General features: G+C 45.8%; 1 protein-coding gene across 3 annotated transcripts; it reads right to left on the bottom strand.

The window, feature by feature from the left end:
- Window positions 1–63,597: 63,597 nt before the first annotated feature.
- LOC121555056 (ubiquitin-conjugating enzyme E2 E3-like) lies at window positions 63,598–143,510 on the bottom strand. 3 transcript variants are annotated; one of them, XM_041868829.2, is made up of 6 exons: window positions 143,337–143,510; window positions 141,902–142,121; window positions 140,126–140,176; window positions 75,358–75,490; window positions 65,068–65,215; window positions 63,598–64,476 (listed from the first exon to the last, which is right to left on the bottom strand). In XM_041868829.2, the coding sequence occupies exons 2-6, from the start codon at window positions 142,108–142,110 to the stop codon at window positions 64,379–64,381; spliced, it is 639 nt and encodes a 212-aa protein (XP_041724763.1). In that variant the 5' UTR covers window positions 142,111–142,121; window positions 143,337–143,510; the 3' UTR covers window positions 63,598–64,378. The 3 variants fall into 3 exon arrangements, with proteins under 3 accessions (XP_041724763.1, XP_041724764.2, XP_041724765.1); XM_041868830.2 differs by having other exon boundaries at window positions 143,373–143,509; XM_041868831.2 differs by lacking the exon at window positions 143,337–143,510 and adding an exon at window positions 143,179–143,315.
- Between the last annotated feature and the right edge of the window lie 669 nt (window positions 143,511–144,179).

Here is a 144,179-nt window from a genome sequence, read left to right as displayed (position 1 = left end):
CAGAGCTCTAGAGTTCCTCTGTGGAGATGGGAGAACCTTCCAGAAGGACAACCATCTCTGCAGCACTCCACCAATCAGGCCTTTATGGTAGAGTGGCCAGACGGAAGCCACTCCTCAGTAAAAGGCACATGACATCCCACTATGAGTTTGCCAAAAGGCACCTAAAGGGCTCTCAGACCATGAGAAACAAGATTCACTGCTCTGATGAAACCAAGATTGAACTCTTTGGCCTGAATGCCAAGCATCACGTCTGGAGGAAACCTGGCACCATCCCTATGGTGAAGCATGGGGGTGGCAGCATCATGCTGTGGGGATGTTTTTTCAGTTTCAGGGACTGGGAGACTAGCCATGATTGAGGCAAAGATTAATGGAGAAAAGTACAGAGAGATCCTTGACGAAAACCTGCTCCAGAGCACTCAGGACCTCAGTCTGGGGCAAAGATTCACCCAAGATGATTCAAGGCTGTAATCGCTGCCAAAGGTGCTTCAACAAAGTACTGAGTAAAGGGTCAGAACACTTATGTAAATGTGATATTTCCTTTTTTTAAATACATTTGCTAAAATTTCTAAAAGCCAGTTTTTGGTTTGTCATTATGGGGTATTGTGTGTAGATGTGATGAGGGGAAAAAAACAATTTAATCAATTTTAGAATAAGGCTGTACCTGTCACGGATTCTGCCGAGGCTGCCCCTCCTCCTTGCTCGGGCAGGCTTCGGCGTTCGTCGTCACTGGAATACTAGCTGCTGCCGATTTATTTTCTATGTTTCTATGTTGCACCGGTTGTCTATTGTCACACACCTGTTGCCCATTATTATACACCTGTTGCTTCCCTATTTAACCCAGTGTTCCCAAATGTGTTTTATGCGTGGTTGTTTTCGTTTCGTGTGTCGTTGGTGAGCGGGTTAGTTCCTCCCTGTGTGGAGGTATTTTCTGTATTGTATTCTTTACTCATTTTCAGTAAAGTACGTTTCTTCGAGTTCTGTGTCCTGCGCCTGACTTCGATCCACCGCATTACACTGACACTCGTGACAGAACCACGCACCATTTATTGAGTCAGCAGGTACAGCCAGTCAGTCCGAGTCGATGGAGGAACGATTTCAACGACAGGAGAGTATCATCCAGGCTCTCTGCACCGCAATGGAGAGGGTGATGAATACTATGGACCGTTGGGAGAGAGGTGGCCTTCCCACACCTCCTCCAACCACTCTACCACCCGTACCACAGTCCACCCCTTCGCCACCTGGACCCAGTGGGATTCTTCTCTCGCTCCCGAGGGCATATGATGGTACACCAGCCGGGTGTCAGGGTTTCCTTCTCCAGGTAGAGCTCTACCTGGCAACCATTCACCCGGCGCCCTCGGGATACGAGAGCGTGTCCGCCCTCATCTCCTGTCTGTCGGGGAAGGCGCTCGAGTGGGGAGGAATTGACGCTGCATCGGTCCGCTACGAGGATTTCCGCTTCCAGGCGGTATTCGATCATCCACCGGAGGGGAGAGCGGCGGGCGAGCGTCTGTTCCACCTACGACAGGAGAGGAGGAGCGCCCAGGATTTTGCGCTGGAGTTCAGGACATTGGCAGCCAGCGCCGGATGGAATGAGAGGGCCCTGATCGACCACTATCGGTGCAGCCTAAGGGAGGACGTTTGGCGGGAACTGGCCTGCAGGGATACCAATCTCAACCTGGACCAACTGGTGGAGATGTCCATCAGGCTGGATAACCTGTTGGAGACCCGCGGACGTTCTGATCAGGGCCAATTCATTCCATCCCCCAGCACCTCCGACTCTACCCCCATGGAGCTTGGAGGTGCTGCGCTTAGGGAGACCAGGAGAGGGGCCATCCCCTGCACCAACTGTGGCCGCTGCTGGGGAGGGTCCCCAGGGAGTCGAGGCAGTAAGCAGAGCTCTGGTTGACCATCTCAGGTGAGTAGGCACCCGACTCACCCAGAGCTCCCTGTTGGTCAGTTGTGTATAGAGGTTGTGTTTCCGGAGTTTTCTCCTCATTCCCAGCATAAGGCGCTAGTAGATTCAGGCGCAGCTGGGAATTTTATTGATCGTCAATATTCTCATAGGTTAGGGATTCCTACTGTTCGTGTTGATGTGCCCTTCCCTGTCCACGCATTAGATAGTCGCCCGCTAGGGTCAGGTCTAATCAGGGAGGTTACCGCACCACTCTTAATGAGGACGCAGGGGGGTCATGAGGAGAGGATTAGTCTCTATCTGATTGATTCTCCTGCATATCCTGTGGGGTTGGGACTTCCCTGGTTAACCACTCATGATCCCACTATTTCCTGGCAACAGAGGGCTCTTAAGGGATGGTCCAGTCAGTGCTCAGGGAGGTATGTAGGGGTTTCCACAGTGCACATTCCTTCTGAGTATGCCGATTTGGCTCTCGCCTTCAGTAAGAAGAGGGCGACTAAATTACCACCCCATCGTCCGGGGGATTGTGCGATAAATCTCCAGGTAGGCGCTGCACTTCTCCGGAGTCACGTGTATCCTCTGTCACGTGACTCCGAAGGAAACATATGTCTCCGAATCTCTGAGACAGGGATACTTTCGGCCTTCCACTTCACCTGTTTCCTCAAGTTTCTTTTTCGTGAAGAAGGATGGTGGGTTACGCCCGTGCATTGATTACCGTGGGCTAAATCAAATCACTGTCAAGTACAGCTATCCCTTACCTCTGATAGCATGTATGACGGAATCATTGCACGGGGCGCGCTTATCACGAAATTGGATCTCAGGAGCGCGTAAAATCTGGTGCGTATTCGGCAGGGAGATGAGTGGAAGACGGCTTTCAGCACTACCTCAGGACACTATGAGTACCTCGTCATGCCATACGGGTTGATGAATGCTCCATCAGTCTTCCAAGCCTTTGTCGATGAGATTTTCAGGGATCTGCACGGACAGGGTGTAGTGGTGTATATTGATGACATTCTCATATACTCTGCTACACGGGCCGAGCATGTGTCCCTGGTGTGTAAAGTACTTGGACGACTGTTGAAGCATGACCTGTATGCCAAGGCGGAGAAATGCCTGTTCTTTCAGGAGTCTATCTCCTTCCTAGGGTACCGCATGTCCGCGTCTGGGGTGAAGATGGAAAGTGACCGAATTTTGGCTGTGCGTAATTGGCCGACTCCAACCACGGTGAAGGAGGTGCAGCAATTTTTGGGATTTGCCAATTACTACCATAGGTTTATCCGGGGCTTTGGTCAGGTAGCCCCTCCATTACCTCGTTGCTGAAGGGGGGACCGGTGCGTCTGCGGTGGTCAGCGGAGGCGGACAGGGCATTCAATCATCTGAAGAACCTGTTTACCTCAGCTCCAGTGCTGGCTCATCCGGATCCCTCCTCTAACCCGCTGGGATAGGTGCTGTACTTTCCCAGAGCTCGGGCATGCCACCCAAGCTCTGCCCCTGTGCGTTCTTTTCTAAGAAGCTCAGTCCAGCGGAGCACAACTATGATGTGGGGGACCGGGAGCTGTTGTCCGTGGTCCAAGCCCTGAAAGCGTGGAGACATTGGCTTGAGGGGGCTAACCACCCTTTTCTCATTTTGACTGACCACCGCAATCTGGAGTACATCCGGGCGGCGAAGAGATTAAACCCTCGCAAGGCAAGGTGGTCAATGTTTCTCACCCGGTTTTGTTTCACCCTGTCATACAGGCCAGGTTCCCAGAATGCTAAGGCAGCTGCTCTGTCCCGACTGTATGACACGGAAGAGAGTTCTGTGGAGCCCACTGCCATACTTCCGGCGTCGTGTCTGGTGGCACCGGTGGTGTGGGAGGTGGACACGGACATCGAGTGGGCGTTGAAAACGAACCCACTCCTCCCCAGTGTCCAGAGGGTCATGTGTACATCCCGCTGGAGGTCCGCGATCGTTTGATCTACTGGGCTCACACGTCACCCTCCTCTGGTCATCCTGGTATCGGTCGGACAGTGCATTGTCTTAGTGGGAAGTACTGTTGGCCCACCTTAGCTAAGGACGTGAGGGTTTATGTTTCTTCCTGCTCGGTGTGCGCCCAGTGTAAGGCTCCTAGACACCTGCCCAGAGGGAAATTGCAACCCCTACCCGTTCCACAACGACCGTGGTTCCACCTATCGGTGGATTTCGTGACGGATCTTCCCCCCTCACAAGGGAATACCACGATCCTGGTCATTGTGGATCGGTTTTCTAAGTCCTGCTGCCTCATTCCTCTGCCCGGTCTCCCTACGGCCCTTCAGACTGCTGAGGCCCTATTTACACACGTCTTCTGGCACTATAGGTGTCACGAGTTACAAAGCCAGAACCCAGAAGCAGACCAGGACAAGGTAAGTTGAAACGAAGGTGAGTGTTTATTTACAAATTCAAGAGTGATGCTGAATAATCCAGGGAACAGAGCGGGCGGCGTTGATTAGTTGTTGGGGGTGCAGTGGTTGATCCCATCATGGCTCGGCAGCCGCCGACCACCAGGCAGAGGTTGGATGAAGGACCCGGATGAGTGATGTTCATGGCTAACGATCCGGCAGGGAATGGATGTTAGGCCAGAGCCTAAGAAGGGTGATGATCAGGACCAGGTGTGCAGATTGCTGATGGGATGCAGGTGCGGAAATCAAGAGAGCTCCCCGGAGCGTTCCAGAACCCTCGGGAAACTGGAGATCACGAGCAGAAAAACTAGTCCACAGACAGGACCCGACTCAGACTGCCGGGATCGTTACAGTACCCCCCTCCGACGAACGCCACCGGGCGGACTCCCGGAGCGCCAGGATGGAGGCGGTAGAAGTCACGGATGAGGTCAGCATCTAGGATCTGTCGCCGCGGAATCCAACTCCTCTCTTCAGGACCATACCCCTCCCAGTCCACGAGATACTGGAAACCCCGGCCCCGCCGTCTGGAATCCATGATGCGCCGCACCGTGTAGGCAGGACCGCCTCCGATCATCCGAGGAGGAGGAGGAGGAGGCGGAGGAGGCAACAGAGGACTGAGGAAAACAGGCTTGAGGCAGGAGACATGAAAGGTGGGATGGACTCTGAGCGTCCTCGGGAGTTTGAGTCGAACTGCCACCGGATTGATCACCTTCTCCACCACAAACGGACCAATGAACTTCGGTAACAACTTCCTAGACTCAGTCCGTAAAGGAAGATCCCGTGTGGCCAACCAGACCCTATCTCCGATGGTGTAGGTGGGAGCGGGGATCCGGCGACGATTCGCCTGGAGCTGATACCGGTCCGAAACTCTAAGGAGTGCCTTTCTGGCCCGATGCCAGGTCCGGTGGCAACGACGAATATGGGCCTGAACAGAAGGCACTGAGAGCTCCTTCTCCTGAGAAGGGAACAAGGGAGGTTGGTAGCCATACAGGCACTGGAAGGGAGACATCCCAGTGGCAGATGTAGGGAGAGTATTGTGGGCATACTCAACCCAAGGCAACTGAGAGACCCAGGAGGTGGGGTTGGAAGAGGCCAGGCAGCGTAGCGTGGATTCCATCTTCTGGTTGGCTCTCTCCGCCTGACCATTAGATTGGGGGTGAAACCCAGATGTGAGACTGACTGTAGCTCCAATGGCCAAACAGAAGGACTTCCAGACAGCAGAGGTAAACTGAGGGCCACGGTCGGAAACGATATCACTGGGCAACCCATGGACCCTGAAAACCTCCCTAACCAGGATCTCGGACGTCTCCGAGGCAGAGGGAAGCTTGGCAATTGGCACAAAGTGGGCGAACTTGCTGAATCTGTCCACGATAGTCAGAACGACCGTGTTCCCCTCAGAAGCGGGCAACCCAGTGACAAAGTCCAGGGCCAGATGCGACCATGGTCGCCGGGGAATAGGAAGGGGGTGAAGTAGTCCAGAGCTGGGCCGATTGGTACTCTTATTCTGCGCACACACTGGACAGGCAGCAACATAACCCCGAGTATCCTCGGCCATGGCAGGCCACCAAAAAGCGTCTGCGAAGAAACGCCATCGTCCGAGCCACGCCAGGGTGACAAGCCATCTTGCTGGCGTGGGACCATTTGAGGACCGCAGGACGAACCGACTCAGGCACAAACAACCGACCGGGTGGACCGTTACCGGGACCGGGCTGCGTCCGAAGAGCCGCCATCACCTCCTCCTCAATCTTCCACCTAACAGCTCCCACGACGCAGTTCCGGGGGAGAATTGTCTCGGTCTTGGACCCACTCTCCTCCGTCTTGGAGAACATCCGAGACAAGGCGTCCCGCCTTGCCGTTCTTAGATCCAGGTCGGAACGTCAGGGAAAAATTGAATCGTCCGAAAAACAACGACCACCTGGCCTGACGGGAGTTGAGACGTCTAGCCGATTGCACGTAAGCAAGGTTCTTGTGGTCAGTCCAGACAATAAACGGCTGCTCCGCCCCTCCAACCAGTGGCGCCACTCCTCCAAGGCAAGTTTCACCGCGAGAAGCTCCCGGTTACCCACATCGTAATTCCTCTCCGCAGGCGAAAGGCGACGAGAGTAGTAGGCGCAGGGATGGAGTTTACTGTCCGTGGAGCATCGCTGCGACAGGATGGCGCCAACTCCCACATCAGACGCGTCCCACTTCAACGACGAACTGACGGGCCGTGTCCGGTTGAGAGAGAATCGGTGCGTTGGTGAATCGCCTCTTCAAATCCAGAAACGCTCGATCCGCCTCCGGATTCCACTTGAAGCTCCTGATACTGGAAGTCAAGGCCGTCAACGGAGCGGCCACACGGCTGTAATCCCGGATGAATCTGCGGTAGAAATTCGCAAACCCCAAAAATCTCTGGAGCTGCAATCTCGTACCGGGCTGGGCCCATTCCAGAACCGCTCTAACCTTCTCCTGGTCCATCCTAATCTCTCCCCTGGAGATGATGTACCCGAGAAAGGATGTCGTGTGGGCGTGAAACTCGCACTTCTCGGCCTTCACGAACAGGCGATTCTCCAACAATCGCTGCAGAACCTGCCGGACATGCTGGACGTGGTCGGAAGGTTCCTTCGAGAAGATCAGAATGTCATCCAGGTAAACAAACACAAAGAGACCGATCATATCTCTCAGGACGTCGTTCACCATACTCTGGAATACCGCTGGAGCATTGGTCAGTCCAAACGGCATCACCTGATACTCGAGTGACCCATCGGTGTATTGAAACCCGTCAACCACTCGTCTCCCTCTCTGATCCGGACCATGTGATACGCATTGCGTAGGTCTAGCTTGGTGAACACCGTAGCACCCTGTAAGGAGTCGAAGGCAGAACTCATCAAGGGCAGGGGATACTTGTTCTTGATCGTGATGTCATTCAAACCCCGATAATCAATACACGGTCGAAGAGAGCCATCCTTCTTACCCACAAAGAAGAATCCTGCCCCCCAGGGGTGATGACGAGGGACCAACGAGACCAGCAGCTAGGGACTCCTTGATGTAGGTCTCCAAAGCCTCACGTTCAGGGCGGGAGATACTGTATAACCTTCCCTTGGGGTAGACAGCTCCAGGGAACAGGTTGATGGCACAATCATATGGTCGGTGGGGAGGGAGTGACAGAGCCTTCTGCTTACTGAACACTTCCCCCAAATCGTGATATGTCTCGGGAACCAGGGACAAATCTGGGGGTTTAGCCTCAATCACCTGACTGGGAACCGAATGGGGACAGGCAGTCTTGAGACAGTTAGCATGACAATCAAGGCTCCAACTCGTTACCTTGCCCGTCACCCAATCGAACGTGGGATTGTGTTCCTTCAGCCAGGGGTATCCAAGGACCAGAGGAACATGGGAAGACGGCAGAATGAAGAATGAAATCATCTCCGAATGATTCCCCGACAACAGCATCTTAACCGGTTCAGTCCTCATCGTGATACGTGCCAGACTACTGCCGTTCAGAGTGGTCGCTTCAATGGCTTCCGGCAATTGCTCCTTGGAAAGCCCCAGCTGTTCCACCAACTCGGCATCAAGAAAGCTTCCATCGGCACCTGAATCGATAAAAGCGTTAATCGCTAAGCTCTGATTCCTGTTCACAAGGGTAGCCGGGAAACGGGGTCTGACAGAGGTACTGAGAGGTTGAAACTGGCTCGCTAAAAGTCCTCCCAACTTTAGCGAGCCGGGCAGTTTGACGACCGCCGGGAACAAGTGGAGATGTAATGTCCCGAGCTACCACAGTAGAGGCAGCAGTTGGTCTTACGTCTATGTTGACGCTCCTCCTTGGTTAACCCGTGCCGCCCCCACTTGCATGGGTTCAGAATCGGGAGAGAGGACCTCTCCACTAATCCTTTGTGGTGGAGAATGATCGACGTGTTCTGGTCCACCACCCGACCCGACTGGGAACTGAGAAGCTGATCGATTGGACGGACCCCATTGCTTCTCCCTCCTTCGCTCTCGGACTCGATTATCCACCCGAATAGACAAGGCTACCAAGCTGTCCAGGTCACTAGGCTCCGGATAGGAGATCAACTCATCCTTGAGCTGCTCCGACAGACCCTGGTAAAAGGCCGCTTGCAGAGACTCCTCATTCCACCCACTCTCCACAGCCAACGTCTTGAACTCGATCACGAAGTCGGCCACGCTCGCGAGTTCCTTGGTGAAGCGAAAACAGGCGCCTAGCGGCGTCCCTCCCTCGGACGGAATGGTCGAAGAGCTTCCTCATCTCGGCCGTGAACCCCTGGTATGAAGCCATGCAGGGGTCTTGTCGTTCCCAAACGGCTGAAGCCCACTCCAGCGCTCGACCACGCAGCAACTCAATCACAAAGGCTATCCTAGCCTTGTCTGTGGCATAAGAGTAGGGCTGTAGATCGAACACTAACCCACACTGCATAAGGAAAGAACGGCATCTTCCCAGCTCCCCCTCATATTTATCCGGCGTCGGAACCTTGGGCTCACGGAAGGACACAGCTCCAGACGCGGCAGGCGAGATGGGTGAACCCGGTAGTGGATCCTCCACCGGAAACTTGCGCTGGTTCTGGACCTCCGTCAGACCGGTAGAAAGGTTCCGAACTGACAACGCTATCTCCTGTAGTGCCGTGCTATGTTGTCCCAACATCTTCTCCTGATGGGAAATGGCATGGCGAACAGAGTCCAGGTCCGCTGGGTTCATACTGGCCGGATCGTTCTGTCACGAGTTACAAAGCCAGAACCCAGAAGCAGACCAGGACAAGGTAAGTTGAAACGAAGGTGAGTGTTTATTTACAAATTCAAGAGTGATGCTGAATAATCCAGGGAACAGAGCGGGCGGCGTTGATTAGTTGTTGGGGGTGCAGTGGTTGATCCCATCATGGCTCGGCAGCCGCCGACCACCAGGCAGAGGTTGGATGAAGGACCCGGATGAGTGATGTTCATGGCTAACGATCCGGCAGGGAATGGATGTTAGGCCAGAGCCTAAGAAGGGTGATGATCAGGACCAGGTGTGCAGATTGCTGATGGGATGCAGGTGCGGAAATCAAGAGAGCTCCCCGGAGCGTTCCAGAACCCTCGGGAAACTGGAGATCACGAGCAGAAAAACTAGTCCACAGACAGGACCCGACTCAGACTGCCGGGATCGTTACAATAGGATACCTGAGGATATAGTGTCTGATCAGGGTTCCCAGTTCACCTCGAGGGTTTGGAGGGCGTTCATGGAACGTCTGGGAGTCTCGGTCAGCCTGACCTCAGGGTTTCACCCCGAAAGTAACAGGCAGGTGGAGAGAGTCAACCAGGAGGTGGGTAGGTTTCTGAGGTCGTATTGCCAGGACCGGCGGGGGGAGTGGTCGGTTTTCCTCCCCTGGGCAGAGATGGCCCAAAACTCACATCGCCACTCCTCCACTAACCTTACTCCATTTCAGTGTGTATTAGGTTATCAGCCAGTTCTGGCACCTTGGCATCAGAGCCAGATCGAGGCACCTGCGGTGGATTAATGGTTTCGGCGCTCGCAGGAGACCTGGAACGCTGCCCATGTACGCCTGCAGCGGGCCATCGGGCGGCAGAAGGCGAGCGCCGACCGCCACCGCAGTGAGGCTCCGGTGTATGCACCGGGGGACCGGGTCTGGCTCTCGACCCGAAAAATGCCCCTTCGCCTGCCCTGCCGGAAGCTGGGTCGGCGGTTTGTGAGGCCATTTAAAGTCCTGAGGAGATTGAACGAGGTATGTTATAGGTTACAGCTTCCTCCTGAGTATCGTATTAACCCCTCGTTCCATGTGTCTCTCCTCAGGTCGGTGGTAGCTGGTCCACTCCAGGAGTCTGAGATATGGGAGGTTCCTCCGCCCCCACTGGACATCGAGGGGGCACCGGCGTAATCGGTCCGTTCCATCTTAGATTCGAGGCGTCGGGTGGGAGGCCTGCAGTATCTCGTGGAGTGGGAGGGGTACGGTCTGGAGGAGCGGTGCTGGGTCCCTAGGAGGGACATCCTCGATCCCTCCATGTTGAGGGATTTCCACCGTAGTCATCCGACTCGCCCCGCGTCCTCCTGGCCGTCGGTGTCGACGCGCGGCTCCAGCCGGGGGGTACTGTCACGAGGCTGACCCTCATCCTTGCTCGGGCAGGCTTCGGCGTTCGTCGTCACCGGAATACTAGCTGCTGCCGATCTATGTTCTGTTTCTATGTTGCACCTGTTGTCTATTGTCACACACCTGTTGCCCATTATTGTAATCACACCTTCCCTATTTAACCCAGTGGCTCCCAATGTGTTTTGTGCGTGGTTGTTTTCGTTTTGTGTGTCGTTGGTGAGCAGGTTAGTTCCTTCCTGTGTGGAGGTATTTTCTGTATTGTATTCTTTACTCATTTTCAGTAAAGTAAGTTTCTTCGAGTTCTGTGTCCTGCGCCTGACTTCGATCCACCGCATTACACTGACACTCGTGACAGTACCCTAACAAAATGTGGAAAAAGTCAAGGGGTCTGAATATTTTCCGAAGGCACTGTAAATATAAACCACACCCCTCTGCATCACTACCGAACAGTGAACACGCCTTCTCCAAATATGGTTACAAGGCAGTACTTATTTAAATTAGGTAAGAGAATATCATGTTACCATTGGTGTATTAAAATGAGAGTTAAGATGATGTCACCTTGTCCCCTTAATAATGAATCCAAGTATATTACATGGGGGAGGGGACCAGTAACTTTATGATAAAACTTTATCAATGTAGAAGCAACTATAATTTTTCATACTTTGGTCATCATACTTTGATCTGTTTTCCTTCAAATATCATAACATTTTATGAAAAACATGATTTTCACTGTTCATGACCTTTAAGACAATTGGTAACATATTTCATAAGGCCTTCTTTAGAGGGCCTAGTTTTTCTGTAATACGTTGGTCTGAAACTCATAGTTTACAGGCCAAATCAGGCCTGCAAGTCACGTTATGCTGGTTTGCAAAATATGCGTAATTCCTATTGGAACCCAGCCAGAGTGGGCCTATCAAACATTTTGAATTCTTATTCACCCGCAACCTGCATTCAGAATGACTGCCAGGGTTGTGAAGTCTACGTTACGACACTACCTTAAACATCTAAACTAGAACAACCATTTCAGAATTGGGTGCAATAAGTCCAAGTAACAGATTGGAATAGTTTAGAAAATGTACGTTATTTATATTTGAGTAGCATACGATTAATTAATAAACAGAACTAAAATATAAACGCAACATGAAACAATTTCAAAGATTTTACTGAGTTACAATTCATACAAGAAAATCTGTCAATTGAAATGAATTCATTAGACCCTAATCTATGGATTACACATGACTGGGAATACAGATATGCATCTGTAGGTCACAGATACCTTAAAAAAAAGTAGGGGAGTGGATCAGAAAAGCAGTCAGTATCTGGTATGACCACCATTTGCCTCATGCCTCGCGAGACATCTCCTTCGCATAGAGTTGATCAGGCTGTTGATTATGACCTGTGGAATGTTGTCCCACTTCACTTCAAAGGCTGTGCGAAGTTGCTGGATATTGACAGGAACTGGAACATGCTGTCGGACACGTCGATCCAGAACTTCCCAAACATACTCAATGGGTGACATGTCTGGTGAGTATGCAGGCCATGGAAGAACTGGGACATTTTCAGCTTCAAGGAATTGTGTACAGGTCCTTGCGACATGGGGCTGTGCATTATCATGCTAAAACATGAGGTGATCTCATCACATTATCTCTGTGCATTCAAATTGCCATCGATAAAATGCTATTTTGTTCGTTGTCCGTAGCTTATGCCTGCCAATACCATAACCCCACTGCCACCATGGGGCACTCTGTTCACAACATTGACATCAGCAAACCGTTCGCCCTCACAATGCCATACACGCTGTCTGCCATCTGCCCGGTACAGTTGAAACCGGGATTCATCCGTGAAGGGCACACTTCTCCAACGTGCCAGTGGTCATCGAAGGTGAGCATTTGCCCACTGAAGTCGGTTACGACGCCAAACTGCAATCAGGTCAAGACCCTGGTGACGACGACGAGCATGCAGATGAGCTTCCTTGAGATGGTTTCTGGCAGTTTGTGCAGAAATTCTTCGGTTGTGCAAACCCACAGTTTCATCCGCTGTCCAGGTGATTAGTCTCAGACTGTCCCGCAGGTGAAGAAGTTGAATGTGGAGGTCGTGGGCTGGCGTGGTTACACGTGGTCTGCGGTTGTGAGGCCGGTTGGGCGTTCTGTCAAATTCTCTAAAATGGAGGCGGCTTATGGTAGAGAAATGAACATTAAATTATCTGGCAACAGCTCTGGTGGACATTCTTGCAGTGAGCATGCCAATTGAACGTTCCCTCAAAACGTGAGACATTTGTGGCATTGTGTTGTGTGACAAAACCTCACAGTTTACAGTGGCCTTTTATTGTCCCCAGCATAAGCTGCACCTGTGTAATGATCATGTTGTTTAATCAGCTTCTTGATATGCCACACCTGTCAGGTGGATGGATTATCTTGGCAAAGGAGAAATTCTCACTAACAGGGATGTAAACAAATTTGTGCACAAAATAAGGTTTTTGTGCGTATGGAACACTTCTGGGATCTTTTATTTCAGCTCATGAAACATGCGACCTACACTTTACATGTTGTGTTAATATTTTTTGTTCAGTATACATGCAAAAAATCTACCTACAACAGAGCATGCTGGTGGGAGTAGTTTCGGTTCAACTCTGGTTATTAAGACCAACTCTGGTCTATTTCGGTTAATTTAACTTTAGTTAACATTGGGCAATTTTATGTGTGCTATGAAAGAGATCTGCAGGCTTCCATACATTTCAAGAACCATTTAGAATTCTGAAGTACTGTAGATGCCATGTCAAGAACCCCACACTTAACTCAAAGGTTCTTTATCGGGCAAGAGTTCTCCAAGGGACCTTAATGTTCTAGACTGTGTACAGAAGGAACCTGTCTCTCCCAACACTCTCCCAGCCCTGACTCTTTCTCTCCCACATTCTTCAGCGCTGGGCCTGGGCCAAACAGGAAGCAGCAGAAGTCAAAGTTCATGTATGGTGTCCCACAGTGTCCATCGGTCCGCATCCCACATCCCCAAAACCCCTCCAGGGAGTTTCAGCCTCCTCCAGCACAACCGCCAGGAACACATAATATCAACTAGCCCCAGCCTCTCCACACCAAGCATCAACACCAGAGACACTTTGGGGCTAAAACCAACAGGGATTGTGATCTGATGAAACATAAGAACCACACATTTACATTTTAGTCATTTAGCAGACGCTCTTATCCAGAGCGACTTACATTATTTTAAATTAATAATCAATCATACCCCGTGGGAATCGAACCCACAACCCTGGCGTTGCAAACGCCATGCTCTACCAACTGAGCTACCTCCCTGCCGGCCATTCCCTACCCCACACCTCACTCAATTAACCTTCTCTAGCCACACACTACAATGGCATCAAATAGCCATTGTAGTGTGTGACCAATAGGGTCATAGTAAGAAAAAACATAAGAACCACACCTTACTTCATTATTGTCTGGGTCTCAGTCTTATTAGCTAACATTCCACTCCTTGCTACTCCTGCCATTAGCCAAACACAGGAGTGGAAAGGAGGGGAATGTAATAGCGGAACAGAGACGGCAACCAGGTTAACTCCATTCACCTTCTCTACACCCTGCTGTGACTCTTACTAATTCACATTTCCAATTGCCCACACTGACATAACAACACTGTAAAACATTTCCTCTAAAATGTACAGTACCATATACAATTACAGCATATTACTGTAATAGCCCAGTGACATATTACCCCGTGTTCTTTGCAAGTTAAATTTTTTTCTTTCAATTTGGTCATTTAGCCAGTGTTCTTGTCCTTACCAACTTACAGTCGGTGCATTCAACGAAGTTTGATTTAAAAAAACACATACCACAGTCATAGTAAGTAAAACGTTTCTGTAACCGTTACTGAAAATGTTGTTGTAGTTAAGGATACAGTGGTCTTCAAAATAATTGTTACAACAACAAGATATCTTATGATAATATATCGCTGACTATCTTTGGATAGTGCCAATATATTACTGAGCTATTCATGGTAACTTGATGCCAGCTTCCTGTACATTACCGTAAAAGTGAGTAATAAACTGTAAGAAAGTTATTTAGAGTATTATACTGTAATTAGAAGGGAATGGAGCAAGCAGGTTGGCTGCTAGGCATTTGTATATTACAGCATATAAATGAAAACAAAGGTGTTTAATATCACTTGCACTTCTAGAGGCCTTAACAAAGGTTTCCAAACTGGGCGTGACTACAGGGCAAAAGAGATCAAAAGGACATGGCTTAATATTCAACCATTAAAGGTCATTTTATTTGGTTTTTCAAAATTCTTCCAGGTAAAATTTTCAATAAGTTAAAATTCAAACAATTCAAACAATAAGCAAACAATTCAAATTAGGCAAACCAAATGGTCATCCAGTCCAACAAAAGCAAAAAACAAAAGCAATCTGTAGCAATACTGATGTTACTCATATTGATGTTACACAGGAAATGGAAACCAGTTGGGACTTACTGTATGAATGTGCGGGTTGACAACATGCCGAGCAAAGTTTGCTTAACTATATATCTTTGTCTGTCGTGACTACAACGCAAAGCATATTGAAACACAATCAATTAAAAAAAGAATCAGAAGTAACAATGTGTCTGTGTCTATATATATATAAAAAAAGATGTGTCTGTGTCTTTGTGTTGGGGGAGGGGTGGGGTCTGGGCTGCCAGTTGCTGTATAGACTGGGCAGTTGTGGTTGTTCGTAGCTCTGTCCAGGGTTGTTGCTGGTGTTGGGGCTGGGACCGGGATTCATGCTGGTGCTGGGACCAGGGCTGGAAACCAGGGGCTGGTGCTGGGTCTGGTGCTGGGACTGGGGAAAAACAGGATCTGGGAACCAGCAACCGGGAACTGAGGCTGGGGCAGGTGCTGGGTCGGGATCTGGGTCTGTAGAGGGGAGGAAGGACAACCTATGGAGCAAGCAGACACACAAGGGAGCCCTAGACCCAGAGGTCAATGGTGGCACTCCCCTATGGTCCGCTCTCTCTGGTTGAAGCTTAGATGTTTGGTCCCTCCTCCGCACCTCGTCTGGTGGTCTGGTGCTGGTACTGGAAACTGGGAACTGGGTTGGTGCTGGGTCTGCAGACGGGAGGAAGGACAACCTGAGGAGTGGGCAGACCCACAAGGAAGCCCTAGACCCGATGATCAATATGGTGGCACTCCCCTGTGGTCTGCTCACTCTGGGTGAAGGTTACAGCTTTGGTCCCTCCTCCGCGCCTCTTCCTAAAATACAGTATATCACTGTATTCTGTGGGGGTACTGCCTTCTCACTCACTTGTGAAGCAAATATAGCCTCTTTCTGCTTGATCCGTAAATGTGGGCAGAGGCTCCATATGGAGGATGTGACACAATTGCGGAGCCTCTGGAGGCATGCAGAGGCCAAATTGAGCTCCGTACCACATTGCTGTGCGCATCCCAAAAAAATTAACATGATTGGTTGAAGGTAGGTGAGGGCGGGAGGTCCTGTATAAACACAAACGCACATCCTTGACAACTTCCTTCACAACAGCTCTACTGCTGCTCCGTGAAGCGCAAGAAGTATGAATGCCTTGACTTCTGCAGAGGCCGTATGACTGTAAATGCTGCATGGCCAATGCTGATGTCGGATTGACAATTCAGCCTTAAAATATGTAAATGAGCCAAAGACTTTCGACGCACACATTTTCCTACAATGCACCATAATTAATTATGTGCATTGTAGTTATTGTCAAAATAACTGATGTGGATGTGGTGGAGGAGTCAGGTGCAGGACACAGAGGCTTCGTCCAACAGACTTTACTAGTCAAAAATGCAAAATACAATACACGGCCTCGAAAACAAACAGAGGCGAGCGATTACGCAAACCATGCGTAAAAACACCAAACAAAACAAACAGAGCGAAAACACGCAGCTCCTATCGACAGGCAGACAATAACACACAACACAAGACTAACCAAACGAGAAACTTATAGGAGACATAATAAACCAAACAGGAAACAGGTGTACACAATCAGACAAAACCAAACAGACATCGAAAACATCAAACGGTGATAGCTAATAATCCGGGGACGACGACCGCCGAAACCTGCCCGAACAAGGAGGAGGAGCAGCCTCGGCCGAAACCGTGACAGTACCCCCCCCTTGACGCGCGGCTCCAGCCGTGCGCCGACCCCGGCCTCGGGGACGACCAGGAGGACGCGGAGCAGGGCGCGTAGGGTGTCCATGGTGGAACTCCGTCAGGAGAGACGGGTCTAGGATGTCTCTCCTCGGCACATAGCACCGTTCCTCCGGACCGTACCCCTCCCACTCCACGAGATATTGGAGACCCCCCATCCGACGTTTCGAATCCAAGATGGACCGAACAGTGTACGCCGGAGCCCCCTCGATGTCCAGTGGGGGCGGAGGAGTCTCCCTGATCTCATCGTCCTGGAGTGGACCAGCTACCACCGGCCTGAGAAGAGACACATGGAACGAGGGGTTAATATTCTTATAATCAATAGACAGTTGTAACCTGTAACACACCTCGTTCAATCTTCTCAGGACTTTAAAAGGCCCCACAAACCGCCGACCCAGTTTCCGGCAGGGCAGGCGGAGGGGCAGGTTTCTGGTAGAGAGCCAGACTCGATCACCAGGTGCGTACACCGGCCCCTCACTGCGGCGGAGATCGGCGCTCGCTTTCTGACGACGGATGGCCCGCTGCAGGTGGACGTGTGCAGCGTTCCACGTCTCCTCCGAGCGCCGCACCCACTCATCCACCGCAGGAGCCTCGATCTGGCTCTGCTGCCACGGTGCCAGAACCGGCTGGTAACCTAACACACATTGGAAAGGGGTTAGATTGGTTGAGGAGTGGCGGAGAGAGTTCTGGGCCATCTCTGCCCAGGGGACATACCTCGCCCACTCCTCCGGCCGGCCCTGGCAATACGATCTAAGAAACCTACCCACATCCTGGTTCACACGTTCCACCTGCCCATTACTCTCCGGGTGGTAACCCGAGGTCAGGCTCACCGAGACCCCCAAACGCTCCATAAACGCTCTCCAGACTCTGGAGGTAAACTGGGGACCTCGATCAGACACTATATCCTCGGGTACCCCGTAGTGCCGGAACACGTGGGTGAATAGTGCTTCGGCGGTCTGTAGGGCAGTAGGAAGACCCGGCATTGGGAGCAGACGACAGGCCTTAGAGAACCAATCCACAACGACCAGTATAGTAGTATTCCCCTGTGAAGGGGGAAGGTCTGTGACGAAATCCACCGAGAGGTGAGACCATGGTCGTTGTGGAACGGGCAGGGGTTGTAACTTACCCCTGGGCAGGTGTCTAGGCGCCTTACACTGGGCGCACACCGAACAGGAGTTCGCCCTGGAGTTCCGGACTCTAGCGGCGGATGCAGGGTGGAATGAGCGGGCCCTCATCGACCACTACCGTTGTAGTCTACGGGAGGACGTCCGTCGAGAAGTTGGCCTGCAGGGATGCCCACCTCACCTTCGACCAGCTGGTGGACATGTCCATCCGGCTTGACACCCTGCTGGCAACCCGCGGACATTCCGAGTGGGGGTCGTCCATTCCACCCTCCAGCACCTCCGAGCCGAGCCCTATGGAGCTCGGAGGTGCTGGCTCTAGAGAGAGGAGGAGGAGGAGCCCGAGGATATAGTGTCTGATCGAGGTCCCCAGTTTACCTCCGGAGTCTGGAGGGCATTTATGGAGCGTTTGGGGGTCTCGGTGAGCCTGACCTTGGGTTACCACCCAGAGAGTAATGGGCAGGTGGAACGTGTGAACCAGGATGTGGGTAGGTTTCTTAGATCGTATTGCCAGGGCCGGCCGGAGGAGTGGGCGAGGTATGTCCCCTGGGCAGAGATGGCCCAGAACTCTCTCCGCCACTCCTCAACCAATCTAACCCCTTTCCAATGTGTGTTAGGTTACCAGCCGGTTCTGGCACCGTGGCAGCAGAGCCAGATCGAGGCTCCTGCGGTGGATGAGTGGGTGCGGCGCTCGGAGGAGACGTGGAACGCTGCACACGTCCACCTGCAGCGGGCCATCCGTCGTCAGAAAGCGAGCGCCGACCCAGTTTCCGGCAGGGCAGGCGGAGGGGCAGGTTTCTGGTAGAGAGCCAGACTCGATCACCAGGTGCGTACACCGGCCCCTCACTGCGGCGGAGATCGGCGCTCGCTTTCTGACGACGGATGGCCCGCTGCAGGTGGACGTGTGCAGCGTTCCACGTCTCCTCCGAGCGCCGCACCCACTCATCCACCGCAGGAGCCTCGATCTGGCTCTGCTGCCACGGTGCCAGAACCGGCTGGTAACCTAACACACATTGGAAAGGGGTTAGATTGGTTGAGGAGTGGCGGAGAGAGTTCTGGGCCATCTCTGCCCAGGGGACATACCTCGCCCACTCCTCCGGCCGGCCCTGGCAATACGATCTAAGAAACCTACCCACATCCTGGTTCACACGTTCCACCTGCCCATTACTCTCTGGGTGGTAACCCAAGGTCAGGCTCACCGAGACCCCCAAACGCTCCATAAATGCCCTCCAGACTCCGGAGGTAAACTGGGGACCTCGATCAGACACTATATCCTCGGGCTCCTCCTCCTCCTCTCTCTAGAGCCAGCACCTCCGAGCTCCATAGGGCTCGGCTCGGAGGTGCTGGAGGGTGGAATGGACGACCCCCACTCGGAATGTCCGCGGGTTGCCAGCAGGGTGTCAAGCCGGATGGACATGTCCACCAGCTGGTCGAAGGTGAGGTGGGCATCCCTGCAGGCCAACTCTCGACGGACGTCCTCCCGTAGACTACAACGGTAGTGGTCGATGAGGGCCCGCTCATTCCACCCTGCATCCGCCGCTAGAGTCCGGAACTCCAGGGCGAACTCCTGTGCACTCCTCCTCCCCTGTCGGAGGTGGAACAGACGCTCCCCCGCCACCTTCCCCTCAGGTGGATGGTCGAACACTGCCCGGAAGCGGCGGGAGAACTCCGCGTAGGTGATGGTGGCGGTGTCTATTCCCCTCCATTCGGCGTTGGCCCACTCCAACGCTTTGCCGGTGAGACAGGAGATGAGGGCGGAGACGCTCTCGTATCCCGAGGGCGCCGGGTGTATGGTAGCCAGGTAGAGTTCCACCTGGAGGAGGAACCCCTGACACCCGGCTGCGGTACCATCATAGGCCCTCGGGAGCGAGAGCCGAATACCACTGGGTTCCGGTGCTGGAAGAGAAGGACTGGCCGATGGTGATGGTATGGTGTGCGGAGGTGTGGGCACCTCTCCGGTGACCAACCGCCGCAGAGTGTTAGACACCTCGTTCATGGCAGTCCCAAGTTGCTGGATCATGGTGTCCTGATAGCTGATCCGTTCCTCCAGCGACTTGGGTGCCGCCGCTGCTCCTGCTGACTCCATAGGTGGTGTGTTATTCTGTCAAAAGAACTGATGTGGATGTGGTGGAGGAGTCAGGTGCAGGACACAGAGGCTTCGTCCAACAGACTTTACTAGTCAAAAGTGCAAAATACAATACACGGCCTCGAAAACAAACAGAGGCGAGTGATTACGCAAACCATGCGTAAAAACACCAAACAAAACAAACAGAGCGAAAACACGCAGCTCCTATCGACAGGCAGACAATAACACACAACACAAGACTAACCAAACGAGAAACTTATAGGAGACATAATAAAACAAACAGGAAACAGGTGTACACAATCAGACAAAACCAAACAGACATCGAAAACACCAAACGGTGATAGCTAATACTCCGGGGATGACGACCGCCGAAACCTGCCCGAACAAGGAGGAGGAGCAGCCTCGGCCGAAACCGTGACAGTTATGTTTGATACCGGAGCTCCGAAATATGTGTCGAGATCGCTAAGCAGTGTACTTTGAAGCAGTATGCTGATACCTGTATCACTTTATCAGAAGCACGTGATCAATGACTTGAGAAGCTTTGTTTCGTCAAACAACCACCTGATTGGTTTGGTATTGGTTTGTTAGAGGACAAAGAGGCTACGCTGCGCAAACGCTACAGAGTGTGGGACGTCATCTATAATAATTTGTCTGCTCTAAATTATTTTGACCAGCTGGTGCCACTATTGTACAGTGTGCTGATCAAAGCCTTGAGTAATGAACCTAATTTTGACACAATTGGCTGGAAAACCTCAATGCTTCAGGAAACTACGTTTCCCCATCACTACCGAACAGTGAACACGCCTTCTCCAAATATGGTTACAAGGCTGTACTTATTTAAATTAGGTAAGAGAATATCATGTTACCAATGGTGTATTAAAATGAGAGCGTTAGGGTGATGTCACCCTATCCCCTTAATAATCCTGCCTCCTGAATCCAAGTGTTTGACACAGGGGAGGGGACCAGTAACTTTTTGATAAAAGTTTATCAATCTATAAGCAACAGTAATTTTTCATACTTTGGTCTGGTTTCATCAAAATATCATCATATCTCATGAAAAACATGATTTTGACTGTTCATGACCTTTAAGTTTGTTGTTTGGACGACCCAACTGCTGGGTTGCAGGCATTGGTTCACGTAGTTGGGTTGTTTTTTAACAGTGTCCCAGTTTCTATACGGGTCCACTTTAATTTATTCATACTATTTCATCCTTTCACAAGATATAGTCTCGACACAAATCTAAGGTTACCAGAGACACGACCCAGTCATTTAGTATCTTTGTTCTGTATCTATGGATGCGACCCAGTCGTTCAGTCTTTTTGTTCTGTATCTATGGACGTTCGTTCTAAATGTTCCATTGCCATACTGGCTGGCAACGTTCTTATCCCTTGCTTGCTAGCTAGCCAACTACGGCTAACTTACAGTCACGTCAAAAAGTGCAGCCAGAATAACAGCAAAGTAGCTGCATTTGCATTTGTTTAAACTGTTTTCTAGTGACATTTATTTGGAGACATCCATAACAATGAGCTAATGAGGCGTGATTTCGCCTGGCATAGAAAGTGTGCTCACTCGTCAGGACACTGTTGTTCAGAGGAGCTAGCCAACAACACAGCTACAGTAACACAATCACTTCAAACTGAAGCAGGAAAGACTGCAAATTAGCTGCGTTCCGTTTGACCTTTTTTGAATTCAATTTTTTTTACATATATATCCATAAATATGATGCCAGCTGATTCATGATTTCGACAGGCTGAGAAACGCTGCCTGCCTGTCTGTCTCGTCCTGACTCCCGACACGTTCATTACTATGGGACAGCAGGAGATGGAATTTGAATATTGAAACAATGCTGCAAATGTCGGAGAGAAATGTTAGTATAAAAGAAATGTGAGATAATGTTTAGATGCTTTTTATAGTGGAGATCAAGTTTATAAATTGCTTGGCTGGGCTGATGAAACAGTGGATTGCGCAGTCAGATGGAACAGAGTAAATAGACATTTTAACGTCATACATTTAGCCAGTGGCAACTTGTGAAATAGACACCGGCTGAAATGCGGTTTTAACCAATCAGCATTCAGCATTAGACCCACCCGTTGTATAAATTAATGTCTGCGTCTCAAATGATACCCCTTTATTCCCTACATGGTGCACTACTTGTCATGAATTCAGCCGAGGCTGCCCCTCCTCCTTGCTCGGGCAGGCTTCGGCATTCGTCGTCACCGGAGTACTAGCTGCTACCGATCCATGTTTCTATGTTCTACTTGTTTTGTCTGTATTGGTCTCACCTGTTTCACATCATGTAATTATGTCTTCCCTATTTAACCCTCTGGCTCACACTGTGTGTTGTGCGTGTTTGTCCATGTTTTGGTTGTCGTAGGTGAGTGGGTTTGTTCCTCCCTGCGTGGAGGTATGTTCATTGAGATAACTCAGAGTAAAGTACGTTTTTCGATCAGCTCTGTGTCCTGCGCCTGACTTTGTCCTACCGCGTTACACTGACGCCTTGACAGAAACACGCACCCAAATATGGAGTCAGCAGGTACAGCCATGCCAGCCGGATCGATGGAGGAACGCGTCCAACAACAAGCGACCATGATCCAGGCTCTCGGCACCGCAATGGAACGCGTGGTGAATACTATGGAGCGATGGGAGAGAGGAGGTTTTCCTATACCTCCTCCAACTACACCACCACCTACACCGCTGTCCACCGTTTCACCACCTGGGTCCAGTGGGATTCGGCTCTCGCTCCCGAGGGCATACGACGGTACAGCTACCTGGTGTCAGGGTTTCCTGCTCCAGGTGGAGCTATACCTGGCAACTATCCACCCGGCTCCCTCGGGATACGAGAGCGTGTCCGCCCTCATCTCCTGTCTGTCCGGAAAAGCAATCGAGTGGGGAGGAATAGACGCAGCATCTGTATGTTATTGAGGAGTTTACCCGCTGCTTTCGGGCGGTATTTGATCATCCATCGGAGGGGAGAGCGGCGGGTGAGCGTCTATTCCACCTCAGACAAGGGAAGAGGAACGCACAGGATTTTGCACTGGACTTTAGGACTCTGGCTGCCCAGCGCAGAATGGAATGAGAGGGCCCTTATCGACCACTACCGATGCAGCCTAAGGGAGGACGTTCGTCGGGAGCTGGCCTGCAGGGACACCAACCTTAACCTGGACCAATTGGTGGATATGTCAATCAGGCTGGATAACCTGTTGGCCACCCGCGGACGTCCGGATCAGGGGCCGTCCATTCCATCCCCCAGCACCTCCGACCCTACCCCTATGGAGCTCGGAGATGCTGCTCTTAGGGAGACCGGTAGAGGGGCCGTCCCCTGCACCAACTGTGGCCGCAGAGGACACACTGCTGGTCGGTGCTGGGGAGGGTTTTTAAAGAGTCGAGGCAGTAGGCAGAGCACTGGTGGACCATTTCAGGTGAGTAGGCACCCGACTCACCCAGAGCTCCCTGTTGCGCACATGTGTATAGATGTTGTATTTCCGGAGTTTTCTCCTCATTCCCAGCATAAGGCACTAGTAGATTCAGGTGCGGCAGGGAACTTTATTGATCGTCAGTTTTCCCGTAGTTCAGGGATTCCTATTGTGCCAGTTGATGTGCCCTTCCCTATACATGCCCTATATAGTCGCCCTTTAGGGTCATGTCTGATTAGGGAGGTCACAGCTCCACTCTGGATGAAGACGCAGGAGGGTCATGAGGAAAAAATGAGTCTCTATCTGATTGATTCTCCTATGTTTCCAGTGGTGTTGGAGATTCCCTGGTTAACCTCTCATGACCCCACTATTTCATGGCAACAGAGGGCTCTCAAGGGATGGTCAAGTCAGTGCTTGGGGAGGTGTGTAGGTGTTTCCATAGGATCAACTACGGTGGAATGTCCAAACCAGGTTTCCACCATGCACATTCCACCTGAATATGCCGATTTGGCTCTCGCCAAAAAGTAAAAAGAAGGCGACTCAATTACCACCCCATCGACAGGGGGATTGTGCGATAAACCTCCAGGTAGGCGCTGCACTTCCCCGGAGTCTCGTGTATCCTCTGTCACGGCGGCTATGGAAACATATGTCACCGAATCTCTGAGGCAGGGATACATTTGGCCTTCCACTTCCCCTGTCTCCTCGAATTTCTTTTTTTGTGAAGAAGAAGGATGGTGGGTTACGCCCGTGCATTGACTACCATGGTCTTAATCAGATCACTGTGAAGTACAGCTATCCACTACCTCTGATTGCTAGTATGACGAGTCATTGCACGGGGCGCGCTTCTTCTCTAAATTGGATCTCAGGAGCACGTACAACCTGGTGCGTATCCGGGAGGGAGATGAGGGGAAGACAGCATTCAGTACCACCTCTGGGCACTATGAGTACCTCGTCATGCCATACGGGTTGAGGAATGCTCCATCAGTCTTCCAATCCTTTGTTGATGTGATTTTCAGGGACCTGCACGGACTGGGTGTAGTGGTGTATATTGATGACATCCTCATATACTCCGCTACACGGGCCACGCATGTGTCTCTGGTGCGTCAGGTGCTTGGTTGACTGTTGGAGCATGACCTGTATGTGAAGGCGGAGAAATGTCTGTTCTTCCAAGAGTCCATCTCCTTCCTAGGGCACCGCCTGTCCGCGTCAGGTGTGGAGATGGAGATTGACCACATTTCGGCCGTGCGTAATTGGCCGACTCCAACCATGGTAATAATGGTGAAGGAGGTGCAGCGATTCTTGGGTTTTGCCAACTACTATCGGAGGTTTATCCGGGGCTTTGGTCAGGTAGCGGCTCCCATTACCTCCTTGCTGAAGGGGGTCCAGTGCGACTGCAGTGGTCAGCTGAGGCGGACAGGCAAGGTGGGCCATGTTCTTCACTCGTTTTGTGTTTACTCTTACTTACAGACCAGGTTCCCAGAACGCTAAGGCAGACGCCCTGTCCCGACTGTATCACACAGAGGAGAGGTCCATTGAGCCCACTCCCATACTTCCAGCGTCGTGTCTGGTGGCACCGGTGGTGTGGGAGGTTGACGCGGACATCGAGCCGGCGTTATGTACCGAGGTCACTCCCCCCAGTGTCCAGAGGGTTGTATGTACGTGCCACTCGAGGTTCGCGATCGATTGATCTATTGGGCTCACACGTCACCCTCCTCTGGTCATCCTGGCATCGGTCGGACAGTGCACTGTCTTAGTGGGAAGTACTGGTGGCCCACTTTAGCCAAGGACGTGAGGGTTTATGTTTCCTCCTGCTCGGTGTGCACCCAGTGTAAGGCACCTAGACACCTGCCCAGAGGGAAATTACAACCCCTACCCGTTCCACAACGGCCATGGTCCCACCTATCCTGGTCGTTGTGGATCGGTTTTCTAAGTCCTGCCATCTCATTCCTATGCCAGGTCTCCCTATGGCCCTACAAACTGCTGAGGCCCTATTTACACACGTCTTCCGGCACTACGGGGTGCCTGAGGATATTGTATCGGATCGGGGTCCCCAGTTCACCTCAAGGGTCTGGAGGGCGTTCATGGAACGTCTGGGGGTCTCGATCAGCCTGACCTCAGGTTTTCACCCTGAGAGTAATGGGCAGGTGGAGAGAGTTAACCAGGATTTGGGTAGGTTTCTGCGGTCCTATTGCCAGGACCGGCCTGGGGAGTGATCGGGTTTTATCCCCTGGGCAGAGATGGCCCAAAACTCACTCCGCCACTCATCCACTAACCTTTCTCCCTTTCAGTGTGTGTTAGGTTATCAGCCGGTCCTGGCACCTTGGCATCAGAGCCAGATCGAGGCTCCTGCGGTGGATGAGTGGTTTCGGAGCTTGGAAGAGACCTGGAACGCTGCCCATGTACGCCTGCAGCGGGCCATCAGGCAACAAAAGACGAGCGACGACCGCCACCGCAGTGAGGCTCCGGTGTATGCACCGGGGGACCGGGTCTGGCTCTCGACCCGAAACCTTCCCCGTCACCTGCCCTGCTGGAAGCTGGGTCGGCGGTTTGTGGGGCCATTTAAAGTCCTGAGGAGATTGAACGAGGTTTGTTATAGGTTACAGCTTCCTCCTAATTACCGTATGAACCCCTCGTTCCATGTGTCTCTCCTCAGTCCGGTAGTAGCTGGTCCACTCCAGGAGTCTGAGGTACGGGAGGTTCCTCCTCCCCCACTGGACATCGAGGGGGCACCGGCGTACTCGGTCCGTTCCATCTTGGATTTGAGGCGTCGGGTGGGGGGCCTGCAGTATCTCGTGGAGTGGGAGGGGTACGGTCCGGAGGAACGGTGCTGGGTCCCTAGGAGGGACATTCTCGATCCCTCCATGTTGAGGGATTTCCACCGTAGTCATCCGACTTGCCCTGCTCCGCGTCCTCCTGGCCGTCCCCGAGGCCGGGGTCTGCGCACGGCTGGAGCCGCGCGTCAAGGGTCGGGTACTGTCACGAATTCAGCCGAGGCTGCCCCTCCTCCTTGCTCGGGCAGGCTTCGGCGTTCATCGTCACCGGAGTACTAGCTGCTACCAATCCATGTCTCTATGTTCTACTTGTTTTGTCTGTATTGGTCTCACCTGTTTCCCATCATGTAATTATGTCTTCCCTATTTAACCCTCTGGCTCACACTGTGTGTTGTGCGTGTTTGTCCATGTTTTGGTTGTCGTATGTGAGCGGGTTTGTTCCTCCCTGCGTGGAGGTATGTTCATTGAGATACCTCAGAGTAAAGTACGTTTTTCGATCAGCTCTGTGTCCTGCGCCTGACTTCGTCCTACCGCATTACACTGACGCCTTGACACTACTTTGGACCAGAGCCCTAAGTGCCCTGGTCAAAGTAGTGCACTACATAGGGAATAGGGTGCCATTTGGGATTTACAAGTGGGAATAGGGTGCCATTTGGGATTTACACAGTGTAATAATACTGAACAGAGCTGATGCTGCGGGCCAAACTTTACACAGTCTAAAGGCCAACTATTCAAGTATCACAGCTATTTACATTAGCCTTAGAACCGTGTTGTAACTGTTAAACACTACTGGAAGTTTCAAGGAAGGTCAGCTGACTCAGTTCTTCTGGTTCACAGGAAGATGTTGGTTCAATTTCTGCTCTGTAAATCATCCGTAAATCAATGTGGTTCGTTTCCAGATATTACAAATTGTGTTTTGGAGCATGTGGTTCTGGATGACACGCAAGCAAAATCTCTGCAAAATGCGGCTTGTTTTCCAATAACATCAGAACTGTAAATCCCTATTTTCATGCCGTGTAAATCAGTGCACCACTTTACAAGTTCAGTATGTCTCTTGGCATCTGGCAGAATCACCCGTGTAGGTACCAGCATACTTACTTGATTATCATTCTCAACTGCAGCCAAGGGTCAAGAAGTTCTTATCACACACACTGACTTTAACCGGAGCAAGGTGAAGAACACCTTTACTGATGTCACATTCCGTGAATTGGATGTGCTTTTAGTTATTTCCTCGGTTGTAAAGATATCAGAATTCCAGCGGTGCCTCTCTGAGTTATTGGATGATTTAATGTTTTAGTGCAACCATAAATAACTTCCCCAAACACTTTGGTTCCACTTCTGTACAGGGGGTACCAGAGGGGTGAAGCAGTTAATAGGGGCTAAGAGGGGTTCCCAGGTCACATGTTAGCAGACTGGAGGAGACATCGCTCTGGTAATGGAGACATCTGTTCTTTGGTATTTAGTGTAACTTAAACACAAGAACCACAAGAGCAAAGCAGAGCAGAGCAAAGGCATGAAGAGCAGCATTCAATTAGCATTCATTCTCACTCACAGAAAAATAAACATCAATGAAGCATGGGAGGAAGCCCTCGTGTTTCAATGTTTTCAATGGCCAGATTGTCCAGAATAACTCTTGCATATCATTGTTTGTTAACCCATATGCTTTCACTATACCCTAGGGCCTAGTTGATTGAGTTAAGCTGTTAACCTTTTGATTCAATTAAGTGCTCAGAGTTCCCCTTGTGAAAACGGGATCGGGCAGCAACTGAGGGCTGGTTGTGGGAGCCAACAGACCGGATTTCAAATACTATTTGAAATCTTTCAAATACCTTGAGTGTTTGCTCTAGCCTGCCTTCAGTGCCAAATCGGCTGAGTTTACAGTTTTGGAACTATTCTATTGGTCCATTAAGCCAGGCAAGCTCAATCAAGCACAAATAAAGTATTTGAGAGAATCTCAATTGCATACTCCTCGCGTCCCCACTCCTCTTGCCGTGCCTCCTTCTCAAAACCCATTGGAGGAGAAGGTCAGAGCCAATGAGAAAGTTTATCTTGCTGGGTGGTGATGTAGGAATATAACAGGAAGTCAAGGGGCAGGGAGCCTAAATAAAGGTTCCTTTCTTTTACAAGCCATGATATAAATGTCTACATTTTCTCTGTCTGCGTCCCAAATGTCACCCTATTCCCTATACAGTGCATTGCAAAAGTGTTCATCCCCCTTGGCGTTTTTCCTATTTTGTTGCATTACAACCTGTAATTTAAATGGATTTTTATTTGGATTTCATGCAATAGACATACACAAAATAGTCCAAATTGGTGAAGTGAAATGAAAAAAATAACTTGTTTCAAAAAATTCTAAATAATAATAACGGAAAATTGGTGCGTGCATATGTGTTCACCCCCTTTGCTATGAAGCCCCTAAATAAGATCTGGTGCAACCAATTACCTTCAGAAGTCACATAATTAGTTAAATAAAGTCCACCTGTGTGCAATCTAAGTGTCACATGATCTCAGTACAAATACCTGTTCTGAAAGGCCCCAGAGTCTGCAACACCACTAAGCAAGGGGCACTACAAAGCAAGCGGCACCATGATGACCAAGGAGCTCTCCAAACAGATCAGGGTTGGGTTCTAAAAAATATATCAGAAACTTTGAACATCCCACGGAGCACCATTAAATCCATTATTAAAAAATTGAAATAATATGGCACCACAACAAACCTGTCAAGAGAGGGCCCCCACCAAAACTCACGGACCAGGCATGGAGGGCATTAATCAGAGAGGCAACAAAAAGACCAAAGATAACCCTGAAGGAGCTGAAAAGCTCCACAGCGTAAATTGGAGTATCTGTCCATAGGACCACTTTAAGCCGTACACTCCACAGAGCTGGGCTTTACGGAAGAGTGGTCAGATAAAAGCCATTGCTTGAAGAAAAAAATAAGCAAACAAGTTTGGTGTTCACCAAAAGGCATGTGGGAGACTCCCCAAACATATGGAAGAAGGTACTCTGGTCAGATGAGACTAAAATTGAGCTTTTTGTCCATCATGGAAAATCCCCACAGTGAAGAATGGGGGTGGCAGCATCATGCTGTGGGGATGTTTTTCATCAGCAGGGACTTGGAAACTGGTCAGAATTGAAGGAATGATGGATGGCGCTAAATACAGGGAAATTCTTGAGGGAAACCTGTTTCAGTCTTCCAGAGATTTGAGACTGGGACGGAGGTTCACCTTCCAGCAGGACAATGACTCTAAGCATACTGCTAAAGCAACACTCAAGTGGTTTAAGGGGAAACATTTACATGTCTTGGAATGGCCTAGTCAAAGCCCAGACCACAATCCAATTGAGAATCTGTGGTATGACTTAAAGATTGCTGTACACCAGCGGAACCCATCCAACTTGAAGGAGCTGGAGCAGTTTTGCCTTGAAGAATGGGCAAAGATCCCAGTGGCTAGATGTGCCAAGCTTATAGAGACATACCCCAAGAGACTTGCAGCTGTAATTGCTGCAAAAGGTGGCTCTACAAAGTATTGACTTTGTGGGGGTGAATAGCTATGCACGCTCAAGTTTTCTGTTTTTTTGTCAAATTTCTTGTTATTTTCACAATAAAAAAATATTTTGCATCTTCAAAGTGGTAGGCATGTTGTGTAAATCAAATGATACAAACCCCACAAAAAATCCATTTTAATTCCAGGTTGTAAGGCAAGAAATTAGGAAAAATGCCAAGGGGGGTGAATACTTTAGCAAGCCACTGTATACACAGAAACATTTTTGTTTTCCCCAATTTGTGGCCGTAGACGAGGAGAATTCCTTATTATTACATGAATATCGACTCCGAGTATATAGCACCAAAAAAGGGTTCCGCTATGGTTACATGCCAAAGAACCCATATTTGGCATTAAATAGAACCATTTGTTTTTAGCGTGTAGTGCACTGCTTTTGACCAGGGCCCATTGGGTATTGGGTGCCATTTGACTGTACAGGAAAGTCAAATGTCACATTATGAAGTGGAGGTGGAAGACGAACTACAGTGCTGATATATCGGGGGGCCAGTATGAAAAATGTATGCACTCACTAATTGGAACTCGCTCTGGATAAGAGCGTCTGCTAAATGACTAAAATGTAAAAATGTAAACTAAAGTGAGCTGAGAACTAGGGTCCTCTGATGTCTGCTGTGGCTCAAACTGGTGACCGGTCGATGTACTGTAGATCTAACAACCCCTAGTTTGTCAACTCTCTCTCTCTCTCTCTCTCTCTCTCTCTCTCTATTATATTTCAATTCAATTTAAGAGCTTTATTGGCATGGGAAACGTATGTTAACATTGCCAAAGCAAGTGAAGTAGATAGTAAACAAAAGTGAAATAAACAATAAATATTAACCGTAAACATTCCACTCAGAAGTTTCAAAAGAATAAAGACATTTCAAATGTCATATTATGTATATATACAGTGTTGTAACAATGTGCAAATAGTTAAAGTACAAATGGGAAAATAAATAAACATAAATATGGGTTGTATTTACAATGGTGTTTGTTCTTCACTGGTTGCCCTTTTCTTGTGGCAAAAGGTCACAAATATTGCAGCTGTGATGGCACACTGTGGTTTTTCACCCAGTAGATAAGGGAGTTTATCAAAATTGGGTTTGTTTTCGAATTCTTTGTGGATCGCTGTAATCTGAGGGAAATATGTGTCTCTAATATGGTCATACATTTGGCAGGAGGTTAGGAAGTGCAGCTCAGTTTCCACCTCATTTTGTGGGCAGTGTGCACATAACCTGTCTTCTCTTGAGAGCCAGGTCTGCCTACGGCGGCCTTTCTCAATAGCAAGGCTATGCTCACTGAGTCTGTACATAGTCAAAGCTTTCCTTAAGTTTGGGTCAGTCACAGTGGTCAGGTATTCTGCCACTGTGTACTCTCTGTATAGGGCCAAATAGCATTCTAGTTTGCTCTGTTTTTTTGTTTGTTCTTTCCAATGTGTCAAGTAATTCTCTTTTTGTTTTCTCATGATTTGGTTGGGTCTATTTGTGTTGTTGTTGTTGTTGTTGTCCTGGGACTCTGTGGGGTCTGTTTGTGTTTGTGAACAGAGCCCCAGGACCAGCTTACTTAGGGGACTCTTCTCCAAGTTCATCTCTCTGTAGGTGATGGCTTTGTTATGGAAGGTTTGGGAATCGCTTCCTTTTAAGTGGTTATAGAATTTAACGGCTCTTTTCTGGATTTTGATAATTGGCGGGTATTGGCCTAATTCTGCTCTGCATGCATTATTTGGTGTTTTACGTTGTACACGGAGGATGTTTTTGCAGAATTCTGCATGCAGAGTCTCAATTTGGTGTTTGTCCCATTTTGTGAATTCTTGGTTGGTGAGCGGACCCCAAACCTCACAACCATAAAGGGCCATGGGTTCTATAACTGATTCAAGTATTTTTAGCCAGATACTAATTGGTATGTCAAATTTTATGTTCCTTTTGATGGCATAGAAGGCCCTTCTTGCCTTGTCTCTCAGATCGTTCACAGGCCGAGGTATGTATCGTTTTTTGTGTGCTCTAGGGCAATGGTGTCTAGATGGAATTTGTATTTGTGGTCCTGGCAACTGGACCTTTTTTGGAACACCATTATTTTTGTCTTACTGAGATTTACTGTCTGGGCCCAGGTCTGACAGAATCTGTGCAGAAGGTCTAGGTGCTGCTGTAGGCCCTCCTTGGTTGGTGACAGAAGCACCAGATCATCAGCAAACAGTAGACATTTGACTTCAGATTCTAGTAGGGTGAGGCCGGGTGCTGCAGACTGTTCTAGTACCCTCGCCAATTCGTTGATATATATGTTGAAGAGGGTGGGGCTTAAACTGCATCCCTGTCTCACCCCACGGCCCTGTGGAAAGAAATGTGTGTGTTTTTAATCAGTTTTAACTGCACACTTGTTGTTTGTGTACATGGATTTTATAATGTCATATGTTTTTCCCCCAACTCCACTTTCCATCAATTTGTATAGCAGACCCTCATGCCAAATTGAGTCAAAAGCTTTTTGAAATCAACAAAGCATGAGAAGACTTTGCCTTTGTTTTGGTTTGTTTGTTTGTCAATTAGGGTGGGCAGGGTGAATACGTGGTCTGTCGTACGGTAATTTGGTAAAAAGCCAATTTGACATTTGCTCAGTACATTGTTTTCACTGAGGAAATGAACTAGTCTGCTGTTAATGATAATGCAGAGGATTTTCCCAAGGTTGCTGTTGATGCATATCCCACCGTAGTTATTGGGGTCAAATTTGTTTCCACTATTGTGGATTGGGGTGATCAGTCCTTGCTTCCAAATATTGTGGAAGATGCCAGAGCTAAGGATGATGTTAAAGAGTTTAAGTATAGCTAATTGAATTTTGTGGTCTGTATATTTTATCATTTCATTGAGGATACCATCAACACCACAGGCCTTTTTGGGTTGGAGGGTTTGTATTTTGTCCTGTAGTTCATTCAATGTAATTGGAGAATCCAGTGGTTTCTGGTAGTCTTTAATAGTTGATTCTAAGATTTGCATTTGATAATGTATATTTTTTTGCTGTTTGTTCTCTGTTATAGGGCCAAAAAGATTGGAGAAGTGGTTTACCCATACATCTCCGTTTTGGATAGATAGCTCTTCGTGTTGTAGTTTATTTAGTGGTTAGAGTCTATGGAAGTGGTTAGAGTCTATGGATTCTTCAATTACATTGAGCTGATTTCTGACATGCTGTTCCATATTTTTCCTTGGTGCATTTCTGTATTGTTTTAGTGATTCACCATAGTGAAGGCGTAGGCTCTGGTTTTCTGGGTCTCTATGTTTTTGGTTGGATAGGTTTCTCAATTTCTTTCTTAGGTTTTTGCATTCTTCATCAAAACATTTATCACTGTTGTTACTTTTCTTTGGTTTTCTGTTAGAGATTTTTAGATTTGATAGGGAAGCTGAGAGGTCAAATATACTGTTTAGGTTTTCTACTGCCAAGTTTACACCTTCACTATTACAGTGGAACGTTTGTCCAGGAAGCGCGCTCTCTCTCTCTCTCTCTCTCTCTCTCTCTCTCTCTCTCTCTCTCTCTCTCTCTCTCTCTCTCTCTCTCTCTCTCTCTCTCTCTCTCATCTAAATGATGTATATTTGATTGAGAAATTAGTTGATGTAGGAATATGATAATGATACCAATTCCATAATAGTAATATTGATATCAGAATAGAAGCACAGAAGCAGTATCAGCATTATTTTAATGTATAATTACATGTTTACATATGAGTCTCAAATTAAGCTGTCATTGATGCACACACATTTGAAGAAGTGTAGGAGGCCTCCTGGATAATTATTTCAAGGAGCACACATCACATCTCTTTTTACGGCCTCACTGCAAGGCAGGCAGAATATGGCCTCCAGATTCAACATAGTCCCTGGGAACCTATAACTAGTGGTGTTACGTTTGATACCGGAGCTCCGAGGCATGCGTCAAAATCGCTAAGCAGTGTACTTCGAAGCAGTGTGCCGATGCCTGTATCACTTTATGAGAAGCACGTGATCAATGACGTCCGAAGCTTTGTTTCGTCGAACAACCACCTGATTGGTTTGGAATTGGTTTGGTAGAAGACAAAAAGGTTGCGCTGCGCATGCGCTACGGGTGTGGGACGTCATCTACTGTATAGTAATTTGTGTGCTCCATATTATTTTGACCAGCAGGTGCCACTAGTGTACACTGTGTTGATCAAAGCCTTGAGTAATGAGCCTATTTTGGACACAATTGGCTGGAAAAGCTTTGTTTCCCCATCACTACCTCTAACTAGTGATGTTATGTTTGATACCGGCGCTCCGAGGTATGCGTTGAAATCGCTAAGCAGTGTACTTAGAAGCAGTATGCTGATACCTGTATCACTTTATCAGAAGCATGTGATCAATGACTTCCAAACAATATTTTTATACCGACCAAACACCTGATAGGTTTGGTATTGGTTTCGGTAGAAGACAAAAAGGCTACGCTGCTCACACGCTACCGCGTTTGCGATGTCATCTATAATAATTATTTTGACCAGCAGGTGCCACTAGTGTACACTGTGTTGATCAAAGCCTTGATTAATGAACCTATTTTCGACACAATTGGCTGGAAATGCTCAATGCCTCAGGAAGCTTTGTTTCCCATCACTACCTATAACCAGTATGGAGGCAGTGTTGCATCCCAAATAACACCTAGGCTCTAGATAGTGCACTACTTTTGACCAAGGCCCATATGCACTATATAGGGAATAGGGTGCCATTTGGGACACATATAGTGTGTTGTAATGCACCTGTTTACGCCATACAAGTCCATTGTATCCCAGGTATCCCAGCTGTGATTTGTACAGGATTAGTGAAGGCTGATTCGCTCCCTAACAAACAAACATTGCATTGTTTTTTTCCGTCCCTGTGATTGGTCTGTGTCAGCAGGTGGTCCTGTGTGGCAACAAATGTAGTAGTCAGAATGTCACGATCGTTTACGAACGAGAAGGACCAAGGCGCAGCGTGATAAGCATACATGTTTATTAACGAATAAACCACACGACAAAACAACAAACGAAACGTGAAGTCCAAGGTAGCATACACACAACATACCTTACACGGAACATGATCCCACAACTAACTAGTGCCAAAAGGCTGCATAAGTATTGTCCCCAATCAGAGACAACGAGCGACAGCTGCCTCTGATTGGGAACCACACAGGCCAACATAGATCTAGACATACAAGATCTAAGCATAGAAAATCCAACATAGAACATCACGACACAGAAAATACACACCCTGACTCAACAAATACGAGTCCCTTGAGTCAGGGCGTGACACAGAATGGATCACTATTTAATTAAATATCTTGATTTCTAGCGAACTTTAAAATAATTAACCGTGAGGATCGAACTTGATCATAATAAACACATTTTAAAGCCCACAACTGCAATCGTAATTTACATAGGCTTTCTAGGGCAGACCAGGGCTTTTGGCATCGCTAGGTTTCTACGCTGTAGCTGACCAGCAGAGCTTGTGACTTCACGCTCCAGACCGGACACTGGGGGCCTGGGTTGACCAAGCAGTTGGGTCTTTTTTAACATAATCTATAGGTTATTTTCAGGTGCCGTGGCTTATTAGCGGCGTGGCTTTTATGTAGTTATGTTTGGCCACACGTGATAGTAAATGTCAATCCTCATTACAAATTCTAATACAAAATTATTCACATTATTATTCACATATCGCATCAAAGTGGTTAACATCCCACTGTGGATATCACATTGGTATTTGCACAAGCTTTTAAGGAACTTACACACAGCTGTAAGCTTCATTAAAGCTACAAATGCGTCAGTGTTCAACCGAAAACTGTGATAACAATTCAACAACAGATGAAACTGAGTGACATTTACTCTCAAGGGTGGCCAACATGAACTTCCAGAAAGCCGTGCCCACACCAAGACAAGCCTCCAGTCTTCTGATCTGACCCGCCGGGTCATATCTCATTGACCTAGCATCAACAAACCAACCTTGCTCTTTAAAAAAAAACTATGACCTGATGCCTGCAACCCAGCAGTTGGGTCATTCAAAATGAGGTTTTATGAAATACATATTGTACTATGTTCAAAAACAAAAAATTGATGATAAAATATTCACTTAGAATCTCGCTTGGTGAAGTCCATAGAACTGAAAATGGATGAATGCAACAATTATGTCTCTGTCACTAACAAAGTCAATCATGGGTGGTAGCTCTACAATTCATTTGAAAGGCACTCTGGGAAATATGCAAATAAAGATTTATACACTAAGCAGTGTGTTACTTTAACACTGTTCAGTAGCCGTGTCTGATTCCCCATACTAGTGTACAAAATAGTATGCAGAAAAAAAGTTTTATAGTATGTGAAATTTCAAAAATAATACTCAGAATGCATAATCTAATGCGCGATTGTGTTGACTCCCGCCATTCATTCAATTTGGTACAGTGCGTCAATTTATCTGATTATCAGCTGTTGTCAAACACGTTAGTCAGAAAAGACGAGTGAATTCCGGTAAAGGTTAACCTGCAGAGAATCAATTGAGGGACAAAAACATGAAATGACCAAGTGAACAGGAGCAATTAAATCAAATCAAAAAAGTCCACTCATGCTCTACGACTACGTGTAGCAGCAATCAGGATGGGGTTTAGGTAGGAAGGAATGTTTTTCTGTTCCTACCGTTCTGTTCACTCATTAACTTTACAATTGTTCTCATTTCCTCTCCACTTGTTAACATTCTTGTATGAGGAAATGTTGTTTATGACCCGTCCCTGTTCACATGGCGTAGAACAGGACTTGGATCAAATACTATTTTAAATCATTTCAAATACTTAAGCTGTGCTTGATTGAGCTTGTCTGGCACAATGGAACCAATAGAATAGTCCTAAAACAGCAAACCCCATCCATCTGGTACTCCAGGCAGGCTAAAGCAAATGCTCAGTGTTTGAAAGATTTCAAATAGTATTTGAACCCAGGTCTCATCCTTTCTACACACTGATCTGATCTGTACAGCTTTTTGCTGACTGCCAGTCCCATGCCTTGCCCTTAAAAGAGAAGTTTACACAAAATCCAGAAACTCCCAAGTGATTCCATACATTGAAACTAGGTAAATGGAGTTTATCCCTGTAGTGCTGTACTGAAACTGCTGCAAAAACGGGTCACGTGACTCGTGATGTTGCTGGATGCAGGCCTCGCGTCGCTCCGTTGCCAGTGAATTCATGATTCAGAAATCCACGAAGTGTGGACAAATGTGTTGTTATATTGAAAGCGTATGGCCGAATTAGCTATTTTTGTCAAAAGTACTATCGGTTTTGAGTCAGGAAATGTGTACTTTTCCACCTAAAACATTTACAATGATTTTATATCATTATTTTATGTCGCTGACTGCCACAGCAGCGGAGATGGATAGCAACTGCACTTGGGCTCCCTAGTGGGGGAGACCCTGCTATGTAGAAACACCACAATATGCTCTTATATGGAGCTTGATGTCATAGATTCCATTTTTTGGGGGGTGAGAAGGAGGTGGTGTGAAAGTTGATAGAGGTAGGCATTCACAGGTAAAGAGATGGCAGCAAGAGTAAGCTGGTGTTCGGCTGCATTTTATACAAGAAATCAAGGGAAGAAGGCACCAAATTTCACTTTTTTCCACTAAAAGATATGGAGAGATGCAGAAGATGGTTAACAGCAATTCGAAATAGTAAATACGATGCAAATACTCCTGCAGCCAACCTTGCATCACTGCGTGTGTGTAGCAAGCACTTCCGTGACGATGCACATGAATGAGATATGCAATCTGAAATTATGGGGACAGAAAACCGAAGAATACTAAAAGATACAGCTGTTGCTACTGTGTTTCCATAGACTGGATCTGGCCAAAATACAAAGGCACGTTTGAGAAGAGAACGCAAGTGTACAGAGGTATGTAGCCTAGCCTGATTCTTGACGTTCAAGGTGTTTTTATGGTGTTATTACCATTGCACATGTAGACATATAGGCCTATGTGCTCTACAGGTTAGCATATGTTCCCTATGTATTTATGACAGGGGGGGTTGAGAGACAATAGACATTGTGTTACCTTACATTGCAGAATAGACTATCCCAAAAACATTGTGATAAATAAACATACAGTTGAAGTCGGAAGTTTACATACACTTTAGCCAAATACATTTAAAATCAGTTTTGACATTTAATCCTAGTATAAATTCCCTGTCTTAGGTCAGTTAGGATCACCACTTTATTTTAAGAATGTGAAATGTCAGAATAATAGTAGAGAGAATGATTTATTTCATATTTTATTTATTTCATCACATTCCCAGTGGGTCAGAAGTTTACATACACTCAATTAGTATTTGGTAGCATTGCCTTTAATTTGTTTAACTTTGGTCAAACATTTCGGGTAGCCTTCCACAAGCTTCCCACAATAAGTTGGGTGAATTTTGGCCCATTCCTCCTGACAGAGCTGGTGTAACTGAGTCAGGTTTGTTGACCTCCTTGCTCGCACACGCTTTTTCAGTTCTGCCCACACATTTTCTATAGGATTGAGGTCAGGGCTTTGTGATGGCCACTCCAATACCTTGACTTTGTTGTCCTTAAGCCATTTTGCCACAACTTTGGAAATATGCTTGGGGTCATTTGCCATTTGGAAGACCCATTTGCAACCAAGCTTTAACTTCCTGACTGATGTCTTGAGATGTTGCTTCAATATATCCACATAACTTTCCTTCCTCATGATGCTATCTATTTTGTGAAGTGCACCAGTCCCTCCTGCAGCAAAGCACCCCCACAGCATGATGCTGCCACCCCCGTGCTTCACGGTTGGGATGGTGTTCTTTGGCTTGCAAGCCGCCCCCATTTTCCTCCAAACATAACGATGGTCATTATGGGCAAACAGTTCTATTTTTGCTTCATCAGACCAGAGAACATTTCTCAAAAAAGTATGATCTTTGTCCCCATGTGCAGTTGCAAACCGTAGTCTGGCTTTTTTATGGCGGTTTTGGAGCAGTGGCTTCTTCCTTGCTGAGCGGCCTTTCAGGTTATGTCGATATAGGACTCATTTTACTGTGGATATAGATAATTTTGTACCTGTTTCCTCCAGCATCTTCACAAGGTCATTTGCTGTTGTTCTGGGATTGATTTGCACTTTTCAAACCAAAGTACGTTAATCTCTAATAGACAGAATGCGTCTCCTTCCTGAGCGGTATGACGGCTGCGTGGTCCCATGGTGTTTATACTTGCGTACTATTGTTTGTACAGATGAACGTGGTACCTTCAGGCATTTGGAAATTGCTCCCAAGGATGAACCAGACTTGTGGAGTTCTACAATTTTTTTTCTGAGGTCTTGGCTGATTTCTATTGATTTTCCCATGATGTCAAGCAAAGAGCCACTGAGTTTGAAGGTAGGCCTTGAAATACATCCACAGGTACAACTCCAATTGACTCAAATGATGTCAATTAGCCTATCAGAAGATTCTAAAGCATGACATCATTTTCTGGAGTTTTCCAAGCTGTTAAAAAAATTACTTTTGTCATGCACAAAGTAGATGTCCTAGCTGACTTGCCAAAACTATAGTTTGTTAACAAGACATTTGTGGAGTGGTTGAAAAACGAGTTTGAATGACTCCAACCTAAGTGTATGTAAACTTCTGACTTCAACTGTAGGTTATAGAGTGTTTTGGGCTAATGTGAAGACATAAAAACCACTAACGGCCTGTTCATAGAGGTTTATGATAAGTGATCATTCAATAAAGTAAAGTTTAGCTACTTACTCGTTAGATAACTGTCCATTTGACCCAACTGGAACAGCAGTGCGTTTCCAATTAGTTTTTGTAATACAGATATTTTTTCCCAGGACACCAGAGTTTATGTTGGGCAGCAATATCCCCATAGTCACAAAAGCAAACTAACTGCTCCTCATCATCATTACGTTCCTCCATCTCTGTAAGAATTGTAGTCATGTGTTTGAATTTCACGGCATTGGAGCGCAATTGCCACAATTGCACCACCAGTCTGTGTTGATCCTGGGCATGGGTTGGAGCTGTGGTCCAGCTACTGCTGCGGCTTCAGTGGCCAGAGTGGCAGCTGCCATCTGAAGCTCAATTTGCTTCAATTCTCCATCCAAATACTCAAGCTCAAATATATACGGTTCGACAACACCATGGGCACCCCTCCAGTAGTTTTCTTCATCACTCGCAAGTTTCCGTCTTCAGACATATTTGTATGTTGTTGTTTACTTTGTATAACTAATGTGTAACGCTGTCTTCACTTCTCCACCCAAAAAATCTTTGCATAAGATGCAGTTTCTATGTAGCAGGGATTCCCAGAGAGCCCACATGTGCAGTTGTTACCCATCTCCGCTGCTGTGGCAGTTGGTTACATAAAATAATGATATAAAATAATCGCAAATGTTTTAGGTGGAAAAGTACACATTTCCTGACTCAAAACTGATAGTACTTTTGACAAAAATAGCTGATTCGGCCGTACACTTTCAATAAAACAACTAATTTGTCCACACGTCGCAGATTTCTGAATCATGAATTCACTGGCAACGGATCAGAGCAAGGCCTGCATCCAGCAACGTCACAAGCTATGTGACCCGTTTTTGCAGCTGTTTCAGTACAGCACTACAGGGAGAGCAAGGGGGAGAGGGCAAACTCCACTGAACTAGTTTCAATGTATGGAATCACTTGGGAGTTTCTGGATTTTGGGTAAACTTTTCCTTGTCAGGCGTCAGTGTGTAGCGGTAGGACGGAGTCAGGCACAGGACACAGAGCTAGTAGACAACGTACTTTACTCGTAAATAACTAATGAACATAAACTCCACGCAGGGAGGACAATCCCGCTCACCAGTCGATAACACCAAACATAGAACAAACACGCACACAACACAGTGGGAGCCAGAGGGTTAAATAGGGAACAAATCATAGACATAATAGGAACCAGGTGTGTACAATGAAGACAAAACAAGTAGCAGCTAGTACTCCGGTGACGACGAACGCTGAAGCCTGCCCGAGCAAGGAAGCTGAATCCGTGACAGTACCCCTCCGGCCTTGGGGACAGACAGGAGGACGCGGCGCAGGGTGAGTTGGATGACGACGGTAGAAATCCCTCAACATGGAGGGATCGAGGATGTCCCTCCTAGGGACCCAGCACCGTTCCTCCGGACCGAGATAGTCTGAGGTACGAGATACTGCAGGCCCCCCACCCGACGTCTCGAATCCAGGATGGAACGGACCGAGTACGCCGGTGCCCCCTCGATGTCCAGTGGGGGCGGAGGAACCTCCCGCACCTCAGACTCCTGGAGTGGACCAGCTACCACCGGCCTGAGGAGAGACACATGGAATGAGGGGTTAATACGATACTCAGGAGGAAGCTGTAACCTATAACAAACCTTGTTCAATCTCCTCAGGACTTTAAATGGCCCCACAAACCACCGACCCAGCTTCCGGCAGGGCCGGCGAAGGGGCAGGTTTCGGGTCGAGAGCCAGACCCGGTCCCCCGGTGCATACACCGGGGCCTCACTGCGGTGGCGGTCGGCGCTCGCCTTTTGTCGCATGATGGCCCGTTGCAGGCGTACATGGGCAGCGTTCCAGGTCTCCTCCGAGCGGCGAAACCATTCATCCACCGCAGGTGCCTCGATCTGGCTCTGATGCCATGGTGCCAGGACCGGCTGATAACCTAATACACACTGAAATGGAGTAAGGTTAGTGGAGGAGTGGCGGAGTGAGTTTTGGGCCATCTCTGCCCAGGGGATGAAAACCGACCACTCCCCCGGCCAGTCCTGGCAATAGGACCGCAGAAACCTACCCACATCCTGGTTTACTCTTTCCACCTGCCCATTACTCTCGGGGTGAAACCCTGAGGTCAGGCTGACCGAGACCCCAAGACGTTCCATGAACGCCCTCCAGACCCTTGAGGTGAACTGGGAACCCCGATCAGACACTATATCCTCAGGTACCCCGTAGTGCCGGAAGACGTGTGTAGATAGGGCCTCCGCAGTCTGTAGGGCAGTAGGGAGACCGGGCAGAGGAATGAGACGGCAGGACTTAGAAAACCGATCCACAGCGACCAGGATCGTGGTGTTCCCTTGTGACGGGGGAAGGTCCGTAACGAAATCCACCGATAGGTGGAATGGGTAGGTGTTGTAATTTCCCTCTGGGCAGGTGTCCTGCGCACACCGAGCGGGAGGAAACATAAACCCTCACGTCCTTAGCTAAAGTGGGCCACCAGTACTTCCCACTATGACAGTGCACTGTCCGACCGATGCCAGGATGACCAGAGGAGGGTGACATGTGAGCCCAATAGATCAATGGATCGCGGACATCTAACGGCACGTACATACGACCCTCTGGACACTGGGGGGGAGTGGGCTCTGTACGTAGCGCCCGCTCGATGTCTGCGTCAACCTCCCACACCACCGGTGCCACAAGACACAAAGCCGGAAGTATGGGAGTGGGCTCCATAGACCTCTCCTCTGTGTCATACAGTCGGGACAGAGTGTCTGCCTTAGCGTTCTGTGAACCTGGTCTGTAAGAAAGGGTGAACACAAAACAGGTAAAAAAACATGGCCCACCTTGCCTGGCGAGGGTTCAGTCTCCTCGCCGCCCGGATGTACTCCAGATTGCGGTGGTCAGTCAAAATGTATTTATTTATTTTTTATTTCACCTTTATTTAACCAGGTAAGCCAGTTGAGAACAAGTTCTCATTTACAACTGCGACCTGGCCAAGATAAAGCAAAGCAGTGCGATAAAAACAACAACACAGAGCACCCTCCCCAGCACCGACCAGCAGTGTGTCCTCTGCGGCCACAGTTGGTGCAGGAGACGGCCCCCCTTCCGGTCTCCCTGAGAGCAGCACCTCCGAGCTCCATCGGTGTAGGGTCGGAGGTGCTGGGGGTTGGAATGGATGGACCCTGATCCGGACGTCCGCAGGTCGCCAACAGGTTATCCAGCCTTATCGACATATCCACCAGCTGGTCCAGGTTAAGGGTGGTGTCCCTGCAGGCCAGCTCCCGACAAACGTCCTCCCGTAGGCTGCATCGGTAGTGGTCAATCAGGGCCCTCTCATTCCATCCCGCACTGGCAGCCAGGGTCCTGAAGTCCAGTGCAAAGTTCTGTGCGCTCCTCTTCCCCTGTCTGAGGTGGAACAGATGTTCCCCCGCCGCTCTCCCCTCCGGTGGATGATCGAATACCGCCCAGAGGCGGCGGGTGAAATCTTCATAGCGCACAGACGCCGCGTCTATTCCTCCCCACTCGGCGTTGGCCCACTCGAGCGCTCTCCCCGACAGACAGGAGATGAGGGCGGACACGCTCTCGTATCCCGAGGGAGCCAGATGGATGGTAGCCAGGTAGAGCTCTACCTGGAGCAGAAAACTCTGGCACCAGGCATATGCCCTCAGGAGCGAGAGCCGAATCCCACTGGACCCAGGTGACGAAGGGGTGGACAGCGGTGTGGGTTGCTGTGTAGTTGGAGGAGGTGTAGGAAAACCCCCTCTCTCCCATCGCTCCATGGTGTTCAACACGCGCTCCATTGCTGTGCCGAGAGTCTGTATCATGGTCGCCTGCTGTTGGACGCGTTCCTCCACTGATCCGGAAGGAATGAATGTACCTGCTGACTCCATTTGAGGTGCCTGTTTCTGTCAGGCGTCAGTGTGTAGCGTTAGGACGGAGTCAGGCGCAGGACACAGAGCTAGTAGACAACGTACTTTACTCGTAAATAACAAATGAACATAAACTCCAAGCTGGGAGGACAATCACGCTCACCAGTCGATAACACCAAACATAGAACAAACAAGCACACAACACAGTGGGAGCCAGAGGGTTAAATAGGGAACAAATCATAGACATAATGGGAACCAGGTGTGTACAATGAAGACAAAACAAGTAGAGCCCAGAAACATAGATCGGTAGCAGCTAGTACTCCGGTGACGACAAACGCCGAAGCCTGCCCGAGCAAGGAGGAGCAGCAGCCTCGGCTGAATCCGTGAGACTCCTTTAATAGGGTTTATGAGATACAATGTGAGAATGGACAGTCAAGCATCCCCCTGGGTACAGAGGTCAATTCAATGTCTATTCCATGTTGGTTCAACATAATTTCATTTAAATGACTTGGAAACAACATTGATTCAACCAGTGTGTTTCCAGTTGGTCACTCTCAAGTATTCAAGAGTAGGAATTTGCTAGTTCTCTTGTGAGATCATGTTGGTAGAAAGTGCGGGGGAGAAAAACTTCAAGTCAAGAGACTTTATTGTGAAATCGGTCCACAGAGTCGCCAGCGCTGTCAAAACCTGAAGGATGCTCCAATGGAAATTGAACCCGAGAGCCTGATAGACACCATGTTACATTCTATACTTGACAGTTTGAAATGCTTTCTTTAAATACTCATAAAGTTATAGCCCTCAGTCAGAAGAAATCAATCTTATTGAGTGTTACCACTTTATATTCTGTTCTGGCATTTTCTACACATTCAGTGATTCACTCAGTGAGTCATACGTGCCTATTGAACCCTTCAACAAACCCTGAATACTCCAGACTATGATGAGATTATAAAACCACCATTACGTTTCTGTTAAAATTAAGTTCCTGTTAAAATACCCATCATGTCGTTGAACAGAAAACACATGTTTATGAAGAGCTGTTCTGTTAGCGTCATGGCAGTTTATATCAATTATCCAAGGCTGACTAGGTGAAGTTTATATTCATGGCTGACTAACTGCTTGTTCCCAACAGTTGTATCTCTTAAAAGCTCCTGCTGTTCTTTGACGTGAGAAGACAGAAGAGGCTGCATCTCAAATGGCACCCTAGTCCCTATATAGTGCACAATAAAGGGAATAGGGTCCCATTTTGGAGGCAGCCAGAGATTATTGAGTATACTGCGTACTGCCCAAACCACATTATAGTCTTCAACACACAAGAAGAAGTGGGAAACAGATCAGTCACACATTGTAACCTTATTTGGGCGTGTGGACCAACCTTCTTCCTGTTTTTCCCTGTCTGTGTGAATGAATGAGAAGTCTCAGAGTTCCACACACATCAGTTCGGCTCAGACACACATGCACAAACACGCGCACACATACGGCCGCATGCGCACACACGCATGCACGTGTGTGTGTGCTCTGAGCTCACTGTTGGGGCCAATCAGTGTGGCCACAGAGCTAATCTCACTGAAAATGAATATGACAGACAACTTTCTGGTGACTTGTGCCTGGCAGGCAGCTAGACGCGTGGGTAGGGTAGCTTTCCCTCATATCGAGTACTGCTGGCTGGGAAGGACAAGGGACGTGGGGTCTGTATTCAATATTCAGCAGAACAGGAGCTGGAATTTTGAGTGAGAATAAGAGGTGTTCAGTGGGGTAGAAATCGGGAAGACCTCAGGACTGCTACAGTCCAAACCTGGCCATGTAAAAAAGCCTTCGCAACAGCCTTCATAACTACCGTCTCTGTTCTTCTTCAAATCTGAAATTCTTGGCCTTGTGTTCTAAAAACACGTTCTTTGGAACATTAATCCCACTGTTTTGTCTAAACTACCAGACAGTTACTGGGACAACAGGGTTATGTTTGCTGGCCTGAGAAATACCTTGGTTCTAAACATCTTTTACAAGGTGTTTACAAACATGACATCTTATGAGATTTCTAACGTCTTCTTCATGTCCTCCTGCTTACGTCTTCTCCAGAAACACATTCCCCCTGTTCCTACCTCATCTTCTATAAACTGACAGACAGGGACGCTGGATTCACTCAAGCCCCACACAGGAGGCATATATGAATCAAGCACACCACACCTCAAACTGAAGAGTGGAATAATCATAATCCTAACGTTTTATATGAAAATATCCAGATCAAGGTGCTGATAGTACTGACTGACTCTACCCAGGGGAGGTCAGGCTAGGGGTCCTAAAGGAGGAGATACAGACTGCTTCCCAAATCCCTTTATAGTGCACTACTTTTGACCAGGGCCCATAGGCCCCATGTAGGGAATGGAGTGCCATTTGGGACACAGCCTGGATGATTGAATGTTTTAGTGCAACCATAAATATAGGGAATATAGGGAATTTAATGGAAATAGCACTACATAGGGAATAGGATGGGCCCTGGTCAAAAGTAGTGCACTATATACTATATCAGTGCCATTTGGCACGCATCCCCAGTCTGCTGCGTCATGTAGGACCTTCTGTTTGGACTGGAGGAGGATCACCACGGAGAATAAACACACAAACCACTCCTGTAATCCCTGCTGGCTGCAGCTTTGAGTTTGAAGGAGAGTTGAAAACAGGGTTTGTACACACAGTCTAGTCCTGAGTCACTGTAGCAAGAGCAGACACACAGAAGTGGTCCACTTATTACTGCCTTGCCTTGAATGCTATAAAAAAAAGGGGGATATAGTTGAAACTGACCAAGGATAAAAATCATAAAAATCAACTGAGGATAAAAATCAATTTCATCCATACAGGTTTATTGTACTATAGGTTGTGCTGCAGTTCACTGAAATTATGTAAATTCACCCCATTTAACCCAATATTAAACCACCCAAAATAGGTCAGTGATTTTAGCCTATCAGAGTCCATGCCGATTTTCTTTAATTTTTTATTTTTTATTTAACCTTTATTTAACCAGGTAAGCCAGTTGAGAACAAGTTCTCATTTACAACTGTGACCTGGCCAAGACAAAGCAAAGCACTATGGTAAAAACAACAACAACGCAGAGTTACATATGGAATAAACAAAACGTACAGTCAATAACACAATAGAAAATCTATATACAGTGTGTGCAAATGTATTAAGTTATGGAGGTAAGGCAATAAATAGGCCATAGTGCAAAATAATTACAATTATAATTTAGTATTAACACTGGAGTGATAGATGTGCAGAAGATGATGTGCAAATAGAGATACTGGGGTGCAAATGAGCAAAATAAATAACAATGTAAATAACAATATGGGGATGAGGTAGTTGGGTGGGCTAATTACAGATGGGCTGTGTACAGGTGCAGTGATTGGTAAGATGCTCTGACAACTGATGCTTAAAGATAGTGAGGGAGATAAGTGTCTCCAGCTTCAGAGATTTTTGCAGTTCGTTCCAGTCATTTGCAGCAGAGAACTGGAAGGAATGGCGACCAAAGGTGTTGGCTTTGGGGATGACCAGTGAGATATACCTGCTGGAATGCATACTACGGGTGGGTGTTGCTATGGTGACTAATAAGCTAAGATAAGGCGGGGATTTGCCTAGAAGTGATTTATAGATGACCTGGAGCCAGTGATAAGCTGAATGCCCTCATTGCTTATTGAATCTTGAGCAGCACCAAGAGGTGAAAATGAAGAAACAGAAACAGACCATGGTCCTCAAAAAGAGGAACTAATTTATGTAATGTCCTCTCCTCTCTTCTCCACGGTGACACGGTAATGGGCCAATGATCCTGGCGGCAGCAGCAGCTGCTATGGTTTGAGAGAGGAGAGCATCTCATGTTGGAGTCTGATTGGCTGGCTGGCTGGTTGACTGCTAAGCTGCCATCACAACAGCGTCCCAGAGGACATACTTAGCCACTCATCTCAGCTCCATCATGAAGACAAAGCAACTCCAATCTCTGTGTGTCACTGGCTGCACAACCAGAAACTAAAACAGTGTGGCTACAGCACCATCTGTTGGTCGCATACACTAGCACACATACAGTGCCCTGAGTGGCACACTAGAGATAGAAAATAAAAACTTCAATTTAGAGATGAAGATTATGTTTGCTAGATTACATTTGACAGAGGTAGCTACTACTCCTTGGAAGAATATCATAGTGAATCTGATAAGATAAAGGATAGAACAACAGTGGCTGTCTCTAAGTAGGGATGTAAATTATGTGGTTTTCGACTACAGCATGTGTATGTGGGCCAATTATACACCTTCTGGCTTGCTGGTCCAAGTCAGGCTTGGCTCATGTGATCAGCTGTCTGTAAGCACACAGCACACGGCCCTCACACTATCATGACACTGTGAAATGCCTGCTGACACCGTGCTGCTAGTGGATGGCTGAGAAGAATGGCGCTGCAATGGATAGCTGCTGTTTTACGGACTCCTGACTAATTATGCTATTTTGTATGTTCTTTTGCGGTGATCTTGACTTTTTTTTGTACATTATGTTTTCGCCATTGTTTCCTATGACCGAAAAGAGCTTCTGGACATCAGAACAGCGATCACTAACCTTGATTTGGATGAAGATTTCTACTTCAGAGAGTCGGTGGCGCAGGACATACTGCTCACCCTGGACCAGGCCCTAATCCCAGAGACTCGGAAAAGGAAGAGATGGCGTTAGAGAGGCCGACTATGTCGGCAAGTAAATAAACCTCCTCTACCCTCTGTTCTATTGGCGAGTGTACAATCACTGGAGAACAAACTGGACAAACTCCAATCGAGACTATCCTATCAACGGGACCTGAAGAACTGTAATATCCTATGTTATTCGGAGTCGTGGCTGAATAAGGACATGGATAATATACATATAGCTGGTTTTTCTATGCATTGGCAGGACAGAACAGCAGCCTCGGGTATGCTCAAGGGAGGTGGTGTGTGTCTCTTTGTTAACTACAGTTGGTGCACGATCTCTAATATTAAAGTCTCGAGGTTATGCTCACCTGAGTTAGAGTACCTCATGATAAACTGTAGACCATACTATTTACCAAGAGAGTTTTCATCTATATTTTTCATAATAATAATATATGCCATTTAGCAGACACTTTTATCTAAAGCGATTTACAATCGTGCATTTTCACGTACGGATGGTCCTGGGAATCAAACCCAGTATCCTGACATTACAAGCACCAGGCTCTACCAACTGAGCTACAGAGGACCAGCTGGCTATTTACTGCCACAAACCAATCCTGGCACTCAACGAGCTGTATAAGGCCATAAGTAAACAAGAAAATGTTCATCCAGAGGTGGCACTCCTAGTGGCTGGTGATTCTATTGCAGGGAAACTGAAATTTGTTTTACCTCATTTATACCAGCATGTCACCTGTGCAACTAGAGGCGACAAAACTCTAGATCACCTTTACTCCACACACAGAAACAATTACAAAGCTGTCCCTCGCCCTCCATTTGGCAAGTCTGACCATAACTCTATCCTCCTGATTCCTGCATACAAGCAAACAGGAAATACCAGTGACGCGCTCAATACGGAAGTGGTCCGATGAAGCAGAGGCAAAGCTACAGGACTGTTTCGCTAGCACAGACTGGAAAATGTTCGGGGATTAATACGATGGCATTGAGGAATTTACCACATCAGTCACCGGCTTCATTAATAAGTGCATCGATGACGTCTTCCCCACAGTGATCATGAGCACATATCCCAACCAGAAAGCTAGAGCTGCCGCTTTCACGGTGTGGGACACTAATCCGGATACTTATAAGAAATCCCGCTACGACCTCCGACAAGCCATCAAACAGGCAAAGCGTCAATACAGGACTAAGATTGAATCCTATTACGCTGGCTCTGACATTCGTTGGATGTGGCAGGGCTTGCAAACTATCATGGATTACAAAGGGAAACCCAGCCGCGAGCTGCCCAGTGACGCTAGCCTACCAGATGAGCTAAATGCCTTCTATCCTCGCTTCGAGGCAAGCAACACTGAACCATGCATGAGAGCACCAGCTGTTCCGGACGACTGTGGGTAAGGCCTTTAAACAGGTTAACATTCACAAGGCCGCAGGGCCAGATGGATTACTAGGACGCATACTCAGAGCAGGCACTGAGGAGCTGGAAAGTGTCTTCACTGACATTTTCAACCTCTCGCTGACCCAGTCTGTAATACTGACATGTTTCAAGCAGACCACCAAAGTCCCTGTGCCCAAGAAAGCCAAGGTAACCTGGCCGCACACGACTCCAACACCATCATTAAGTTTGCTGATGACACGACGGTGGTAGGCTTGATAACCAACGACGATGACACAGCCTATAGGGAGGAGGTCAGACAACTGGCAGTGTGGTGCCAGGACAACAATCTCCCCCTCAACTTCAGCAAGACAAAAGAGCTGATCGTGGACTACAGGAAACGGAGGGCCTAACACACCCCCATTCACATCGATGGGGCTGTAGTAGAGCGGGTCAAGAGCTTCAAGTTCCTCTGTATCCACATCATTAAGGATCTATCGTGCTCCACACACCAACACAGTCGTGAAGAGGGCACAATAACGCCTCTTCACCATGAAGAGGCTCAAAATATATGGCATGGGCCCTCAGTTCCTCAAAAAGTTCTACAGCTGCACCATTGTGTGCATCTTGACTGGCTGCATCACCGCTTGATATGGCAAATGCTTGGCATCCAACAGCAAGGCGCTACAGAGGGTAGTACGTACGGCCCAGCACATCACTGGGGCTGACCTCCCTGCCATCCAGGACCTCTATACCAGGCGTGTCAGAAGACTCCAGCCACCCAAGTCATAGACTGTTCTCTCTGCTACCGCACGGCAAGTCTGGAACCAACAGGACTCTGAACAGCTTCTACCCCAAGCCATAAGACTGCTAAATAGTTCCTTAAATAGTTCATCAAAAACATAGCTGGACTATCTGCATTGAACCTTTTTGAACTAACATTGAACTTTTTTTTACTAACGCGTTTCCACTGCTCCAGAGTCCAATGGGGCGAGCTTTACACCACTCCAGCCGATGCTTGGCATTGCGCATGGTGATCTTAGGCTTGTGTGCGGCTGCTCAGCCATGGAAACCCATTTCATGAAACTCCCGTGCTGACATTGCTTCCAGAGGCCAATTGGACTTCGGTAGTGAGTGTTGCAACTGAAGACAAACAATTTTTACGCGCTATGCACTTCAGCACTCGGTGGTCCCGTTCTGTGAGCTTGTGTGGCCTACCACTTCGCAGCTGAGCCGTTGTTGCTCCCAGACATTTCCACTTCACAATAACAGCACTTGACCGGGGCAGCTCTAGCAGGACAGAAATTTGATGAACTGACTTGTTGGAAAGGTGCCAGTTTGAAAGTCACTGAGCTCTTCAGTAAGACCATTCTACTGCCAATGTTTGTCTATGGAGATTGCATGGCGGTGTGCTCGATTTTGTACACCTGTCAGCAACAGGTGCGGCTGAAATAGCCAAATACACTAATTTAATGGGTTGTCCACATACTTTTGTATATATAGTGTATCTACCTCAATTACCTTGAACCCCTGCACATCGACTCAGTACTGGTACACCATGTACAGTGGGGAGAACAAGTATTTGATACACTGACGATTTTGCAGGTTTTCCTACTTACAAAGCATGTAGAGGTCTGTAATTTTTAACATAGGTAAACTTCAACTGTGAGAGACGGAATCTAAAACAAAAATCCAGAAAATCACAATTAATTTGCATTTTATTGCATGACATAAGTATTTGATACATCGGAAAAGCAGAACATAATACAGTGTGGAAAAAAAGTATTTAGTCAGCCACCAATTGTGCAAGTTCTCCCACTTAAAAAGATGAGTGAGGCCTGTAATTTTCATCATAGGTACACGTCAACTATGACAGACAAAATGAGAAAGAAAATCACATTGTAGGATTTTTTATGAATTTATTTGCAAATGATGATGGAAAATAAGTATTTGGTCAATAACAAAAGTTTCTCAATACTTTGTTATATACCCTTTGTTGGCAATGACAAAGGTCAAACGTTTTCTGTAAGTCTTCACAAGGTTTTCGCACACTGTTGCTGGTATTTTGGCCCATTCCTCCATGCAGATCTCCTCTAGAGCAGTGATGTTTTGGGGCTGTCGCTGGGCAACACAGACTTTCAACTCCCCTCCAAAGATTTTCTATGGGGTTGAGATCTGGAGACTGGCTAGGCCACTCCAGGACCTTGAAATGCTTCTTACGAAGCCACTCCTGTTGCCCGGGCGGTGTGTTTGGGATCATTGTCATGCTGAAAGACCCAGCCACGTTTCATCTTCAATGCCCTTGCTGATGGAAGGAGGTTTTCACTCAAAATCTCACGATACATGGCCCCATTCATTCTTTCCTTTACACTGATCAGTCGTCCTGGTCCCTTTGCAGAAAAACAGCCCCAAAGCATGATGTTTCCACCCCCATGCTTCACAGTAGGTATGGTGTTCTTTGGATGCAACTCAGCATTCTTTGTCCTCCAAACACGACGAGTTGAGTTTTTACCAAAAAGTTATATTTTGGTTTCATCTGACCATATGACATTCTCCCAATCCTCTTCTGGATCATCCAAATGCACTATAGCAAACTTCAGATGGGCCTGGACATGTACTGGCTTAAGCAGGGGGGACACGTCTGGCACTGCAGGATTTGAGTCCCTGGCGGCGTAGTGTGTTACTGATGGTAGGCTTTGTTACTTTGGTCCCAGCTCTCTGCAGGTCATTCACTAGGTCCCCCGTGTGGTTCTGGGATTTTTGCTCACCATTCTTGTGATCATTTTGACCCCACGGGGTGAGATCTTGCGTGGAGCCCCAGATCGAGGGAGATTATCAGTGGTCTTGTATGTCTTCCATTTCCTAATAATTGCTCCCACAGTTGATTTCTTCAAACCAAGCTGCTTACCTATTGCAGATTCAGTCTTCCTAGCCTGGTGCAGGTCTACAATTTTGTTTCTGGTGTCCTTTGACAGCTCTTTGGTCTTGGCCATAGCGGAGTTTGGAGTGTGACTGTTTGAGGTTGTGGACAGGTGTCTTTTATACTGATAACAAGTTCAAACAGGTGTCATTAATACAGGTAACGAGTGGAGGACAGAGGAGCCTCTTAAAGAAGAAGTTACAGGTCTGTGAGAGCCAGAAATCTTGCTTGTTTGTAGGTGACCAAATACTTATTTTCCACCATAATTTGCAAATAAATTCATAAAAAATCCTACAATGTGATTTTCTGGAAAAAAAAATCTCAATTTGTCTGTCATAGTTGACGTGTACCTATGATGACAATTACAGGCCTCTCTCATCTTTTTAAGTGGGAGAACTTGCACAATTGGTGGCTGACTAAATACTTTTTCCCCCCACTGTATTTGGTACAGAAACCTTTGTTTGCAATTACAGAGATCATACGTTTCCTGTAGGTCTTGACCAGGTTTGCACACACTGCAGCAGGGATTTTGGCCCACTCCTCCATACAGACCTTCTCCAGATCCTTCAGGTTTCGGGGCTGTCGCTGGGCAATACGGACTTTCAGCTCCCTCCAAAGATTTTCTATGGGGTTCAGGTCTGGAGACTGGCTAGGCCACTCCAGGACCTTGAGATGCTTCTTACGGAGCCACTCCTTAGTTGCCCTGGCTGTGTGTTTTGGGTCGTTGTCATGCTGGAAGACCCAGCCACGACCCATCTTCAATGCTCTTACTGAGGGAAGGAGGTTGTTGGACAAGATCTCGCGATACATGGCCCCATCCATCCTCCCCTCAATACGGTGCAGTCGTCCTGTCCCCTTTGCAGAATAGCATCCCCAAAAATGATGTTTCCACCTCCATGCTACACGGTTGGGATGGTGTTCTTGGGGTTGTACTCATCCTTCTTCTTCCTCCAAACACGGCGAGTGGAGTTTAGACCAAAAAGCTCTATTTTTGTCTCATCAGACCACATGACCTTCTCCCATTCCTCCTCTGGATCATCCAGATGGTCATTGGCAAACTTCAGACGGGCCTGGACATGCGCTGGCTTGAGCAGGGGGACCTTGCGTGCGCTGCAGGATTTTAATCCATGACGGCGTAGTGTGTTATCAATGGTTTTCTTTGAGACTGTGGTCCCAGCTCTCTTCAGGTCAATCACCAGGTCCTGCCGTGTAGTTCTGGGCTGATCCCTCACCTTCCTCATGATCATTGATGCCCCACGAGGTGAGATCTGCACGGAGCCCCAGACCGAGGGTGATTGACCGTCATCTTGAACTTGCGCCAACAGTTGTTGCCTTCTCACCAAGCTGCTTGCCTATTGTCCTGTAGCCCATCCCAGCCTTGTACAGGTCTACAATTTTATCCCTGATGTCCTTACACAGCTCTCTGGTCTTGGCCATTGTGGAGAGGTTGGAGTCTGCTTGATTGAGTGTGTGGACAGGTTTCTTTTATACAGGTAACGAGTTCAAACAGGTGCAGTTAATACAGGTAATGAGTGGAGAACAGGAGGGCTTCTTAAAGAAAAACTAACAGGTCTGTGAGAGCCGGAATTCTTACTGGTTGGTAGGTGATCAAATACTTATGTCAAGCAATAAAATGCAAATTAATTACTTAAAAATCATACAATGTGATTTTCTGGATTTTTGGATTTAGTCTCTCACAGTTGAAGTGTACCTATGATAAAAATTACAGACCTCTACATGCTTTGTAAGTAGGAAAACCTGCAAAATCGGCAGTGTATCAAATACTTGTTCTCCACACTGTATATAGCCAAGTTATCGTTACTCGTTGTGTATTTATTATTACTTTTATTATTACTTTTCTATTATTTCTCTATTTTCTTTCTCTCTGCATTGTTGGGAAGGGCCCGTAAGTAAGCGTTTCACTGTTAGTCTACACCAGTTGTTTTCGAAGCATGTGACTAATACAATTTGATTTGTTCAATCTCCCCGCTTCATTGGTTCTTCTTAACCCTTTGACTGGATGACACACAGGCTCACTTTCTAGTACAGCACAGGTGCTAGGAATTATTACTAGAACACATGTAGAACAGTTTCAAATGACTCAAAATGGCTGATATTTAGTCTGACAATGCATAACCACATTATAATGCATTATACCTAATCTCATCTGAGTCATGGATAGTTATAGATCCAATTAAAGCCCTTTAAATAGGGAGTCGGGGGCCCAAAGGTTCTCAAGAAGGAAATTCCTTGTTTTACATGCGTATAAAAAAGCAAGAACCAATGTGCAAACGATTACTTGTGGTGAGATTTCTACATTAGAAATACCTCTAATTTGTAACAAGAAATGTAGTGCTTAAAGCGTGATAGACACTCCAGGTTTATTTTCTCTTAAAAACCTTGGTGGGAAGGAAGGTTTTTGGAAGAGTTTTATATCCTGACCAAAGCCTCTGGCCAGTTCGGATGGCTGTCTTTCCCTGTCAAAAGACACAAGCTCTGGTCTCTGAACTAGGGCAAAACACATTATCAAGGTAGCCAAAGGATTTTCAGCCAGCCAAGTGAGCAACACTCCTACACACTATCTATTCACTATCCATCTTGATAATACAGATACACTACATGTTTGGAAAGTGTGTCCTTGGGTGATAATTTCAACATTGCATCCTTTACAAAGAAGAAAAAACATCTCAAAAACAGCACCCAGGCTATTTTTATATCAAATGAAAATTCAGCACAACTCAGGTTTGTGTGATTTCATTATGACGATGTAGGCCTAGTGAAAAGGCTTTCAGATGAAAGGAAAGGTTGAACGGCCTGCCATTGAAAACACATAGTATTTCAGAAACAAAAGGGAAGGTTTTAGCCACCCAAGCGACACACACACACCCTCCATCCGAGGTCTTCTATTGTGGCTCAGGCTTATGGCATTTAGGAGAGCTGCGATCCATAGCACACAGAGAGCAGACCACGGATCACTTCATCTCAATTAACTCATTGTGTCTGCCACTTGTAATGGCTCTAACACCACGGGAGAGGATAAAAGAGGAGAGGAGAGGAGAGAGTAGAGGAGGTAGGAGAGAGGAGGTAGGAGAGAGGAGGTAGGGGAGAGAAGATAGGAGAGAGGAGGTAGGAGAGAGGAGGTAGGAGGTAGGGAAGAGGAGGTAGGAGGTAGGGAAGAGGAGGTAGGGGAGAGGTGTCAGCTGTGACCATGCCGACAGAGAGGGGTCTGCTCTGCTCTATTCCTGACCACTTGGCTCATGGCAGATAATATAAAACATTTTGGTGACTTCAATATTCACATGGAGAAGCTTTCGGAGCCATCATTGACTCAGTGGGTTTTGTCCAACATGTCTCGGGACCTACGCATAGTTTTGTCCTGTGGAACAGATATTGTGGATCTTTTAACTCATAATCCTGAACTATCGGACCACCATCTTATTACGTTTGCAATCGCAACAAATAATTAGCTTAGACCCCAAGCAATGATTATCAAAAGCTGCGCTATAAATACTCAGACAACCCAAAGATTCCTAAATGCCCTTCCAGAGTCCCTCCAGCTACCCAAGGACGTCGGAGTACAAAAATCAGTTAACCACCTAACCGAGGATCTATACTTAACCTTGCGTAATACCCTAGATGCAGTTGCACTGCTAAAAACAGCAACAAAAAATTGGTCACAAGAAACTAGCTCCCTGGTATACAGAAAATACCAGAGACCTGAAGCAAGCTTCCAGAAAATTTGAGTGGAAATGGCGCTCCACCAAATTGGAAGTCTTCTGGCTAGCTTGGAAAAACAGTACCGTGCAATACCGAAAACCCCTCACTGCTACTCGATCAGCCTACTTTTCCAATCTGATTGAGGAGAATAAAAACAATCCAAAATGTATTTTTGATACTGTCGCAAAGCTAACTAAAAAGCTGCATTCCCCAAGTGATGAATTCATGAACTTCTTTGTCGAAAAGATCATGATCATTAGAAAACAAATTACTGACTCCTCTTTGAATATGCGTATTTCTCCAAAACTCAGTTGTCCTGAGTCTGCACAGAACTGCCAGGACCTCGGATCAATAGAGACACTCAAGTTTTTTAATCCTGTATCTCCTGTCACATTCACAAAAATAGTCATGGCCTCTAAACCTTCCAGCGGTCGACTGGACCCTATTCCAACTAAGCTTTTGAAAGAGCTACTTCCTGTGCTCGGCCCTCCTATGTTGAACATAATAAACAGCTCCCTATCCTCCAGATGTGTACCAAACTCACTAAAAGTGGCAGTAATAAAAACTCTTCTGAAAAAGCCAAACCTTGATCGGGAAAATGTAAAAAAAACTATAGGGCTCTATCTAATCTCCCATTCTTCTCAACATTTGGTTTTAGAAAGCTGTTGCTCAGAAACTCACTGCCTTCCTGAACACAAATACTGTAAACGAAACTCTCCAGTCTGGTTTTAGACCACATCATAGTACTGAGACCACACTTGTGAAGGTGGTAAATTACCTTTTCATGGCGTCAGACCAAGGCTTCACGTCTGTCCTCGTTCTCCTAAACCTTAGTGCTGCGTTCGACACCATCGATCACCACATTCTTTTGGAGAGATTGGAAATCGTAATTGGTCTACGCGGACAAGTTCTTGCATGGTTTAGATCTTATCTGTTGGAAAGATGATTTCATCTCTGTGGATGGTTTGTCCTCTGACAAATCAATGGTATGTTTCGGTGTTCCTCAAGGTTCCGTTCTAGGACCACTATTGTTTTCACTATGTATGCTAAATTTTGGGGATGTCATTTGGAAACACAATGTCAACTTTCACTGCTATGCAGATGACACAAAGCTGTAAATTCTGATGAAACATGGTGAAGCCCCAAAATTGCCTACCCTGGAAGCGTGTGTTTCAGACATAATGAAGTGGATGACAGCAAATGTTTTACTTTTAAACCCGGACAAAACAGAGATGCTAGTTCTAGGTCCCAAGAAAGAAAAAGAGATCTACTGTTGGATCTGAGAATGAATCTCCATGGTTGTACAGTCGTCTCAAATAAAACTGTGAAGGACCTCGTAGTTACTCTGGACCCTGATCTAGCTTTTGACAAACATATACAAAATATTTCAAAAACAGTCTTTTCCCATCTTCGTAACATTGCAATAATGTGAAACGATTTGTCCCAAAATTCTGCAGAAAAGCTAATCCATAATTTCAACTTCAAGATTAGACTACTGCAACGCTCTACTCTTTGGCTACCTGGATAAGGCACTAAATACACTTCAGCTAGTGCTGCTAGAATCTTGACTAGAACGAAAACATTTGATCACATTACTCCAGTGCTAACCTCTACACTTGCTTCCTGTTAAGGCTAGGGCTGATTTCAAGGTTTTACTGCTAACCTACAAAGCATTACATGGACTTGCTCCTATCTATCTCGCCGATTTGGTCCCGCCGTATATACCTACATGTACGCTACGGTCACAAGACACAGGCCTCCTTATTGTTTCTAGAATTTCTAAGCAAACAGCTGGAGGCAGCACTTTCTCCTATAGAGCTAAATTTTTATGGAATGGTCTGCCATGTGAGAGACGCAGACTCGGTCTCAACCTTTATGTCTTTACTGAAGACTCATCTCTTCAGTAGGTCCTATGATTGGCTTGCTCGCGCTCTCCCATCCTTACTGTCCTTGGGCTTATGCGGTGGGGGAGATCTTTGTGGGCTATACTCTGCCTTGTCTCAGGGTAGTAAGTTAGTGGTCTGTTGATATCCTTTTGGTGGTGTGGGGGCTGTGCTTTGGCAAAGTGGATGGGGTCATATCATGCCTGGTTGGCCCTGTCCGGGGGTAACTTGTGACGGGGACACAGTGTCCCACCGACCCCCCCTATCTCCAGTATCTATGCTGCAATAGTCTATGTGCCAGGGGGCTAGGGTCAGTCTGTCAAATCTTGTGTAATTCTCCTGTCTTATCTGATGTCCTGTGTGATCTTAGGTATGCTCCCTCTAATTCTCCCATCTCTCTCTCTCTCTCTCTCTCTCTCTCTCTCTCTCTCTCTCTCTCTCTCTCTCTCTCTCTCACTCCTCTCCCGGTGGACCTGAGCCCTAGGACCATGCCTGACGACTCCTGGCTGTCCCCGTCCCTAGTCCATCTGGTTGTGCTGCTGATCCAGTTTCTGCTGTTTTGCCTGTGGCTAAGGAACTCTGACCTGTTCACCAGACGTGCTACCTTGTCGTGCTGTTGATCCAGTTTCTGCTGTTATGCCTGCGGCTATGGAACCCTGACCTGTTCACTGGTCATGCTACCTTGTGGTCCTCTGTAGCTCAATTGGTAGAGCATGGCATTTGTAACGCCAGGGTAGTGGGTTTGATCCCCAGGACCACCCATATGTAAAAATGTATGCACACATGACTGTAAGTTGCTTTGGATAAAAGTGTCTGCTAAATAGCATATTATTATTATTACCTTGACCCGGGCCTGCTGTTTCGACCCTCTCTCTCTTTCCCCTTCTCTGGTAGGGGCCAACGGTGGGAAAGGCCTCACTCACTTACTCTCCACACACACACACACACACACACACACACACACACACACACACACACACACACACACAGAAAGAGAGAAACACACACTCACACGAGAGGCATACCACATACTCACACAAACACACACAGAGGTGGGGGAAAGGCCTCACTCTCCACTGAATTTCTCTCAGAGACAGCAGGACTGCTGTCATTAGTCATGGGCCAAGTGGGGCTTCAAACTCAGGGGTGACTCGCTGCCAAGCCTTACAGCGTGCCCTACCAGCCATAAGGATTCTCTCAATCTGTGTGTGATATGTCCCTTACGATCTCCATCCTTTCAATCTTTGCAAAGATAATAAATTGATGTTCCTCTGTCTCTCTCCTGTGATAATTCCAGTCAGAATTCCTGAAATACACAGCGTAATTCATATTATACACAATGTGATAACTACACTGAACAAAAATATAAACGCAACAGGTAAAGTGTTGGTCCCATGTTTCATGAGCTGGAATAAAAAAATCACAGAAATTGTCCATAAACACAAAAAGCTTATTTCTCTCAGATTTTGTACACAAATTTGTTTACATCCCTGTTAGTGAGCATTTACATTTTAGTCTTTAGTCTTATCCAGAGTGACTTACAGTTAGTGAGTGCATACATTTTTCATACTGGCCCCCCATGGGAATCGAACCAACAACCCTGGCGTTTCAAACGCCATGCTCTACCAACTGAGCTACATGGGAGTTTCCTTTGCCAAGATAATCCTTCCACTACAGGTGTGGCATATCAAGAAGCTGATTAAACAGCATGATCAGTACACAGGTGCACCTTGTGCTGGGAACAATAAAAGGCCACTTTAAAATGTGCAGTTTTGTCACACAACATGTCTCAAGTTTTGAGGGAGCATGCAATTGGCATGCTGACTGGAGAAATGTCCACCAGAGCTGTTGCCAGAGAATTTAATGTTAATTTCTCTACCATAAGCTGCCTCCAACATCGTTTTAGAGAATTTGGCAGTACGTCCAACCGGCCTCACAACCGCAGACCACGTGTAACCACGCCAGCCCAGGACCTCGACATTCGGCTTCTTCACCTGCGGAATCATCTGAGGGGGGGTGAGGGGTGCTGAGGGGTATTTCTGTCTGTAATAAAGCCCTTTTGTGGGGAAAAACTCATTATGATTGGCTGGGCCTTGCTCCCCAGTGGGTGGGCCTGGCTGCCAAGTGGTTGGGCCTATGCCCTCCACAGCCCACCAATCGCTGCACCTATAATATAATAATAATATGCCATTCAGCAGACGCTTTTATCCAAAGCGACTACAGTCATGTGTGCATACATTTTTACGTATGGGTGGTCCCAGGGACCGAACCCACTACCCTGGCGTTACAATCGCCATGCTCTACCAATTGAGCTACAGGGCACCTCTGCCCAGTCATGTGAAATCCATAGATTAGGGCCTAATGAATTTATTTCAATTGACTGATTTCATTATATGAACTGTAACTCAGTAAATTGAAATTGTTGCATGTTGCGTTAAAATTTTTGTTCAGTATAGTTTAGAATTTCAACTAGCCGTTTATCTGATAAGCATCTCTTCCCAGCTAAAGTCTTAAAGAAGTCGTAATCATCAGATACACCGCAAGTAATCATTTACTTATTGTGGTTTCTCAACGCATCATATGAATACTGCTTCATTATACCAGCAACATACTATCTATCTATGATCATAGAGGATAACACAATGTAAAACAAGACCATTAGTAGAACAATAGCCTCTTCCAGATGTGTGTGTAGTTCAAACCACAAGGGGGCGGTCTAACTATGAGAGGGGTAAAGCACTGATTTTAAGGGTGCAATTGCCCCTAGATACAGATCTAGGATCATCTTGCCCTACCAACATCCTAACCTCAGCAATTGAGACAAAACACAGACCAGTATGTAGTGGTACCTATGACTTACTCCTACAGCACCACTACCAGGTATTCTCCTATCCATCTCCAGGGTTACGATACAGGCCAGAGAATATATATCTCTCACTCCACTGTTGAGGCTAGTCAGTGAAAAGAGAAAAATGAGGCTGAACACGTCAATAAAAGTCAGAGATCGATAGAGAATAATGAAAAAACCCACGTCAATAAAACAGAAAACCTGTATCTACAGTGGGGAGAACAAGTATTTGATACACTGCCGATTTTTCCTACTTACAAAGCATGTAGAGGTCTGTAATTTTTATCATAGCTACACTTCAACTGTGAGAGACGGAATCTAAAACAAAAATCCAGAAAATCACATTGTATGATTTTTAAGTAATTAATTTGCATTTTATTGCATGACCAACCAGTAAGAATTCCGGATCTCACAGACCTGTTAGTTTTTCTTTAAGAAGCCCTCCTGTTCTCCACTCATTACCTGTATTAACTGCACCTGTTTGAACTCGTTACCTGTAAATAAGACACCTGTCCACACACTCAATCAAACAGACTCCAACCTCTCCACAATGGCCAAGACCAGAGAGCTGTGTAAGGACATCAGGGATAAAATTGTAGACCTGCACAAGGCTGGGATGGCTACAGGACAATAGGCAAGCAGCTTGGTGTGAAGGCAACAACTGTTGGCGCAATTATTATAAAATGGAAGAAGTTCAAGATGACGGTCAATCACCCTCGGTCTCGGGCTCCATGCAAGATCTCACCTCGTGGGGCATCAATGATCATGAGGAAGGTGAGGGAACAGCCCAGAACTACACGGCAGGACCTGGTCAATGACCTGAAGAGAGCTGGGACCACAGTCTCAAAGAAAACCATTAGTAACACACTACGCCGTCATGGATTAAAATCCTGCAGCGCACGCAAGGTCCCCCTGCTCAAGCCAGCGCATGTCCAGGCCCGTCTGAAGTTTGCCAATGACCATCTGGATGATCCAGAGGAGGAATGGGAGAAGGTCATGTGGTCTGATGAGAAAAAAATAGAGCTTTTTGGTCTAAACTCCACTCGCCGTGTTTGGAGGAAGAAGAAGGATGAGTACAACCTCAAGAAGCATGGAGGTGGAAACATCATTCTTTGGGGATGCTTTTCTGCAAAGGGGACAGGACGACTGCACCGTATTGAGGGGAGGATGGATGGGGCCATGTATCGCGAGATCTTGGCCAACAACCTCCTTCCCTCAGTAAGAGCATTGAAGATGGGTTGTGGCTGGGTCTTCCAGCATGACAACAACCCGAAACACACAGCCAGGGCAACTAAGGAGTGGCTCCGTAAGAAGCATCTCAAGGTCCTGGAGTGGCCTAGCCAGTCTCCAGACCTGAACCCAATAGAAAATCTTTGGAGGGAGCTTAAAGTCCGTATTGCCCAGCGACAGCCCCGAAACCTGAAGGATCTGGAGAAGGCCTGTATGGAGGAGTGGGCCAAAATCCCTGCTGCAGTGTGTGCAAACATGGTCAAGACCTACAGGAAATGTATGATCTCTGTAATTGCAAACAAAGGTTTGTAGAAGCAATGAGAATAAAAAGGTTCAGAACTTTTGTAAAACATCACAGTACGGTTGAAATATATATGGCAAATAGAAATCCTATATGGATGGTGTTAAGAGATAGATGGGAGGTATTGAATAGAGTTGAAGGATGGGACTAATAACAAATAACAACAAATAATAACAAAGATAGCTAATAATGTAAGCATACTGTGTCCATAATAAGTATATAGGTTGTATGTTGGGAGCTTTTGGGAAAGAGCACAGTTAGAAAGATATGGCATATAGAAGCAAACCGGATGGACATCATGAAAATGATCGGAGAGGTTGAGAGTAGAAGAAGTTCAGGAGCCAAAAAAAAAGAAAATTAATTTAAAATATATATATATATATATATATATATATATATATATATATATATATATATATATATATATATATATATATATATAATATAATTATTGTAAAATTAACTCTGTCCATAAGGTGTAGATAGTAAGTATAGACCGGAAGTAGAGGCCTGGGCATTGTTGTTCACTAATTTACTCCAAGTAGGGAAAGGATGGTGGGGTTGAAAAGTAATAAAGGGGAGTATATATATATAAAAATATAAAAAACATGCGGGATTGGAAGTGATGCAGACAATTACATTGATAGAAGATACAATCTATCTGCAATATTAAGCTGATCCATTTCCCCCCCCCCCCCAAAAAAAACACAAAAAAATAAATAAAAATAAAAAATATTTAAAAGAAAGTAAACAAAAAAACAAAGGTTTCTGTACCAAATATTAAGTTCTGCTTTTCTGATGTATCAAATACTTATGTCATGCAATAAAATGCAAACTAATTACTTAAAAATCATTCAATGTGATTTTCTGGATTTTTGTTTTAGATTCCATCTCTCACAGTTGAAGTGTACCTATGATAAAAAATTACAGACCTCTACATGATTTGTAAGTAGGAAAACCTGCAAAATCAGCAGTGTATCAAATACTTGTTCTCCCCACTGTATGTTTATAGAGTAAAGAGGCCGCTAGCAAACATTGAGATAACACTATATCTACAGCGTACATACTAAATCTACTACAGCTACAAAATTCTACTTGAATAGTATTTTCCAGTTTCTCTCTCTTTCCATCCTTTGTTTTGTTTGATCCTCATAGGATTTAACTTCAAGAGAGAGAGAGAGAGCTGCGTCTGTTTCCCCGTGATGTGAATGGAATTTTATGTGCACTTCAAGTCTAGGTCGATTTGAGCACCGTCTTTTCCTACAGACGTCAGTCCTCATATGGTAATAGGAGGAGTAGAATCAGTATGACATTATACATCTCAAGAGATAACGGTACGGCAGTTTGCAGAGCAGCAGTTCTGAGTGACTATCTCTATGTAACATAATGACATTGTCTTGGTCGTTTCCCGTGGTCCTCTCATTCCTCTTATTGGCCCTGAACAAATTGAGCCTTTGTCTATGTCCCAAATGGCACCCTATCCCCTATGTAGTGCCCTTCTTTTGACCAGGGCGCATGGACTCAGGTCAAAAGTCGGAATATGGTGTCATTTGGGACGCAGCCCTAGTTATTGAATGCCAGCTCCCAATGTCAATCATCCATGAGTTTAGACTGTACAATTCAACCCTTGGGGACAAGTTTATTGTGTTTTGGGGATGTTACAGTGGTGGCTCATCTTTTGTTGAGCTACAAAAAGGTTTCAATGAAATATCGTTTTCATTACAAATTGACAAGGTAAAACAGAGTCATCACAACAGTATAATGTAACTACATAACTGGAAATGGGTGTCTGGCTTTCATATAAATGACATCATCATCTCTAATAATCTACATCAGCTAGTTGTTTTTTCTTCTTTAACTTCATACAGATAATGGAGAAGGTTAAAATGCACCATAATATTTGGTTGAGACTTTAGGAATAGTTTCCTTTATTACATCACAAAATACATTTTATTTTTTTAATATCCCAAAGAAGCAAGACTTGCAAGTAGAGGCATTTAAACATAACTAAAATCTACAGCTACAAAATTCTACTCCAATATACATTTACCTTTTGTTGGGCATTGTCTTCCGACAGATGGCGTCATTCAAACGCTCTGTGTTGCCATGAACTATCAGTGCAGACAGAGGCGACGCTTCGCTATCTGACGTGAGACAATGCCTGCTTGGATCTGTCTCTCTCTCTGTCTCTCTTCAGACCCAGTCCTCATAGCAGGGTAAAATGTGGAGGAGTAGAATCAGTAATCAGACATTTACACAGAAGTCCGTATTGTAAAGGCTATAAAGATTTGTTGCACGATGTGACGTCGCCTCCGGGACCTTCACACTGCAGGCAGGGGGGCTGGGGGGACAGGGGATCAGACAGGACGGGGTCAGGGGTTAGGGATCGTGACCTCTAAGTGGCGTATCTCTTGGTCCACTGTCGGGCTATCCTGTCATGCTCGGCTCTGTTGGTCAGGTACTGAGTGGCAATGCTACCAACCAGAGGGTCAGCTGAGGAGAGAGGGAGAAGACAGGAAAGAGAGATGAGCAACGCATTAGTAAGAGGGTTGCAGAAGTCTAAACTGACTGAAGAGAGTAAAGGGATGAGACACTCATGAGTAAGAGGCCTTAGTCATTGGTACACAGTCATTGGTAAGAGGGCGACCTTAGATCTCCAAGTCTCAAGGCAGGCACACAGGATTGCTTCATTTTAAACTTTGTATAAATTACTTCATTCAAGTAGAAATTGAAGCATGCATCAAGGTAGAAGAAAGATTTAGTAGGATTTCTAAATTGATGATGTCCCACTGTCCCATCCCTGACACAGCGCAAACATTCTACAAGTCAAGTGCAGTGTAATGTCTTTGGTTTTGAGGCTTGCTTTGGGGTTACAGTCTGTTACATGTGTACAGTATATTTACTGTATGTTTGATTGGTTGACCGCTGTGTCACTCACCAGGGTTGCAGTCTGTTACATGTGTACATTATATCTACTGTATGACTGATTGGTTGACCGCTGTGTCACTCACCAGGGTTGCAGTCTGTTACATGTGTACAGTATATCTACTATATGTCTGATTGGTGGACCGCTGTGTCACTCACCAGGGTTACAGTCTGTGAGCAGGGAGCAGATGGACAGCAGCACCTTGGAGATGGTGAGGGCAGGGCTCCAGTTGTCCTTCAGGATATCCAGGCAGATCACACCCTGACTGTTGATGTTACAGTGGTAGATCCTGGTGCGGAACGTCACCTAGGGAACAACATAAAGCAGATCTAACATCACCTTAGAAACAACATAAAGTAGATCCAGACAGATCACACCCTGACTGTCGATGTTACAGTGGTAGTTCCTGGTGCAGAACGTCACCAAGGAGACATCAGAAAGTAAATATATACCCTGGCTAGGAAACAACACAGACATACATATCAGTACACCCTGATTGTTTTTCTTGGGCCACTTTCCTCAAATGAAAACTGACCTGTGGAAGAGGAGGAAGGCATGAAACACATTTAGGCTTTATCAGCCAGCCAGGCAGATAAGATAAGATACAGTGTTAACAATGGGGTCAACAATAAAGCATGCAAGGGTTACTGAGGAGGTAGAACATTTATTTAGGAGCTAGAACATTTACAGATGAACTAGAACATTAACTGAGGAGATAGATCATTAACTGAGGAGCTAGAACATTAACTGAGGAGATAGATCATTTACTGAGGAGCTAGAACATTAACTGAGGAGATAGATCATTAACTGAGGAACCAGAACATTAACTGGGGAGATAGATCATTTACTGAGGAACCAGAACATTAACTGGGGAGCTAGAACATTTAACAAGGCGCTAGATCATTTACTGAGGAGCTATATTTACATTTTAGTCATTTAGCAGACGCTCTTATCCAGAGCGACTTACAGGAGCAATTATGGTTAAGTGCCTTGCTCAAGGGCACATCGACAGATTTTTCACCTAGTCGGCTCGGGATTTAAAACCAGCAACCTTTCGGTTACTAGCCCAATGATCTTAATTGCTAGGCTACCTGCCGCCTGAGGAGGAGCTGGAACATTTACTGTGGAGCAAGAACATTCCCTGTTAAGTCTGCATTCACTGTAGTCATCTAAACCTCACAAAGCTAAACCACACATCCTTGACATTTGCACTTATAAAACAGCATAAAGACAGACAGGCAATTGGCATAAATGTGTATGGCAACTTAACACATCCCATAATTAAGCCATCATACAGTAGATTGGCCTTTCCCTGCAATATCTGGTAGGTAGGCCAGTCGGTGACATGCGTTGAGCTAACCCTTACGGAAAAAACACATGAATTTCACATCTCATATGATCACGCGATTTAATGTAAAGTTCATGTGATAACGTGACAACATGTGAAGCAACATGTGATAACATAAAACTACACGTGACAACATATTAGCACATGTGAGAACATGATCTTGTGAAATGTATGTGAAATAAATGTGACAACATGGGGATGCAAAATCTCAATGTGATAACATGAAACTACATGTGACAGCATGTGAGTACATGTAAAACAAACTATCTCATGTGAAATAAATGTGACATGGGGAGGCAATGATACCATGAATATGACACTGTATTTTTACAACTAAATTAAGGTGTTAATGATGATGCTGATTACTTGGGAATCAACCTCTCTTGGGATTTGAACTCACAACCTCTTGGTTGCTAGCTATCTGAAGTTGAAGGTGCTATTTCTATAAAATAACAGTATGCTGATGTAATTTACTGTAGAATCTTGTACTCTGACCACAATTGGGACCTTAAATGGGATTTGAACTTAAAACCTCTCGGTCGCTAACAACCTGAAATGTTCTGCTACAGTGCAGCTACACCACCAGATCTGTGAGCATGAAAGAGATATGGCCACAGATTTATTGGCAAGAATGCATTTCTGCATTATTCATCATTGCCCAGAATCAAGTAAATAATTCTGCAATTATCACCACCAACGTAACATTAACGTAAAACTAGCAGTGCTCAAGCACACTGTTGTAGCAGTTTAAGTGTTTGATGGTTATGCCGATGCAAGTTAAGCACCTCTTTTGACACTGTCTGTTCTGGAAACTTTGTAAGAGAATGTGTCAGTAATGAGCTGCACTCACTGTAAAGACGTTATTGTGTATTTTCCAGTAAGTTAATGGCAACTTGTTGCAAGAAGTTGCTGTGAATTTGTCATTTTTTACTTGGAACCTACTAGTTTGTAAGTTATTGTCAAATTCACAGTAACATACTGCCTTTTTTGTTGTTGTTGCCAGTAACCTATAGGACATTTGCTGCCACTTGCAATCCTTGCCAGTAACCTACTGTGCCTTCACCGACTCTTCTGTTGACAACATGCGCATCACTTGCTGATTGGCAGCATACTGTAGCAGCTGCAGCCTATCAGAAGATTGCAGGTGTAGCTTATTGGAGGCGTGGCTTTCAGCTAAGTCAGTTAATGTGCTATATTGTATTCTGTTCATAAACACAAAGCTGTCAGTTTTGCAGCTTTGTTAAAGGCTGCCATAAGTGCATGTACAACAAAGGAACCATACAATATTTCATTTATAGCTAGTAACCATGTCATTGTAATACTCAATTCCCTACCAGACCATTTTGGTGAGTGTGATGGATTAGCTACAGTAAGTTAATGTGAATTTCACATTAACTCACTTGCAACTAGTTGACAGTAAGTTATTGAAAATTAAACATGAACTTCCTGTGAACCAGCTGCAATTAAGCTACTGGAAAATATGTGCAGTAACCTTTTCACCATGCAGCTCTTCACTGTCACAAGCTCTGCCAAAGATTGTAGACCAGCTAGTGTCAAAAGAGGTACTCAACCTTAACCAACACAACGATAAAACCACTTAAACTGGTACAACACTCCGACTGAAGGTTGGAACAAATACAACATATTTTAGAACATGCCCCGAAATATGGTAATGAGCCCCGCCAGCACATTGCCCCCACCTACAGTGCATTCGGAAAGTATTCAGACCCCTTGACCTTGGCTGAAAAACATCCCCACAGCATGATGCTGCCACCACCATGCTTCACCGTAGGGATGGTGCCAGGTTTCCTCCAGACGTGACGCTTGGAATTCAGGCCAAAGATTTCAATCTTGGTTTCATCAGACCAGAGAATCTTATTTCTCATGGTCTGAGAGTCCTTTAGGTGCCTTTTGGCAAACTCCAAGTGGGCAGTCAAGTGCCTTTTACTGAGGAGTGGCTTCCGTCTAGCCACGCTACAATAAAGGTCTGTTTGGTGGAGTGCTGCAGAGTTTTTGTCCTTCTGGAAGGTTCTCCATTCTCCACAGAGCAACTCTGGAGCTCTGTCAGAGTGACCATTGGGTTCTTGGTCACCTCCCTGACCAAGGCCCTTCTCCCCTTATTGCTCAGTTTGGCCGGGCGGCCAGCCTTAGGAAGAGTCTTGGTGGTTCCAAACGTCTTCCATTTAAAGAATGATGGAGGCCACTGTGTTCTTGGGGACCTTCAATGTTGCAGAAATGTTTTGGTACCCTTCCCCAGATCTGTGCCTCGACACAATCCTGTCTCGGAGCTCTACGGACAATTATTTCGACCTCATGGCTTGGTTTTTGCTCTGACATGCACTGTCAACTGTGGGACCTTATATAGACAGGTGTGTGCCTTTCCAAATCATGTCCAATCAATTGAATTTACCACAGGTGGATGCGAGTTCCTAACTCTGAAGGTACCTTACGCACACCAGGGCACAACACTGTACCGTAACGCAGTTACATCTCCGACACTGCCAAACCCCAGCTATGCGGGTGTCGGCTACCCCTGTTTACGCTTGATCTGATTGAATCTAGGCCTTAATTTCAAGTGTTTCTGAGCACTGCTACTTTTTCGTTGGTTTTGTCAGATAATCCCACAATTATTTACTAGATTATGGACGGGCAACTTTTAGCAAAGTGCAGAAATGTATTCTTACCAATAAATCTGTGGTCGATCTCTGTCATGGCCACAGACCTGGTGGCAAAGCAGGAAATTCAGGTTGCTGGCAAATCCCAAGTGTGTTTGTGTCCCAAGTGTGCTAACCAAATTGAGTTCCAGTCAATTCAGAAAGTAAACCAAAATCCATTTCCTCATTTTCCGGAAAAGCATTGAAAATAATTGGAATGAGAATTGGAATTTCCGTGTACTTCCTGTATACAGTTCGTTGTTGTATATTTACTGACTAAATACAGTTCAGCTGTAGAAATACATAAAAAGTTGTTTCCACTATTTTCACTGCAACTCAGTAGCTGGTAACTTACTATAAAAATAATAAGCCTATCTAAAGTATCCTTTAAGTTTAAATGCAATTGTAAGTAAGGCATGCCAAGTTAATTTGCATGACGGCCAAAAAGTAGCCTACCCATGTGCATTGCAATTGACAGTAAATATATAGCAAAATACATTAACATATTACTGTAGAAATGTAATGTAAAATGACACAATTTTCCCACAAATTTAACAGCAATGGCTAACAGTGTAATTGTATGTTATCACATGTTGAACCACATGATTTCACACGTGAAACGTGAAATTTCACATGTGAAATCATGTGAAAACGTGGTTTTGGAACACTTCACATTTCTTCTTTCACATGTGGAAATGTTTTTTTTTAACACTTCACATGTGACATTTCTCGTGAAATTTTGTGGAAAAGCTTTTTTTGGGAAGACTTCACGTGACATTTCACATGTGAAAACGTGTTTTTGGAACACTTCACAAACTTTGGTTTTGAAACTTCACATGTGAACATGTTTTTCACGTGAAATTTCATGTGATATTGCTGTTCAGCTAAAGTATAGCTCCAGCTGGGATTTGAACACACAACCTCTGGATGTGAGGTACACTGCCCTTCCTGCTGCACCACAAAGTATGTTGCAGTCCCATACACATTCAATACCTATAATACATCTCTGCACTTAGCAAAAGAGTGTCATCTGCACTGCTATTTTAGTTATCAGTTATTCTGACTATTCTCTCATCATTGATTACATTTACTTATTTCAGCAATTTGAGGGTTTTCTGTGAATTTGTCTAATGTTGGTGGGGCATATTATTCTGTTTTAATGTTAATCCTGAATCACTATGATAAATATAATCGTTTTTCTTGAGTGTATTTTTAGCAAATCTGAGATGTACTTGAAGTCCAAAATGTAGGAATAGAGGTGAAATCAGTTAATGACACAGACATGGTGGCGTAGCAGGATGCTTGGAATGCAGTGAACCAAGAGGTTGTGAAGTCAAATCCCAGGTAAGGACATGTTAAATAAGAATTACTGTATAAATAAACATACACAATGCAGTCAAATATGTAAGTTGAAAACACTGTGTGTGTATCATAAAGACACACTTTTTTCTGTGAAATCCCATGTGAAAATTTCAATCCACGTGAAAGGTTATGCGATCACGTGAAAATCCACATGTGAAATGTTCCAAAAACACATGGTTTCACATGATCTAGGGTGATTCCTAAGTTGGATGCACCCATTTGTAAGTCGCTCTGGATAAGAGCGTCTGCTAAATGACTTAAATGTAAATGTAAAATTAGCTCACATGGGAAATGTCACATGAAGTGTTGCAAAACACATGGTTTCACATGATTTCACATGTGCAAAACATGTGGAAATGTCACATGTGAAATCATGTGATTTTCCACATGTGAAATCATGTGGTGTTTACATAAGGGAAGTCTTTTAACATCCCATTGAGGCCTTCTCTCTCTGAGCAGCCCTTATTGCATGGGGAAACCAATTAGGACCACTCACAGCCAATGATCTTAATGATGCCACTAGCTGTTTATGGCTTTGACATTAGAGGGAGGGAGAGAGAAAGAGAGAGAAGAGAGAGAGAGTGAGAAAGAAAGAGAGAGAGAGAAAAAGAAAGAAAGATATATAGATAGGGAGAGAGGGAGTCAGACACAGACACACCACCCCTGGGTAATTGGTAGCATGGAGGGGAACCACACCGCCTCTGAACAAGTCTGCTCTCTCTCTCTCTCTCTTGCTCTCTCGCCCTCTCTCTTGCTCTCTCGCGCTCTCTCTAAAGTCAAACTGTATATGCCATCTTTATGACATGTTAATAGAAACCAGACGAGACAGACTCAGTCTTTTATTACCATAACCACTGTAAAGGCTAATCCCATCACTGTAAACAGGGGATTTGCGCTGAATAATAGAACTGCTAGACAGAGCAAACATATCACAACACCCCCTCAGTCCAGTATAGAGTGGTACAACTTTCAGTTCTGAGGCTGATTTCTCGTAAATATATTTATGCCTGTTAGTTTTTATGTGAAATGGGATTGCTTTCTATGAAATAACCCTATTGCTCACCTCCACTACCAGAACGCTATTATGATCCTGATTATATCCACCTTCCGTAAAGTTTTCTCAGAAACATAATAGGCAGTGTAGCCTGTCGGAAGAGTGTATTACTGAGAATATATGCTGCTAAAAAAGAGGAGCCCCTGCAGTGCCTATAACGCAAAAGAAGCAGCGTCCCAAAAGGCACCCTACTCCCTGCCTTCAGAGAGTATTCATACCCCTTGAATTATTCCACATTTTGTTGTGTTACAGCCTGATTTCAAAATGGATTAAATATATTTTTTTCTCTCACCCATCTACACACAATACAGTGGCTTGCGAAAGTATTCACCCCCCTTGGCATTTTTCCTATTTTGTTGCCTTACAAACTGGAATTAAAATTGATTTTTTTAGGGGTTTGTATCATTTGATTTACACAACATGCCTACCACTTTGAAGATGAAAAATTTTGTTTTGTTTTTGTGAAACAAACAAGAAATAAGACAAAAAAACTGAAAACCCCCCAAAAGTCAATACTTTGTAGAGCCACCTTTTTCAGCAATTACAGCTGCAAGTCTCTTGGGGTATGTCTCTATAAGCTTGGCACATCTAGCCACTGGGATTTTTGCCCATTCTTCAAGGCAAAACTGCTTCAGCTCCTTCAAGTTGGATGGGTTCCGCTGGTGTACAGCAATCTTTAAGTCATACCACATATTCTCAATTGGATTGAGGTCTGGGCTTTAACTAGGCCATTCCAAGACAATTAAATGTTTCCCCTTAAACCACTCGAGTGTTGCTTTAGCAGTATGCTTAGGGTCATTGTCCTGCTGGAAGGTGAACCTCCGTCCCAGTCTCAAATCTCTGGAAGACTGAAACAGGTTTCCCTCAAGAATTTTCCTGTATTTAGCGCCATCCATCTTTCCTTCAATTCTGACCAGTTTCCCAGTCCCTGCCGATGAAAAACATCCCCACAGCATGATGCTGCCACCACCATGCTTCACTGTGGGGTTGGTGTTCTCGGGGTGATGAGAGGTGTTGGGTTTGCGCCAGACATAGTGTTTTCCTTGATGGCCAAAAAGCAACATTTTAGTCTCACCTGACCAGAGTACATTCTTCCATATGTTTGGGGCGTCTCCCACATGCCTTTTGGCGAACACCAAACATGTTTGCTTATTTTTTTCTTTAAGCAATGGCGTTTTTCTGGCCACTCTTCCGTAAAGCCCAGCTCTGTGGAGTGTACGGCTTAAAGTGGTCCTATGGACAGATACTCCAATCTCCGCTGTGGAGATTTGCAGCTCCTTCAGGGTTATCTTTGGTCTCTTTGTTGCCTCTCTGATTAATGCCCTCCTTGCCTGGTCTGTGAGTTTTGGTGGGCGGCCCTCTCTTGGCAGATTTGTTGTGGTGCCATATTCTTTCAATTTTTTTATAATGGATTTAGTGGTGCTCCGTGGGATGTTCAAAGTTTCTGATATTTTTTTATAAGCCAACCCTGATCTGTACTTCTCCACAACTTTGTCGCTGACCTGTTTGGAGAGCTCCTTGGTCTTCATGGTGCCACTTGCTTGGTGGTGCCCCTTGCTTAGTGGTTATGCAGACTCTGGGGCCTTTCAGAACAGGTGTATATATACTGAGATCTTGTGACACTTAGATTGCACACATGTGGACTTTATTTAACTAATTATGTGACTTCTGAAGGTAATTGGTTGCATCAGATCTTATTTAGGGGCTTCATAGCAAAGGGGGTGAATACATATGAACGCATCACTTTTCCATTATTTATTTTTAGCATTTTCTGAAATAAGTTATTTTTTTTATTTCACTTCACCAATTTGGACTATTTTGTGTATGTCAGTTACATGAAATCAAAATAAAATCCATTTAAATTACAGGTTGTAATGCAACAAAATAGGAAAAACGCCAAGGGGGATGAATACTTTTGCAAGGCACTGTACCCCATATTGAAAATTAAATACAGAAATATCTCATTTACATAAGTATTCACACCCCTGAGTTAATATCTTGTAACAGCACCTTTGGCAGCGATTACCGCTGTGAGTCTTTCTGGGTAAATCTCTAAGCTTTCCACACCTGGATTGTGCAACATTTGTCCATTATTCTTTTCAAATGTCTTCAAGCTCTGTCAAATTGGTTGTTGGTTATTGCTAGACAACCATTTTCATGTCTTGCCATAGATTTTCATGTAGATTTAAGTCAAAACTGTAACTCGGTCACTCAGGAACATTCACTGTCTTCTTGGTAAGCAACTCCAGTGTAGATTTGGCCTTGTGTTTTAGGTTATTGTCCTGCTGAACAGTGAATTCATCTCCCAGTGTCTGGTGGAAAGCAGACTGAACCAGGTTTTCCTCTAGGATTTTGCCTGTGCTTAGCTCCATTCCGTTTATTTTTTATTCTGAAAAACTCCCCAGTCCTTAACTGGACCATGTGGTCGTCTGTAGCTCAGCTGGTAGAGCACGGCGCTTGTAACGCCAAGGTAGTGGGTTCGATCCCCGGGACCACCCATACACAAAAATGTATGCACGCATGACTGTAAGTCGCTTTGGATAAAAGCATCTGCTAAATGGCATATTATTATTATTATTATTTAACGATTACAAGCATACCCGTAACATAATGCAGCCACCACCATGCTTGAAAATGTGGAGAGTGGTAATCTGTTGTATTGGATTTGCCCCAAACATAACACTTTTTATTCAGGACAAAAAGTAAACTGCTTTGGCAAATTATTTGCAGTATTACTTTAGTGCCTTGTTGCAAACAGGATGCATGTTTTGGAATATATATTTTTTCTGTACAGGCTTCCTTCTTTTCACTCTGTCAATTAGGTTCGTATTGTGGAGTAACTACAATGTTGTTGATCCATCCTCAGTTTTCTCCTATCACAGCCATTAAACTCTGCAACTGTTTTAAAGTCACCATTGGCCTCATGTTGAAATCCCTGAGCGGTTTCCATCCTCTCCGGCAACTGAGTTAGGAAGGATGCCTGTATCTTTGTAGTGACTGGGTGTAATTAATAACTTCACCATGCTCAAAGGGATATTCAATGTCTGCTTTTTTTTTTTACCCATCTACCAATAGGTGCTCTTCTTTGCGAGCCATTGGAAAACCTCCCTGGTCTTTGTGGTTGAATCTGTGTTTGAAATTCACTGCTCGACTGAGGGACCTTACAGATAACTGTATGTGGGGTACAGAGATGAGGTAGTCATTCAACAATCATGTTAAACACTATTATTGCACAGAGAGTGAGTCCATGCAACTTATTATGGGACTTGTTAAGCACATCTTTACTCCTGAACTTATCTAAACTTGCCATAACAAAGGGGTTGAATACTTATTGACTCAAGACTTTTCCACTTTTCATTTTGTATTAATTTCTAAACATTTCTAAAAACATAATTACACTTTGACATTATGGGGTATTGTGTGTAGGCCAGTGACACAACATCTCAATTTAAAAATCAGGCTGTAACATAACAAAATATGGAAAAAGTCAAGGGGTGTGAATACTTTCTGAAGGCACTGTAGTGCACTATTTTACCAGACCCTCAAAATACACATCTCTTTGTCAAGCCACAAAGCCACGCCTGACTGAGACAGACCACCAATGCTGCCACTCTTTCTCAATAATAACAGCATTGTGTTAAATGGCTCAGGGTGATTTTGGTCCCCTGGTCTCCACAGTCATGTGACAGTAGAGCAGAGTGCTGTGGTGTAACTGCTGCTGTGTAGTAGCCTCAACGAGATGATGGCCAGGCAGCGCCACAGTTGGTCAAAAGCATAAGGCAAGACAAGACATCATGTTTATCAGCCTCAAGGTTTCAACTGATGACCTCAGCAAACTCCTGTCAGACCTGACCTCCATGTAGAACAATAGAGGACTAGCTGCAGACAGAGGCCGCGTCCCAAACGGCACCCTATTCCCTACATAGAGAATAAGGTGACATTTGGGACGCAAGCAGAGGCGTCCATGTTACTGAACTGTTTAAACAACCACCTCTAAACCTATAAAGCAAGTGAATAAAGCGTACAGTACCTTTGGTGGCTTGAAGGGGTAGTCGGATGAGAAGGTGATATCTAGGAAGAAGACCCCTCCCTCGTACACAGAGCCTGGTGGTCCCAGGATGGTGGACCTCCATTCATAGATGTTGTCTCCCTTGGGTCCCGCACTGCAAACACACAAAAACAACAGCACAGAGTAAGTGAAACCCTTTCTGCCTTTATTGTTAAGCCTGACAAAGACTTTCAGGTCAAAACGTTGCACTCAATAAAACTGTGGAAGCATTCAATAGTGTGCGGGTACCTATCTTTATTTGATGACTTAACTTTTTGTACCCTGTTGCTACCTATTACACCTCAGTTCCTCAGATAGAGACCAGCATCACTCCTCCAGGCCCTTTAAATGGATGTAAATGGACAAGCAATCACAGGGGAGAGTCAGACAGTCAGGGCTCTGCCTGAATAGGCTGTAGAAGCATATCTTAACAGGAGAGATAGCTATGTGTTAATGTAGCACTCAGACAAGCAGGTGAATTAGGGGGTGGAGGCTGCCTTGAGCAGACAAACACTTATCTACACTGTCCTCACTCCTCACCCTCGGCTCTATTACCATGTGATGAAGACACATCACACACACACTCCACCAGCATGCATGTCTGTCAGTAGCCTTGAGAGAGAGAGAGAGAGAGAGAGAGAGAGAGAGAGAGAGAGAGAGAGAGAGAGAGAGAGAGAGAGAGAGAGAGAGACCCCCTAGGCACAACTACGACAACATAACCAACAAAAACGGGTCACGACTCCTGCAGCTCTGTCGCACACTGGGTATGTACATAGTCAATGGTAGGCTTCGAGGGGACTCCTATGGTAGGTACACCTATAGCTCATCTCTTGGCAGTAGTACTGTAGACTACTTTATCACTGACCTCAACCCAGAGTCTCTCAGAGCGTTCACAGTCAGCCCACTGACACCCCTATCAGAAAACCAAAGAAAAGTAACAACAGTGATAAATGTTTTGATGAAGAATGCAAAAACCTAAGAAAGAAATTGAGAAACCTATCCAACCAAAAACCCAGAAAACCTGAGCCTACGCCTTCACTATGGTGAATCACTAAAACAATACAGAAATACACTACGGAAAAAGAAGGAACAGCAGGTCAGAAATCAGCTCAATGTAATTGAAGAATCCATAGACTAACCACTTCTGGGAAAATTGGAAAACACTAAACAAACTACAACACGAAGAGCTATCTATCCAAAATGGAGATGTATGGGTAAACCACTTCTCCAATCTTTTTGGCCCTATAACAGAGAACAAACAGCAAAAAATATATACATTATCAAATACAAATCTTAGAATCAACTATTAAAGACTACCAGAACCCACTGGATTCTCCAATTACATTGAATGAACTACAGGACAAAATTCTGATAAACTCCCTTATGTACTGGGTGAAAAACCACAGTGTGCCATCACAGCTGCAATATTTGTGACCTGTTGCCACATGAAAAGGGCAACCAGTGAAGAACAAACACCATTGTAAATACAACCCATATTTATGTTTATTTATTTTCCCATTTGTACTTTAACTATTTGCACATTGTTACAACACTGTATATATACATAATATGACATATGAAATGTCTTTATTCTTTTGGAACTTCTGAGTGTAATGTTTACTGTTAATATTTATTGTTTATTTCACTTTTGCTTACTATCTACTTCACTTGCTTTGGCAATGTTAACATACGTTTCCCATGCCAATAAAGCCCTTAAATTGAAAAAAATGTGAATTGAAAAATAGAGAGAGAGAGAGAGAGAGAGAGAGAGAGAGAGAGAGAGAGAGAGAGAGAGAGAGAGAGGGGGGCACTCACCACTCACATTCCATCAGTCTCTCAGTAAAGTATTAGATCCATTGTCAATAGAAGGAATGTTGATAAAAACACTCACTGATTCAACCACTGTCAATAACACGGGTGTAAATAAAATCAAAAGACTGTATAAATGTATGATCACTAGCCCTGTCCCATATTGTATAAAATGTCAGTCAGTGAAATTAAATCAAACACAGGCTGATCATTATTTTAATCCTTTGTTCTGGAGCAAAATAAAACAGTTTGCTTTACCCACAAGATCTACACAAAGAACTCTGAACTAGAGGACAAAGGGACAGAATGCGAAAATAGGTGATGATGCTTTAACTATAGCCTTATGTCCTTCACTGGAGATATCTGGTGGTAGAGACAGATCAATGTTTTGACCTCTTCACTGCACACATCAATCTAACAAGCCTTCAGGAGAGCCATGAGAAGCCCTTCTTTAAGCTGCCAGCCTGGCTGTCTGAGAGACACTCCCTCACCTTGTTAACTGATCTCACTGTTACTATACAGGAACATTTCATTTAGAAATAACGGTAAATCTAGCCTGGTACTAGATCTGTTTGTCCTGTATTATAATAAACTATGGGTAACATTCTATTTGGATAGTCTATCTGAAGATGCTCTACAGACTATCTAGAGACTAGCAGTGACATTTCAACCTTAACCTTTACCCTAACCCTTATTCTAAACCTTAACCTAACCCTAACCTTAGCAAGCAGTTGTTTATCAACGGATAGTTGGTTGATAGTATGACCATCTTTAGAGCATCTACAGATGGAAGAGCCGGACTATCCAAATAAAGTGTGACCCAAATATGACCATAGGAGTCGGATATAGGGAATTAAAGCTCAAAAGAACAGACTGTGTCACCTCTGTTTCACCACGCTCCCCACCGGATTTGCGTCGCAACGAATGGCGGGCATCACAAACACCAGGAATCTTCAACTTAAATTGCTCCACCTCCACACTACCCCAGAAATCACTCCCTTAATGGTGCCCCTGTACCTAGATCAAAGCAAGATACAGGGCTTTCCCTAAGTTGCATCGCACGGAGCACCTGCGCCCTCTGATCTAAAGCAATACAAACAAACATCACAAGTCCACTTCGGGTTACCTTCACCCAACCTGAAACCCATGGATCAGCCAAAAGGCCTGGTTCCACCCTCTTCAAAAATCTCCTTCCCACTGGAACAAATGTATCTTTATCCTAACCGTGTCCATCAATGCAAGGCTCGGGCTCCGAGTTCCTCACAACACCTTCTACCCCTTCCATTTCACCTCCAGAACTCGAACTGGTGTACGGCTCACTCTGTTTGAACTTGACACCAATCTTCTGAAACGATTTCTTGAATCAAATGTCTTGTTCAATTGTGCTGAAATGTAGGTAAGGTCACAGACATTCCTAACACTGATCTGAATAAAAGGCATGGAACGCCACATCAATTACTAAAATGCATTCTAAACAGGACGATGGGAAAATAAACACTAGTGTTTAAAATCTGAACATTAAGGAGATATAGATGTTCTCCTGGTTGGAAACTGACTAGAAAAAGCTGACTACCATGTTCAATCTTGCATTCTAAATGCCAGTGTTTAAGATGAGAACACTTATTGGCAAATGTAAATGCCTGATGTTTAAGTTTAAAACACTAATGTTTAGGTTATAAACGTGTCACGTTTCATGGTTTTACAATGTAGCAATGCTCTCTTGGGTAAATAAATTAATCAAGCTCCAGTAGGCTAATCTTTTTTAGTGTGGACTGTATTAATGTACTGTATTGCATTATACTGTATTATGGAGCCCGACAGATATATTGGCCGATATTGGCCTTTTAACGCTAAATCGGTATCGGCCGATAACTCCACCGATAACCGATATTCAATAAATAGGATGAAAAAAGGGAATCTCTTGCTTTTCAGAACATTTGTGGCCATTGTCATGATGTGCCATTATTATCACAATGTATGAAATCAACGTTTGAAGCATAGTTATTGGACAATTGCTCTTTTGGATTGCAATTTATGAGAATTCAGCGTGGAAAATGTGTACTTTTTCATTTCCCTGCTGTAAAACAGTATATCAGCAGATATATCGGAATCGGTAAGTTTTGTCAGCATCAGCATCAGACCCAAAGAAACATATCGGTCAGGCTCTACTGTATTATGACTGGAATTACGCACCTTCTTCAAAACATGACGCTGGTAGAGAACAAGCGATGCTGGTGCAGGATATGCCTACAAAGTTATAATTATAGGCTAGCCAATTGTATTTTCATTTTTATAATTAGTAGGCTGACACATACATTTGACATTTTAGTCATTTAGCAGACGCTCTTATCCAGAGCGACTTACAGTTAGTGAGTGCATACATTTTCATTCGTATCGTTCATAATATTTCCCCTAATGTTGTGCGACAATGCAGTAATCAATATCAGTAGTACTATACAAAAAATTATAATAAAGTAAAGTAGAACAGAAACGCACGAGAAATTGAAATAAGAACACGAGAAAGTAAGCTAAACTGTATACAGGGTCAGTTCCAAGGTCAGTGCCAATAGCATATTTACAATGTGCAGGGATACTGGAGTGGTAGGGGTAGATATGTATAGAGGTAAGGTGACTAGGCATCAGGATGCATGATAAACAGAGTAGCAGCCGCGTATATTATGATTGTATGTGAGTGTGTGTGCGTGTGTGTAGAGTCAGTATGAATGTGTGTTATGTGTGTGTGAGAAAATTAAGTGCGTGTGTGTTGGTGTCAGTGTGAGTGTGTGTGAGTGTGTAGAGTGTAGGGCTAACCCCAATTAGTCGACTGGCCGATTGTTTGGTCAATAGGCTGTTGGAGCAGTAGCAAATATATATATATTTTTTATGGCACACGAGACACCTGTCTTATTTGCGCCCATCTCAGTGAACTAATCCATTGCGGAGCCGCAGGGATGGCACAGTCCAAGAAGAAGGGGAGTGTGGCTAAGATGCACAATTCACATCTCAGTCCAGAATGCGCTCCCTCCTGCCAATTTGTGCACATTCATTGTTTCATAACTTCATTGTGTGAATTGTTTGCGTTTGATTGTTAGTGTCTATCAATTCCCCATTACATATATCACCAATAGTCAACTTTACCATTCATTTCTAATCTACAATGTTTGTTTGGTTACGGTAATTTCTGTTAATGCATTCAATATATTATTATTCCAGTCTTTTACCGTTCTCATTGTGAGAAACAAGTTTTGGTTTATTTCATTCCATTTACGAGTTTTGTCAATTTAGTCATTGTCTTTTGTTTGGAGTGCTCCTATCAATGATGAGTAAGGACGCGCACCTGATTACGCATAGAAGTAGGCCTATAGGCTACCTGGCCTAAATGCAAATGTAGGCATATACACTGAACAAAATTATAAACGCAACATGTAAAGTGTTGGTCCCATGTTTCATGAGCATTTTTCAACACACAAAAAGCTTATTTCTCTCAAATGTTGTGCACAAATTTGTTTACATCCCTGTTTGTGACCATTTCTCATTTGCCAAGATAATCCATCCACCTGACAGGTGTGGCATATCAAGAAGCTGATTAAACAGCATGATCATTACACAGGTGCACATTTTGCTGGGGACAATAAAAGACCACTTTAAAATGTGTAGTTTTGTCACACAACACAGTGCCACAAATATCTTAAGTTTTGAGGGAGCTTGCAATTGGCATACTGACTGCAGGGACATTCACCAGAGCTAATTGAACGTTAATTTCTCTACCATAAGCTGCCTCCAATGTCGTTTTAGAGAATCTGGAAGTACTTCCAACCGACCTCACAACTGTAGACCACGTGTAACCATGCCAGCCCAGGACCTCCACATCTGGCTTCCTCACCTGCGGCACCGTCTGAAGGGGGTTGGGTGTTGAGGAGTATTTCTGTCTGTAATGAAGCCCTTTTGTGGGGAAAAACAAATTTTGATTGGCTAGGCCTGGTTCCCCAGTGGGTGGGCCTGGCTGCCCAGTGGGTGGGCCTGGCTCCCCAGTGGATGGGCCTGGCTGCCCAGTGGCTGGGCCTGGCTCCCCAGTGGGTGGGCCTGGCTCCCCAGTGGGTGGGCCTGGCTCCCCAGTGGGTGGGCCTGGCTGCCCAGTGGGTGGGCCTGGCTCCCCAGTTGATGGGCCTATGCCCTCAAAGGCCCAACGATTGCTGCACCCCTGTCCAGTCATGTGAAATCCATAGAATAGGGTCTAATTAATGCATTTCTGTAACTGTAACTATGTAAAATCTTTGAAATTATTGCATGTTGGGTTTCTATTTTTGTTCAGTATAAATGTGCCCATTTGGGGATCTGATAGTATTTCTGATTGGCTTAACGCACCACCACTAATGAGCTGTGGAACTTTTCAAAGTAATTTTTTCTTCACCTCAAACAGCAAGCAAACAAAGTCTGTTTTTACATCCATTGAGAATGACAATAGTTCCTCAATGTAGTTGAAAAATCTTTCCAGCTTTCTCCCTTTCGATAACCACTGAGCGTGAAAGGGAAGAATGTCATGCTCTGATCCAGTGGAAACGTCATAAAATAGGCCTACTTGATTACTTCTTATTCCTTGTGCAAATAGCCTACAGCTGTGTCTGTTCCGAGCTCACTGGCATGGCACGGGAAACTCTGAGGGCCCAGAATATTTTCAATATGCAATGTTGCAAGTTTGCTAGCATGAGCTTCAGGCCAGACCCAAGTTAATAGTTGATACAATGTTTCAAGTTCGTTGCAGACAGTTACATTTTAGGTTTGTATCATTTTAATTTAGATTTGGATAGAATTTGTATTAACCACATGACAATGATTTTGAGATCCGAAGACATTATTAATAAATTAAATTAAACTGTTCCACGAAAATGTGCATATGAAAACCATAACTGGCTCGCAGATTTGTAGAAATGGTAAGATAAATTGGCAATCCACATGAGAAAGTTTGCCGACTCCTCGTGTAGCCTATTCCCGGCATCTTCAGTAGAGTAACTGTAGAATCTGCGAAAGTCAGCAGGAGCGAGAGGAGAATGGTGGGGTCAGGTTTTCTTCTGGTTATCTTGAGTCATTTGTGTGTTATTTCATCAAACAGAATGCTTAATGCGTCAGACAAGCTCAACGCATATAGTTGATTTTATTAAAACACATAGGGTGTGTCTATATATGGAAAAATACACAGACAACTTTCGGTCGACCAATATCTTTTTGTTGTTGTGGAAAGCCCTAGTAGAGTGCTCATAGAGTCAGTGCAAAAATTAAAAATAAAATAGTCTGTGTAGCCGTGTAGCTATTTAGCAGTCTTATGGCTTGGGGATAGAAGCTGTTCAGGAACCTGTTGGTCTCAGACTTGTTTCTCCGGGACCACTTGCCGTGCGGAAGCAGAGAGATCAATATATGGCTTGGGTGGCTGGAGTCTTTAACAATTTTCCAGGCCTTCTTTTCACACCGCCTGATTGGTCCTGGATGGCAGGGAGCTCGGCCCCAGGGATGTACTGGGCTGTCCACACCACCCTATGTAGCGCCATGCGATTGAGGGTGGTGCAGTTGCCATACAAAGCAGTGATGCAGCTAGTCAAGAAACCGAGCGAACTTGAAGCTCTCGACCCGCTCCACTGCAGCCCCGTCGAGTTCATCTGTGCCATAACCAGCATTTCAAAGCATCTCATGATAACAGATGTGAGTGCTACAGGGCGGGAGTCATTGTGGCAGGTAGCTTAAGAGTTCTTGGTAACAGGAATGCTGTTAGTCAGCTTGAGACATGTGGGGATTACAGACTGGGACAAGGAGAGGTTAAAAATAACCATGAATATGCATGCCAGCTGTTCTGCGTATGCTCTGAGAATGCGCCTTGGAATATCGTCCGGCCCCGCGGCCTTCCGAGTCTTGACCTGATTAAAAACCTTACTCACGTCGGTCTCAGAGAGCAAGATCCTCCAGTACCCTGGATCATAGGGGGCCCTCATGCACGGCTATGTGTTGTTTTTGTTGAAGCTTGCATAAAATGCATTGAGTTTGTCTGGTTGTTGAGCAGATCATGGCTGGATCTTCCATTGTAATCTGTAATGGACTGTAGCCCCTGCCACATGCGGTGACATGCGTATTACCTCCTCTTTTTCTCTCTATTGTTGCTTCATTCCTTCCTCGCTTTCAACAGCTAAAATAAATATGTTTTGTTGTCCTTATCTTCATCATTGTAATGGCATGCTTGAATAATATAGGACTAGAATAAGATTGACTGGTTATGGGTCTGAATAAATTACTGCTATAGCCTACCAACATTGCACATTCTCTCTTCTTTCAAACTCCCCGTGAGTTCTATTGGCTGCTGGATTTAACATTCTGCAAACAAGAGCTTGCATCCCTCTTTGAATAGTTTATTAGTTAAAAAATTAAATAAATGTCCAGCAAGCTATTCCTGTCTTCGTCATTATGGGGTATTATGTGTAGGTGGGTGAGAATGATTATTTTTTTAAATCCATTTTGAATTAACACAACAAAATGTGGAATAAGTCAAGGGGTATAAATATTTTCTGAAGGCACTGTATACACAGTGAGGGAAAAAAGTATTTGATCCCCTGCTGATTTTGTACGTTTGCCCACTAACAAAAACATGATCAGTCTATAATTTTAATGGTAGGTTTATTTGAATAGTGAGACAGAATAACAACAAAAAAATCCAGAAAAGCGCATGTCAAAAATGTTATAAATTGATTTACATTTTAATGAGGGAAATAAGTATTTGACCCCTCTGCAAAACATGACTTAGTACCTGATGGCAAGACCCTTGTTGGCAATCACAGAGGTCAGACGTTTCTTGTAGTTGGCCACCAGGTTTGCACACATCTCAGGAGGGATTTTGTCCCACTCCTCTTTGCAGATCTTCTCCAAGTCATTAAGGTTTTGAGGCTGACGTTTGGCAACTCGAACCATCAGCTCCCTCCACAGATTTTCTATGGGATTAAGGTATGGAGACTGGCTAGGCCACTCCAGGACCTTAATGTGCTTCTTCTTGAGCCATTCCTTTGTTGCCTTGGCCGTGTGTTTTGGGTCATTGTCATGCTGGAATACCCATCCACGACCCATTTTCAATGCCCTGGCTGAGGGAAGGAGGTTCTCACACAAGATTTGAGGGTACATGGCCCCGTCCATCGTCCCTTTGATACTGTGAAGTTGTCCTGTCCCCTTAGCAGAAAAACACCCCAAAAGCATAATGTTTCCACCTCCATGTTTGACGGTGGGGATGGTGTTCTTGGGGTCATAGGCAGCATTCCTCCTCCTCCAAACACAGCGAGGTGAGTTGATGCCAAAGAGCTCCATTTTGGTCTCATCTGACCACAACACTTTCACCCAGTTCTCCTCTGAATCATTCATATGTTCATTGGCAAACTTCAGACGGGCCTGTATATGTGCTTTCTTGAGCAGGGGGACCTTGCGGGTGCTGCAGGATTTCAGTCCTTCACGGCATAGTGTGTTACCAATTGTTTTCTTGGTGACTATGGTCCCAGCTGCCTTGAGATCATTGACAAGATCCTCCTGTGTAGTTCTGGGCTGATTCCTCACCGTTCTCATGATCATTGCAACTCCACAAGGTGAGATCTTGCATGGAGCCCCAGGCCGAGGGAGATTGACAGTTATTTTGTGTTTCTTCCATTTGCGAATAATCGCACTCAACTGTTGTCACCTTCTCACCAAGCTGCTTGGCGATGGTCTTGTAGCCCATTCCAGCCTTGTGTAGGTCTACAATCTTGTCCCTGACATCCTTGGAGAGCTCTTTGGTCTTGGCCATGGTGGAGAGTTTGGAATCTGATTGATTGATTGCTTCTGTGGACAGGTGTCTTTTATACAGGTAACAAGCTGAGATTAGGAACACTCCCTTTAAGAGTGTGCTCCTAATCTCAGCTCGTTACCTGTATAAAAGACACCTGGGAGCCAGAAATCTTTCTGATTGAGAGGGAGTCAAATACTTATTTTCCTCATTAAAAAGCAAATCAATTTATAACATTTTTGTTGTTGTTCTTCTGTCTCTCACTGTTCAAATAAACCTACCATTAAAATTATAGACTGATCATTTATTTGTCAGTGGGAAAACGTACAAAATCAGCAGGGGATCAAATACTTTTTTCCGTCACTGTACATGTTTTAATTTTTTTATTTTTTTATACTGGCCCCCCGTGGGAATCGAACCCACAACCCTGGCGTTGCAAGCGCCATGCTCTACCAACTGAGCTCTAGGAAGATATAAATCATTGTGGTTGCGGCAGTACGGTTTCATACTCTCTTTGTCTATTGCAATTGTACACTAATCTACTGGGAAGCCAAAATGTTCCCAAACTGGAAATGTAACGATGATGGAGAATCCTCCTGGTTTATCGACCCCACTACTCGCCATCGGACAGAACTAGTTCCCGGCTACGCATCTCAAAAGGACAGTTTGAAATGCACCAATTAAGATCTTAATTTTAAGTACAAAGTGCGCATAGGCTCTAGTTGTTTTAATAGAATAGCCTGAAATGTTTTTTCAGCTCAGATTTACTCAAGAGGCATACAACTAGGCATTTTCTACAGGCCTAGTCGTCTTCTTCTTCTTCTTCTTCTTCTTCTTCTTCTTCTTCTTCTTCTTCTTCTTCTTCTTCTTCTTCTTCTTCTGTGAGGTTTAACGGCGGTTGGCATCCAATATGTTCCTTTACTGTCCCCAACTGAACTATAGTATAGATCCATTGCACTTTAACCCAATGGCCTGAGAGGACGGGACACTACCACTCAACACACTCTGTAACTCTTCTGAAGTCAAATCTCGTACCTCCAAGTACTCCCCTTAAGAGTGTGCTCCTAATCTCAGCTCGTTACCTGTATAAAAGACACCTGGGAGCCAGAAATATTTCTGATTGAGAGGGGGTCAAATACTTATTTCCCTCATTAAAATGCAAATCAATTTATAACATTTTTGACATGCGTTTTTCTGGATTTTTTTGTTGTTATTCTGTCTCTCACTGTTCAAATAAACCTACCATTAAAATCATAGACTGATCATTTCTTTGTCAGTGGGCAAACGTAGAAAATCAGCAGGGGATCAAATACTTTTTTCCCTCACTGTATATAAAATAAATATACACTACCGGTCAAAAGTTGTAGAACACCTACTCATTCAAGGGTTTTTCTTTATTTTTACTATTTTCTACATTGTAGAATAATAGTGAACACATCAAAACTATGAAATAGCACATATGGAATCATGTAGTAACCAAAAAAGTGTTAAACAAATGAAAATATATTTTATATTTGAGATTCTTCAAATAGCCACCCTTTGCTTTGATGACAGCTTTGTACACTCTTGGCATTCTCTCAACCAGCTTCATGAGGTAGTCACCTGGAATATATTTCAATTAACAGGTGTGCTTTTTTAAAAGTTAATTTGTGGAATTTCATTCCTTGTTAATGCATTTGAGCCAATCAGTTGTGTTGTGAGAAGGTAGGGGGATATACAGAAGATAGCCCTATTTGGTAAAAGACCAAGTCCATATTATGGCAAGAACAGCTCAAATAAGCAAAGAGAAATGACAGTCCATCATTACTTTAAGACATGAAGGTCAGTCAATACCGAACATTTCAAGAACTTTGAAAGTTTCTTCAAGTGCAGTAGCAAAAACCATCAAGCGCTATGATGAAACTGGCTCTCATGAGGACCGCCACAGGAATGGCAGACCCAGAGTTACCTTTGCTGCAGAGGATAAGTTCATTAGATTCACCAGCCTCAGAAATTGCAGCCCAAATAAATGCTTCAGAGTTTAAGTAAAAGACACATCTCAACATCAACTGTTCAGAAGAGACTGTGTGAATCAGGCCTTCATGGTCGAATTGCTGCAAAGAAACCACTACTAAAGGACACCAATAAGAAGAAGAGACTTGCTTGGGCCAAGAAACACGAGCAATGTACATTAGACCGGTGGAAATGTGTCCTTTGGGGTGCAGTCCAAATTGGAGATTTTTGGTTCCAACCACCGTGTCTTTGTGAGACGCGGTGTGGGTGAACGGATGATCTCCGCATGTGTATTTCCCAACGTAAAGCATGGAGGTGGAGGTGTTATGGTGTGGGGGTGCTTTGCTGGTGATTGTCTGTGATTTATTTAGATTTTAAGGCACAATTAACCAGCATGGCTACCACAGCATTCTGCAGCGATATGCCATCCCATCTGGTTTGGGCTTAGTGGGACTATAATTTGTTTTTCAACAGGACAATGACCTAACACACCTCCAGGCTGTGTAAGAGCTATTTTACCAAGAAGGAGAGTGATGGAGTGCTGCATCAGATGACCTGGCATCCACAATCCCCCGACCTCAACCAAATTGAGATGGTTTGGGATGAGTCAGACCGCAGAGTGAAGGAAAAGCAGCCAATAAGTGCTCAGCATATGTGGGAACTCCTTCAAGACTGTTGGAAAAGCATTCCAGGTGAAGCTGGTTGAGAGAATGCCAAAGGTTTTCAAAGCTGTCATCAAGGCAAAGGGTGGCTATTTGAAAAAATCTCAAAATATAAAATGTATTTCGAATTGTTTAACACTTCTTTGGTTACTACATTATTCCATATGTGTTAGTTCATTCTACAATGTAGAAAATAGTAAAAATATAGAAAAACCCTTGAATGAGTAGGTGTTCTAAAACGTTTGACCGGTAGTGTATATATACTGAACAAAATATAAACGCAACATACAACAATTTCAATGATTTTACTGAAATACAGTTCACATTAAGAAATCACTCTTGAAATAAATTCATTAGGCCCTAATCTATGGATTTCACATGACTGGGAATACAGATATGCATCTGTTAGTCACAGATACTTCAAAAAGAAAGTAGGGGCGTGGATCAGAAAACCAGTCAGTATCTGGTGTGGCCACCATTTGCCTCATGTTTCTGACAATTTGTGCAGAAATTCTTTGGTTGTGTAAACCCTCAGTTTCATCAGCTGTCCGGGTGGCTGGTCTCAGATGATCTCACAGGTGAAGAAGCCAGATGTGGAGGTCCTGGGCTGGCGTGGTTACACATGGTCTGTGGTTGTGAGGCCGGTTGAACGTACTGCCAAATTCTCTAAAACGACTTATGGTAAAGAAATCAACATAAGATTATCTGGCAACAGAGATGGTGGACATTCCTGCAGGCAGCATGCCAATTGCACACTCCCTCAAAACTTGAGACATCTGTGGCATTGTGTTGTGTGATAAAACTGCACATTTTAGTGGCCTTTTATAGTCCCCAGCACAAGGTGCACCTGTGTAATGGTCATGTTGTTTAATTAGCTTCTTGATATGCCACACAGGTCAGATGGATGGATTATCTTGGCAAAGGAGAAATGCTCACTAACAGGGATGTAAACACATGTGTGCACAATATTTGAGATAAATAAGCTTTTTGTGCATATGGAACATTTTAGAAATATTTTATTTCAGCTGATGAAACATGGGAACAACACTTTACATGTTGTTCAGTTTATATTTTTGTTGAATCTTGAGCAAGATTATCTATTTTTAATGAAATTTGAATGGAATTGATGGAGAGAGAAAAATACAGTGAGAGAGTGCTCACGTGCGCAATGATTTAAAGCAACAATTTTCGAGTGATAGGCTGTTTTAAAACTTTGCAGCTGCAATTTTAAAAAAAGTCATCTTTACAATAAAAAAATAAGGTGACCCCGAAAGCCAGATGGATATGTGTAAATTAGACACACACTCAGTCCTTATATTACTATAGCATAGGCTCAGCTGCAGCAAATGTATCCCTGTCACAAGAAAAATTTACCGTTATGAGATGATACATGCATTGTAAACTGCACTCCATACTGAGATGTGCTGTCTGTCCCCACCCTGAGCGTTGATGATTGATCATGCAGATAGCAGAGAGAAGGCCGTAGAGAAGCCAGACTTAGAAACTTAACAGTTCCATTTCACGTAACCTGTTCATAAAAATAATGTATTATAATTTACCAGTTTCTCAGTTATTGATTCAGGGAAAAGAGAGTCGGTTTGGGCAGGACATCTTGGTAAATCTCGGCAACCTGGTTCCCGCTATTCAACCCTAGCTACTACTACTAAGCCATATTAGTATTACTGCTGTCTGAGCAATGATGCTTACAGCATCACCAAGCCAAGCCAGCAACACCTCAGCAGCCACACCTTATTCAGTCAGACATATTACAGAGGCTACTACTCCTAAGCCCCGCCTGGCAGAGTTACAGCCTACTGTAGAATCTCTGGTAGGATTGTGACAAATGGACAATTATTAACGTTTCAACTACAATTTTTAAAATCAGTTTTCCGTCAAAACGATAAGAAAAAATTGTTAAAATTCTACACAAATTCACAATGCAGCTGCGCTGCTGCCAGCATCGGTTTGGGTCTCACGGTGAGTCCCTTTCAGATGGTTAAGCATTGCACAAGTACTACCATTACTGTACCTCAATTTCACCTCGCAAAGTTTGCATTTCCTTTTCATTTAACTTCTCAAAGTATTGCCATACAGGACTTCGCTGCTGTTGCTTGCCTTTTTCTGCCATTTTTCCAACTGTTAACAATGATGACGTAGTGGTGTAGAGTCGACTCCAAAATAATTTACTCCTTGCACGCCGGCTCCCGGTGTCAACTCCCATTTCTCAGTGTCAAGATTCAGTATTTTTGGACGCCTAAGAATCAGTATTTTTGGAAAGGATGAGGCTGATTAGTTGCCGTACTTCCGAGAACACAAACAATTGCATCTTTCATAGTGAGCTAGCGAGGGACAGAGAGAGAGGGGAGGGGCACAGTATAGGCAGGTCGGCCACCAGGCAGACAGTCAGAACTGTGCACTAGGCATATCTATCAGCAATCAAAAGCTGTATCTTGCAATGTTATACTGTATCTCGCAATTTCTTGGCTTGCAATGTCTCACAACTTCAGTAAAGCATGGCCTATCATCAATGAATAGGCTAGGAAAGACTGCACACACACTCACATCATAAGCCAAGAGAAAGAGCAGGGGTGTAATCATTAGTGCAAACAGTAGCAAAAATAGTTTCTATTGGACAAATACAGGTAGATCCCTTCCCGTTTCATTCTGTTTGCTTCCGTTTAAGAAACATTTTGCAACAGAACTGGTGTAATGAAGACGCCCTGGGCAAGCCAGCGCAAGGTAGAGAGAGGAGGGGGTTGGTAGAAAAATATTTGGTGTTGTCACGGATTCTGCCGAGGCTGCTCCTCCTCCTTGCTCGGGCAGGCTTCAGCGTTCGTCGTCCCCGGAGTACTAGCTACTGCCGTTCGATGTTATCGGTGTTTGTTTAGTTTTGTCTGTATTGTTTACACCTGTTCGTCATTATGTTAATTGTTTCCCTTATAATTACCCCTGTCTCTCATCTGTACTTTGTGTGTGATTGTTTTCCCCTTCACGGTTGTCTATTTTGTGAGCGGGTTATTTCCTCCCTGCGTGGAGTTATTTTCTGTGTCCTTTTGGATCCTTTTCGAATTAAAAGTACGTATCTGAGAGTTCTGTGTCCTGCGCCTGACTTCGTTTACCGCATCTCACAGACAGTCGTGACAGAATCACACACCTTACCATGGAGTCAGCAGGAGCGACGGCACCGACTGGATCACTCGAGGAGCGCGTCCTACAACAGGCAGCGATGCTTCAAAATCTTGGTGCCGCTATGGATAACGTTATGAACACTTTGGGACGATGGGAGAGAGGAGGTTTGCCCACACCTCCTCCAACGATACCACCACCATCGGCTACTCCTATCGTCTCACATCCGGAGTCCAGTGGGATTCGCCTCTCGCTCCCGAGGGCTTATGATGGCACCGCAGCCGGGTGTCAGGGTTTCCTGCTACAGGTGGAACTTTACCTGGCAACCATTCACCCGGCACCCTCGGGATACGAGAGCGTGTCCGCCCTCATCTCCTGTCTGTCCGGCAAGGCACTGGAGTGGGCCAACGCCGAGTGGGGAGGGATAGACGCCGCTACTGTGAACTATGCGGAGTTCACCCGCCGCTTCAGGGCAGTGTTCGATCATCCCCGGAGGGGAAGGCGGCGGGTGAGCGTCTATTCCACCTCAGACAGGGGAGGAGGAGCGCGCAGGGAATTCGCACTGGACTTCCGGACTCTGGCTGCCAATTCGGGATGGAATGAGAGGGCCCTCATCGACCACTACAGATGCAGCCTGAGGGAGGACGTTCGTCGAGAGCTGGCCTGCAGGGACACCAACCTAAGCTTCGATCAGCTGGTGGACATGTCGATTCGCTTGGATACCCTGTTGGCTACCCGCGGACGTCCAGCGCTGGGGCCGTCCATTCCATCCCCCCAGCACCTCCGAGCCGAGCCCTATGGAGCTCGGGGTGCTGGTAGTAGGGAGGCCAGGAAGGAGGCTGTCCCCTGCACCAACTGTGGCCGCCGAGGACACACAGCGGTTCGGTGCTGGGGAGGGTCTCCTCGGATTCGAGGCAGCAGGCAGCGCACTGATGAGTCATTCCCGGTGAGTAAGGTCCCAACTCACCCAGAGCTCTCTGCTGTTCATATGTGTATCCAAGTGATGTTTCCAGAAGTTTATTCTTACTCCCAGCATAAGGCGCTAGTCAATTCAGGCGCAGCTGGGAATTTTATCGATCGCCATTTGTCATATAAATTAGGGATCCCTATATTACAGTCGATGTGCCCTTCCCTATCCATGCCCTAGATAGCCGACCTTTGGGGTCGGGATTGATTAGGGAGGTCACAGCGCCACTGAAGATGAAAACGCAGAAGGGTCATGAGGAGACTATACAGTTGTATTTAATTGAATCTCCTGCGTTTCCAGTGGTGTTGGGACTTCCCTGGTTATGGCAACAGAGGGCTCTCAAGGGATGGTCTGATCAGTGTGTGGGGCGGTGTGTAGGTGTTTCCGTAGGGGCAACGACGGTGGAGAGTCCGAACCAAATGCCGACAATGCACATTCCTCCTGAGTATGCCGATTTGGCAAGCGCCTTCTGTAAGAAGAAGGTGACTCAATTACCACCTCATCGATAGGGGGATTGTGCGATAGACCTCCAGGTTGGCGCGGCGCTCCCTCGCAGCCATGTGTATCCTCTGTCTCAGGAGGAGATGGCTGCTATGGAGACATACGTCGCCGAATCCTTGAGACAGGGATACATACGGCCTTCCACTTCTCAAGTTTCTTTTTTGTGAAGAAGAAGGATGGGGGTTTACGCCCGTGTATTGATTACCGTGGTCTCAATCAGATCACTATTAAATGCAGCTATCCTCTCCCTCTGATTGCTAGTATGACGGAGTCATTACATGGGGCGCGCTTCTTCACAAAATTGGATCTCAGGAGCGCTTACAACCTGGAGCGCATTCGGGAGGGAGATGAGTGGAAAACAGCCTTCAGTACCACCTCGGGTCACTATGAGTACCTCGTCATGCCATACGGTCTAATGAATGCTCCTTCAGTCTTCCAATCATTTGTAGATGAGATTTTCCGGGATTTGCATGGACAGGGGGTAGTGGTGTATATTGATGACATTCTGATATACTCCGCTACACGTACCGAGCATGTGTCCCTGGTACGTCGGGTGCTGGGTAGACTGTTGGAGCATGATCTGTATGTGAAGGCAGAGAAATGTCTGTTTTTCCAGGAGTCCATCTCCTTCCTGGGACACCGGTTGTCTGCGTCAGGGGTGGAGATGGAGATTGACCCGCGTTTCAGCCGTGCGTAATTGGCAGACTCCAACTACAGTAAAGGAGGTGCAGCGGTTTTTGGGTTTTGCCAATTACTACCAGAGGTTTATCCGGGGTTTTGGACAGGTAGCGGCTCCCATTACCTCCCTGCTAAAGGGGGGCACGGTGCGTTTGCAGTGGTCGGCTGAGGCGGACAGGGCGTTTAGTCATTTGAAGGACCTGTTCACCTCAGCTCCGGTGCTGGCACATCCGGATCCCTCTTTGGCGTTCCAAGTCGAGGTGGATGCATCCGAGGCGGGGATCGGTGCTATACTGTCTCAGCGCTCGGGCACGCCTCCAAAACTCCGCCCCTGTGCTTTCTATTCTAAGAAGCTCAGTCCGGCGGAGCGCAATTATGACGTGGGGGACAGGGAGCTGCTAGCTGTGGTCCAGGCCCTGAAGGTGTGGAGACATTGGCTTGAGGGGGCTAACCACCCTTTTCTCATTCTGACTGACCATCGTAACCTGGAGTACATCCGGGCAGCGAAGAGACTGAACCCTCGTCAGGCTAGGTGGGCCATGTTTCTGGCCCGGTTTGTCTTTAAGATCACGTATATCCCCGGGTCACAGAACGTTAAGGCAGACGCCCTGTCCCGACGATATGACACAGAGGAGAGGTCCATTGAGCCCACTCCCATACTACCGGAGTCTTGTCTCGTGGCACCGGTGGTGTGGGAGGTCGACACGGAAATCGAGCGGGCGTTACGTACAGACCCTTCTCCCCCAGAGTGTCCAGAGGGACGGAGGTACGTGCCGCTCGAGGTCCGTGACCGACTGATTTATTGGGCTCACACGTCACCCTCCTCTGGTCATCCTGGTATTGGTCGGACGGTGCACTGTCTTAGCGGGAAGTACTGGTGGCCCACCTTAGCTAAGGACGTGAGAGTTTACGTTTCTTCCTGCTCGGTGTGCGCCCAGTGTAAGGCGCCTAGACACCTGCCCAGGGGGAAGTTACAACCTCTCCCCGTTCCACAACGGCCGTGGTCTCACCTGTCGGTGGATTTTGTCACGGACTTTCCCCCCTCCCAGGGGAATACCACGATCTTGGTCGTTATGGATCGGTTTTCTAAGGCCTGCCGTCTCATCCCTATGCCAGGTCTTCCTACAGCCCTACAAACGGCCGAAGCCCTGTTTACTCACGTTTTCCGGCACTACGGGGTGCCTGAGGATATAGTGTCTGATCGGGGTCCCCAGTTCACCTCTAGAGTGTGGAGGGCGTTCATGGAACGTTTGGGGGTCTCGATCAGCTTTACCTCGGGTTTTCACCCTGAGAGTAATGGGCAGGTGGAGAGAGTAAACCAAGATGTGGGTAGGTTTCTGAGGTCCTACTGCCAGGACCGGCAGGAGGAGTGGTCGGGGTATATTCCCTGGGCAGAGATAGCCCAAAACTCACTCCGCCACTCCTCCATAAATCTCACTCCATTCCAGTGTGTGTTGGGCTATCAGCCGGTTCTGGCACCCTGGCATCAGAGCCAGATTGAGGCTCTGGGAGGAGACATGGAACGCTGCGCTCGGAGGAGACATGGAACGCTGAGCATGTCCATCTGCAGCGGGCCATCAGAAGGCAAAGGGCGATCGCCGATCGCCACCGCAGTGAGGGTCCGGTTTATGCACCGGGAGATCGGGTCTGGCTCTCGACCAGAAACCTGCCCCTTCACCTGCCCTGCCGGAAGCTGGGCCGGCGGTTTGTGGGGCCATTTAAAGTCCTGAGGAGATTGAACGAGGTATGTTATAGGTTACAGCTGCCTGTTAATTATCGCATTAACCCCTCGTTCCATGTGTCTCTCCTCAGGCCGGTGGTAGCTGGTCCACTCCAGGAGAATGAGGTACGAGAGGCCCCTCCGCCCCCACTAGACATCGAAGGGGCTCCGGCGTACTCAGTCCATTCCATCGTGGATTCGAGGCGTCGGAAGGGGGGTCTGCAGTATCTCATGGAGTGGGAGGGGTACGGTCCGGAGGAACGGTGCTGGGTCCCTAGGAGGGACATCCTAGATCCCTCCCTGTTGACAGAGTTCCACCGGAGTCACCCAACTCGCCCTGCTCCGCGTCCTCCTTGCCGTCCCCGAGGCCGGGTCGGCACACGGCTGGAGCCGCGCGTCAAGGGGGTGGTACTGTCACGGATTCTGCCGAGGCTGCTCCTCCTCCTTGCTCGGGCAGGCTTCGGCGTTCGTCGTCCCCGAGTACTAGCTACTGCCGTTCGATGTTATCGGTGTTTGTTTAGTTTTGTCTGTATTGTTTACACCTGTTCGTCATTATGTTAATTGTTTCCCTTATAATTACCCCTGTCTCTCATCTGTACTTTGTGTGTGATTGTTTTCCCCTTCACGGTTGTCTATTTTGTGAGCGGGTTATTTCCTCCCTGCGTGGAATTATTTTCTGTGTCCTTTTGGATCCTTTTCGTATTAAAAGTACGTATCTGAGAGTTCTGTGTCCTGCGCCTGACTTCGTTTACCGCATCTCACAGACAGTCGTGACAGGTGTGCATATGTCTTGGTAATCTGTCTTGCATGCCTCTTTCTCTATGGAATAATTTAAATTACACAACTTTCCCCAGGCCTTTATAGCTTATCATCTAGTTAGGCTATAACACCAAAAATAATATGTTTTGTGATAACTGCACCGCGATCTACATTTTGTGGGATTTTTCTTAATGTTAAGGATCCCAATTTCGTTTAAACGTTTTAACGTATGAACACAGTTGGCATACAGAGAGATTAGAAATCCTCCCAGGTACAGATCTGTCTGCTGGGCCAAGACAGACAGCCTTCCTGGTGTGGTAGACAGAGAGAAACACCACCTCCATGCTAACCTAGCCTGGTCCCAGATCTGTTAGCAGTTGGCATGACAGCAAAGACAGATCCGGGACCAGGCTATACTAATCCCACAGAAAAACATATAACACATGAATTTATAACAATATAATATACAGTGGGGAAAAAAAAGTATTTAGTCAGCCACCAATTGTGCAAGTTCTCCCACTTAAAAAGATGAGAGAGGCCTGTAATTTTCATCATAGGTACACGTCAACTATGACAGAAAATCACATTGTAGGCTTTTTTATGAATTTATTTGCAAATTATGGTGGAAAATAAGTATTTGGTCAATAACAAAAGTTTCTCAATACTTTGTTTTATACCCTTTGTTGGCAATGACACAGGTCAAATGTTTTCTGTAAGTCTTCACAAGGTTTTCACACACTGTTGCTGGTATTTTGGCCCATTCCTCCATGCAGATCTCCTCTAGAGCAGTGATGTTTTGGGGCTGTCGCTGGGCAACACGGACTTTCAACTCCCTCCAAAGATTTTCTATGGGGTTGAGATCTGGAGACTGGCTAGGCCACTCCAGGACCTTGAAATGCTTCTTACGAAGCCACACTTTCGTTGCCCGGGCGGTGTGTTTGGGATCATTGTCATGCTGAAAGACCCAGCCACGTTTCATCTTCAATGCCCTTGCATAAGGAGGTTTTCACTCAAACTCACGATACATGGCCCCATTCACTCTTTCCTTTACACGGATCAGTCGTCCTGGTCCCTTTGCAGAAAAACAGCCCCAAAGCATGATGTTTCCACCCCCATGCTTCACCGTAGGTATGGTGTTCTTTGGATGCAACTCAGCATTCTTTGTCCTCCAAACACGACGAGTTGAGTTTTTACCAAAAAGTTATATTTTGGTTTCATCTGACCATATGACATTCTCCCAATCCTCTTCTGGATCATCCAAATGCACTCTAGCAAACTTCAGACGGGCCTGGACATGTACTGGCTTAAGCAGGGGGACACGTCTGGCACTGCAGGATTTGAGTCCCTGGCGGCGTAGTGTGTTACTGATGGTAGGCTTTGTTACTTTGGTCCCAGCTCTCTGCAGGTCATTCACTAGGTCCCCCGTGTGGTTCTGGGATTTTTGCTCACCGTTCTTGTGATCATTTTGACCCCCACGGGGTGAATCTTGCGTGGAGCCCCAGATCGAGGGAGATTATCAGTGGTCTTGTATGTCTTCCATTTCCTAATAATTGCTCCCACAGTTGAATTCTTCAAACCAAGCTGCTTACCTATTGCAGATTCAGTCTTCCCAGCCTGGTGCAGGTCTACAATTTTGTTTCTGGTGTCCTTTGACAGCTCTTTGGTCTTGGCCATAGTGGAGTTTGGAGTGTGACTGTTTGAGGTTGTGGACAGGTGTCTTTTATACTGATAACAAGTTCAAACAGGTGCCATTAATACAGGTAACGAGTGGAGGACAGAGGAGCCTCTTAAAGAAGAAGTTACAGGTCTGTGAGAGCCAGAAATCTTGCTTGTTTGTAGGTGACCAAATACTTATTTTCCACCATAATTTGCAAATAAATTCATTAAAAATCTTACAATGTGATTTTCTGGGAAAAAAAATTCTCAATTTGTCTGTCATAGTTGACGTGTACCTATGATGAAAATTACAGGCCTCTCTCATCTTTTTAAGTGGGAGAACTTGCACAATTGGTGGCTGACTAAATACTTTTTTCCCCCACTGTATATGCAATTTAGCAGACGCTATTATCCAAAGAGACTTACAGTCATGGGTGCATGCATTTTCGTAGACAAGTTAGCTACATGTATACTAACTAACCCTTCTGGAGAAAATACAACACATTCATGTATAGCCACACTGACTAGGCCCAAACCCCACTGGAAACAAAATACATACAACATATTCATTTATGATGCAATTATATCAATATGCTGCTTTTGTTACATAATATGAAATAGGATCCAAGCCAAGGTAAGGGCTGTTATTTAGTGGTTAATATCTGGTAATATTCCTGCTTTAAAATGCCTTGACCTCAGTAATGTGTGTTTGTGGGGTGGTGGGTTTGTCATTGGTTCCCGCTCTCTCCCTGCAGCCCCAGGGCTGATAGTATGGTGAAATACAGGGTTTCCTCAGGTTACACGCAAGTGTGCACACACAAATCACCTCTTATGTGTTGGCAGAGAACCTCCTTCCTGTTCCTCGTACGTACTACGTTCAGTCGCCCCCACATTAAAGAGTTCCGTTTAACAACCGTGTAAGGACTTGTTACCCTTTAAAGCGGCAATCACCCCTGGTTCTGTAAAAAGCTGAGGGCGGGGCTGGAGAAGTTTAATCACTCTCAAATTCGTAGACAGAGCTATGGATGCAAGGACTGACCATCCATGATATCAACATTTGAGTTTTAACCATGTTTTGAGGCTATACAGTGGCTTGCGAAAGTATTCACCCCCCTTGGCATTTTTCCTATTTTGTTGCCTTACAACCTAGAATTAAAATTGATTTTTGGGGGGGGGTTGTATCATTTGATTTACACAACATGCCTACCACTTCACTTTTATTGTGAAACAAACAAGAAATAAGACCAAAAAAAACACACCTTTTGCAGCAATTACAGCTAAAAGTCTCTTGGGGTATGTCTCTATAAGCTTGGCACATCTAGCCACTGGGAATTTTGCCCATTCTTCAAGGCAAAACTGCTCCAGCTCCTTCAAGTTGGATGGGTTCCGCTGGTGTACAGCAATCTTTAAGTCTTACCACAGATTCTCAATTGGATTGAGGTCTGGGCTTTGACTAGGCCATTCCAAGGCAATTAAATGTTTCCCCTTAAACCACTCAAGTGTTGTTTTAGCAGTATGCTTAGGGTTATTGTCCTGCTGGAAGGTGAACCTCCGTCCCAGTCTCAAATCTCTGGAAGACTGAAACAGGTTTCCCTCAAGAAGTTCCCTGTATTTAGCGCCATCCATCATTCCTTCAATTCTGACCAGTTTCCCAGTCCGTGCCGATGAAAAACATCCCAACAGCATGATGCTGCCACCACCATGCTTCACTGGGGGTGGTGTTCTCAGGGTGATGAGAGGTGTTGGGTTTGCGCCAGACATAGCGTTTTCCTACATTGCGTTTTCCTTGTACGGCTTAAAGTGGTCCTATGGACATATACTCCAATCTCCACTGTGGAACTTTGCAGCTCCTTCAGGGTTATCTTTGGTCTCTGTTTTGCCTCTCTGATTAATGCCCTCCTTGCCTGGTCCTGAGTTTTGGTGGGCGGCCCTCTCTTGGCAGGTTTGTTGTGGTGCCATATTGTTTCCATTTTTTAAATAATGGATTTAATGGTTCTCCGTGGGATGTTCAAAGTTTCTGATATTTTTTTATAACCCAACCCTGATTTTTACTTACCCACAACTTTGTCCCTGACCTGTTTGGAGAGCTCCTTGGTCTTCATGGTGCCCCTTGCTTAGTGGTGTTGCAGACTCGGGGGCCTTTCAGAACAGGTGTATATATACTGAGATCATGTGACACTTAGATTGCACACAGGTGGATTTTATTTAACTATTTATGTTACTTCTGAAGTTAATTGGTTGCATCATATCTTATTTAGGGGCTTCATAGCAAAGGGGGTGAATACATACGCACGCACCACTTTTCCGTTATTTATTTAGTAGAATTATTTGAAATAAGTTATTTTTTTCATTTCACTTCACCAATTTGGACTATTTTGTGTATGTCCATTACATGAAATCCAAAGGAATATCCATTTAAATTACAGGTTGTAATGCAACAAAATAGGAAAAACGCCAAGGGGGATGAATACTTTTGCAAGGCACTGTATAGTGTTTGTTTACATTTTCTTTGTTTACAAACAAGCAAATATTTTGGGTTCTGAAGGGGTACGACAGTTGAACTAAGCTCATGAGGCATTTATAAGTTATATTCTCCAAGAATCAATGGGTACATACAGTGGGGAGAACAAGTATTTGATACACTGCCGATTTTGCAGGTTTTCCTACTTACAAAGCATGTAGAGGTCTGTAATTTTTATCATAGGTACACTTCAACTGTGAGAGACAGAATCTAAAACAAAAATCCAGAAAAACACATTGTATGATTTTTAAGTAATTAATTTGCATTTTATTGCATGACATAAATATTTGATCACCTACCAACCAGTAAGAATTCCGGCTCTCACAGACCTGTTAGTTTTTCTTTAAGAAGCCCTCCTGTTCTCCACTCATTACCTGTATTAACTGCACCTGTTTGAACTCGTTACCTGTATAAAAGACACCTGTCCACACACTCAATCAAAGAGACTCCAACCTACATTTTACATTTGCATTACATTTGAGTCATTTAGCAGACGCTCTTATCCAGAGCGACTTACAGGAGCAATTAGGGTTAAGTGCCTTGCTCAAGGGCACATTAACGTCATTTAGCAGACGCTCTTAGCCAGAGCGACTCACAAATTGGTGCGTTCACCCCTATAGCCAGTGGGATAACCACTTTACAATTTGGGGGGTTAGAAGGAATACTTTATCCTATCCCAGGTATTCCTTAAAGAGGTGGGGTTTCAAATGTCTCCGGAAGGTGGTGAGTGACTCCGCTGTCCTGGCGCTCGTGAGGGGAGCTTGTTCCACCATTGGGGTGCCAGAGCAGCGAACAGTTTTGACGCTGGGACAGTTGTACGGAGACGCTGGGACAGTTGTACCGGGACGCTGGGACAGGTGTACCAGGACAGTTGTACGGGGACGCTGGGACAGTTGTATCCCTGATGTCCTTACACAGCTCGCTGGTCTTGGCCATTGTGGAGAGGTTGGAGTCTGTTTGAGTGTGTGGCAGGTGTCTTTTATACAGGTAACGCAGTTCAAACAGGTGCAGTTAATACAGGTAATGAGTGGAAAACAGGAGGGCTTCTTAAAGAAAAACTAACAGGTCTGTGAGAGCTGGAATTCTTACTGGTTGGTAGGTGATCAAATACTTATGTCATGCAATAAAATGCAAATTAATTACTATGGCCAAGACCAGAGAGCTGTGTAAGGACATCAGGGATAAAATTATAGACCTGCACAAGGCTGGGATGGGCTACAGGACAATAGGCAAGCAGCTTCGTGAGAAGGTAACAACTGTTGGCGCAATTATTAGAAAATGGAAGAAGTTCAAGATGACGGTCAATCACCCTCAGTCTGGGGCTCCATGCAAGATCTCACCTCGTGGGGCATCAATGATCATGAGGAAGGTGAGGGATCAGCCCAGAACTACACGGCAGGACCTGGTCAATGACCTGAAGAGAGCTGGGACCACAGTCTCAAAGAAAACCATTAGTAACACACTATGCCATCATGGATTAAAATCCTGCAGCGCACGCAAGGTCCCCCCTGCTCAAGCCAGCGCATGTCCAGGCCCATCTGAAGTTTGCCAATGACCATCTGGATGATCCAGAGGAGGAATGGGAGAAGGTCATGTGGTCTGATGAGACAAAAATAGAGCTTTTGGTCTAAACTCCACTCGCCGTGTTTGGAGGAAGAAGAAGGATGAGTACAACCCCAAGAACACCATCCCAACCGTGAAGCATGGAGGTGGAAACATCATTCTTTGGGGATGCTTTTCTGCAAAGGGGACAGGACGACTGCACCGTATTGAGGGGAGGATGGATGGGGCCATGTATCGCGAGATCTTGGCCAACAACCTCCTTCCCTCAGTAAGAGCATTGAAGATGGGTCGTGGCTGGGTCTTCCAGCATGACAACGACCCGAAACACACAGCCAGGGCAACTAAGGAGTGGCTCCGTAAAAAGCATCTCAAGGTCCTGGAGTAGCCTAGCCAGTCTCCAGACCTGAACCCAATAGAAAATCTTTGGAGGGAGCTGAAAGTCCGTATTGCCCAGCGACAGCCCCGAAACCTAAAGGATCTGGAGAAGGTCTGTATGGAGGAGTGGGCCAAAATCCCTGCTGCAGTGTGTGCAAACCTGGTCAAGACCTACAGGAAACGTATGATCTCTGTAATTGCAAACAAAGGTTTCTGTAGCAAATATTAAGTTCTGCTTTTCTGATGTATCAAATACTTATGTCATGCAATAAAATGCAAATTAATTACTTAAAAATCATACAATGTGATTTTCTGGATTTTTGTTTTAGATTCCGTCTCTCACAGTTGAAGTGTACCTATGATACAAATTACAGACCTCTACATGCTTTGTAAGTAGGAAAACCTGCAAAATCGGCAGTGTATCAAATACTTGTTCTCCCCACTGTATCATTCATTTAAATCCAAAAATGTGTGTAGTAACTGCTGATTGCCCCTTTAACCTTACGCTACACAGAAAACTCCTGCAATTAACAAGACTTTTGTTCAGATTCTTTCACACTCACTTTACAGAAGTGGCAAGCTGTCACGGTTTCGGCCGAGGCGGCCCCTCCTCCTTGTTCGGGCAGGTTTCGGCGGTCGTCGTCTCCGGAGTACTAGCTGCCACCGTTCTATGTTTCTTGTTTGATTGGTTTTGTCTGTTTGTCACACCTGTTTTGTGTTATGTCTCATTAAGCACCCTATTTAGTTCCTTGTTGTTAGTTAGGTGTTGTGTGTAATTGTTCCTTGTCGTGTTGCTGCGCTACCTGTATTTTGGTGCGCTATTTTGGTAGCTTACCTCCTTGTTTGTTTTTAGGAGAAGATTACGCACTTGTTTAGTGCGCCCGTTTGTGTACGCCTGTGCGCGCTTTTCTCGCCTCCGGGCTGGTTTGTTGGATTATTTTGTGTGATCTACTAAAGTATTTTGTTGGACTTTACTTCTGCGTCCTGCGCCTGATTCCACACCACACCTACCTACAGCAACTCTTGACAGAATTACACACCTCATATGGAATCAGCAGGAGCACCCACCGACATCATGGAGGAGCGTCTTCGTGGTCAAGAGGATCGTATCAACCAGATCGGGCACGCCTTGGACCGCGTCATGAACACCCTCCATCGATGGGAGACCAGCGGGGTACCCACACCCCCACCCATCGCACCATCACCGGCCGGACAGCCCGCCCGTCCAACTACCAGAACCCAGTGGGGATTCGGCTCGCTCCCGAGGGCGTACGACGGCACCGCTGCCGGGTGTCAGGGGTTCCTATTACAAGTGGAGCTCTACCTTGCCACCATACACCCGGCGCCCGGGATACGAGAGCGTTTCCACCCTCATCTCTGTCTCACCGGCAAGGCGTTGGAGTGGGCCAACGCCGAATGGAGGGGAATAGACGCCGCCACAGTCACCTATGCGAGTTCTCCCGCCGCTTCCGTGCTGTCTTCGACCATCCACCAGAGGGGAAGGCGGCGGGGAGCGTCTATTCTACCTCCGACAGGGGATGAGGAGCGCTCAAGAGTTTGCGCTGGAGTTCCCGGACTCTAGCGGCAGATGCAGGGTGGAATGAGAGGGCCTCATGACCACTTTAGATGTAGCCTTGGGAGGACGTCCGTAGAGAGTTAGCGTGCAGGGATACTACACTAACATTTGACCAGTTGGTGGACATGGCCATTCGGCTGGACACCCTGCTCGCGACCCGCGGACGTTCCAGGTGGGGGCCTCCCATTCCACCCTCCAGCGCCTCCGAGCCGAGCCCGATTGAGCTTGGAGGTGCTGGCGCTAGAGGGAGGAGAGGAAGGAGCCCGAGGGGGGCAGTCTCCTGCACCAACTGTGGCCGCGGAGGGCACACCGCGGCTAGGTGCTGGGGAGGGTCCCCTGGTGAGGGAGATGGCAGGTCACACATTGGGGAGTCCTCCCAGGTGAGTAGGCGCCCTACTTACCCAGAGCTTTCTGTCGTACACATTACATTACCTGTTTATTTCCCACAGGTTGCACCTCGTTCCCAGCATAAGGCGCTAGTCGATTCAGGCGCAGCTGGGAATTTTGTAGATCGTAAATTCTGTGTTGAGTTAGGGATTCCCCTCCTTCCAGTCGATAAGCCCTTCCCTGTACATGCCTTAGATAGTCGTCCGTTAGGATCTGGGTTGATTAGGGAGGTCACGGCGCCACTTAGGATGATGACGCAGGGGGGTCATGAGGAGACGATTCAACTCTATCTGATCGACTCTCCTGCGTATCCGGTGGTACTGGGGCTTCCCTGGTTGATTACCCATGATCCTACGATTTCGTGGCGAGAGAAGGCTCTTAAAGGGTGGTCTGCTCAGTGTGAGGACTATGTCTGGGTGTTTCCGTAGGGGCGACCTCGGTGGAGAGCCCGAACCAGATGCCAGCACTGCACATTCCGCCTGAGTATGAGGATTTGGCACTCGTGTTTAGTAAGACCAGAGCGGCACGGTTGCCGCCTCATAGACAGGGGGATTGTGCGATAGACCTCCAGACAGGAGCTGCGCTCCCGCTGAGCCATGTGTATCCTTTGTCACAGGAGGAGAAAAGGGCAATGGAGACTTACATTGCCGAGTCTCTGAGACAGGGATACATACGGCCCTCCACTTCTCCCCGCGTCCTCGAGCTTCTTTTTGTGAAGAAAAAGGATGGAGGTTTGCGTCCGTGTATTGATTACCGCGGTCTCAATCAGGTGACTGTGAAATATAGTTATCCACTCCCGCTGATTGCGACCATGACGGAGTCATTACACGGGGCACGGTTCTTCACAAAATTGGACCTCAGGAGCGCATATAACTTGGTGCGCATTAGGGAGGGCGATGAGTGGAAGACAGCATTTAGTACTACCTCCGGCCATTACGAGTATCTCGTCATGCCATTGGGTTAATGAATGCTCCATCAGTCTTCCAATCGTTTGTAGATGAGATTTTCCGGGACATGCAGGCGCAGGGAGTAGTGGTGTACATAGATGATATTCTTGTGTACAGTTCTACTCGGGCCAAGCATGTAGCCCTGGTGCGCAGGGTATTGAGGAGACTGTTGGAGCATGACCTGTATGTCAAAGCCGAGAAATGTCTGTTCTTTCAGGAGTCAGTCTCCTTTTTGGGTTACCAGTTGTCTGCGTCAGGGGTGAGAATGGAGGTGGACCGAGATGTCTGCCGTGCGTAATTGGCAAACCCCAACTACGGTTAAAGAGGTGCAGCGGTTCTTGGGTTTTACGAATTACTACCGGAGGTTTATCCGGGGTTTTGGACAGGTGGCAGCTCCCATAACGTCTCTTTTGAAGGGGGGTCCGGTGCGCTTGCAGTGGTCGGCTGAGGCGGACAGGGCCTTTGGGAGACTGAAGGGCCTGTTTACCTCGGCTCCGGTGCTGGCGCACCCGGATCCCGCTTTACCCTTCCAAGTTGAGGTGGACGCGTCTGAGGCCGGTATCGGGGCAGTTCTTTCACAACGGTCCGGCACACCACCTAAGCTCCGCCCCTGTGCTTTTTTATTCTAAGAAGCTCCGGTCCGGCGGAGCGGAATTATGACGTAGGGGGACAGGGAGCTGTTAGCCGTAGTACAGGCCCTAAAGGTGTGGAGGCATTGGCTTGAGGGGGCTCAACACCCTTTCCTCATTCTGACCGACCACCGTAACCTGGAATACATTCGGGCAGCTAGGAGACTGAATCCTCGCCAGGCTCGATGGACTATGTTTCTCGCCCGGTTTGTGTTCAAGATCACTTACATCCCTGGGTCCCAGAACGGGAAGGCAGATGCCCTGTCCCGGAGGTATGACACGGAGGAGAGGTGCGTGGAGCCCATTCCCATACTACCGGAGTCTTGTCTGGTGGCACCGGTGGTGTGGGAGGTCGATGCGGAGATCGAGCGGGCATTACGCACCGACCCTAGCCCTCCACAGTGTCCGGAGGGTCGGACGTACGTCCCGCCGAGGTCCGGGGATCGGCTGATTTATTGGGCTCACACGTCACCCTCCTCTCTGGACATCCAGGTATTGGCCGGACAGTGCACTGCCTTAGTACGAAGTACTGGTGGCCAACGTTAGCCAGGGATGTGAGGGTTTATGTCTCCTCCTGCTCAGTGTGTGCCCAGTGTAAGGCGCCCAGACACTTGCCCAGGGGTAAATTACAGCCCCTGCCCGTTCCACAACGACCCTGGTCTCACCTCTCGGTGGATTTTGTTACCGACCTTCCCCTCCTCACAAGGGAATACCACCATCCTGGTCGTTGTGGATCGGTTCTCGAAGGCCTGTCGTCTCCTTCCCATGCCGGGTCTTCCTACTGCCCTACAGACCGCTGAGGCTCTATTTACTCACGTCTTCCGGCATTACGGGTACCCGAGGATATAGTGTCCGATCGAGGCCCCCAGTTTACCTCCAGAGTCTGGAGAGCCTTTATGGAACGGTTGGGGGTCTCGGTGAGCCTTACCTCGGGTTACCACCCGGAGAGTAATGGGCAGGTCGAACGAGTCAACCAGGATGTGGGTAGGTTTCTGAGGTCATATTGTCAGGGCCGGCCGGAGGAGTGGGCGAGATATGTGCCCTGGGCCGAGATGGCACAGAACTCTCTCCGCCACTCCTCCACTAGACTAACCCCTTTCCAGTGTGTGTTAGGGTACCAGCCAGTTCTGGCACCTTGGCATGAGAGCCAGATCGAGGCCCCTGCTGTGGATGAGTGGGTGCGGCGCTCGGAGGAGACGTGGAACGCTGCACACGTCCATCTGCAGCGAGCCATCCGTCGACAGAAGACGAGCGCCGACCTACACCGCAGTGAGGGGCCAGTGTACGCACCTGGAGATCGAGTCTGGCTCTCAACCAGAAACCTGCCCCCTCCGCCTGCCCTGCCGGAAGCTGGGTCGGCGGTTTGTGGGGCCTTTAAAGTCCTGAGGAGATTGAACGAGGTGTGTTACAGGTTACAACTGCCCATTGATTACAAGAATATTAACCCCTGCTCCATGTGTCTCTCCTCAGGCCGGTGGTAGCTGGTCCACTCCAGGACTTTGAGATTGAGGAGACTCCTCCGCCCCGTTGGACATCGAGGGGCTCCGGCGTACACTGTTCGGACCATCCTGGATTCGAGACGCCGGATGGGGGGTCTCCAATATCTCGTGGAGTGGGAGGGGTACGGTCCGGAGGAGCGGTGCTGGGTGCCGAGGAGGGACATTCTGGATCCGTCCCTACTGACCGAATTCCATCGTGGTCATCCTGCGCGCCCTGCTCCACGCGTCCTCCTGGTCGCCCCCGAGGCCGGGGCGCGCACGGCTGGGGCCGCGCGTCAAGGGGGGGGTACTGTCACGGTTTCGGCCGAGGCGGCCCCTCCTCCTTGTTCGGGCAGGTTTCGGCGGTCGTCGTCTCCGGAGTACTAGCTGCCACCGTTCTATGTTTCTTGTTTGATTGGTTTTGTCTGTTTGTCACACCTGTTTTGTGTTATGTCTCATTAAGCACCCTATTTAGTTCCTTGTTGTTAGTTAGGTGTTGTGTGTAATTGTTCCTTGTCGTGTTGCTGCGCTACCTGTATTTTGGTGCGCTATTTTGGTAGCTTACCTCCTTGTTTGTTTTTAGGAGAAGATTACGCACTTGTTTAGTGCGCCCGTTTGTGTACGCCTGTGCGCGCTTTTCTCGCCTCCGGGCTGGTTTGTTGGATTATTTTGTGTGATCTACTAAAGTATTTTGTTGGACTTTACTTCTGCGTCCTGCGCCTGATTCCACACCACACCTACCTACAGCAACTCTTGACACAAGCACTTCAGTATAAAAGCTTTTCCCAGGGCAGTCCTTCCAAGCCAGAGGCAAAATAGGAAATCCAGAATAAATAGCTAGAGAAAATGTCCAAAACAATACAGACTGATCGTGTTTCCTCTTTGTGCTCCCACATCGATCCAGAGCTATGGACTATGTCCCAAATGGCGCCTGATTCCCTATGTAGTACACTACTTTTGACCAGGGCTTATAGGGCCCCTTTCTCCCCATCCCTATGCCACCACTCTCTCTTCCTCTTCTCCCTCTTCTCCCTCCCTCTCCCTCCTGCTGGCACCAGATGCTATAATCATGATACAGGATATGACTTAGACTGTTATCTATCCATCTGTGTGTGTGTGTGTGTGTGTGTGTGTGTGTGTGTGTGTGTGTGTGTGTGTGTGTGTGTGTGCGTGCGTGTGTGCGTGTGTAAAGTCAGGGGCCAGGCAGGTCTCTGTAATTATTATGTTATTATATAAATAACCATAATCCACAGCTCTTAAAGTGTCAAATAGAGAGCACTTTATTACGACACAAAGACATATGAGAAGGGTAGGTAATACTGCAGAACAATGATGCTACATCTGCCTGGAGAAGAGTGGAGCGCATTCAAATGAAACTGTCTAGCTATGCCTCCCACCCAACACTTTACACAGAACAAATGCTGAAACAATCAATACACCACACCTCAGCTTTGCTATGGTTGAATATAACAGCCACATGCATCATTATTGTTTCGCATAATTTGCATCTTTAGGATGCATTTAGCATTTATGCTCAATCATAATTGTCAGCTTCCTGCCTCCCGTTTGTCTCCGGGCCTCTAGAGGTCATCTGTGTTCCCCTCTGCCTTAGTTCTTCCTCGTGTGTCCTAATTAGCTTGATCCAGGTCACCTGTGCCTTGTTTCCCCTTGTGTATTTTAGCTGTGTGTTTTCCCCTTGTTTCTCACTTGGTTATTGAGTCCTGGCTATGTGTCTCCTGCTTTGTTCCACCGTGTCTTTCCAAGTAAGGTTTTCTAAGTTGTCTTTAGTTTGTTTTTCTCCCCTCGTGGAGTTATTTTGTTTTGCCTCCTGTTTTGTTAACATACCTCTTTCTGAGAAGAACTTTTGTTGGACTATTTGTGAATGGCGAAGAACCTTTGTTTTTACATTAAATCTACTGGCCTGGAGTATTGCCTTGGGTGTTTCATTTGGGTCCTACTACACCTCCTCTGTGGCTAAGGGGTATTACCCCGAGCTCTCCACATCTGAGACCGGAGTTCTAGCACGGCTTGTGACAGAATAACCAAGTCAATCATGGACCCAGAAACACTCAGTTCCCAGGACCTGTTGGCGGTGATCACTCGACATGAGGCTTCTTTCCAGCGCCATGCAAGCCGTTCTCAGCCGACAAGAGGAGCTGATGGCTAGACATTCTCAACTCCTGGCCGAAATGATGAGTTCCCTTCACCAGCTCTTTGAACGCCTCCTTGGTCCTCTCCCTTCCCCCAGGTCACCTCCCAGTGACGACAGGCCTTCTCGGTTGGCGGAGCCCCGACTACCACCTCCCAAGCCCTTTTCTGGGGATCCAAGCTCTTGCCAGGGTTTCCTCACCCAATGCTCCCTCACCTTCGAGCTCCAATCCTCAAGTTGGCGCTCGCCTGGGCCTCTGCGGTGTGGCAGTCCCAGGAGGCCTGTTGTGATTCCCACGCTGCATTTGTAGAAGAGTTCAAGCGGGTGTTCGATCATCCTGTCAGTGGGCGGGAGGCTTCCAAGCGCCTACTGTCTCTCCGTCAGGGCTCAAGCGCGGCAGATTTCGCCATTGATTTTCGGACCATAGCAGCAAGGAGCGGATGGAATGATGAAGCGCTGAGGGTCTGCTTTCAGGGAGGGTTATCTGAGCCCCTTCAAGATGAGTTAGCCACCCGAGAACCAGCTGGAGATCTCGAGTCCCTCATAGCCTTGGCCATCCGCCTGGACAATCGTCTAAGAGAGCGGAGAACGGCTCGCCGCCAGGTGTCTCAGTCCCAAGTTCCTCGGAGCAGCTCTGTTTCTCCTGTTTGGACTCCGTCATTCAGAGCTTCCCCGGCTCCTGAACTGCTCCAGGATTCCCCGGAGAGCATGCAGTTAGGCCGTTCCAGGCTTTCTCCCAATGAAAGGGAACGTCGCATGAGGGAGCCGTCGGTGCCTCTACTGCGGGGTTGCCGGCCACTTCCGATCCACTTGCCCCGAGCCCGGGAAACGCCAGTCCCCGCCCAGCTACAGGAGGGCTGTGATGGGGAGAATTAGAGCTCCTCCTACTAACGCTGTCCTGGCTATTCCAGCCACTCTGTCCTGGGAGGGCCACCAGCATCGGGTCCAGGCTATGATCGATTCCGGTGCCGCAGGTGATTTCCTGGATGTAACCTTGGCTAAGGAACTTAAGATCCCTACCCAACTACTTCCTCATCCCCAGGCAGTTACAGCCTTAGATGGCAGACCTCTGGAACCAGGAAAGGTTACAGAGGCGACTCAGTCCCTGCGACTTACCATCTCTCAACACCAGCAGGAGGAAACCTTCTATCTCATTGACTCTCCCGAGTATCCTATTATCCTGGGTCACCCTTGGCTATGCAGACATAATCCCCAGATCGACTGGCCTACTGGCACCATTCTAAGCTGGGGTCCCACTTGCCAACTCACCTGCATGCTTCAGAGTCCCTCAGCCCCTAGTACCCAGTTTCAAGAGTCTGTTGGACGTCTCCCTAGTCCCCAGTGTTTACCATCGGTTCAAGGCTGTGTTCAGCAAGGCCCGGGCTACTTCCTTACCGCCTCATCGCACGTATGACTGTGCCATTGATCTACTCCCTGGGTGCTGCCCTCCTAGAGGTCGGATCTTTTCCTTGTCCTCCCGAGCACGCAGCTATGGACACCTACATTAAGGAGTCCTTGGCAGCCGGCCTCATCCATGCCTCTACTTCCCGGCTGGGGCGGGCTTCTTTTTTTGTTGAAAAGAAGGACGGGGTCTTAGGCCTTGTATTGATTACCGGGGACTCAACAAGATCACGGTTCGAATCGATATCCTCTTCCTCTCATGGCCACTGCTTTTGAGCTGCTTCAAGGGGCTTCCATTTTTCTAAACTGGATCTCCGCAATGCTTACCATCTCGTGCGGATCCGGCAAGGTGACGAATGGAAGACGCTTTCAACTACGCCCCACGGGGCACTATGAATATCGGGTGATGCCGCTCGGGCTCACCAATGCCCCCGCAGTATTCCAAGCCCTGATTAATGATGTTCTCCGGGATATGCTTAATCTGTTCGTCTTCGTGTACCTGGACGATATCCTCATCTTCTCGAGGTCACTGAAGGAGCATGAGGGGCATGTTAGCCGGGTTCTCCAGAGGCTCCTTGACAATCACCTCTATGTTAAACCTGAGAAGTGTGAATTTCATGTTTCTCAGACTCAGTTTCTCGGGTTTATTGTCACTCCCGGGCACTTAGAGATGGATCCCAAGAAGGTCGAGCGGTCCGCAGCTGGCCCACACCTGCCACGGTCAAGGAGGTTCAACGGTTCATTGGCTTTTCTAACTTCTATCGGAAGTTCATCAAGAATTTCAGCTCAGTGGTAGCCCCCTTGACGACGCTTACCAAGGGAGGAGGGGACCAAGGTTCACTGGGGTCCGGAAGCAGCAGGGGCCTTCGAGGATCTCAAGCGCCGCTTCACGTCTGCTCCGATTCTGGTGACTCCTGACCCAGAAAGACCTTTCGTGGTGGAGGTGGACGCTCAGAGGTGGGGGTGGGAGCCGTCCTGTCACAGAGGGGTGAGGATGGGAGATTACACCCTTGTGCCTTCATGTCTCGCCGCCTGTCTGAGGCCGAGCGCAACTACCACGTGGGGGATCTAGAGTTGCTTGCAGTAAAACTGGCCTTGGAAGAGTGGCGCCATTGGCTTGAGGGGGCTCAGCACCCGTTCCAGGTTCTCACAGACCACAAGAACCTGGAATATCTCCAACAGGCTAAGCGGATGAACCTCGGCAAGCACGATGGTCCCTTTTCTTTAATCGGTTCCAGTTCCTCCTGTCTTACCGACCTGGCACCAAGAACGTCAAGCCGGATGCCCTGTCTCGAGCCTATTCTCCCGAGGTACAAGAGAAGCCCTTGGCATCGATTATTCCGAGGTCTAGGATCGTCGACCTCTTCAGTGGGAACTAGAAAGAGGGGTACGAGAAGCCCTTGTCCATGAGCCCGATCCAGGCGGTGGTCCTGCCGGTCGCCTGTATCGTTCCTCTCTCTGTTCGGGCCCGTCTTGCAGTGGGGTCATGAGTCGCCCTTGACATGCCATCCAGGCAGTGCTCGCACACTGGAATTCCTCCGACGGCGGTTTTGGTGGCCGTCCATCAAGAAGGACGTGCAGGTCTATGTTGAGGCCTGCCCAGTGTGCAACCAGGGAAAGTCGACGAGCCAGCGACCCCAGGGACTGCTCCATCCCTTACCTATTCCTCGAAGGCCATGGTCACACCTTTCTCTGGACTTTGTTACGGGACTTCCTCCATCCCAGGGCAACACCGTCATCCTAGTGATCGTTGACCGGTTCTCTAAGGCTGCCCGGTTTATTCCCCTGCCCAAGCTGCCCTCGGCTAAGGAAACTGCTGAGCTCCTCATGAACCATGTCTTCCGGATATTTGGCATTCCCCTGGACGTGGTCTCTGACCGAGGTCCCCAATTCTCGTCCCGGTTTTGGGGGGCCTTCTGCAGGCTTATTGGGGCCACAGCCAGCCTATCGTCAGGGTTCCATCCAGAGTCTAATGGCCAAACGGAACGGATTAATCAGGATCTGGAGACCACCCCTGCGGTGTATGGCGGCCAGTAATCCCACGTCTTGGGCCACCTATATCATTTGGGCTGAATATGCCCACAACACCCTCCAGTCTTCAGCCACCGGATTGTCCCCCTTCGAATGCCAGTTCGGTTACAACCCTCCATTATTTCCAGAGGAAGAGGCGCAAGTTGGTGTTCCCTCGGCCCAGCGCTTTGTCCAACGCTGTAGGCGGACCTGGAAGAAGGCCAGGTGTATCCTCCTTCGGACCTCCCAGAGATACCAAAGTCAGGCTAATCGACACCGCCGGACGGCCCCTAGTTTCCGAGCTGGTCAGAGAGTTTGGTTGGCCACTAAGAACCTGCCCCTCCGGGTCGAATCCAAGAAGCTTTCCCAGAGATACATCGGCCCTTTCCGCATTGCTAGAAAGGTTAACCCTGTTTCGTATCGCTTGGTTCTGCCTCGCTCCCTTAGAGTTAACCCCACTTTCCATGTTTCACTCCTTAAACCTGTCTTGTCTTCTCCTTTTGCCCCCCCACGCAGACCCCCGCCACCTCCCAGGATCATTGACGGCCAGCCAGCCTACACAGTCCGCCGGATACTGGACTCCCGGAGGGTCCAGAACTCTCTGCAGTATCTGGTGGACTGGGAGGGCTACGGGCCAGAGGAGCGCTCCTGGGTTCCAGCCAGGGACATCCTGGACCCAGGTTTGATCCGAGATTTTCGCACCCTGGGGCCGGGTGTTCTGGAAGGAACGTCAGGAGTCGTTCCTAGAGGAGGGGGTCCTGTCAGCTTCCTGCCTCCCGTTTGTCTCCGGGCCTCTAGAGGTCATCTGTGTTCCCCTCTGCCTTAGTTCTTCCTCGTGTGTCCTAATTAGCTTGATCCAGGTCACCTGTGCCTTGTTTCCCCTTGTGTATTTTAGCTGTGTGTTTCCCCCTTGTTTCTCACTTGGTTATTGAGTCCTGGCTATGTGTCTCCTGCTTTGTTCCACCGTGTCTTTCCAAGTAAGGTTTTCTAAGTTGTCTTTAGTTTGTTTTTCTCCCTCGTGGAGTTATTTTGTTTTGCCTCCTGTTTTGTTAACATACCTCTTTCTGAGAAGAACTTTTGTTGGACTATTTGTGAATGGCGAAGAACCTTTGTTTTTACATTAAATCTACTGGCCTGGAGTATTGCCTTGGGTGTTTCATTTGGGTCCTACTACACCTCCTCTGTGGCTAAGGGGTATTACCCCCAGCTCTCCACATCTGAGACCGGAGTTCTAGCACGGCTTGTGACACATAATGGTATAAGAGTGAGGTAAACTGGCTAGTTGCCAGTGGAGAAAGTCCTTTTACTAGGAAAACGTAACTTTGATGTCCTGCCTTCAGTACATTCTCAGAGACATTGGTCTATAGTGCTGTGCTCTCCTCTAGGGTTTATAAAGATGGATTTTATAGATCTCTTCAACAATCATGATTTTCCTTTAGATGTGTTGTTGTTGTACATCTGACACAAATAGATATCTGTATGTTAAGCAAGACTGTATCTGAACAAGATCAATACAGCCTGATCTGCTATATAAACTGTCAGCTTTATCACGAGCCATTACATCACAGGCAGAGTGAGATGAAACGGCTCCCAGAGAAAATAAACAGATATTTATATGCCATTAATCACAGATACTGCCCTTTATAAAACATGTTTGGGAATCATTTGTGAATAATTTCTAATCATCATTTGTGAATCATTTGTGGGTAATATTTTATCTCTGCCACAGAATGACTACAATTTATCACCACTGCAAGCTAAAGCTATCTCAGTAAAGTATCCAACATCTTAAAAATAACAAGATCATCTTTAAAGGCAAACAAACGGTGAAACGACAGAATCCGACAGAGGGGATGTTCTTGAACAGGAGTTCCCTAATCTGAATTGGTGCTGCATGTCATAGAGCACACACATGGCTGACAAACAGTTGGGGGCCTGAAACAGCCTCCGAAAAGATTAATCAATAACTTGAAAATGAATTCACCGTCATCTGAGGGCATGATTGATTGAATAACATTTATTGATCCACAGAGGGGAAATTGGGTTGTTCTTTCAACCCTGTATTTAAAAGCTGAAGTATTTGCAGCAGTAGGCAGTGGGACCTCACTGCATCATTGATACAGTAATTAGCTAAGCATACTGAGTTGTTCTGTTCCACACACACCTGGGAGGAAGAGAGCAGTGCATGCAGAAACCTGACAGAGCTCTGAGGAAAGAGCATGACGAATGCATAGAGCTCTGAGAGGCGAGCCCCACCACTACACTGTGTACTCCACTCCAGCTGCCTGCAATGTGATCATGATGTAAAGTTTGTGATCTGGACAGACATTTCAGACAAGCCCTGCTGATGGCCTGATGCTCCTGCTCAATATAGAGAGTAACAGGGAAAACTCAAGTCCCAAGAAAATGGGTTTTTGACATAAAGATCAACTGTACTAGTTGTTCAGGCTCTGCTCTTGTCCCATCTTGATTACTGTCCAGTAATATGGCCAGGTGCAGCAAAGAAAGACCTAGCAAAGTTGCAGCTGGCTCAAAACAAAGCAGCACACCTTGCCCTTAACTGCACACATAGAACTAACATCAACAACATGCATGATACTTCTCTTCTAGTCTTTTTATGAAATATTTGTCATGTTGAAAATGCCTAACCACTTGTATAATCTATTTTCATACACTTCAAACAGACATACATTGCCTTGCAAAAGTATTCATCCCCCTTGGCGTTTTTCCTATTTTCTTTCATTACAACCTGTAATTTAAATGGATTTTTATTGGGATTTCATGTAATGGACATACACAAAATAGTACAAATTGGTGAAGTGAAATAAAAAAAATAACTTGTTTCAAAAAATTTATACAAAATAAATAACGGAAAAGTGGTGCGTGCGTATGTATTCACCCCCTTTGCTATGAAGCCCCTAAATAAGATCTGGTGCAACCAATTACCTTCAGAAGTCACATAATTAGTTAGATAAAGTCCACCTGTGTACAATCTAAGTGTCACATGATCTCATTATATATAGACCTGTTCTGAAAGGCCCCAGAGTCTGCAAAACCACTAAGCAAAGGGCACCACCAAGCAAGCGGCACCATGAAGACCAAGGAGCTCTCCAAACGGGTTAGGGACAAAGTTGTGGAGAAGTACAGATCAGCGTTGGCTTATAAAAAAATATCAGAAACTTTGAACATCCCACGGAGCACCATTAAATCCATTATTAAAAAATTGAAAGAATATGGCACCACAACAAACCTGCCAAGAGAGGGCCGCCCACCAAAACTCACTGACCAGACAAGGAGGGCATTAATCAGAGAGGCAACAAATAGACCAAAGATAACCCTGAAGGAGCTGCAAAGCTACACAGCGGAGATTGGAGTATCTGTCCATAGGACCCCTTTAAGCCGTACACTCCACAGAGCTGGGGTTTACGGAAGAGTGGCAGAAAAAAGCCATAGCTTAAAGAAAAAAATGGCTTTGCCAAAAGCCATGTGGGAGACGCCCCAAACATATGGAAGAATGTACTCTGGTCAGATGAGACTAAAATTTAGCTTTTTGGCCATCAAGGAAAATGTCTGGCGCAAACCAACACCTCTCATCACCCCGAGAACACATTTTTCACATTTACATTTTAGTCATTTAGCAGACGCTCTTATCCAGAGCGACTTACAGTTAGTGAATACATATTTTTTATACTGGCCCCCCGTGGGAATCGAACCCACAACCCTGGTGTTGCAAACGCCATGCTCTATCAACTGAGCTACATCCCTGCCGGCCATTCCCTCCCCTACCCTGGACGACGCTGGGCCAATTGTGCGCCGCCCATGAGTCTCCCGGTCGCGGCCGGCTGCGACAGAGCCTGGATTCGAACCAGGATCTCTAGTGGCACAGTTAGCACTGCGATGCAGTGCCTTAGACCACTGACCACTGCGCCACTCAGGAGCACACATCCCCACAGTGAAGCATGGTGGTGGCAGCATCATGCTGTGGGGATGTTTTTCATCGGCAGGGACTGGGAAACTGGTCAGAATTGAAGGAATGATGGATGGTGCTAAATACAGGGAAATTCTTGAGGGAAACCTATTTCAATCTTCCAGAGATTTGAGACTGGGACGGAGGTTCACCTTCCAGCAGGACAATGACCCTAAGCATACTGCTAAAGCAACACTCGAGTGGTTTAAGGGGAAACATTTAATTGTCTTGGAATGGCCTAGTCAAAGCCCAGACCTCAATTCAATTGAGAATCTGTGGTATGACTTAAAGATTGCTGTAACCAGCGGAACCCATCCAACAGCAATTTTGCCTTGAAGAATGGGCAAAAGACCCAGTGGCTAGATGTGCCAAGCTTATAGAGACATACCCCAAGAGACTTGCAGCTGTAATTGCTGCAAAAGGTGGCTCTACAAAGTATTGACTTTGGGGGGGTGAATAGTTATGCACGCTCAAGTTTTCTGTTTTTTTGTCTTATTTCTTGTTTGTTTCACAATAAAAAAGATTTTGCATTTTCAAAGTGGTAGGAATGTTGTGTAAATCAAATTATATAAACCCCCCCAAAATCAATTTTAATTCCAGGTTGTAAGGCAACAAAATAGGAAAAATGCCAAGGGGGGTGAATACTTTCGCAAGCCACTGTACATACCCCCCACTATGGGTTTCTTCACTGTACCCAAACCAAAAACAGATGTAATGCATCGTTCTGTTACGTATAGAGCCATGTCATTGTGGAATGCTCTACCACTAGAGGTTACTCAGGCAAAAAGCAAGTTTAGCTTTAAAAAACAGATTTAAAAAACATATTGTATCACAGCATCTCTTTCTAAATATCTAATTTAACTGTATATAAGAATATGAATATGTATATATGAATAGTTTGTAAATAGTATTTTAGTTGTCTCTTGGTGTCTTTCCAATATATAACTCTTATTTGTTATATATATATATATTTTATTATTACATTTTATATTTACTGAATGTCCTTATCTATAACTGTTCTGTACTTTGTCATGTATTTATACATTTTATGTGGACCCCAGGAAGAGTAGCTGCTGCATGTGCAGTAGCTAAAGGTGATCCTCCTAAACTAAAACTTTTCAGCTTTTTATTTCAGCTTTTATTTTCATTGTTTTTTATTCATTTTTTCCTGTAAAGCACATTAAGTTGCATTCCATGTCTGAAATGTGCTGTATAAATAAAGCTTGATTTGATTTGATAAACTACTAGTCATGATTGCTGAAGTGAACTCAACTGCTCTGCAGCTGCATGTGTGTATTTATGGGTTCAAACCGGGACACTTTCGCTTCTGGCACTTTTCTAATTAATTATTGATTTTAAATCCATCAACTTTCATCAATCTTAAAGCCTTTGAATTAAATGTGTTCAGTGGTTCAGTGTGACAGGATCTGCAACTGTTTCGTTTTTCCATGATAGTGCATTTCAAAAGCAGGCAGTCCGGCAGAAATCCAGATATACAGCAAAGCTTCTGGTCTGAAAGAAAAGGCCAGCGTCCCAAATGGAACTCTAGTCCCTACATCGTGCACTACTTTTGACCAGGGCTCATAGTTTATTCAATTACCCACCACTTACCCAACTGTCTAGAGTGGGGATCCATATGCCCTTGGGCAGGGATCATCAACTAGATTAGCCAGTTGGAAGGTGAACCTTCGCCCCAGTCTAAGGATCTCTCTGTACTTTGCTCCGTTCATCTTTCCCTCCATCCTGACTAGTCTCCCAGTCCCTGCCGCTGAAAAACATCCCCACAGCATGATGCATGATGCTGCCACTACCATGCTTCACCGTAGGGATGGGGCCAGGTTTCCTCCAGACGTGATGCTTGGCATTCAGGCCAAATAGTTCAATCTTGGTTTCAGCAGACCAGAAAGTCTTGTTTCTCACCTTTAGGTGCCTTTTGGCAAACTCCAAGCGGGCTGTCATGTGCCTTTTACTGAGGAGTGGCTTCCATCTGGCTACTCTACCATAAAGGCCTGATTGGTGGAGTGCTGCAGAGATGGTTGTCCTTCTGGAAGGTTCTCCCATCTCCACAGAGGAACTCTAGAGCTCTGTCAGTGACCATCGGGTTCTTGGTCACCTCCCTGACCAAGGCCCTTCTCCCCCGATTGCTCAGTTTGGCAGGGCAGCCAGCTCTAGGAAGGGTGTTGGTGGAGGCCACTGTGTTCTTGGGGCTCTTTAATGATGCAGAAATGTGTTGGTACCCTTCCCCAGATCTGTGCCTCGACACAATCCTGTCTCTGAGCTCTACGGACAATTCCTTCGACCTCATGGCTTGGTTTTTGCTCTGACATGCACTGTCAACTGTGGGACCTTATATAGACAGGTGTGTGCCTTTCCAAATCATGTCCAATCAATTGAATTTACCACAGGTGGACGCCAATCGAGTTGTAGAAACATCTCAAGGATGATCAATGGAAACAGGATGCACCTGAGCTCAATTTCAAGTCTCATAGCAAAGGGTCTGAATACTTATGTAAATAAGGTTTCTAAAAACCTGTTTTTGCTTTGTCATTATGGGGTATTGGGTGTAGATTGATGAGAATTGTTTTTATTTAATCCATTTTAGAATAAGGTTGTAGCGTAGCAAAATGTGGAAAAAGGGAAGGGGTCTGAATACTTTCCGAATGCACTGTATACAGTAGACTTTTTAGCAAGCATGAACCCCCCCTTTTGAAAAGCCCTGAGGTAGTAATCCATTCACAATTGCAGATTTGTCATACCACCACTACTACAATAGATAAACCACCTAAGCGACACACAATGAAATCACACCATTACAATACAATCCATAACAACCAGGTCGACCAATAGTAGAAAAGCAGTGCCTCTATAATTAGGGTGTCCAATCAAAAACGCATATTTGACCAATTTGTGTAGACACTCCACTAAGAAAACAAATGGTCCCAAACATCATGTTTCTATCATAATCCATTCAAAAGTTATTGGAATGTTTACCCTTGTAGGATGGCCAAGATTAGGGTTACTAAATCAATGGAGGCCAGAGAAAAAAAGTGGTCAAAAATCTGGATGCTGGATGCTGTGCAAGAATGAAGGCTACCTGACAGGCTCACCGTGGAACTCGTCATCTTTCTTCTCCAATCCGGAGGACATAAAACAATACAGAGGTAAGATGGATATCGATTTTGAGACATGACAAGTAGTATTTTCATATTTTAGCATGCACTTTTCATATTAATGCAAAATTCCTGATATTTTTCAAAAATGTATCCGAAAAACAAGCGTATCTCTGTGAAATGTTAACGGAGCCCTGAGCGTACCACAAGCATTTTATTTTCAAAACCTTTTACATTTAATTCAGCTCATGTCATGTTAATTTACCTTTTTGCGATCCCGGGGAAACAACTTTGCAGAAGACCACCACAACATGTAAAATCCACAAAAGTCGCTGTGAGAAGCGGCACCGCTCTGTCAACAGAGCTCACGAAATCTGACTTTTTGGATATAATGTCAATGATATGTTTGAGAAAGACCCCTCTGAACGATTCAGAACATGAAGAATCATATTTGTCTTGGTAAAATGTATTTTATAACATAAGGAAGTGAAATTTCATCGCCAAAGCGCGTTTTCATCCACTCTGGGCAGAGTGGGTGGAAACCCTTCTATAATGTATGTCCCAAGAGAGGACTGAGGAGGTGGGATCTGAGGAGGAGCAGAGACTGACTGAGAGATGAATCATTACTGACGAGTTATTGCCTTTGTGTGTGTGTGTATGTGTGCCTGCCCGTGTTTGCCCGAGTGTGTGTGTATGCGCTCGCCCGTGCTTGTGTGTGTTTGTGTGTGTATGCGTGCATGTGTGTGTGTGTATGAACTCTCTCTCTCTCTGCTAAGACTTGTTGCTAAGGGATCTGCCAAGGCTTTTAATTGTGGATTATGACAAGGCAGACAGCCATGAAAGAGAGTAGCCCTATTCACTTCATCCTACTATGATACAAAAAGAGAGTGAGAAAGAGAGAGCGAGAGACAGAGATAGACAGAGAGAGAAAGAGAGAGAGAGAGAGAGAGAGAGAGAGAGAGAGAGAGAGAGAGAGAGAGAGAGAGAGAGAGAGGCACTTCAAAACACTATTCTGTTCAAGGCCTGACATGGATGTTTACACAAATTAAATGCTTCTTGTGGTGTTGTGTTTATAAAGTCATAATTAAATCCACCTTCAACAAAGAAGGTGGAGGACAACCCACACTCATGTATCCTGTAACAGCTCTTCTCTCCTCTCGACCTCATCAAGTTCATGAACATCTAAGAAGATAAAAATTTATTTCAGGGCGAAAATTTCATTTTTAACATGTTACACCTCACAAGAACACGTTTTTAATCATTAAGCAGGCCATGACATTGATGTTTCTGACAGATGCTAAGTCATTTTCAACATGATTCAAAGCTGGCCAAATTCTTCATGGAAAATAGACACAAAAACATGAACGGAATAGTCTGGACAAAATACTGTATCTGTTGTGTACCTGTGATGCTGTTCTGTGAGACACAAGGTCATTTCTGACTCATAAGATATTGATAGAATAATATATGCCATGCATTCTTAACAGGGAAACAGCACAGAAAATACAGATCATGAAAATAAGGAGAGGGGGCGAGTCTCCATACCAGTGTTGTCAAACAATAGGGATTACAGATAAACAGAAGCTCTTTAGGTTTGGTGAGCATAGTGCACAGTAAGCATGTCATACAAGACAAACTACTAGTGATTAAAATTATGCACAACAACACCACCACATCCCAGGTCTATTGACAGGTACACAGTGATGAGACAGACGCGGCCCACAGGCCTGCTTCCCTACTGGGGCTCCGTGATTAGATTAAGCTAGCTCAGCATCAGCCGGGCCAGGGGCAGAGAGGAGGCTGCATCCCAAATGCCACCCTATTCCTTATTTAGTGAATCATCACACAGCCTATGGGCCCTGGTCAAAAGTAATGCACTACATACAGAATAGGGTGCTATTTGGGACTCAGCCATTGAGGCTTGGAGGAGGAAAAGAGAAATACTAATGTAGGAAACAGGCAGGCTTCACTGACAACAACAAGTGCCTGATGTGGAGAGCGGCTCGTTGATAGGCCACTTTGAACACAGGATGAGCTCTTTTGTCTGGTTCAAAGGGAGCCAGGCAGTAAAAAAACTGTTAGCCAAATTGGACTAGTGTGTTGTGTAGCTGGTCTTCCCTTTGTGTGTGTGTGTGTGTGTAGAGGAGAAGGGCAGCTGGCCTATGGGTCTGTAGGGTCTGGTCTCTTTTGTTCCGTAGATGTAATGAGACGAGACTCCCTCTCTAGGACCCTTGGCTTTCTATTGTCACCACTACCCGGGCCGCGGCTGGTGTGAAACTGAGTGGTGTGGCCTTGTGCTCTCAGTGTTACAGTAAGGAGCGACCAGAGATCAGGGCTGCCTCCGAAATGTCACCTTATTCCCTAGAAAGCGTCTCAGAGTAGGAATGCTAATCTGGGATCAGGTCCTCCCTGTCTATATAATCTTATTCATTATGATCTAAAATGCAAAACTGGATCCTGGATCAGCACTCCTAGCACACTGTGTGAATACGGACCCTGATTGCAAAAGAAAAGCACTCAAAAGTGGAAAAGTGAACCACCCACAACTCAGCAACAGAACATTATTATATGTTGAGTGGCCTGGCCTTTAACACAAAACTAGTAGGCCAATGAGGTTGGGCCTCCATGAAATCAGCAGAGAGGGAAGAGAGTGATTGCAAAAGGAAAACAATATTTTCCAAGACAAGAATCCTGGCTGGTCCTTGAATGAAAAAGAGACACAAGCCACAAATGGAGGTGGGAAAAATAATAACAGTGATCACAAAGAAATGAGCGCTTTATTCTTCCTATCCCTCACCTAGTAGCATTGTGACATGAGGGGGTACTGTTGTTATCTCATGCTCCTTTCTCCCCCTTTGCGGTGCCTCTCTCCCCCATGGCCGTGCCTCTCTCCCCCGTGGCATTGTGAGAATCCAAGATGGCGTAGTAGTGCAGTCGTGTATTGTGTTGTTTCCTCGTGTAAATAGCCTGTTTTTTTGTCTTTTATTTGTATATATTTCTCTATCTCACTTTCCATCCTTTAATCTAAATATACTTTCCTGCAACCCGCCTCACCCAATGTGGAACGGATTCTATTATTTCTTTATTTTTATCAAGAACCTACGGCTGAAACTAGCCAGCTAGCCAGCTAACTAGCTACTTGCTATTAGCCACCGTCAGCGGTCTTCACCACTGTCCGTGGCCTGCACTACCTACCAGCCAGCTCTAGCCTGGACAATTATCGGCCAGTCTGCACAGCGTGCTATCGACCCAGAGCATATCGGATTTTCTGCCAGAATCACTGGACCTTAACACCGGACCATCGCAACTAGCTAGCTGCAACCGAATGGCTGTTGTTGGCTAATATCCACTTCCCAACGTACCAGTTCACCTTGAGCTAGCCTCGAGCTAGGCCCATCTCCCGGCTATCTACCTCTCTGTCAACCGGACAGGACCTTCTAGTGTCTACACGGAGCCCCGCCGATCCATCACGTCTGGTCTGCCAACGTAATCGTCTGATGTGGTTTCAACAGGCTTCCCGTTGCACTTAGTGCTGTTCACTGGACCTTATGATCACTCAGCTACACAGCTAATGCCTGCTGGACTGTTCCTTTACACAGTAAAGTTCCCATCCTGTTTATCTGTTTAGCCTCAGCCCAAACTTTCGTCGCCATTACCAGTTGTTGTCTTAGCCCTCTCGAATAACACCTGTGATTGTGTTATGCCTCTCTCCTATGTCAATATGCCTAGCCTATTGCTATTTGGGTTAGTTCTTATTATACAATTTCACTGTAGAGCCCCAAGTTCAGCTCAACCAGCCTCAGAGAGCTCCTTTGTCCCACCCCCATACACGCGGAGACCGGCTCAATCGGTATCTCCAGTGATGCTATCTCTTTCATAGTTACCCAATGCTTAGGTGTACCTCCACTGTACTCATATCCTTCCATATCCTTGTCTGTACATAATGCCCTGAATCTATTCTACAACGCCCGGAAATCTGCCCCCTTTCTCTGTACCCTGCGGGCTGCTTACACCCGCCCGCCCGACTAGAATCACTACTCTCAGCGGGTCTGACTTAGAATATGTGGACAACTACAAATACCTAGGTGTCTGGTTAGACCGTAAACTCTCCTTCCAGACTCACATTAAGCATCTCCAATCCAAAGTTAAATCTAGAATCGGCTTCCTATTTCGCAACAAAGCCTCCTTCACTCATGCTGCTAACCATGCCCTCGTAAAACGGACTATCCTACCGATCCTTGACTTCGGCGATGTCATTTACAAAATAGCTTCCAACACTCTACTCAGCAAATTCGATGTAGTCTATCACAGTGCCATCCGTTTTGTCACCAAAGCCCCATATACTACCCACCATTGTGACCTGTACGCTCTCGTTGGCTGGCCCTCACTACATATTCGTCGCCAAACCCACTGGCTCCAGGTCATCTATAAATCACTTCTAGGCAAAACCCCACCTTATCTTCGATCATTGGTCACCATAGCAACACCCACCCGTAGTATGCGTTCCAGCAGGTATATCTCACTGGTCATCCCCAAAGCCAACACCTCCTTTGGCCACCATTCCTTCCAGTTCTCTGCTGCAAATGACTGGAACGAACTGCAAAAATCTCTGAAGCTGGAGACACTTATCTCCCTCACTAACTTTAAGCATCAGTTGTCAGAGCACCTTACCGATCACTGCACCTGTACACAGCCCATCTGTAATTAGCCCACCCAACTACCTCATCCCCATATTGTTATTTACATTGTTATTTATTTTGCTCATTTGCACCCCAGTATCTGTATTTGCACATCATCTTCTGCACATCTATCACACCAGTGTTAATACTAAATTGTAATTATTTTGCACTATGGTGTATTTATTGCCTTACCTCCATAACTTACTACATTTACACACACTGTATATAGATTTTCTATTGTGTTATTGACTGTACGTTTTGTTTTTGTTTATTCCATATGTAACTCTGTGTTGTTGTTTTTATCGCACTGCTTTGCTTTATCTTGGCCAGGTCGCAGTTGTAAATGAGAACTTGTTCTCAACTGGCTTACCTGGTTAAATAAAGGTTAAATAAAATAAAATAAAAATAAAAAACTTGTGTGCATTCGTTTCTGTTCTGTGTGTTATCAGGCCTGAGTGATGGGATCTGAGCAGAGAAGGGGGGAGGGGATCATAATGGGACAGCCAGCCCACTCAGGAGACACTGTAGAGGGGGAAGGGAGAGGAGCAGCCAGGGACAGCCAGCCCACTCATGAGACACTGTAGAGGGGGAAGGGAGAGGAGCAGCCAGGGACAGCCAGCCCTCTCAGGAGACACTGTAGAGGGGGAAGGGAGAGGAGCAGCCAGGGAGAGCCAGCCCACTCAGGAGACACTGTAGAGGGGGAAGGGAGAGGAGCAGCCAGGGACAGCCAGCCCACTCCTGAGACACTGTAGAGGGGGAAGGGAGAGGAGCAGCCAGGGACAGCCAGCCCACTCCTGAGACACTGTAGAGGGGGAAGGGAGAGGAGCAGCCAGGGACAGCCAGCCCAGAGCCCACTCCTGAGACACTGGTTTTAGACAGAGCGAGAGGCCAGTAGCCTAGCACATTACATTAGGACATACTCCAGTGGGATTTAAGGGTGGATTTACATTAGTAAAATATGTGTAGTAAGATCTATGTCTTCAAAATCAGATTTGCAACTTTTCTTTTTGTTAGCCAGCCGAACCGAAGAATGCGGAAGCCTTTACACTACACAAGTATCTCTCCTGGACCTAGTTTGTAGTGTAGTGTAAAGAGCCCCTAAGGGTCGTCACTAGCTTCCACAGCCACAAAGTCATAATTAAAAAACCCTGCTTATTTCTACCATTTCTATTCTTCAAATGTGATTTTAAACATAACCCTAACCTTAACCATACTGCTAACCCTATGCCCAACCATAAACCTTAAATTAAGACCAAAAAGCTCATTTCTGATTTACGATATAACCAATTATGACTGTGGCTGTGGAATCTAGTGTAAACCGGATTTAAAGGCGGGGGAGGACAAGCATGATAGAGATAAAGAATCATTATCTACATTTACCATATCTGGAGGAATTGAAGCGGAACTGGCTTACATTTACATTACATTTTAGTCATTTAGCAGACGCTCTTATCCAGAGCGACTTACAGTTAGGCTTCACAGAACATCCAAGGCAGAGAACCATTTCTAAGTAGTTAGAATCTCTTTTGGATGTCTTTTATAAAATCCAGGCTCTCATATTACATTCCCCAAACAGCAATCAGGAATCATTCTTTCATTTTATTCACAGGTTAGACAGTCTAGTCTTTTTGTAAGCCCATAAAACAAGTTGATGTAATCCAGTAACATTTACAAGAGAGGAGAGGTTGTTGCGCTAAGTGGTGAGCTAAATAAAGTGAGGATTGGTGTAGCCTAGCGGTTAAGAGTGTTGGGCCATTAACCGAAAGGTTGCTGGTTTGAATTCCCGAGCTGACTAAGTGAAAAAGCTGTTAATGTGCCCTTGAGCAAGACACTTAATCCTAGTTGCTCTGGATAGGAGCATCTGCTAAATGACTTAAATGTAATGGGTTTCCACTGTTGGTAAATCCATGAGGGGAGTGTGCAAGTGCACACTTTGGAAAAGTGGATACTCAGGATGCAGCTTTTAGTCAGGCCCAGATTACAGGACATTCTCCAGGGCCCAGTTTTTCAAAAGTTATCTGGATTTCGTCTTTCGATTAGGATTAAATGCATATAAATATAATTAATAGAACGGACAAATCATTGACTTGAATGGGGACTCCTGTTCTATTCATTCTATTTCTATGCATTTAATCCTACCCGATAGCCGAAATCTGGATAGATCACTTTTGAAAGACTGGGACCAGAAGGTCAGACTGTAATCTAAAATAACCTCGTCCCCCTGTGGGACAAGCTAAGTGTAATTCATTCACAAACGACTGAATTCTTTAATCAGAAGCATAGCAAGGCTTCACACAGGTGATGCTGATACGCTGAATGAATCACTCAGAACAGAGGCAACAAACACAACACAGAACATTTCAATAACACATCAAGTGTGTGAGAATGGAGGGAGGGAGGTGGGAAAACTGGGAAACTGTTCATGCATCTCTGGCTGAAAATAGATCAATAGCGGTTTGGTGCCTGTTGTTTCCTATATAGAGGTGTGGGAAGGGCAGACTGATGGGTCACAGGGGGCAGAGAGGGTGTGTGTGTGCGTACTGTGCGTGTGTGTGAGTGTAGGGTGGTGTCTGCTGGGTCATTTTGTGCCACAACAAATCCCATTGGGACTCTGGGCAGGCCCAGCCAGATAAATACTCTTACTGTCATCTCAGGAGTAAATGTGTGTTTGAAAGGCAGCCAGCACAGACAGAGAAGGTAGAAAGACTACAGAGAGGAAGAAAGAACCGGGAGTCTTAGGAAAAGACTGTAGGTACTGACAGATAATAATAAACTATTATACAACTGGTGGGTCCTAACCCTGAATGCTGATTGGTTTGTTACCACCGGCTAAATCTATTACTTTAAAATGACTATTTACTCTGTTCCATTTGACTGCGCAATCCACTGTCTCATCAACCCAGCCAGCAATTTATAATCTTGATCTCCACTATAAAAAGCATCTAGACATTATCTCACATTTCTTTTAGACTAACATTTAGTTTTCAACAGCGGAGATTTGTATAAACCTTGCTGTCTGTCTCTCTGACATTTGCAACATTGTTTCAATATTCAAATTCGATCGGGGTGAGACAGACAGGCAGGCAGCTTTTCTCAGCCATTCGAAATCATGAATCAGCATAATTGTTATGGATATATGCAAAGAACTATCAATAGAAAACAGGTAAAACGAAACGAAGTGCAGCTAGTTTGCAGTCCTTCCGGCTTCAGTTTGAAGTGATTGTGTTAGCTGTGTTGTTGGCTAGCTTCCCTGAACAACAGTGTCCTAACGAGAGAGCACATTTTCTATGCCAGGCGAAATCATGCCTCATTAGCTCATTGTTATGGATGTATCCAAATAAATGTCACTAGAAAACATCTTAAACACAACGCAAATGCAGCTACTTTGCTGTTATTCTGGCTGCACTGTTTGACGTGACTGTAAGTTAGCCGTAGTTGGCTAGCTAGCAAGCAAGGAATAAGAACGTTGCCAGCCAGTATGGCAATGGAACATTTAGAACGAACGACTGGGTCGCGTCTATAGATACAGAACAAAAAGACTGAACGACTGGGTAGCGTCTCTGGCAACCGAACCGATAGAACGAGCGACCAGCCGGCTTGGGTAGCAACTCTAGATTTGTGTCGGGGCCATATCTTGTGGAAGGATGAAATAGTAATAACGTTTTAATGAAAATATGTAAATCATTATTTGAATATGTTGGTAACCCGTTGTATAAAAGTGATAATGCCCTCGAAGCCGGCGTTTGGAGGATATATTGGCACGGTCTGCTGGCCTTCGACTTCCTCTCGGGCATTATAACTTATAACACTCGATCCCTCTGATGTCAACAACTACAGACCAGTATCCCTTCTTTCTTTTCTCTCCAAAACTATTGAGCGTGCCGTCTTTAGCCAACTCTCTTGCTATCTCTCTCAGAATGACCTTCTTGATCCAAACCAGTCAGGTTTCAAGACTGGTCATTCAACTGAGACTGCTCTTCTCTGTGTCACGGAGGCTCTCCGCACTGCTAAAGCTAACTCTCTCTCCTCTGCTCTTGTCCTTCTAGACCTGTCTGCTGCCTTTGATACTGTGAACCATCAGATCCTCCTCTCCACCCTCTCCGAGCTGGGCATCTCCGGCGCGGCTCACTCTTGGATTGCGTCCTACCTGACCGGTCGCTCCCTACCAAGTGGCGTGGCGAGAAGCTGTCTCCGCACCACGTACTCTCACCACTGGTGTCCCCCAGGGCTCAGTTCTAGGCCCTCTCCTATTCTCGCTATACACCAAGTCACTTGGCTCTGTCATATCCTCACATGGCCTCTCCTATCATTGCTACGCAGACGACACACAACTAATCTTCTCCTTTCCCCCTTCTGATAACCAGGTGGCGAATCGCATCTCTGCATGTCTGGCAGACATATCAGTATGGATGACGGATCACCACCTCAAGCTGGACCTTGGCAAGACGGAGCTGCTCTTCCTCCTGGGGAAGGACTGCCTGTTCCATGATCTCGCCATCACGGTTGACAACTCCGTTGTGTCCTCCTCCCAGAGTGCAAAGAGCCTTGGCGTGACCCTGGACAACACCCTGTCGTTCTCCGCTAACATCAAGGCGGTGACCCGATCCTGTAGGTTCATGCTCTACAACATTCGGAGAGTACGACCCTGCCTTACACAGGAAGCGGCACAGGTCCTAATCCAGGCACTTGTCATCTCCCGTCTGGATTACTGCAACTCGCTGTTGGCTGGGCTCCCTGCCTGTGCCATTAAACCCCTACAACTCATCCAGAATGCCGCAGCCCGTCTGGTGTTCAACCTTCCCAAGTTCTCTCACGTCACCCCGCTCCTCCGCACACTCCACTGGCTTCCAGTTGAAGCTCGCATCTGCTACAAGACCATGGTGCTTGCCTACGGAGCTGTGAGGGGAACGGCACCTCCGTACCTTCAGGCTCTGATCAGTCCCTACACCCAAACGAGGGCATTGCGTTCATCCACCTCTGGCCCGCTGGCTCCCCTACCTCTGCGGAAGCATAGTTCCCGCTCAGCCCAGTCAAAACTGTTCGCTGCTCTGGCACCCCAATGGTGGAACAAGCTCCCTCACGACGCCAGGACAGCGGAGTCACTCACCACCTTCCGGAGACATTTGAAACCCCACCTCTTTAAGGAATACCTGGGATAGGTATAAAGTAATCCTTCTACCCCCCTTACCCCAACCCCCCAAAAAAAATAAATAAATAAATAAATAAATAAATAGAAAAATAAAAAAATAATACATTGTAAAGTGGTTATCCCACTGGCTATAAGGTGAATGCACCAATTTGTAAGTCGCTCTGGATAAGAGCGTCTGCTAAATGACGTAAATATAATGTAAATGTAAATAACTTAAATAACACATGGCACTTTCTATTCAAAGCCACTTACAGTACGGTGAGTGCATGCGATTTTTAGCATGTGTATACAATCCCAGCAGGAATTTAAACCACGACACCACACAGGATCACAGGTATAAAGTGCTATGACAGGACAGAAAAACCTTCTCAGCAGTCTTGGGAGTGAAGGGGGGAGTGAAAGGGGGTGGAGGGGAGTGAAGGAGTGAGGCCTACATGTACATGGAGACAGTGTTTCACTGGCTGACCCGTCAGTACTGCAGGGTAGAATGTTCAAGACGCCCACTACAGCTGAGAAAGTGACAGGGCAGATAACTGCCAGCAGCATGATTACCATCTAACTCTGATTCATATCAGACATTGGCATCAAACCTTAATAACAAGTTCTAGCCTAGAGCTTTCTTTAAACATTTATTCGAGGTAGATCATCTTGGATGAACAGGACAATGATAGCAGCATTATATTTCTTCATAGTCCATTCTACATGGACTGCTTCATCTAGGTGTAATAATGACAAGAGAAATAGAATGCTTGTCTATGTTGATGGGTATGAGTTTCTCTAGTTGACCATGGTCTGTACACTCTTAAAAAAAAGTTGCTATCTAGAATCTAAAAGGGTTCTTCGGCTGTCCTTCGGAGAACCCTTTGAATAACTATTTTTTGTTCCAGGTAGAACCCTTTCGGTTCCAGGTACACGGAACCCAAAAGAGTTCTACCTGGAACCAAAAAGGGCTCTACCTTGAACCAAAAACGGTTCTCCTATGGGGACAGCCAAAGAAACCCTTTGGAACACGTTTTTCTAAGCGTGTAGCATACACACTAACATTGCTTCTTTCTCTGATCTCTTTCTGAACTACAGTAGGCTAAATGCAGAGCAGATCACCAATCACAGAACTAATTTACCAATTACATACAAATTTGATTGTATGAATAAATAAATGGAACATGGATAAATAAGAGAAGGCTTTTTTCATAATTTTGATAATTTGCCTAAATTATTCTTCAACAGTATCCCTGAAAAGGATTTATGTTTTCCACCTGCTGTTTCCTAATAAGAAGAGAGCTAGGGACGGACAGACGGTGAAATCTACCCTGCCATGCAGAATTAACAATCAATACACAATACAAGCAAACAACAAGAACAGCGCCAACGTATACATGGACCTAAAGTTGAGCATTTTAACCGCACAATTGTCTCTTTAACTAAATATTTTCAATGATTATGTATCCTTTATTTTACCAGGGAAGTCAAATTGAGATTGACATATTTTTTTCAAGTGAGCCCTGACTGGATATGCAGGGCAGATGCAGATGCTTCAATCCATTTTCTAGTGCTGTTGATGGTTGGTTTTTAAAGTCAGGTGTCTTTAATACTGTAGTAACCTATTCGCCTCCATCTAGGCCTACCTGTCTACACATCATTATCTTCAAAATTGCAATGTTAACAACCCACCATAATACAGTCATAAAACCACTACTTTCACACTCTGGGCTTCACTCCCACATAAAGAGGAATCTGATAACAATGCATAATAAGGAGATTGAATGTGCTGCTTCTCTCTCTCTCCCTCTGCTACCCCCCCCCCCTCCTGCCCTCCCTCTCTCTCTCTCGCTTTCTCTCCCTCTCCATCTCTCTTTCTGCCTCGCTCTCTGCCTCTCTCGCTCTCTCCCTCTCTCCCTCTCTCTGCAAATTAATTGATTGGTAGTATGGCACTGGCATGTATAGCGGCCGTTTGACGGGCTACTGACCAATTATGCTATTGTGTGTGTTTTTTTGCGCTGATCTTAACTTTTCTTGTACATAATGTTTCCGCCATTGTTTCCTATGACCGAAAAGAGCTTCTGGACATCAGAACAGCAATAAACTCGATTTGGATGAAGAATTCTACTCGGGATACTGCTCACCTGGGACCAGGCCCCAACACTCGGAAGAGGAAAAGACGGAGATATAGAGGCCGACATGGGGGCAGCCTGATGAAACTACAGCGGCGAGTAAATAAACGTCCTCTACCCTCTGTTCTATTGGCTAATATACAATCACTGGAGAACAAACTAGACGAGCTCCGTTCAAGATTATTATTCATGGTGTCGTGGCTGAACAAGGACATGGTTAATATAAATCTAGCTGATTTTTCTATGCATCGGCAGGACAGAACGTCAGCGTCTCATAAACTAAAGGGCGGGGGTGTATGTCTCTTTGTGAACAACAGCTGGTGCGCGATCTCCAATATTAAGGAAGTCTCGAGGTTCTGCTCGCCTGAGTTAGAATATTGCATGATTAGCTGTAGACCATACTATTTACCAAGAGAGTTTTCATCTATATTTTTCGTAGCTGTCTACTTACCACTACAAACCGATGCTGGCACTAAGTCCGCACTCAACAAGCTACATAGGGCCATAAACCAACAAGAAAATGCTCATCAGAGGCAGCGCTCCTAGTGGCCAGTCATTTTAATGCAGGAAAACTGAAATCCGTTTAACCTAATTTCTACCAGCATGTCACCTGTGCAACTTGAGAGAAACAAACTCTTGATCACCTTCACTCCACACACAGAGACACATACAGAGCTCTCCCTCGCCCTCCATTTGGCAAATCTGACCATAACTCTATCCTCCTGATTCCAGCTTACAAGCAAAAACTCAAACAGGAAGTACACTCAGAAAAAAGGGTTCCAAAAGGGTTATTCGGCTGTCCCCATAGAATAACCTTTTTTGGTTTCAGGTAGAACCCTTTTTGGTTCCAGGTAGAAATATTTTGGGTTCCATGTAGAACCCTCTAGGGTTCTACCTGGAACCAAAAAGGGTTATCCTATGAGGACAGCCAAAGAACCCTTTTAGGTTCTAGATAGCACCTTTTCTTCTGAGTGTACCAGTGACAGGCTCAATTCAGAAGCGGTCCAATGAAGCGGATGTTAAGCAACAGGACTGTTTTGATAGCACAGACTGGAATATGTTCCGATATTCATCCGATGGCATTGAGGAGTTTACCACATCAGTCACCGGCTTCATTAATAAGTGCATCGACGCCATCATCCCCAAAGTGACAGTATTTACATATCCCAACCAGAAGCCACAGATTAAAGGCAATATTTGCACTGAGCTAAAGTCTAGAGCTGCCACTTTCAAGGAGCGGGACACTAACCCGGCCATTTATAAGAAATCCTGCTATGCCCTCCGACGAACCATCAAACAGGCAAAGTTTCAATACAGGACTAAGATCAAATCCCACTACACCGGCTGACGCTTGTCGGATGTGGCAGGGCTTGCAAACTATAATGGATTGCAAAGGAAAACCCAGCCAGGAGCTGCCCAGTCACACAAGCCTACCAGACGAGCGAAATGCCTTCTATGCTCACTTCGAGGCAAGCAACACTGAACCATGCGTGAGAGCACAAGCTGTGTGATCACTCTCTCCGTAGCCGATGTGAGTAAAACCTTTAAACAGGTTAACATTCACAAGGTCGTAGGGCCAGACAGATTACCAGGACACGTACTCAGAGCATGCGCTGACCAGCTGGCAAGTGTCTTCACTGACATTTTCAACCTCTCCCTGACCCAGTCTGTAATACCTACACTCTTAGAAAAAAGGGTTCCAAAAGGGTTCTTTGTTGAGGGATAGGGTTCTACCAAGAACCGTTTCGATCAGAAGAACTGCTTTTGGAAGACAAGGGTTCTTTGTAAGGCAACGGGTTCTACCTAGAACCTTTTACATCCTAAGAACCGTTTTTGGAAGAAAGGGTTCTTTGATGATTCTTTGGAAGGCAAGGATTATTTGGTAGGCAAAAAGCATTCTACATAGAACCATATATCATATTTCCCAGCATGCTCTATTGTTTGTTTTACTGTAATATCTGTGTTTTTGCATGGACATTGATTGGTTGATACATTTTATGCTACACAAAGACAAATAACATACAGTTTTCAAAACTAATCCAATCTGTTAGTAATTTGATTTATTGCACCTGCTACTGAGATGGTTATTCCAGATTAGATAATAATATAATAATAATATGCCATTTAGCAGACGCTTTTATCCAAAGCGACTTACAGTCATGCGTGCATACATTTTTGTGTATGTGTGGTCCCGGGGATCGAACCCACTACCCTGGCATTACAAGCACCGTGCTCTAAGAGCTGAGCTACAGAGGACCACGATTGAGGTAATCTCAGTATTCAATCTTCCTTACCCTGGCAGTCATTCTGAATGCAGGTTGCGTGTGATTAACAATTCCACCTGTTGGATATCCTAACTCTGGCTGGATTCCAATAGGAATTACTCAGCACTTTGCAAGCCAGCATAATGTGACTTGCAGGCCTGATGTGGCCTGTAAACCAGGAGATTCCTAACACCACTGTCTTAGGGTATAACTAGGCCCTCAAAGAAAGGCCTTACATTTGAAAGGATAAGGCTGGTGGAACCTTTCATAGAGGGTTCTATGGAGAACCCTCCAAAGATAAAATGGTTCCCTTCATATAGGGTTCTAGGAAGAACCCTCCAAAGATAAAATGGTTCCAACACCATCATTAAGTTTGCCGATGACACGACGGTGGTAGGTCTGATCACCGATGGCGATAAGACAGCCTATTGGGTGGTGCCAGGACAACAACCTCTCCCTCAACGTCAGTAAGCCAAAAGAGCTGATTGTGGACTACAGGATATGGAGGGCAGAGCATGCCCCCATTCACATCGGCTGTACTGGAGCAGGTAGAGAGCTTCAAGTTCCTCGGTGTCCACATCAACATTTTCTAAGACTCCAGCCACGCAAGCCACAGACTGTTTTCTCTGCTACCGCATGGCAAGCGGTGCCAATGCACCAAGTCTGGAACCAACAGGAACCTGAACAGCTTCTACCCCCAAGCCATAAGACTTCTAAACAAGACTGCTAAATAGCTAATCAAATGGCTAACCGGACTACCTACACTGACCCATTGTACCCCCAGGACATGCTAACCTCTCACCATTCCAACAACAGGGGAGGTAAAAACATTTTGGGGTATGATATTTGTGCGTCTGTAACTTTCTCACTCATCATTATTCACGATTCATTCAGAATTATCCGTAATCATGGTAGCATCCACATTGTGTTTAGAAACATATTATATTTTTATTTACAATAAAAGTGACTCCAAAATGACACAATAGATTATTTACCATTAATTTCTATTGGGCACAAAATGACCTGGAACACAACCAAAACAAACAGCAAATGCAAAAGCACAAGCTTTATGTAGTCATTGTGTGCTATGGATATGGGACCAATTACTTAACTCTTTACTACTTCAACACACATATAAGTGAATTTGTCCCAATACTTTTGTTCCCCTAAAGTGGGGGGACTATATACAAAAAGTGCTGTAATTTCTAAACAGTTCACCCAATATGGATAAAAATACCCTTAAATTAAAGCTGACAGTCAGCAATTCAATCTCATAGTCGTTGTATCATTTGCTAGAGTACAGAGCCAAAACAACAACAACAAATATTCAATACTTTTGGAGCTCACTGTATGTCCTTTGATCATAAACGTATGTGTTTATGTGTGGTCTGACAAGACGGCATGGTGGCGTTGGTGTTTAATCAATAGCAGTGTTTCTCAGTGGGGTAATATTGGATGGTATTGGATGGTAATATATGTATTACTATCCAATACTATCAGCATAAACAGGGACATACAAACCAGGATATCCCTCATCCATCAGGTATAATACGTCTTTGGGTTAATCATTATGAATAGAATAGAACAGAATAGAAAATTTTTATTTTTCCTAGAGGGAACACCACTACACTGAGTCACTGGCCAATTTGGACTAGCAGAACACAGGTAATGTTTGAATTGATCTGTTTAAGAATGGCATTCAGTCCATTAAGTCTGTAATTAGCGTCAAATTGCAGGAGAGCTTGCACTTGGATTAGTCATTATAATCATTTCATTTGGGGGGTGCTTATATTTGTCCTGTTACACGCTTGTGGATGGACACAACTGTGAAATGGAAATGTGTTTCTTGCATATCCCAACTCCCCCTGAGACACCCACCGGGAGTGGGGTCATGGCTAGGGTCACCATTGTCCAGCGCCCCTGGAGCAATTGGGGTTAAGTGCCTTGCTCAAGGGCACAGCGAAAGATTTGTGTGTGTGTGTGTGTGTGTGGGTGTGTGCACGTGCGCATGCATGCATGTTACTTGATAGTTGATAATGCAACCGAACTGACAACAGTGAACTAGGCTATCTCAACAAACTGAAACTAGAGCCAGGTTCCTTTTTCATTTTCTTCTCTCTCTGATATGTCCAGGCCAGGCAGTGCTGCTGAAATGTGATGCATTACCATCAAATTAATGTAACCTCCAGGTAAACAACGCACTGCGGAGACCGAGTCTGCATCCCAAATGGCACCCTACTCCCTATACAGTAAACTACTTTTGACGGGAGCCTCAAATGTAGTGCACTGTATAGGGAATAGGTTGCCATTTGGGATGCAACCAGACTGACTGACTGTCCTACTAATTGAATGGGAAATCATGATCCAGGGAGGGAGCTGATAGCTGATATATAGGCATTATCGGGTTATTATCTCCTTCTGCTGAGAACACACACACACAGGATCAGGGCCCCCCTGTCCATTTTATGATAGTCATAATGATCTAAAAGGCTAAACTGATCCTACAGTCGTGGTCAAAAGTTTTGAGAATGACACAAATATTGGTCTTCACAAAGTTCGCTGCTTCAGTGTTATGAGATATTTTTGTCAGATGTTACTATGGTATACTGAAGTATAATTACAAGCATTCCATAAGTGTCAAAGGCTTTTATTGACAATTACATTACGTTTATGCAAAGAGTCAATATTTGCAGTGTTGACCCTTCTTTTACAAGACCTCTGCAATCCGCCCTGGCATGCTGTCAATTAACTTCTGGGCCACATCCTGACTGATGGCAGCCCATTCTTGCGTAATCAATGCTTGGAGTTTGTCAGAATTTGTGGGTTTTTGTTTGTCCACCCGCCTCTTGATGATCGACCACAAGTTCTCAATGGGATTAAGGTCTGGGGAGTTTCCTGGCCATGGACCCAAAATGTCGATGTTTTGTTCCCCGAGCCACTTAGTTATCACTTTTGCCTTATAGCAAGGTGCTCCATCATGCTGGAAAAGGCATTGGTCGTCACCAAACTGTTCTTGGATGATTGGGAGAAGTTGCTCTCGGACGATGTGTTGGTACCATTCTTTATTCATGGCTGTGTTCTTAGGCAAAATTGTGAGTGAGCCCACTCCCTTGGCTGAGAAGCAACCCCACACATGAATGGTCTCAGGATGCTTTACTGTTGGCATGACACAGGACTGATGGTAGCGCTCAACTTGTCTTCTCCGGACAAGGTGTTTTCCGGATGCCCCAAACAATCGGAAAGGGGATTCATCAGAGACTTTACCCCAGTCCTCAGCAGTCCAATCCCTGTACCTTTTGCAGAATATCAGTCTGTCCCTGATGTTTTTCCTGGAGAGAAGTGGCTTCTTTGCTGCCCTTCTTGACACCAGGCCATCCTCCAAAAGTCTTCGCCTCACTGTGCGTGCAGATGCACTCACACCTGCCTGCTGCCATTCGTGAGCAAGCTCTGCACTGGTGGTGCCCCGATCCCGCAGCTGAATCAACTTTAGGAGACGGTCCTGGTGCTTGCTGGACGCCCTGACGCCTTCTTCACAACAATTGAACCTCTCTCCTTGAAGTTCTTGATGATCCGATAAATGGTTGATTTAGGTGCAATCTTACTAGCAGCAATATCCTTGCCTGTGAAGCCCTTTTTGTGCAAAGCAATGATGACGGCACGTGTTTCCTTGCAGGTAACCATGGTTAACAGAGGAAGAACAATGATTTTAAGCACCACCCTCCTTTTAAAGCTTCCAGTCTGTTATTCTAACTCAATCAGCATGACAGAGTGATCTCCAGCCTTGTCCTCGTCAACACTCACCTTTTGTGGCAGGGCTGAAATGCAGTGGAAATGTTTTTTTGGGATTAAGTTCATTTTCATGGCAAAGAGGGCCTTTGCAATTAATTGCAATTCATCTGATCACTCTTCATGACATTCTGGAGTATATGCAAATTGCCATCATCAAAACTGAGGCAGCAGACTTTGTGAATATTAGTATTTGTGTCATTCTCAAAACTTTTGACCACGACTGTACATCAGCACTCCTACTCTGAGAGTGCACAGCGCAGTGCAGAGGATCAGACCATGAAAAGCCATCAAATCCCTGCATTGTCAATTACCATTATCAACGTTGTATCAGGAATCCCCTAGTCGTGCCGCGGCAGGATATCGATCCCCCGTTTCAATTCAGAAGACACACGGTGTGGGCTGGAGCTCAACAATACCGCATTACCACAACAGGAAGCGGAGGAGGAAAAAAACATTCACCCACAGACATTAAGCCACATCTTGCTGATCAGTGGTCCATGATCCACGACCACATCCTCACAGGGATACAGTGACCTGAGCTGCATCTCAGTGAGGAAGTCTTGCATGGCGAAGGTTAACTTAACCTATGCATACATGCAACATCACCGTTTTAGACAACAGAATGTTTGTCCAAAGGCGTTTCTGATAAATGGCTCTTGACTAAAGGTAGCAGACTACATCAACCCTTATGCCACCACACACTAACTGCTTCCATTTTAAAACCACAAATGTGGAGTCAAAGGAATTCATGTCGGATGTTAGTGTGATATTTGTGCAAGGTGAATCATCTCACACGGCGTCTTAAGAGAGGGGCTTTCAAAGGGTCAGTGGGCACACTTTGTGTTTGTTTAACAGGAAATGATGAATGGTAGCAGCCCAATAGAGGGGTGAAGGGGCTAGTCTAAAGAACATCAGAACCCCCCTTTAAGCCCCGGGTCTAGAGAACCAAACAAAGACCATATGTCATAGTGCTGCTTCATGAATAAATCTTAGAAGGAAATTCCCGGGCCAAGGTCAGTCATTAGAGCTAATCGACTTAATGAATGAAACCCAAATTCAGAGGGATAACTCAAACTCAATGGAATACAAATAATTTAGTCACTGTGTGTAATTTCTCCTTGGTTGAAGACATTTAAAACGCAATAAAAAAAACAGTGAAAATACAACCGCCGGTATCTGTGCAACAGTGGTTTGGATAAAGAATGTTTGCCCACCCCAGTAAGCAAAGTATTGTAAAGTTTATCAAATTGCATGACAGCTATTTCATTTCAGAAGTCTCGAGACTGACAAAATGACATTCAAGAATCTTTACAAACAGACAAAAAAAAAATCTCCCAAAAACGTGTTTCATTGAATTAAAAGCCAAAAAAATTAAAGGCAAAAAAAATTCTGCGGCCATCAAAAACATAGAATCATACTTTCACTAATTAAACATAATTACACTGAATCTGCAGCATCACATCTGCTTTATAAAACACATATCTATGTCAACTCCGTTGTAAACACATATCTGGTCCTCTGTAGCTCAGCTGGTAGAGCATGGCGCTTGTAACGCCAGGGTAGTGGGTTCGATCCCCGGGACCACCCATACACAAAAATTTATGCACGCATGACTGTAAGTCGCTTTGGATAACAGCGTCTGCTAAATGGCATATAATATCTATGTCAACTCCGTTATAAACACAGACCCATGGGGCGGCGCACAATTGGCACAGTGTCGTCCAGGGTAGGGGAGGGAATGGCCGGCAGGGATGTAGCTCAGTTGGTAGAGCATGGCGTTTGCAACGCCAGGGTTGTGGGTTCGATTCCCACAGGGGGCCAGTATGAAAAAAATTAAATGTAGGCACTCAATAACTGTAAGTCGCTCTGAATAAGAGCGTCTGCTAAATGATTAAAATGTAAATGTATGTCAACTCCATTATAAACACATATCTATGTCAACTCCGTTATAAACACATATCTATGTCAACTCCATTATAAACACATATCTATGTCAACTCCGTTATAAACACATTCTATGTCAACACCGTCATAAACACATATCTATGTCAACTCCGTTATAAACACATATCTATGTCAACTCCATTATAAACACATATCTATGTCAACTCCGTTATAAACACATATCTATGTCAACTTTGTTATAAACACATATCTATGTCAACCCCGTTACAAAAGATGGATTCTAAATTGACAGAGTTCAAATGGAATAAAAGACAGTCTGCATAAATGCAACATCTGTTGCATTATTAAAAACATGACAGTGCAAAGACCATAGCTAAACATAAATTATTTAACACATCAAAAACCACCACACCAGACTTCCCTCTTTAGCTCTGCTTTGAAGCCTAGCATTGAAGTAATATAAATGTCCTATTACAACACTATAATAGTAATGCAACAAGTTAAAAGAAAAATCTGCAACAGTGCTGTGTGACAGTAGAACACATAACAGGCAGCCTTAAGGCGTCTGCATGCTTCCCAACCGGAACAGTTCGGTAGAGTTTGTGCATATATTTTGACTACATTTTGTGACGTTGTTGTTGGTTTTGGACTTCGGTGAGGGTTTTTTCAGCTGTTCTGCACACAACAATTTTTCTGGAGGCAAGCCAAAGTTCAGAGCCGAAGTCTACGCCCCTTCGTCGGTGATTGGTTAACAGTAGGAATTCTTCAATTAAGTCTTTGTTGTCATTCAACGAGAGACGACTTGTTTTCATGCAATTTTTTTCATAGAAAAATACTGCACCAAACATCTTAGTTAGATGTAAAATGTAAAAAACTTCAAAATGTATGACAGATTTCTATTTTGAGGAATAGGAATCGTTTTTCAAGCGAAGGTCTTTTTTAAGGGAGTATGCGAGCACACTCGTTCGGTTCGGCTAGACAAGTTCGGCTAGGCGCCAGCCGAACTGAAGCATGCTGACGCCTTTAAGCCTTATCAACAAAAATAGCTAAACTGAGAATATGAATGAATATGAAATCTTTGCCATACCTGCAGTTAGGTGGTGGATCTAGAGTGATCTCAGCGAGCTCCTTCTGGATTCTGTGGAAGAGAAATTAGAAATGTGTTGAAGCTGTGAGAGGAGACTCTACAGCATTACACTAGAGCAGCCCTGTAGGGATGAACAATACACACATTAAAAACACAATAAAGTCAACAGACTTGTTTCTATTGTGGTCCTTGCTGTCAGAGAGAGAACAAACCAATTTTGATAAACTCCTTTATCTACTGGGTGAAAAACCACAGTGTGCCATCACAGCAGCAAGATTTGTGACCTGTTGCCACAAGAAAAGGACAACCAGTGAAGAACAAACACCATTGTAAATACAACCCATATTTATGTTTATTTATTTTCCCATTTGTACTTTAACTATTTGCACAATGTTACAACACTGTATATATACAAAATATGACATTTGAAATGACTTTATTCTTTTGGAACTTCTGAGTGTAATGTTTACTGTTAATATTTATTGTTTATTTCACTTTCGTTTACTATCTACTTCACTTGCTTTGGCAATGTTAACATACGTTTCCCATGCCAATAAAGCCCTTACATTGAAATTGAATTGAGAGAGAGAAATGTGAGAGGAGAAGAGTAGCTGTGAGAAGAGAAGAGATTTACAGCACTAGACTAGAGTAGCCGGTGTAGACTAGGGATTTACACTGCCCTCTACCGGCGATGCTCTAACTGCACGGCTCCACCCCCCACCCCCCCCACCCCCACCCCTCTCTCTCCACTCAGCCCAGCTAACATGGCTGCTTCCTCTTTGTTCTCCCAGGCAGAACCCGAAGCCCAGAACAGCAAAACTTTCTCTCCTTTGTTACTCCCTGTCCGTTTACCCCAACACAACCCTCTCAGCCCCAGCACAAAGCCACCACCCTCACCTACCACCCCGCAGCTTATCCACCAATACCAGTCACTTTTAGCACAAAATATCTTCTTTTAAAGCTTATATGCAAATGAGGCAGAGAGGGAGAAGGAGGGGGGAGGACCTTGGGTATATTTGACAGGGGCTTTAAACCAGAGAGCTGCGTAGGGTGCTGTTACTAAAGCATTATTAACGGTGTGTAAGTGAGAGAAGGGGAGGATTTTTACATACTTGCCACTCAATACATTTGTATTCTCATCTACTGTTAAGACTATCGTGTAGACAAGTCAGTTTCTTTTTGAAGCTCAGATAAAATTGCATCCAACTGCTTTATATTTATTAGTTGTACTTTAAAGTGATCATTCTCCTCTTACCCAACACTAAATATAGTCACATAGAGGAAGAGGACATTTGTCATAATAATATTTTTGACCATTTTCTCCCCAAACTTAGAAACACTTTTCTACAGCCAAACAAACACAGGTTGCAACACAGGAAAGACAAACTGTGAGTGTGAAAATACCTATTTTACAATACTCAACCATCCTACATGTGAATATATTCAAAACAATTCATCCTCAGATACATAAGTCCTGCTCTGCTCCTGTAGCCTAACTTGACAAATTATCCATATCCAACGACACTGAACCAAGTAGTCTAATAAAGCCACGACTACGATAATGTAGTTCCATGGCTTTCGTTTTTAACAATCTTATTTGGCACAGGAATAATAATAGTTTAAAAATAAATATCTCTCCTTTGTGTCTCAAAGGATTAAAGCATTATAAATGAACCATCATTCCTTCATTAGGCTACTCAGTTTAGCAGAAGGATCACGTAGACGACATTATCCCTAATTGGAAGAAGACAGTGATTATGATAATGAAGGCATTACCTTTTAGCACTAGTGGACAACTTGGCGGTAGTCTTGCTGGATAATTTGGTGGGTTTCTTCTGTTGCTGAGGAGGTGTGGCGGGCTGCTGTTTTCTCTCCTCTGCCTCGTCGGGCTCCGGCACCGCCGGGTCTCTCTGGTCCGCATCAGAACTACCACTGCTGGTGCTTGGACTCTCATCATCTGACCGCCCCTGTCTTTCACTGGACATTTTGATTCCCCCTAAAAAAGAATGACAGAAACGTTATTGAACTGATCAATGTGATATAGGCTAGCCTCTATAGGCCTATAGTCTTTCACTGGACATATTTCCCCCCATAAAGAATAAAGGATAGAAAAGTTATTAACTGGATCTATCAATGGGATACATACAGAGAGAGAGAGAGAGAGAGAGAGAGAGAGAGAGAGAGAGAGAGAGAGAGAGAGAGAGAGAGAGAGAGAGAGAGATGTTGCTCATCAGACAGGTAGGTTATCATCCCTCAACTTTACATTATTCTCTGGACTGGTAGACCCCTTTGTGGTTTGGTCTTTGGTTTGTAGCCTACATGAGTTTCATTTCTCAGAGTCTGTGTCCTGTCTGTCGATTTACATGGTTGGATGTTGAATATTACAGTCTATTCATCAAAAGTTGTTTATAAACAATAGCTATAGACTATTTATAAATAAAATATATGTGAGTACTTTCTTAAAATTCCTGTCATTTTGAAGGACAAACGATGTTCATAATGTTTCCATAATGGTCACCACACGCCTATAGCAAGCTAGATGGTTAGATAAGGGGCACCAAATCATTCCATTAGCTCGATCCAATTGGCTTTGAATAATCCCCCCCCCCACAGAACCATAACACGAGTGCAAATATTGTTAGGCTACAATATCGCAGCTCATTTGTAGCCTTGTCGTTAATAAAAGCAGGCTCGGATTCAATCATTGTGACTACTGACTGCTAGGCTACCTTCGTTTTGTGGTGAGATTCCCGAAGACTTTATCTGTCAAAAGCCAAGCAATAGGGCAAAATAAGACAGAACACTCACACAGCATATAGTCACCAGCGCACAAATATTGGTTGGGAGAATGCGAATGAAGAGCTGCAGGGAAAACATAATTGCACCTATTTGCAGTAAGGGGGACTCGCAAGGCATGCAGGCGAGCTAAATAAAACATAGCATGTTTCTCTCACTTTAGGAGAGCATTGATCGTATATACGCGACGAATATGAGCATATTGATTATAAGTCCTTTGACGCATTCTAAGGAACGGTAAATGGTTCGAATCCGACCTTAGAATCCTTTGTAGAACGGAGAGGTTTGTTTTGGTAGGAGACACTCCGGTATCAGCATGGTGTACCAACTGATGCATGAAGTCAGTTCTGAGCAAGCTCCCTCTAACACGACAGCGCTGAAAACACCAATAAAGGACGATCTTTCTCCGCCTAACCTAGACTCTCCCGAATCCTTGGAGCTTCTTCTTTACCTTTAGCGTGGTCTCGTCCTGATCTGGGCCGGGTAGGAGCGTTAAAAATACGGTGGAAATGGAGCCGGTAAAACAACGAGCTCCGGCCAAGCTGTGGACATTGGAGAATCGGAAAGAGAGGAGACGCTGCAGTACTGGCTTGGAATATACAGGTGGCGCTGCAAAACGAGTGAGTCAATCGTTGCTTTGGGTCCATTGAGTCAAGGGGATCGTTTTCACTCTCGCTTCCAAATGATGGTCATGGAGCAAACGGCACGAAATCAACTGTCTGTCACTCCTTGCAGTCCTCTGATATTCGTTCGAGTAAAGGAGCACATGTAGGATTATTGTTGTTTTGAAACAGCAGAGGGGAATTCCAGAACACAGGTTTGAACAACGCTTGGTATGTGTCATTTACTACAGTTGGATACAATGTTGCCTTGTGAAAGTTTGCAGTGATGAATGCCTTGACTGCAGCTGTTCATGGAGCAGGATAACTGATACATTGTAAATAGACAAGGCTGGAATTGTATCCCTTTGTAAAAAGTTGAAAGTTACTTGTCAATGTATTACATATGTAGGCCTATTACCTAATGCATTTGTTTTCTATCATGGAACATGTATCTATTTTACATGCAATGTTAATAATTAATAGCCTATAATATCTTCATAGAATTCATTTCAAATTTGTATCATAGTTGGAGAACTGATTTTATTTGAAGTGCCATTTGAATAGGCTACAGTAGGTGCAGTTCTATTGATTGCTTTTTACAGCACTTTATCATTCATCCATTCAATCAGAGGCAAAGGATTCACCTATGTTATCTG

This window comes from Coregonus clupeaformis, chromosome 40 (assembly GCF_020615455.1).
Source record: "Coregonus clupeaformis isolate EN_2021a chromosome 40, ASM2061545v1, whole genome shotgun sequence".
Classification (NCBI taxonomy): Eukaryota; Metazoa; Chordata; class Actinopteri; order Salmoniformes; family Salmonidae; genus Coregonus; species Coregonus clupeaformis.
Note: the sequence above shows the minus strand (reverse complement) of the source record. Positions and strands in the feature narration are given on the sequence as shown.

What these genes read in the sequence shown, in the direction of transcription:
- LOC121555056 (XM_041868829.2), bottom strand. Translation starts at nt 142,110, where the DNA reads ATGTCCAGTGAAAGACAGGGGCGGTCAGATGATGAGAGTCCAAGCACC. An exon ending in GATCCACCACCTAACTGCAG is followed by an intron (nt 75,491 to 140,125) that starts GTATGGCAAAGA and finishes GTGTGTTTGCAG; the next exon opens with TGCGGGACCCAAGGGAGACA. An exon ending in ACCCCTTCAAGCCACCAAAG is followed by an intron (nt 65,216 to 75,357) that starts GTACTGTACGCT and finishes GTTGTTCCCTAG; the next exon opens with GTGACGTTCCGCACCAGGAT.